The sequence below is a fragment of the Mercenaria mercenaria genome, chromosome 9, assembly GCF_021730395.1.
Source record: "Mercenaria mercenaria strain notata chromosome 9, MADL_Memer_1, whole genome shotgun sequence".
Classification (NCBI taxonomy): domain Eukaryota; kingdom Metazoa; phylum Mollusca; class Bivalvia; order Venerida; family Veneridae; genus Mercenaria; species Mercenaria mercenaria.
This window is the reverse complement of record NC_069369.1, coordinates 11453796-11597974: the sequence shown is the minus strand read 5'-3', so window position 1 is coordinate 11597974 and position 144179 is coordinate 11453796. Positions and strand designations below refer to the sequence as shown.

The following is a 144179-nucleotide window of genomic DNA, read 5'->3' as shown; positions in this document are numbered from 1 at the left end:
TCGCATCTAGATGGTGATTTTCGCGCACATAATAGTTCAAATAACAAATCAAAGCGATTTTTGTCAAAAATATCTGTTCAGTTGGACGTTTGATAAATGAAACAGGCTGCCGGAATTTGTTTCGTTGGCGTAGTGTCATGTGACTTTCTCATCGTCACGTAGTATCTTGATATCGCTGTGAGGAGCTTTTAAAATGATATGATATGATCACTAATTATATTGTTAAAATGCCCATACATTGATGAAATGAACAAAACTCTCTGCAACAGTTTGATATAATGTGTTGATCATTATTGCGTGTACATATAATTTCATTTGTATGTATGAACAGTAAATGTTCAAGTGAGACTCCAAATAAAATGCCTGTTCTGTTCTGTTCTGTTCTGTTCCGATAAACCGCTGAGTAAAATACAATAACAGCAGCAGAATTCAGTTTCTTCGTGTCAAGAATATGTATAGAGTTACGATTTAAAATACAAATGCGCATCCTCCGTTCTTTACTCATTAAAATGTTATTCAAACATGTAAAATTCAGATTTGACTCAAATATATTGCTTTCTTACTGTAATTACCAGTTGACGGTGCCCTACCTAAATATGCACAGGACTTAGGCACAGTTTTGCAAACAAATATAAATTGAGCCGTGCCATCCGCGCAGTCTGGTCAGGATCCATGCTGCTCGCTGTCAAAGCCTATAGCAATTAGAGGAACCATTAGCGAACAGCATGGATCCCTGACCAGACTGCGTGGATGCGCAGGCTGGTCTGGATCCATGCTGGTCGCAAAGCCCACTATGTTGGTTTTCTCATGGCGCAGCTCAAATATAAATTAATGTTATAAATCATACATTGAGTTTTCATATTAAATTTCAATTTCTAATTGATGCATCCATTTTTAGCAAATGTTCATAAAGGAAAATCCATAAACACCTGTTCCGCAAACTGGTTGATGTAGGGATTACTCATAATTATTAGGGATAGAATATTTAAAAGATGCTTCAAATATGCAGTTAACTAGAAAAAAACTTCTTCAAAATAATTTATAGTCCGTGAGAACTTATTTCATTGCCTTTGACCGTTGTTTAAAAAAACAATTCTCCTTGAAAATACGAAAATATGCGGAAAATGTTCATGGAAAAATGTTATACATCTTTGCCAGCTGATATATTTCATTGTATTAATAAAAAAAGACATAAAAGGACATTTATGTAAGCAAACACTTGCTTCGATTCCCTCCAGCCGTTCATATATGCGCACTGATATGTAAAATTTACGTTTTTATAAAACCACCATCTGAGACTAACTACTGGTTTTACAGCTTATGTTGTTATTGTAGTGCAATCTTTATTTATTAAACTTAACATATTCTTTTTTATTTAACTATGTAATGATAGTCAAGAATGGCACTAATTTGACTGGTTTTTGTTTATTCATAGTAAATGCACTATTTAAAATCATATTTGTCGTATGTTGTCATAAGGTTGGGTACTGCTGCTATTGTTTTTTTTTCTATAGACTTCCATTATAAGGAATGACCAAGTTTCCCCCCACCCCACCTCCCTCACATACATACACACACACTCCAGCCCATCACCCCCGTAATTGAGACATGACCATTAAAATGTGATTCTTTCAGTAAGACGGCATTTCAGACACATTAAAATAGCATTTTATATAGGCTTATCAAATCCTTTTTCTTCATTTTTTTTCCATACAAACCTACCCCCTTTGTTGGATGGCATTTAGAGGCAAACTTCCCACTGACACCTACTATTCCAAATAGAGAGAATTCTAAAGGCATGCGTTCAGCCAGACACTCGTAAAATATTCCAAATTTCACAGAAAACATCGTATTGCTTGATTTTGACACAAATTTTATGATTGCAAACATTACCTTTTTGTCCAATCAGCTTACTTCTCACTGACTCTTACAGGCCTCCCTACACTTTTTTCAACCAATCCAAATCCGTATTTCAATTCCAACGCTTGACCATAAGGACCTTGTTAAAAATATACAAGAACTGCTCTGATTAAGGCTGCAGAGCTTAGCTTGGTTTTATAAGGAAGACTTTCCGCTCAAGAAAACCATTAATTCTTGAAAATAAATTTCTTTGGAAACGAAACCTTTCTTGTATAAATTTTATCTTGTTTTCAATCCATAGTTTCATTTTGTCTAACCGTATTATTGCTTATTTAGTGATGACCACGTAAGTTCTATTCATCATTTGTTACATATGTTCAATTACCCAGTGGCGATGTAACAATATCCCCTTCTAAATACTTCATTCACACCTTATGCACTGGCGCCAGATCAGAAAGAAAATGCCTCTGTACATGTTATATATCCTACCCCTAGGTATTCTATAAGAACCATGGTCGTGAACGGGAAAATATACTAACCCGTTTCAATCGCGCATTTCATACCTAAAACACGCAGTGGGGTAAATGTGTACTATGGATATCAAACAAGTGGTATTTTATGTTCCATTGTGTACCGGTCACATTTTTCAATACATCTTATCTTAGAAAAACAACGCGTAGTTTATAGTAATTTCAACATTACACAAAAAACTTGCTTGAACTTCCCTGGTGAAGTTCCGTTCTAGATTACAAAACCATTCTGATTGGCTGTTGTAAAAATGTATGTCAATCGTCATTTTACTACACGTGTTCGCTAAAATGTGAAAATGCAGCAAAATGTGCAAAATGAATAAAATATACAGAACAGATGCAGGCCAATGTACGATTTCAAATTAAATATCATATAAAAGATGAATTTCATTCATCATTTCGAGTTTTAGTGTAAAATTGTGATTTTTTTAAAAATCTGTTTTTGTTTGTTTACGTTTCGCCAAACATGTGCGCACTGCCGTGACCTCTAGACCGGATGTTCATTAGGGAAGTTCAAGCAAGTTTTTTCTGTAACGTTGACGAAAGCATAAAATATGTTGATAATCTCAGTAATATGGAATATTGAGACAATGTGACTGGTACACGATGGAAGATAAATTATCGCTTGTTCAATATACTAGGTACCCATTCACCGAACTGCGCGTTTAAGTTGAGAAATGTACGATTGAAACGGGTTAGTGCACTTTTCCGTTCATGACCATGGTTCTTATAGAATACCTAGGGGTAGGGTATAACATGTACAGAGGCATTTTCTTTCTGATCTGGCGCTAGTGACCTTATGTTGATGTTTAATTTCTTCTGTATACTATGTTATATTTATATTTGGAAGTAAGCGTTCATATATCAGAAGAGATTGTTTATGCACTGGTGTAACCATGTAAGGTTTTGACACTAACGGTTACCGGTTTGTGTTTATTGATTATATTCTACAATATATTACAACCCTTACCTTGCTAAATTTCTATAATGAACTTATCCATCTTTCAATTTGGACAGTACCATTAACTGTTAAAAGGGATGCATACCAAAAAGATACTGACTGAATAGCGAACAGTGTAGATCATGATCAGACTGCACGGATGTCGCAAAGGCAAAATGAATCATGTCCAGCATGATAAGGGTAAATTTAAAGCAAAAACAAAAACCTGTAATGGCGCGCTCTTATTAAATATAGGTAATCAATGGAACACAGTCGTGTCAACGAGCGTGTTTTATTTATAGTGACAATACAAGTGAACTAAAAATAACTTTGTTATCAACCCTGACCATTTCTAGCGTGGCATTTTAAACAGAATATTATGCAAAAAAACACTTACACGTACAAATTAAGTTAAAGAACTCTTAACAAAATGAACAGTGAATGGTTTTATTATGATGTCCCTTATACGTATATTGATATCCACAAGCGCTCGTCAAGATTATGCTATGGTGGAATTAATCTAGTCGTTTCTAAATGCAGATTTTTCTCTAACACAGAAAGATGTGTAACACAACTAGAGTACCTTAGAGGATATGACAGTATTCGACGTTCAAAGGCACAAGAAAAGTGTTATTTTTGTTAATATTTGTATTTTAAAAACCTCTCTCATATAATTATAAGTACGTCCGATACGTTCAAATAAGTATGTAAGTAAACAAGCAAGCAAGCAAACAAACAAAAAACAAGCAAGTAAGTAAGCAAGTAAGCAAGCAAGTAAGCAAGTAAGTAAACAAGCAAGCAAGCAAGTAAACAAGTAAGCAAGTAAGCAAGCAAGTAAGCAAGTAAGGAAGGAAGGAAGCAAGCAAGCAAGCAAACAAACAAACAAGCAAGTATGTAAGCAAGTAAGCAAGCAAGTAAGGAAGCAAGCAAGCAAGCAAGCAAGCAAACAAGCAAACATGCAAGCAAGCAAAAAAGTGATTCTTTGATTATAGTGACATGTGCATAATGATTAACATGTAACATGACAATACAAAACATACAATAAATACACCCGGCCCAATGGGCCTGGAAGTCGCTTTCAAACATAAAACGTGTTATAATTTCATATGATAAAAGTGCTAACTAAAGATATCATTATATCTCTGACAAACTTTAGTACATATACAAAATTGACCCGAAAATAATCAACAAATGTATGCATTAGAAATACATTGGCGATTCGATGCTAAATAATACAGCAAACTTGGAAATAGTAAAAAAACTTCACTCCGTTAGATGCAAAATGAGTACATGCAAACTGATTTTTTCCTTTTTAAATATGCTTTTACAAGATACTTTGCAACTTTCCTTGGACTATTTTTCATTAAATGCCTTCTGAAGACCTCGCGTTATATTGAACAGAGTAGCTATCGTTTAATTTTACAATAGAAATCTCGGATCATATTTTTATCACAAAGTTTAGAGTCTCTGTTCCGGGGCTTAGCGTCCAGTGTCTACTCGCAGTTATTGGTACATATACTATAAGCCATATTGAATACTTTTTAACAAACGGTTATCGTCTAAGGGTGGACGGATAGCTCAGTGGTTTGCACACTGGCCTTCCAATCCTGAGGTCGGGGTTCGATCCCTGGCAGCTCCTCGGGAATTTTCAGAAACGCTTTTCAGTGTTTCCCACCCAACTAGAGGTGTACTGATCAGGAACCCAGGCAATCCTTGCGTGTATCAGTGCTATACACTGGGCACGTTAAAGAACCAGGCTGTCTATTCGAAACGAATATAACAACATTGATCACACCGAGCCCAAGGTCATTCACCTCTTTCACTAGGTCATTCACCAATATGGAGAATAGCGTGGGTGACAAGTTGTCTCCCTGTTTCACTCCGGTTTTGCAGCAAACCAGTATCAGTGTATTTGTTATTTACACATGTTTTTGAACGTTGGTATATGTTCTACAAAGAATTGTACATCATCCGAACTACATAGTTAAGCAAAAGCACATGTCTATCGTGTTTTTATTGACAACAAGAAAATTCAAAATATAAATCGTTGTATGGTCAGACAACACTGTATTTCATTCATTATATCACAAGCTATTTCATATTATTTAAAATGCAAACGTATAATTATATTTATATAGTTACGGAAACAAACAAGCATGTATAGTTTCGTGTTTAAAGAAATAGATGGGAATTTGTATTTTTTGCCCTTTTTGAAGATATTACGCATTGCTGTACCACTCTTGAAATATTTTATTCTCATACCATTCTTAGTAAACAAAAAGAACATATTTATTAAAAACTTGAATATCCTCTATTGCCTATACAACATCAGAAAAAATGTACAAATAACTCAACTAACCCGGGCAAATCGCTCCGTACTACTAATCTTGAAAGTAACGCTGCACATAAAGTTATTTTGTGTCGTCTGCTTCAAAACACACTTTGAGAAAACTCCAGGAGTTTGGTAGATATCAGAACTATGCTGCTAGTCTTTACTTTGTTTGGTGGTTATGTTGATAGATGCCATTTATCACTGTAACTTTAAGGGAGTTACACCATAGCAAAACATTGAAGTATAGCACAACGAGTTTATGAGGTAAGTATTTAATACGTAGATATAAGTGCCTTTATATTATAATAATTCCAACATATCGATTCAAACAATTTGTTTGACAAATCTCTTTTTTATCACGCATATTTCAATGTTGCTGTCATAGGGTAACATCATAATATAAATAAATAAAATGAATAAAGTGGTTGTTGTTTTTCATTGTACATTCCTTTATATCGTGAAATGGTAGCTTTAAGATATATAATTCATCATACAGTATTTGCATTACTTCCCCTTTAGCCTATATATCACCCTTACAAAATAGTTCTCTTATTTTTATTACATTCCTTTCTATTAATCCATGCTAACCGTGCACTTATGCCCTCAAACTCCAACACAGTGTTACTTCCCCTTATCGGTACAGTAGACACTGCCACCACGTATAAATTGGGCTGCATTTCAGCCGTGTTATACTTTTCATTATTTTATTTTTGCTGTACAAAGTTTTTTCTTAGCAGTTAAATACTATGTATTTTGCTTGCAAAACGAGCAAAACACTAAAAAATAATGCAGAAATACTAAAACTACTTCCGAAGTTTTTCTGGTGTTGTGACGCGCACCTGCTAAAAATGTAAACAATGAAATTACTTGACGGTATTTTATGTACAGCTGTAAGAGAATTTGACGAATGGCATATTGCAAAATATAGATACATTAAATAATTTCATTATGTTCTTAAAGGCTGTGACATAAATGTTAATTTGCCTGTAGACTATGGCAAGCATTTGATTTACCAGGCGTTGCCAAGCGTGTCGGATCACATGGTTGTACCATCGTCACGTGATTTGCTTGAAGGTTTGACAAGGTTGCTATGCCCTTATGAATCGATAATATACACAAACTTGTGCAATGCATCAATGCACTTGCAATATGATTATCCGTCTATAAGGATATGTACTTATTTACAAAATAAATTATCTTGATGTTGTTTCATTTGGTTCGACCCTACAAATATTTGACGGAGACCCCTCAGCCGTGAGCCATAAAAATGTAGATATCAGTACATTTAAACTACTTTAAGTCAGTACAAAGTCACAACTTCGTCATTGCGTAAATGCCGAAACCGGTAGTAGTTATAATTAAAACGGGGTTAACTTTGTTGTTATAATCTGCGTTATTATGTAACAATGCATTTCGTTATTACCAAAAATAAAGAAAATGTTTATTGATATACGGAAAAGAGTTTCATGGCAATACAATAAGAAAATGAAATTAATAATTTATTAACACTGAATCACATTTAGAAACAACGCAGACAAACAGTATCATTACTTAGTCTGAACACTGATATCTTTGTAAAATTAAAATATTGCATAGCAGAGCATCCTGACTTTAGATAGTATTTCTAAAGGAACCATTAGTATATGGTAGGAAAAGAAGCTGGAAGATAAATTGTTGTGTAAAATATAATGTTGCAGTAACTAAAATCTATCAGAATACAATGCAATCAAGCAAACAAATACCTACTAGTCTTGGTTTGACGGAATCTTTTATAAGGACATCTAATTAAATTTCGCATGAGCACATTTTCTTGAAAATATCTTTTGGGAAAATGATAAATAAGACTGAAAAAAAGGTTAACTTTGTTTCAAAACTGGACCTGCCTGCTCTTTCTTATTTCATCTCATTTATAAAAGTATTTGCATTTATCTAATACATTACTTTTATTATACTTTTTTTCTGTATTGACAATATAGCGACGATTTGTTTCCATTGCGCATGAATATTGAAAAGCTTACCAGTGATGGCTTAAGACATTTTCTATTCATTTTCTGGCGTTTTAAAATGGTAATCACTAATTTAAAAGAAATCATATTTAGTTTTTCTGTCTGTTTTGCTGTCATGACATAAAGGAACAACAAGTTTTTCATTAAACAGGACAACTGTAAGAAAACTGTGCAATGGAAAAACGTGTTTGATTCGTATCGTAATGCATTGTACATGTATGGTGCATTTCAAACGGAATCGGAAGCAAAAGATTATACATTAAAATTAATTGTACCACTCGAAATATTATAAAATATTCTTTATCAAAGAAACAGGGGTAATTACAAAATAATATCAATGATGGAACTGACTAAGAATTAACAAAAATAAAATCCTTCAATAGTTCAATGTAAAATAGTGACCGGAAAGATATCGGCAAGTCGCTATCACTATTGAAATCACAAAACGCGATAGAATCAATTCACTGTAGATCTTAGGAAATGCCTATGTTTTTTTCTTTATATATGTAGAGTAAGTTTATCTAAAAATAACCTGTTCTTGAAGGAATGTAGTTTGGTACGAACAATCCAAACATTTTGGGTTTGTCGGGCTTAAAACACAGTCAAGCATCAATGAAGCCGTATAAACCCGAATAAGTCACAAATGTACTTCACCTAACCTCTTCTGTTTGTAAGTATTTTATATATGTATATATAATTATATGAAAGTTTCATATCATTGGCCTGTCCCACAACGGAGGCCGATTTCCATAACGATGGCCGATTCCGCAACGATGACCTATTTTTAAACAAATTTCCACAACAGTGGCCGATTTTTAACAGAAATCTGTATCTTTCCTATATACCAGGTCAATCTCACCTAGGCCTCCCAAATTTAAAACTACGTCGACGTCGAAACTTCGTGACACAAAAACTACTTTTCATCCCTGGATCCGCCCATGTATTAACGGGAGAAAAATCGTGTGCAAACAAGCCAATTCACTGCTGTTAATACATGATTTTTATTTTTAAATGCTTTGCCAAAGATGTAATTCTACGCAGACTGACATCTGGCATCTGCGTCTTGTTTCTTCCGTAATAACCTCTTTTTGTAGCATAAAAGATGCAATCTGTCAATTTTTGTCGATAACCGTGAATGTATTGAATTGTGTGTAACTTGTGCGATTGTTTGTTTTTAGGAATCATATTAATGGTTTTGGGAAGTATCAGTCGGTATGTTTTTATCTAATTTCTAGCATAATTCATATAAATCTTGAAAGCTATTCACTACGTTCGTATTCATCCGTACTCGAAATGTGTTCTCACTCAGAATAACTCGAAAGTAAAGTTATTATTCTTGAAACCGTGTTTCTGTTTACCAAAATAATATTAAAAACAAGTTAAAGCATAGCAAAAGTTCCTTCTAGGGCACATCTATATAAATATAATTATAATGATCATCTTGTAAAATTTTGGTTGCAATGTCTGTTTTAAATGTTGGTCCAGGATTGGACGCAAAGACAAGACCAGTTTACTTTACTGACATATATTTGCTTTATTTTTTTTTCTGTTTTACATCATAATCATTTGATGCTGCTAACAATCTACGTCCTTGCACACAACAAACTTAGTGGTGATTGATCAAGTAATGCATGGCTATAATTTAGTAGTATCTGTCCTAAATCTAGTGTGATTCGACGCGTGAATTTGCTGCGCACAATGAGAGGGTCGCACACACATTGCATTTGAAGGTAACGACGTGTGTTAACCTTTGTGAAAAATAAGATGTTTCAACAAAGGCACTCTTCCATCCTCGGATTTAGTAATATGTAATCCGCGGAGCGCGTTCAGCCAGGGAGTCGCCTCCATTAGGAAAGAATAATTTTAACGTCAGCGGTTATTTCTAAGGTCACGGAGTTTGATTGGTCAGCTTGTAATGACAACAGTTTTCGAGGTCAGATGATCAGTCAAGTGTGACTTACCGATTCTAAGTAAGAGAAGGAACAATTATGGGTAATGTCATGTTAATTATAAAGAGAAATAAAAAAAAAAGGAAGAAAAAAAGTGAAGCAATCTTCAGTACATGCTTTTGGTAGTGTTGCTGATTTGTGGGCCCCGGTTATAGATATTTAAAACATGTTTACCGTTTCCAAGAAGAACATAATGGTACCGGTATCATAAAGCCATCACATATGAAAACAATACATCAATACGTTGTGCAAGAATAGCGACTGTGTATTAACTTCTACAGAAGCCCTTGGGATATGTTTGTGACCTCGACCTTCTGTTCCGGTCTATTCCCGTGGGGTTCTTCAGACATTTTAAAATACACAAAGAAACATGTATTATCCTACAATGGTTTTATTTCACTTCCATGTCCTGATGTGATAAAATTGCTTGAATAAAAACACTTTTCCCCCTCGAGATCTGGAGAAAAATCGTGTATTTACAAGGCAATTCACGTGAAATATCAGGGTCTATTATTTATTCGTGCTTTGGTCGCTGATCACTCACTAACGAGTGTGGCGTTAGGAGAAAGTTCGTCAATAACGTGAATGTGTCGAATCGCATGTCACCAACAATCTCGCGGGCTTCTGCAGACGTTAATACACATGAAAACGTGTATTATTCTTATATTCTTGATTAAAAACTACTTTTTCCGCCGGATCCGCCCATGTATTAACGGGAGAAAAATCGTGTATTAGCAAGGTGATTCATGTGCTGTTAACACATGACTTTTATTTTGAAATGCTTTGCCAGGGACATCTGGTATCTACGTCTTGTCGCTTCCATAATAAACTTTTTTTTGTAGCACAAAAGGTGCAATCTAACCCATAACTTATGTTTTGCTGCATCAGTTACCAACCCCAAACGCACTGAATGTATTGAATCACGTGTAACTTGTGCGATTGTTTGTTTTTAGGAATCATAGCAATGATTTTTGGAAGTATCTGTCGGTATGTTTTTATTAAATTTCTCACATATTTCATATAAATGTTGAAAGCTTGTAGTACTCATCCGTACACTAAATAAAAATGTTCGTACTCAAGATAACTCAAAAATTATTATTCTTGAAATTATATTCCTGTTTATCGACATTTTAAGTAAAAAGCGAAAGCATGGGTAATGTCCTGTTGTAATAACGAGAAAATAAAAGAAATCATTTAAAAACCTTCAACACATGCTTTTGGTAGTGTTGTCGATTTGTGGGGCCCGGTTATGGATATCTAATACATGTTTACCATTTCCAAGAACACCAGAATGGTAAATAAAAATCATAACGGAATCGTAAAGTCATGAAAACTTGGTTTTCATGTCATGTTTTACTATATGCAAGAATAGCGACAATACACGTTTGTTTTGCGTGTTAACGTCTGCAGAAGCCATTGAGATATGTTTACCGAGACCGAACATTCCCGGGGGCTGACTTAAATACACGAAAAACGTGTATTCGTGATAAAACAAAAAAAAAAAATACCCGTTTTATCCATATATTCGAATGTGTCCTCACTGTCCTATGTGTGCGTCTTAAAGTAATGACTAGAAGATGTAATATCCATTATTATCACCTCTAATTAAATTGAAATATATTTTATTCATTAGCATACAACATATATCAAGATGACCCTAATATATCTCAGAAATCTAGGCAAACATACTTACATAGAAACGGCAACCTCTGTTTGAATCAGACAAATAAGAATTTAAGATCAATAATCTGGATATGGTGGTCAATTACTGGTACTTAGAAAGTCATAGCTGAGAAATATCTAAAATAGAAGAACACGTGTATTTACACCTGACTCATGTTTCATTCTGCGCGGTCAAACCTTCCATTCTACACTGCCAAACACCTGAAAATATTATCTTTAGCAATAATCTTTTCTAAACTCAGCACTTCCATTGTGAAAGCTACATGTATTCACTGACAATGTCATGTCCAAATGTTTAATTTAGCTGTTGCGCTATTCCGTTTCGGTCAGAATTCAACATAGCCTACCTCTGTCAGTGTCCCTGACACCAACATATTTGAAAGGACGAAAAAATCCAGAATTAAAACAACTTGTTGACAGAATTCAAACGATAATATATACATTCGCCCGCAATCGTCGTTCAGCAGGTTGTCGGAAAATTGGTCCAAAGGAAACATTTTTTTCATGCAGTTCCTTCCTGTCAACACGACTTTTGTTTGGTCTTTTGTTCACCTGCAATAATCATATTTATCCACAAAATTAGTACGAAACACTCTTGAAATGACACCGACAAGAAGACATTGGTCATCCCAGAGGTGTTTTACCTCCACGCACTTCATTAATAGATGGTAACACAATATATTTCTTTAAAACTTGAAACTACAAAATGTATTGAATTACTAAAATACCATGCAATCACGTTCAATGATATTTTTGAATTGTTCTTTACGCATGTCATTTATGACGAAAAATCATTTATTCATACTTTTTAATTTAAATGTTGTTCCAATAGAACACACTCCATTGTGTTGATAATGCTATTCTAAATGATTTATACACAGTTATGCCCCTACCGGTGAAATTTATTATGGGACTATCGTAAACGGTATAGAAACACTAAATCATTTCTGTTGATTTCTTGATTTTCCATGGATTTCTGCTTCCGCCACTTTTCGATGTATTCATTAGACGCCAGCTGTTAAACAAGAACTAAAAAACAAAGTCCTTAACATGAATTACTAAAATCAATAATAAACAGTTTTAAACACTATTTTACAGTTATAATTTACCAGCAGTTAGTATGTAAGAGTTGACCACCGACTATCGTATAATAGTACGGAATCTTGTTTCCGCCACCGACCTTTCAACGAGATAGAAAAGCGAAAGGCTTAAATCAAGCATTCACTAAGTGAGTTGTCTAAAACCTAAAGTTTTTACCCGACAATTGTCGCACAAATTTCAACTTTTCAACACGAAATTTAGCACGAAAAGTTTGCATTTGCAGCATCGTGGATATGTTGATAATTGTTTATACATTTTAAGTTATATTTCACGTGCGGATGCTTACTGGTATTTTAATACTGCTTCCCTAAGTACTCCATTTGAACACATGTTTGGGTTGAAAAGCCTGGACTGCTAGATCTGTTCTTCGTAGAGTGCAATTCATCGAAAAGGATATATTAATTAAAATGCATAAGCACTTGTAATTATCAATAGAAGAGTCAAACTTATATACCACTAAGATTCGTTTGATCCAAGGACATGGCAATGGATCTCATCTTACGAATAATTATGTGAAAATAAATGTGTTCGTTCGTTCGTTCCTTACTTGTAGTGAATTGTTCTGGCAGTGCCGTTACCTGAAATAAGGGCGCGTGTAAATTCTAACTCAACTCTTAAAGGTCCATTACTAAGGGAAAGTGAGTTAGCAATTTTTTTCATAGCTAGTGCTTAGACTTCTGCAAGACACTAAATAATGAAGATTGGCAGGTCAAAATTTACAGAAGGTCTTTGGAACTCAAAGAAATGTATGTGTATTATGTTGAAATTTCAATGAATCGACAGAAAGACCCCCCAGGTCTTTTTAACTTTCTTCATACTTCATAGAAAAATAATTGTACATATACTGCGATTTATTTCGAATTTCTACATACCAACTTTCATTTTCCAATAAAATGAAATAGTTTCTGTGCTTTTTAAAAGAAATTAAAATGTTCACTTTCCTTAGTATTGGACCTTTACGGTCTACCCACTATGAATATTAACAATTAAATTGCTATACTTTACCGCCATCGTATTGAAAAATAAACTCCATTACAAACAGGTGATGCAATGGCTGATAAACATTAAGCCTTAATTCGAATTTAACGATTGAGGAATGTGCAGATGACTTAACGAGTGGGATTTGCCAAAGCTAAATGACACTCAAAACATTATAAATTATGTAAATCTTCATTATATTATGCATGATGACAAATAAGCGAAGCCTAATTGTCGACCTTCCGTCTTACACATTTTTTCGTCTTTAGTTATCTTAAAACAAGAGGACTCTGTAGGAGGTATTGTGGTTAACAGGGGTCTGACATGAGTGTCTTTTTATATTGAATTTACAAGATTAAAAGAGTACGATAAGATTTGTGTATCATATGTTGGCTGTTTCTGATGAAATATCAACATTTCTTCTTTCTTTACCTATTACAGGCAATAAAGCAAATTCGATTAACATGTCCCTATATATATTTAAGATGCTGTATATGACGCCAGCATCAAAATACACAAGTTAAATAAAAAAAAGACATGTCATAAACCAAATCGTAATATTAACATTCGCCTCATTCTTTTCCATTGAACTTTATGACGTTCATTTCATATGAACAGTAAAAGGAAAGGCGCGAAAGTGAAGTTCGCAGTTGTTCTGTCTAATGAACAGAATAATTTAATCTTTACAAATGGAAAGTAAATATAATATAAACTAAACAAGAATCGCCAGCGCGATTCATGGATTTGCCGATCCTATTATGTCGTTCATCACGCATGAACACCGAAAAAAAATATTTCATTTCTTAAATAACGTAATATAACTATGACACCAAACATGCGTCAAATAAATTACCTACCTAAACATTTTTTTTTGCTCAAAACACAGGATTTATCAACATGCTTTAAAGTCTTTATTATTATTATTATTATTATTATTATTATTATTATTATTTACCATCATCGACTATGTGTTTTCTGAACCTATATCACCCTAGTCGGTCAGTTGTGGTTAGTACGCCGGGAACCTATATCACCCTTGTCGGTCAGTTTGACTATTGTGGTGGTTAGTACGCCGGGAACCTATATCACCCTAGTCGGTCAGTTTGACTATTGTGGTGGTTAGTACGCCGGGAACCTATATCACCCTAGTCGGTCAGTTTGACTATGGCTGTGGTTAGTATGCCGGGAACCTATATCACCCTAGTCGGTCAGTTTGACTATGGCTGTGGTTAGTATGCCGGGAACCTATATCACCCTTGTCGGTCAGTTTGACTATTGCTGTGGTTAGTACGCCGGGAACCTATATCACCCTAGTCGGTCAGTTTGACTATGACTGTGGTTAGTATGCCGGGAACCTATATCACCATAGTCGGTCAGTTTGACTATGGCTGTGGTTAGTATGCCGGGAACCTATATCACCCTGTCGGTCAGTTTGACTATGGCTGTGGTTAGTACGCCGGGAACCTATATCACCCTAGTCGGTCAGTTTGACTATGTGGTGGTTAGTACGCCGGGAACCTATATCACCCTAGTCGGTCAGTTTGACTATGGCTGTGGTTAGTATGCCGGGAACCTATATCACCCTAGTCGGTCAGTTTGACTATGGCTGTGGTTAGTATGCCGGGAACCTATATCACCCTAGTCGGTCAGTTTGACTATGGCTGTGGTTAGTATGCCGGGAACCTATATCACCCTTGTCGGTCAGTTTGACTATTGCTGTGGTTAGTACGCCGGGAACCTATATCACCCTAGTCGGTCAGTTTGACTATGACTGTGGTTAGTATGCCGGGAACCTATATCACCCTAGTCGGTCAGTTTGACTATGGCTGTGGTTAGTATGCCGGGAACCTATATCACCCTTGTCGGTCAGTTTGACTATGGCTGTGGTTAGTACGCCGGGAACCTATATCACCCTAGTCGGTCAGTTTGACTATGGCCGTGGTTAGCACGCCGGGAACCTATATCACCCTAGTCGGTCAGTTTGACTATGGCTGTGGTTAGTACGCCGGGAACCTATATCACCCTAGTCGGTCAGTTTGACTATGGCCGTGGTTAGCACGCCGGGAACCTATATCACCCTAGTCGGTCAGTTTGACTATGGCGGTGGTTAGTACGCCGGGAACCTATATCACCCTAGTCGGTCAGTTTGACTATGACTGTGGTTAGTATGCCGGGAACCTATATCACCATAGTCGGTCAGTTTGACTATTGTGGTGGTTAGTACGCCGGGAACCTATATCACCCTAGTCGGTCAGTTTGACTATGGCTGTGGTTAGTACGCCGGGAACCTATATCACCCTAGTCGGTCAGTTTGACTATGGCCGTGGTTAGTACGCCGGGAACCTATATCACCCTAGTCGCTAAGTTTGACTATGGCTGTGGTTAGTATGCCGGGAACCTATATCACCCTAGTCGGTCAGTTTGACTATGGCTGTGGTTAGTATGCCGGGAACCTATATCACCATAGTCGGTCAGTTTGACTATGGCTGTGGTTAGTACGCCGGGAACCTATATCACCCTAGTCGCTAAGTTTGACTATGGCTGTGGTTAGTATGCCGGGAACCTATATCACCCTAGTCGGTCAGTTTGACTATGGCTGTGGTTAGTACGCCGGGAACCTATATCACCCTAGTCGGTCAGTTTGACTATTGTGGTGGTTAGTACGCCGGGAACCTATATCACCCTAGTTGGTCAGTTTGACTATGGCTGTGGTTAGTATGCCGGGAACCTATATCACCCTAGTCGGTCAGTTTGACTATGGCTGTGGTTAGTATGCCGGGAACCTATATCACCCTAGTCGGTCAGTTTGACTATGGCGGTGGTTAGTACGCCGGGAACCTATATCACCCTAGTCGGTCAGTTTGACTATGACTGTGGTTAGTATGCCGGGAACTATATCACCCATAGTCGGTCAGTTTGACTATGTGGTGGTTCAGTATGCCGGGAACCTATATCACCCTAGTCGTCAGTTGTGGTTAGTACGCCGGGAACCTATATCACCCTTGTCGGTCAGTTTGACTATTTATACCATCACCTGTGGTCGGTTGTGTAGTACGCCGGGAACCTATATCACCCTTGTCGGTCATCGTTTAGTCGGACTATATGCGCAGCTTGTGGTTAGTACGCCGGGAACCTATATCACCCTTGTCGGTCAGTTTGACTATGGCTGTGGTTAGTACGCCGGGAACCTATATCACCCTAGTCGGTCAGCTGTGGTTAGTACGCCGGGAACCTATATCACCCTAGTCGGTCAGCTGTGGTTAGTACGCCGGGAACCTATATCACCCTAGTCGGTCAGTTTGACTATTGTGGTGGTTAGTACGCCGGGAACCTATATCACCCTAGTCGGTCAGTTTGACTATTGTGGTGGTTAGTACGCCGGGAACCTATATCACCCTAGTCGGTCAGTTTGACTATTGTGGTGGTTAGTACGCCGGGAACCTATATCACCCTAGTCGGTCAGTTTGACTATGACTGTGGTTAGTACGCTGAGAACCTATATCACCCTAGTCGGTCAGTTTGACTATGGCGGTGGTTAGTATGCCGGGAACCTATATCACCCTTGTCGGTCAGTTTGACTATGGCTGTGGTTAGTACGCCGGGAACCTATATCACCCTAGTCGGTCAGTTTGACTATTGTGGTGGTTAGTACGCCGGGAACCTATATCACCCTAGTCGGTCAGTTTGACTATTGTGGTGGTTAGTATGCCGGGAACCTATATCACCCTAGTCGGTCAGTTTGACTATTGTGGTGGTTAGTACGCCGGGAACCTATATCACCCTAGTCGGTCAGTTTGACTATGGCTGTGGTTAGTACGCCGGGAACCTATATCACCCTAGTCGGTCAGTTTGACTATGGCTGTGGTTAGTACGCCGGGAACCTATATCACCCTAGTAGGTCAGTTTGACTATTGTGGTGGTTAGTACGCCGGGAACCTATATCACCCTAGTCGGTCAGTTTGACTATGGCCGTGGTTAGTACGCCGGGAACCTATATCACCCTAGTCGGTCAGTTTGACTATGGCTGTGGTTAGTACGCCGGGAACCTATATCACCCTAGTCGGTCAGTTTGACTATTGTGGTGGTTAGTACGCCGGGAACCTATATCACCCTAGTCGGTCAGTTTGACTATGGCGGTGGTTAGTATGCCGGGAACCTATATCACCCTTGTCGGTCAGTTTGACTATGGCTGTGGTTAGTACGCCGGGAACCTATATCACCCTAGTCGGTCAGTTTGACTATGGCTGTGGTTAGTACGCCGGGAACCTATATCACCCTAGTCGGTCAGTTTGACTATGGCCGTGGTTAGTACGCCGGGAACCTATATCACCATAGTCGGTCAGTTTGACTATGGCTGTGGTTAGTACGCCGGGAACCTATATCACCCTAGTCGGTCAGTTTGACTATTGTGGTGGTTAGTACGCCGGGAACCTATATCACCCTTGTCGGTCAGTTTGACTATGGCTGTGGTTAGTACGCCGGGAACCTATATCACCCTAGTCGGTCAGTTTGACTATGACTGTGGTTAGTATGCCGGGAACCTATATCACCCTTGTCGGTCAGTTTGACTATGACTGTGGTTAGTATGCCGGGAACCTATATCACCCTAGTCGGTCAGTTTGACTATGGCTGTGGTTAGTACGCCGGGAACCTATATCACCCTAGTCGGTCAGTTGACTATGGCTGTGGTAAGTACGCCGGGAACCAGACTATGAATGTCTCGGGAAAAGAAAGTATGACAAAACTGATCGACTATGGTCAAATATACATCAAACTATAATAACAAAGGGAACAGAATTGAAACACATTTTAGGGTCACAGGGACGATCAGACTTTTAAAGAATACTCATATAACTGATTACCGTGTTGCAAATTAAAATAGACTGTAATTGCCAAATCATTTGAGCATGAGATATTTTGATTTTACTCTAGAATAGTAATTACTTTTACAGATTTACCGAGAGCTAAGTAATACTGTATTCGGCAATATAATAGATTCCTTTCTCAATAAATTTCCAAGTATCATAATTCATTGGAAAAGACTTTTACCTCTTTTGATTATCAAAAGCATCTATAAAAGTTCTAGATCTATTATTCTATTTCACTTCTTTGTTGTGACTAAAATAACAAATATCCGAGCTTTTACTTCCCCTAAATTCTTAATTTTTGTACAGCTAATTTATTTGTGAATTCAACTGATGTAAAATCTTCAATGAAAAATCCGTCATCCAGCGATAAGAACACTGTCTAGTATATAAAGCGTGCTTAGTTTATTGGTTAGCGGGCGTATCGTCTGCTAGAGTTTACTACACTAATCCTCTGCTAAAACGCACAGTGAAGCGTGGTAATTTCAGTTGTTTTATGTGCTGCCATTTGAGAACTATTTTCTTTCGGCGGAGTGTGAAATCTATGGTGGTTATCAAAAAATCGATTAAGCCGAAATTCGTATATGTATTATTGTGGTCCCACTGGACGGAATTGTCTTCGACAATCCGTCCAAAACCGGACAGTACAATCCACGACCGGCTGCTCTCTGGTAATAATCATATCAATAATTAAGTCATGACAAGAACGTTCACTGGAACACCACTTATGTTTGTAATCGGCGTTTTATTACCAAAACAATTCTTTTCGCTACACTCAAGAAAGAGATGCACGGGAAGATTAAATGAAATTGACACAAAATGCTTTCAGCGTGTTGGCAGTTCTGATATACATTTGGATCGTCTCTACTGAATGGCAGATTTATCAATACACAAAGATGGACATGTATATAAGATGCAGATTTAACTGAAACAAAAGACACAGCTTTTACATGTTTTATTAATACCAGCAGTATATTTACAGTCTTAGTGAAACGATGTAAACAGAAAAACATGTTATTACTAACTACAATCAGTAACTACATAAGAACACATAAGTATTTTCATACTTGATTTGGCTCAAGCTTATTTACAATTAAAATATTTTAACTGAACATCATACCAATTTAAAAGAAAATTCAAGAATTCTCTGCAAAGCTATTTCATAATGAATTAATGTAACAGTATAACATGGAACTTTTGTGCTGAAGACACAAATTTAGTTTTACATGGAACTTTCGTGCCAAAGATACAACTTTAGTTTTACATGGAACTTTTGTACTGAAAATACACATTTAGTTTCACATAGAAACTTTCGTTCTTAAAATACACATTTAGTCTTACATGGAACAACCGTGCTGAAGATACAAATTAAGCTTCACATGGAACTTTCGTGCTGAAAATAAAACTTCAGTTTTACATGAAACTTTCGTGCTGAAAATGCACATTTAGTTTTACATGGAACTTTCGTTCTGAAGATAAACATTTTATCAATGAGACTAGAAGTTCATGAACACATTAAGGAACACATAAAAACCTTTTATAAAATACTTTTTGTAAAATATATAAGCTGATAAGCATGCACAGTTTATTAAGCATACCTTACAATTTTATCTAGCACTACGGGCTTTATAAAATGAATTATGAATAATATTTCAACTTTTTCTGCTGTTTACAACTGCAATTTTGTGTTTGTCTCTTTGTTAAAGTGAGATGACTTGTTGTACTAACGGGACCATAATAGTTTCATTTATTCTTCGTAATATATTGTTATTGATTGGAACGCACATTGAAATTGCTACCCCTAATTGTAGACTCACTTTTCACTTACATGAAACTAAAAATAAAGCAAATGACGAGAGTCTGACAAATCGAGTGGTTCACTGTTGTTTTTAAAAACCCAAAATTCTCTGCATTCATCGGAAATTAAATCTAGCGTGGAACGATTATATTTGCCTTCTTACGTGTTCTGTATTACACTGCATATTTGGATATGCCGATAAACATATCTATTTTGTCGATTTACTTGAATCATTTATAGCAAGTCATGTGAATGTTAACATTTTAACTGCAGTTTTGCAGCTCCATGTTTGGAAGGAAGCTTCACGCCTGATACCGCGCAGTGAATAACTGTCGCTCTTTATCGACTCGAGGAAATTATAAACAATAAGTAGACAAAATGTGCTCTGACATGATCATTCCGCAAGCTGTGTCAGCAGCATCTTGGACATAGAGCTGTACGCCTTTCGAATAGTTGCGGTATCCCTTGTCTGGCTGGACCGGGTATAGCTTGTTTCACTTGGAAGGTAGTCGACACTGACAGGACAGCAAGTCTCTGAGGTAGAGATGGTTTTACATGAAGTTTGAAGACTATGTACCAAAGTTATGTTCGATGTTCTCATCAGCGTTTGTTTCGGTCAGCATAAACTTATTTCTGCAAAAATAAATGATAAAAATGATTAACTGAAAGAACATTGTCTGACTTTTCACTTGTTTCTGTCTACTTTAAATATATTCCAAAACTGCCCTCGCACTAATCTAATACAAACGTTTGCGTACACATGCACGCAGTCAAAATTTCTAAATAAATTTTTTAACACCTTGCTGTCAAAATTTGCTTTATTTAAACCGCAACACCTGCTTAAAGAAAATGACAAAATCAGCATCACGTGCACATTTTTATGTAGCAATTTATTACAATATGGTTGAAGGTAATCGTCTTTAGTTTGAGTGTCACTAAACATTTATTATTTAATCAAACAATGTTTTGAATGTGTTATCTACAGAGGCATTAAGTTTACCACCTACGCTACCTGTACAGCAAATATAGACATAAGTAAGTTAATAGGCGGGGTGGATTTACGAATGGAATTTTGAATAGCAGACTTGTCAAGTCGATAGTTATCTGTACTTTATATTGCTATTAAATTACTAGTTTTCAGCCAATCAGCACGCACGCTCTCACACTCTTAAATTTAAAAGTAGAATTAAGAGAATCATGCTTAATTTCAGATTTTTACCGGAAAATGAAAAGATAATAGCATAAATATTAAATGAAAATATGATATCAGTTAATAACAATACGATTTTGTTTATATCTATGAAATCAAGGAGGCAATGGACTGCGCTTTCTGAAAACAATACTTGTGATTATATAAAAAAACATAAAAGCAGCGGAAAACCACAGGTCGCCCAACACGGAATAAATGAAAATGTTGCAGGCTCAGTTTGATTAAGCCTGTTCGTGGACGGTAGTGGACGCAAGCTATTCAATGATACACAAGTGCAATTCCATAAAAAGCGGCGTATGGTCCCCAGTTAAAATAATGGTTTTAACCTAAACGAGAAAAAAATCGCAATACTAAACAGAAGGGATCTGAGGTTATAGAGCCTGCATATCACAGGAACTGGCAAAAGACAAAATTAAAAAGCAGGCAGTCTAATATGATGAAGTGAAAATGATGAAAAAAAATAAAGTAATTATTGTAACACTAAATAAAACTTTTTTTTTCTTTTTTTTAAGTTTACGTAATTCCCAAATTCTTGAGAAGTGTACTTGTAGAAACATTCAATATAAACAGTCAGCTTAGGTTGATTACATATTTTGATACTTGTAATCAAGTAAGTGGAGTGGACGAGAGACCGCTGTTGACAGTAGATGATCCCACCCATTTGGATGGAGTCTAATCTGATTACCTTGATAGTTAATATTCACAAGTGTTAAAACATGGGCTCCGAAAAATGTAGATCATATTTACATAAACAGTTTTGTAGATAGTCAGTGCAAAAATGTTAACATTTGAATGGGCACACCTCCACAGTTATATCTAATTCTTCGTAATTTTTTTGTTAGTTAAATGAAAAGAAACGAGACAAATAAAGTAGGTCAGTAAAGTCCCGGCAGTTAAGGTGGATCTGCACGTTTGAATCAGGTTATTTTTGTACAGTTTAAAAGTCTATTAAGGTAGTTCTGCGCGTCGAAGTTTTTTCTACAATGTAGAATTTTATCAAACCTTCAGAATATACTTAGAACATTCAGGAAATAAAAAGATAGGGTCGTTTGCTTGATGTTTTGCTAGACTGATTTGAATAATTTGGACCCCACGCAATTTTTCATAATGGCAGTCGATGGGAAAATCATAACTTTCATAACATCTTCGCGAATAGGAATATTTCTACAATGTATATTTTAATGAAACTTTTCACAGTTGTAAATAAACATTCGGCCTATAATATGGTGTAATTAAATGTAAAGGTCCGTATGCTTATTTTTGAGATACTAGACCATGATTAAAGTGAACCGCACATTCAAGCTAAATTTAAGACATTATTTTGAATCAATTAACGTGCCAGATGTTTTAATTTCATATTTTAACTTTAGAAAGATAGTAACAGTACCACTGTAATAAATTCACTCACAGGTTGCCATTAAGTCATAAAATAATTTTCATTTCCGTACGCCGAATCAGGGTGTTTCAAGCTGATTTTAAGAAATATTTCATTATTATTTAACGTGTCAAATTTTATAATTTAACATTGCCGTTTTCATTTATTCTCGGTTTATTATTAATTCATAGAATGATTTTCATTATTCGTATGCCGAGTCTGGGCTTCATTCTACTCTATCCGGAAGAAGGACCTACCATTACTTCCAATTTATCAAACATGCAAAACCACCTTAAAAACTTGTTTCTGTGACGTATGTCATGTAGTTAAAATGTGATGAAAAGTAGAAGCAATTCAAATGTATTTTTCAACTTTTTTCTTCAAATATTCATTTCTTATGACTTTGGCATTCTGATAATTTCACTTTGTGACATTGTGATGCACATTTGATAGCATGTCCCCTTTTTAGTATAGCGTGGAGCATTATTAATAGAACATTACGTATTGGCATGTAATGTGTTGCATATGATTCAGTTATGACCATAACTATTGGAATCTTTTCCCTATCCATCTCATCAAGTTTAAAAGTGGGGTCGTCGGGTGATTGTAAAATGATATTGATAAAACCTTTGATAACATTTACTAGTTTATCTAATTGTCAAATCATATCATTATGCAGAGCAAATAAGGAGGAAAAACAAAGAAATATATCATATTTATGTTTTTATCATCTTGCCTTGCTACAGAACATTTGTATCTAATAACTTGATATTTTGAATTCATCAGAATGTATGTCGTATAAAATTTATGGAGACTAATGTTTTTTGGACATACTTGCAGATCAAATCATAACAGAATTCTATACATGATAAGAAATAAAATACGATTGGTCCTAATTTGTGCTACCGGCATCTAGTACCTTTTACGAATTCACAATCACGTTTCTATGACATGGTTTTATGACTTTTATGTTGTCCTTAACTTTTGAAATCGTCATACATTGCAATAATGATGAAATGAATAAGGTTTTTCTATGTTCCACATTTTGAAGCGATTTAGTGCAATAAGACACCAGCACGCAATGACTTTAAGAAGGAATATTTTTCCTTTCATTTTATTTCAACTTGAAAATAAGTGTATTTTGCATACATCATTTTAAAAGTTCAGTCAAACAGTAGTAGCTTAATTCTGCATGATTTGATCATTACTAAAATAAGAAGAAAATTATGAAAATATCATTAAACTTTCATCATTTATAAAAGACAAATGATTGCAATCTGAAATCGTGTGCATGCATATCGTTTTCATAATATATTGATTGGGGGAGATGAATGAAATAAAATATTAGTTTTTAGAATGGGATTGTCTGGAGCAATGTTTTGATCATTCTCTATAAAAGAACGTATATTTTGTCATTCAGTCATCGGCAAACATCAAAGATTTTTATTGATAAGATGTGAACACATTTTAGAACTTTTCTTAACTTAGATACAGAAAGACATTTATATATTAAACATATCATGTACATAAATATTTTAATAGAATTTGGCACAGTTTATCAAAACGATTAATTACAAATCAGTACAATTTATATTATTACCTTAAGCTGTAAAGGTAAAGTAGGAACCCTACAGATGAGGAAATAATTAGAATTTAAAACATTGCCTACATTGATAATTAGGATAATTTGGTAATTCATTTTACAGTAAGTACTTCATCAAAACGATTAATTATAATTTAGGGGTAAAATGACCACAAGGGGAGGGGTGTGGTCATGACTGTTTGTTAAAATAAGGCTGTTATTATTGTTATTATTATTATTATTATTGTCGTTATTATTATTATTATTATTATGTACAACACCATTGAATATGTCATTGTATAAAAAAATAGGCGTTTAATCAAATTGTTCAGTTTCAGTTTCAGTTTCAAAGGGTTGACCAATCATTTAGTTATCACTAGGCATTTTGTACACATGTCTTTATGTTTTAAATAACGCTGTCATGCGGGTATATGTAATTTCTTACATTGCATGCACTATACTTATAACAAGTTTCGGGCTATGTTCTGTTCCGTCCATAGAATAGTAACATAAACATAAATGTCTGCGTAAAAAGAATGAAACAAATAGATAATTGACAATTAGATAGCTATTCTAAGTAGAAGATCTTTGGCATTTTCTAAATTTAGTGAAATATTTGACAAAAAACTTCATTAGTTTGATTCATGATTTTTTATATAGAAATATTCATAACTTTCTATTCCATTTTTTATATTTTCTCTTGATTTTCGCTTTTATATCAAAACGATTGAAATGATTGTTTTACAACTCGTATGGCAATATATATGTTAAATTCCTACAGAACAAAATCTTCTTGAATATACTATATTAATACTAATATAGCACACCGTCGTTTATATGACTGAAAAATTGTTAAAAAAGACGTTAAACCCGAACACACACACACTAATATAGCACAAACTCATTAAATTTGACTTTGTTCAAGTTTAAACGTTGAAAATACATTCAATAATGGTAGGAAACAGTATCGCTTTGTTGGAATTTAATAATAAAACAAACGTCCGATATTGGCAGAAAATAATATTTTTCAGGTTTAATTAGTTAAAAAAGCAAAACATCTGTTTGATAACTGCAAAGCAATGAGCAAAATATAACTTTAATTTTGACAAAAACATTGACTATATGTTTGGGCTTAAATGTAAAAAATTAGGACAGAAAAAACCCGTTAAATAATGGTAGGAAACAATGATTATTTTTCGGGCTAAAATATTTTTTAAAAAATTCAAGCAAAACACTCGTTTAGTAATGACGAGAAACAATTGACTTAAAAGATAAAGTTTTTTATTTTGCAGTGCTTCAAGTTATGTCTGTTAATAAATTATACTGCATATATCTTTAACAGCGGTTTATTTATGTATTCAACAAATTTCATATATCTTGAGCCAAAAAGCCGCGTCTTATTCTACTACGTTTGCACTATAATAAATCTTAGTTAAAGAAGAAAATCATAAAATAAAGTGCGACTACGGAAGTTAATGACTTTGTATCGTACTGAATATTGTCCCATTTTATATGTTTTTACGTTATTATCCTACCCTATGTTGCAATACTTGTTTACACAAACAGGTTTAACCTATGCATGCCATCTGCATTACATTTGATTTTGCAACTGCGATACGTTCACTGATCTGATAAATGAGCCGCACTATGAGGAAACCAACATAGTGCATTTGCGACCAGCATGGATCCAGACCAGCCTGCGCATCAGTGCAGTCTGGTCAGGATCCATGCTGTTCGCTTTCAAAGCTTATTTCAATCAGAGAAACTGTTAGCGAACAGCATGAATCCTGACCAGACTGCGCAGAAGCGGAGGCTGGTCGGGATCCGTGCTGGTCGCAAATGCACTATGTTTGTTTTCTCATGGTGCGGCTCAAATTATGTATTAGAAAACCGGCAAAAGGAACTGTTTTGGAATGTGTACTATATCATTTCATTGCTATGAATATCAGCATTTATTTAGTATTGTACTATTGATTGTACTTATATAAATCACTTAATTTACTTTGTATAAAGAATATAGTTTTAAATTACTACTTAAGAGAAAAAAATAAGTCTTTGTTTTCTTTTTTTAATTTATCATAAAGAAGGTTGCATGAAATTCTCTGTCTCGGTACTAATTGCTATACAATAAATATATTTAAATCCATTCATATTTTCATATTATTTTGAATTAAATACTGGTATTAAATTGAATATTTTATATCTGATTATTACTTATCCTTAAACTATCACAACGTTCGACCGGAGATAGACCTTGCAAAAATGTATGTTAAATATTTACCTCAATTTCTTCCACAGAACATTGTCAGGTACACTTCTTTTAGTTCTGAAACTTGAAGCGCCATGGTGATGCCTGTGTCTATGACTGCGGCGGGTTTCCGACGTGTCAAACAGACCGCCTTCTTCAGCCGCAACAAACGCACGGAGACTGCCGCCGCCAGAGAAGCACGTGGCATAGCAGAAAATGTCGACAAAACAACAAGACACATATGAACTCCCGTCTCTAAACGCCATGATGTTTCTGTTTGAATGATTATGATGAAGCCTTCTCGATTGAACAGGCAATAGAAGCAAATGAAGTGTGCAGATCACTGTGAAAATTTTGTCCATATTATGTTCTCGAAACCTTTGAGACGATTTTGAGTTAATAATAAATTACTTCAGAGTTTTAAGTTTATGTACTGATGTCCAAAATAGTTCAGGACCAGTTTTATACGTTTAAAACAAACCACAATGATTGAAAGTGCCCACGTGTGGTTTGATAGTCCTACCCTTTCCCTTTTCAAATATCGCTCCCCATAGAACTGAAACAATAAGAAATGTCTTCCCGATAAGTGCTGCTCCTTGTCTTGAATGAATTCTATTTATTAACTTTCATTTGTCAGTTCATGGTTTTATTTAAATTTAGATATTATGTAAAGTCATATGAGTAATAAAATTAAATTTAGAACATTGCACGTATTTCTTCTATATCAGCAGATGGTCAGTGATCATCATCTGAACATTACGGCGGAAGAGTAATATTTGGAAAAAGGACCCAGTTTATAAATACTAGCCGAATCTTTAGACAGAGTTTGTTTGGTTTTCGGTTGTTATAGCGTGGGAGGGCATTATTTATTGACCCTCACATTCTTTAAGAATTTATTACAACTCTCTATCAGCAACGATGTTTACTCTGAAATAATTAACCTTTAATGTTACGCAGGATAGATCTCGGGTTTATGATTTTATTTAAATGTTAATGCCAAAATAATTGAAACAAATATTTTAAGATGGGCATTAACCCACTAAAGACAAATAGCAATTACTTTAGACGATATTTGCTGTTTTTGCTTGTACAAACACTCATTCTATTGCTTAAACAATATCTTTTTCTTGCTGAAAAAAAATACTGTCTCAGTTTGTTTGAAGACACTCTATGCTCTGGTATCATTAATGAAGATGACTATTTGTTTATAAATTGAGATGCCAATTAACAGGCTGTCTGCAGTACCATTCGCTGGTGGGAGTGCTTACTTTTCAGTGGTTCAAGCGAATGCAACACCTACTGCGGGTTTTAGGTTATTATTTTATACGTTTGTTAAGTATCTTAAAGTAAGTTGCACGGTATACTGATATCATTTGTAGTGCTAGATTGATTTGAAGTAAGTGTCGAGGCGTGTTGGTATGAGATTATAGTAGGTCATTCAATTTTTAACTGAAGTCAGTACAACGTGATATATTAACATGCGTGCTCAATAGAGGACGTCGGAAGATATTTTTGCTCCAAGGGCACTCCTGTATTTCATTCCGCTGAAGGACTTGTGCGACACACAGGCCAATTTTATGCATTATCTTTATGACTATTGAAAATAGTACTCAAAACAATCTGTTCTGTCATAAATGATACACTTGAAGAATCTTCTGATACCCTCGATATCTTTCATATTACTAATACTACATTTGTTAAATTTCTAAAACATATAGCGGAATATGTTGAAAAACACAAGTGAAAATTTCAGCAAAATCGAATGATGCTATGGTGTCATTTAAAATGTTTTACTCATTCTTCGACCTCGATCCATTTTTTAAAGTCACAAATATATGGGTACAATTTACAAACGAGCAAATTACGTTATAAGGAAAGACAAAAACTGAACAATAATCTGTTTATTTTTCCATATCTTTGGAATCAATAAAAAAATATTGTATTTGACATTTAGTAAAAAATATTTTAACACCTCTGTATCATTATAAACGATTTTAGTTCGTTTTGTAAAAGCATTATTTTCACGTGTATTTGTGTGTGTGTGTTTTTTTTTTAAATGGTAGAGATTGTAAAATGAATAAAATAATGTCTTTATACTGTCTGACTTTGTTGAATTTTCGACATTTCTTAAATATATATTTGCCTAAATATTTGAGCAATTTAGTAAAAGTACATTTAGAATTATGAAAGATATTGCAAAAATATCGAGGGGAGCGTTAAAAGTTTAGATTAGTATACATAGTTATGCGCAAAATGTGTGCATGCTTACGTGCATGTTTTAAGCCGTAGCTATCAAAGAACCACTTTGAAAGAATTAAATTGAAATAAACAAAAAATAACTAAATAAAAATGCTGAATAATTGGTTATTAAGTGCACAAATAAAAACAAATCCCTCCTGCAGAGTGCCGTTATCCTGGTATGACGTCATATGTGTATAAAATGTTTAGGTTTATTGCTATCAATGAAATAGCCTTGACCATGTTTCGTTAAATAGCAGGGATATCAGGGAAGAAATCCTTTAAGATTTATTTAAGATTTATTGTAATCTTCACTACCAAATAAGGAAATATTATGTTGGATTTTGGTAACGGAATAAACATAAATTACAAGATGTATTAACCGTATTTATGTTTAAGTCGTACAATTAAATTCCCACTTTCTTTGATATCTATTTCTCATTTTAAGCAATTTTACATAAAACTTACAAAACGATTACAAATTGTGCATGCGCATAACATAACGTAACGGTAAACGTTAAATTTTATTTTACTGGCTGATAACACATAAAAATTTCAGTTGCAGATTATTCATAATAAGCATTGCAAAGTAACATCATCACCATTCTGGCGCTTATAAATTCGTCTAAATACAATTGCTAATAATACAAGACATGTAAATATTTACTCAAATTACCTTAACAAAACATATAAAACATTTCAACAATTTTAAATCACGGAAAAAGCGATATCTTAGCACCGCTATATTTGCACTTCTGTCGGTATGTTAATAACACATATAATGTAAACATAAAAAGGAGAATGTAAAAAATCGTTTGAGGTAAACATTGAGTTATTTGTAGGATTGCCGCTGATGGTGGTGCATTAGTAGTGACATATGGGGCGTCATTGGGCGTTTATTCCCCGGATGGATCACGTAGCTCGAGTAAAACGCTCTAACACCGGGAACCGGAAGTGGAGTTTTACAGCCTTGTTTACGGGCGCTTGTTTACATTATCGACGGGGGTAAAAAAACCAACATTTCTACAAAAGTAGTGTAATTTCTTCATTCAAATATTATTTTATTTGGTCATAAATTTATCATATGTTTATTTCGCTACGATGTTTCTTTGACATTGAAGTTGTACCTTCTCATTCCGCTATAATGTTCTCCCATTGTTCGCGGTCCTCCCGATTAGGAGGTGGTGTGAAATTTTGACCCGAGAACAATGTTCTTGGGCCTTGTTCATGTCATTAGGGCGATTCTATCTCTGGTCGGACACAGAAGAACAAGAAGAACGAAGGGCCCAAGGACGCCCCTGGTGTACCATTTGGGTCGGAAGTCTGTTTTGAGTGCGCGCACATTTCAAAAAAAAAAATACGTGCACGTATAAAATATGCGTAAACGCGTAAATATATACGTTTACCTGTATATTTTTATACGTGCACGCATACATATGTAGATGCACGCTTATATGTACGTGCGCGTGTATATGTGGACGTACTCGCGTAAATTTATAGGTGCACGCGTAATTATAGGTACACCTATATATACGCGTGCACGCATATATGGACGTACACGCGTAAGTTTATAGGTTCACGCGTAATTATAGGTACACCTATATATACCCGTGCACGCATATATGGACGTACACGCGTAAATTTCTAGGTTCACGCGTAATTACAAGTGCACGTTGAACACACGCGCACGTACATATTAGCGTGCACCTACATATTTATGCGTGCACGTATAAAAATATACAGGTAGACGTATATATTTACGCGTGCACGCATATTTTATACGTGTACGTATATTTGAATGTGCGCGCCCGCAAAGCAGACTTTCGACCCAAATGGTACACCATATCTTTTCGCTTTCCGAATTCGCTGCGACAGAACGAAATAACGAAATGGCATAAATCAGCCACCATAATTGTCACTTTGCAAATGTCAGAAGTATGCAGTATAGTTTTCACATTAAAATATCGAAAGCTTCGTTTTTACGAAAGTTGACTAGTAACAGTTTTCTTAATTGATTGATTGCCGATATATCTTAATTACTTCAAATTTCAGGGCGCTGAATGGTAAGATCAACGACTGATAGCATATTCGGGTGCAGTCATTGGGGACGTTTTGATTGGATGAAAATCTTTAGCCTATCACCAGATATAGACAATCCCTGTCATTTAAAATTGCAAAATAACATAATGTAAATGCATTTGATATTTCAACTACTAACTACGTGAGAAATAGGGAACACGCAACTGTATTAACCTTGAGGGTATGTTGCATACCCTGCCAACGGCGCGTGTATTCAAACTCTTTGACAATATTAATGCGCACCCCGAATATAAAAAAAATCGCTTGTTTGCTATCATTTAAAATGGTATTACATCACTATGAAACATACATAAAACATAGTAATTTCTATTAAATCTGTTGCTATCGGGTTATCATCTGTCAGGATACTCTACTTTATTCTGCAGTTGTCCGATAATAACATTGATTTCATATCAAATTCGCTTGTAACGTATCAATAAATCCTCCCACACTTTTCTATATTAACACTGATAAGCTTTGATATGCCATTGATTCCATGAAAAGACGATTATATAAATTCACTCTTCTAAAATTTGGGCGTTTTCAAAGTTCTATTTATATGATATTTTATTCCTTATTTGATATTAATAAGCAAGCACTTGTCCTGATTTGTGGACATAATCTCCTTTACAATAAAGTTCTTCGTTATCATGAGCTCCGTCACGTATATTGACATTAAACATGGCATACTTTCTATATCACTTTTGGTTCACTGAAGTGCAAAAAGGACAGCCGCGATTTATAGGCTTTCAATGCATATAGTGTTCATGAGCGAAGATACTTTGATCTTATATGTAAAACAAACAGACTTTCATTTATTTCATGTTTTAACTACACTAACAAAAATTACCCAAGTTCACATGCAAGCGATAGGAGGAAGGGAGTTGGGCAAGGTTCAGCTGGTCGTTTTCTTTCTATCAGGCGATTGCACTTATTTTCGCTTGCGTTGCATGAATAGATGAATTTGTACTCGGTCCATTCCTTTGGTTACGGAAGTAAAATTTCGCGCATGCTAACTCTACGTGGGACAAAAAGATATGATCGCAGAATGTAAACTATGTCTTTATTACATATTTGATAAGTTTTCAGTGCAGGGCAAAGAAAAATGTATGTAATCCTTTGCATATCCGCAACTGCTTTGCTCAAAATTAGAAAATTTTAGTTATACTTATTAATATTTATAATAAGGGATTCATAATGAACAGGCAGTTAACTAGTCTTCAGCCATATTTACTTATATTTGGACACATTTTGATTTTAAAGAAACATGATATTTTCCATCAATTGAAAGGAAATTTATATCCTTTCCGCAGCCTTAACGTACTAAAACGTATTAGCGTCTGATGGCCCTTTCAAGCTTCCGTAAAAACAACATTTATTACACGAAACTTATTTTGAAAATATTTCTGAAATGTCTAGGTCTGCAGCTCTCAAATACGGTTATACTGACACTCAGGCAACATCAAAAATGACATTTTGAGCGATTTGATGAAGTTCCAAAATTATCAATGTACGCTTGGTCCGTTACGGACCCCTTTGGGATTTCTGTTTATCCAGAGCTCAAATATGTTTTCATAGATTACAAGCTGACAGCTACTAAAGCCCGTATTCAATTCGTAAAAAGTCTGAAATGCTCCCAATAGCAAAAAAAAAAAAAAAAAGTCCACGCTCATACTTAGACGGTGACCCCTGCTGACCGACTATTACGATCAAATGCGATTGCGTTTTCATTACGTTTTACTTCATTTTATTTACTTCCGGAAATAGCTGAAGGTCGAGTGACGTCATTTTCTGTGTTGTCAAAAACATACATATGCCTGGCGAGATTGCATAAATATGTGCTGGCCGTCCTAAGGTTATGGAATTTAATAACATGATCTGACAGAACATAAACTTTCCGCGTGTATTTTACATGATAATATCATTAAGATTTGAATTTAAGAATGAAAAAAATAATCAAGTTAGCTGAAGTAGACATTTCATTGTCGTTCCGACGTTCATGGATTTTAAAAATTCCAAATCTAAACATTTTCGACAGGGTTATAAATTAATCCAATCTGGTGTACCCACCTACACAACCCGCCACATATGCACACCTACAAAGTCTCCCATGCTAAATATGACAACGGCGGACAAATCCTCCTTCTTTTTACCCAGTTATATCCAAATAGCGGACTCGTACTCAAATAGTTACCATCCTAAAATTGTTATTATCCCCCGACGAAGTCGGAGGGATATAATTTTGGCGTTGTCCGTCCGTCCTTCCGTCCGTCCGTCCGGAGCCAAATCTACAAAGTGCTTGGGAATATTTAGATAAAACTTCATGTACATGTTCGCCACTATAGAGAAATGCGGCCCGTCAAGTTTCAGTCAGATTGCCCAAGTAACACCTGAGTTATGACCCTTCGAAGTTTCTAGGGTTAACTATATAGGGTACTATAAATATGGCAATTTCTGCTTCATAGCTTGTGACATATTTTACCTAGAACTATGAAACTTAAATTGAACTTTGATCACCGTAATGTGGTAGTGCACACAACATTTCGTCAGGATCTCTTTAGATACTCCAGAGTTATTGCCCTTTAATTGTTTAAAAATCCACATATTTGTACATAACAAACTAACAAATTGGTAGAATTTCATTAAACTTCTTTCATGAACATTTATTATCATGTGAAGTTGTGTACCCATACCCGGTCACCCCACCGCCCTGGTCACACCCCTCCAGAATATAGACATGAGATGGAGATATACAAAGTATTTTCCTTAAAAATTAAATATCAATAGTTATTTAAACCCTTGATACGATGCAGACCTTACGAATTTAGATTTTTACCAGGATGAACACCAATATAGAAAGACATTTTCATCAACCTTCCAAAGAATCTTCTTGTAAATTTTATTTACAAATTTAGATATCGTGTGATATGCTGTTTTTGGATTTAAAAACAGCCCCACCACGTGATATATTTGTCAGAGTGCCACTGACGACTAAAAGGCAAAAGTCATAATAGTAGTAAATATTGTCATATAGGTCAGAGACCACCAATTCAAAAAAGTACAGGGAACTTACTGGGAATGAGGTAAGTGTAAACCTGGTAACGTCTGTGCGTTCTGATTGGTCAGTCATGTAAACAAACCCAGGAAGTGATTATTTTTTCAAAATTGATATTTTTTCACTGCATTTACAGTATTTTATTATACATTTTGACAAAAATTGCTACATTTTATGTGTATTGAAAAAAAGTTTTATCAAACGAATTTCTCCCGCCATGTCAATGATGTAAACAGGGGGTCATCTCATTCACACGAAAATTACTTAAATAAAGTATCACTATTCATATGTTTTTCGTCCGATATTTTGGTAGAACTAAGATAGTTCTTGAAAAACTTGTAATTAGATATACATGTTTCGATGTATGGAAGGCCGTACACCCCATAATGTTACAATGTAAGTCTATGGGAAAACAATTGGTGGTCTCTAACCTAAAATATAATAAAGATCATGTAAACGCAGTTGAAAATGTTGAATTCTGAAAACTTCTTGGGTTTGTTTACCTAACTGACCACCAGAACAGACTAAGTCTTACTGTATTCCCATGTAACCTTACTTTTTGAACTGGTAGTCTGTAACCATTGCTTGAACCACATATATTTGACGGACACGCGAGTGAACGTTCACAGAAAATGAATATTAAAGGATTGCACGATGACAAATTAGCTGCATCTTTTCAATTAATCAATCTGCAAGAAATTGATAAGCGGAATTTCTAGTACTAAAAGAAAATTGATCCTTAAACCTGAGTGCAAATATGAACTGTTTAGTTCGAGAGTACTTTAACGAAAGTTACTAAAGATAAACAATTTTTGCACACTACAGTATTGCTTGATATATCACGTATTTAATGTATGAAACACGAAGTCTAAATAAGGACATTACCTTGTATTAAATTGAGCAAGAAAAACGAGACGTCAGCCGAAAGGGTAAAAAAACTTTTAAATCAATGCACTTTTATTGATCGCGGCCCTAAGGGAGGCCGCGATTATATTGAATGGGTGAAGTATATGCGCGCTGGGGGAAAATATTTCATGATGGACCTATGAATTCTTTACTTATGGGTGAAACAGGTCTCATAAGCGTAAATACGACTAGCTTCTACTGATTATAAAACATACCGTACGATTTGTTGTGAATTAACTGTTGTTGTACTTTTTGTAGTTCAACCGCCACCCTTGTTTAATGGCAACATTTAAAAAACACGTTTTTTTTCATCCTCAAGTAATAAGTAAGTAGACTCGCCCAGTGTAATCAATAACCCACAATTGACCGACCCTCTGGTACAGTATCAAGACGCATAATCTAACTCTATACATAGAGCGCCTACTTCACCCGATTTACATTCGGAACATTTTCACGCGTTTCGGGCTTTATCGTATGTTTAACATGGGATTTTTGAACCGTCCAAAGATGTTGGAAATGTTTGTCTCATTGTTTATTTTTTTTAATAAAAATGTTACTGCTTTCATTGTCATTTCATTGTCTACCACTTTTTTTCCACCCTTGCCTGAAAAAACAGTAATGAGTTTGTACACTGTTCAGACAATTGTGCACTGTTGGAATATCTTAAACGTATGTCACTATACCTAGGCATTTACCTAGAGCGTTTTATTTTCAAGGGAAATAATTGTGGTCTGACTGTATTATTTTGAAAATCACAGTTGAGATTTTTTATGTGTGCACCGGTACAGTTTTGCGGGGAAGCGAAAGTTGCCATGGAATTTTGTCTTCTTCTAAAAACAAGATAAGTTGACAGTTTTTGTTGAAATATATATCTGATAGCTGACATATAGGAGAATGTTTTGGTTTATATCCATCTTACAGATTTTTTTGAAAATGAAGAGAAACAGGGGGAATTCTGTAAATTTCTTCTTATATGCAAATGAGCTGAAAATGTATTGAAATGAAGTTTATGCCTTTCCAGTAAGTTTTTCCCTACCTTTGACGATAGTTATTAAAACGTATAGATATCAACCTCTTTGCTGATATTAGTACCTAAAATTTTCAGCCTGTGAATAGCTGTGGAAATTTGGGACTTCCTTTTTTTGAAGATATAAATAGATCTAAACTATATTTAGACTAAAGTTTTTTTCAGTATAACAGCATGTAGAGAACCCTTACATACAGTCAAATATTCTTGATATTGCAAGGAAATATTTTTCAAGTGCTTGCTGTTTCTTATGTTGTGCATACTTGATATAGGTCATTGTCAATGTCAACTAGCATTATACTGACATTTGAAGTTGTTGTTTTTTTCTAAATTACCTCCCTTATATATGCATTTTTCTTCACTCATTTTATTGATAATTACTTCCCTTTATGTTTAGCAAAAATTCTCAGATTGCATTTAATTAACTCCCTTTATTTAACATGAAAAATTCTCTTGTGTAATGATTATTTGTATATTTTACTTACAGTGTCTGATACATGTAATTGCAGTCTGTCTTTGGAAGCTGTAGAAATAACAAGAAAGAAGCTGACATAGTGGTATAGATTGTTATATATGAAGTTTATTGATGGCATTCATGTCATGATGATATCATTAAAGTACAACATACATTTTCTGACAGTCATGTGTTACTACATTTGAACTGAGACTGTTTTATAATCAGGTTCATGATACTTTTTTTAATATACATTGTATACAATAGTTGCATTTTTTTCAATATTAATTGCTGCTTTATAAATTAGAACACTTCAGGTTCATGTTTGATATAGTTTATTAATGATTATAATTTCAATCATACAATGAGTTATGAGATATTTTATTAATTTTAATATATTTAGATTAATAAATGTAAAAAGTCTGTATTAAATGCATAGGTCATCTTTTGTACAAAAATAAAGGAAAAAATGTTGTATAATTTTCATTTTCAGTTTTGGTAGGGAAAAGTTTGGGTATGTACATGTCTTACCCTGTGGCAGTCCAAGAAGATGTTACCATTATAAAAAAATGCAGGAGGTATTATGCTTTTGTATGTTAAACAAAGGTCTCAAAGCATTTATATGCTGTATGGCAACATTCTTGCTCCTGAAATAACTGTACAAGACAGCTATAAGACTGACATTCCTGACAAGATGTGAACCTTCTGGACTTTATGTCAGCCTGGCATAAGCATTTCTTTCCTGTAGCTTTGTGTATCCCTCAATTTACTAAGTACATATCTCCATTAAAAATAATGATAATAGATATGGTTTAGTAATAAATGTGTGATAGCTTTGTAATGTCAACATTTCAAAAATAGAATAAACATGTACTTTGATAATAAATATTGAAATACAAATTTCAGTATATTGTATATCAGTCAGCAAAAACATGAAGTACATTTGTATCTTTGTATTAAGATAATTAAAACAATTATATTCAAATGCTTTGACACTGATTTTATGTTGATTTCCTAGAATGTGTGTGAATTAATGTTTTACAATATTTCAGAACTTGAAGACAATGGTTAGTGCAGAAGGGACATAAAAGTTATGACAAAAGTAACAGATATAAATAAGGTAAACTATTGTGATAAAAAGACATGGCCAGTGCTGCACATCACAAAGGCAATATTTGAATTTAATTTTTTGTCACTTATGAGTTCTGTAAAGCTGATTTTGCAATATATATAAAATGATTAGGATTAATTTTTTTTTACTGTGATCTTTTTTTCACATGATTTTGTCAAGACTGACAATTTGTTCATTGGAATAAGATAGTTAAAGGCGGCATTGTGCCACATAAAAATATGTCTGCATATATATATCTGTATAAAGAAAAGACAAAGCCGATAAAAAAGAGATTTCCTGTTTACAAGTAAGACAACGGAAAGTATAAATTGTTTGTACAACATGTATTTTCTTGGTCGTTCATTCGTTTCTTCTGGATTTCCGACCGCTTGAACGGATCGCAACGCATTATGTAATGGAAATGCAATCTTCTATAGTGCCTTAGTCAATGCATCACCTATTAGCCGTGTGTGACAATGATGTTGATGTTGCAGAACGAATACCACTTCTTAGATATGTAATTATGTTGCAAGATACTGGTAGTATAAGCATTTGTATGTTACAAAGTTCAGTGAGTTTCTTCCTCTTGTTGAAAACAAATGATAACAAATCATACAGCTTGACGCATGCAGTTACTGAGCCAAATTTTATTTTTCAAGCTTCAATTATTTGGCATTGAATAAAAATTCGTTGGATATAAATATAGAAATAATTGTTATTTAATCTATATTTAAAGAACATTTTCATTACTCTGGTCACCAGCACATGATATTGTACTGACTCGTGGGCTGAATTAAAATCAAGAACTGAGCTGTACAAGTTGTTGGAGTTTATGACATATTTATTTTGTCGGTCGGTATGAGGAGCGAGTTGAATCAACTCTTGTTACATAATCGAAATGAAAATACGGGGACTAAAGAATATAAGAATCTTAAATTATCCACATGTACCTGTTAACTCTTGAGGTATAGCTGTATCATAACCGCACTTTCTAGGGGCACACCCTATAGCGAGGGGCGTAGATACAGAGAACCTATATTATTAGCTAAATGAACCTAAAATAACAAATAAATGAAATTACACAGAAGAACTTGCATCGAAAAATGTCATTTTAGGCATGTAAACAGCAATATAGTGACACTTTATAATAAAATCGCTATCCACCCTTTTATTGTACAACATCAACAAGAAATATATCTGATTTAAATTTTACATTAGTAAGACCGATAATCGTTGAAAGGTTTTTTCTAAGAACAACAGAACGTTCCAATATATATCCAACGGTACCCCTGTTAGCTTGCTTCCTATCCCCTTTCGGCTGCTACGCCCGGATAAGCATGCTGTAGGTGTTGCGGTGGCGCAAAACCGAAGTGACAGAAAAATGAGAATTGTGGGCGAACGATAAAGTCCAGCGATCTGGGAGGGATGATGTAGGGAAAACAGTCAGCAAGGGTCTTTTATTGGTTACCAGAAGTCTTATCTAAAATGATCAACAATTTAGAGTCTATTAAGATATGCTAAACAGGCTTACATGTGGTTTACGATATATTTCTATTTGCTGGCTGCACAACAAGCTCTATCTGTCTTACATCTATTGACACAATGTGAATGTGCAGGAGCGTTTTGTAACAAATCTGTATTTAGTTTCAATCTATGAAATCGAACAGTACATGCTTACATGCATAGCATAATCCTACTACGTAAAATGTAAGTCGGAACAAAGAAGTCATGAGACATAACATTTATTACATGACAAAAATAATTAGGTTTGCTTCCGTTCTGTCACACGCATTATTACAGCTGGTCCAGCATGCACATTACTAAACAGTTTTCTGTTCTTAGTTCTTGTCGCCTTCTTGCCTATAAAACACTGGCTTCCAGCTTGCATGTTGTTTAATGTCTCTGTGTTTGTCCGACCCAATTTCACTCCTACAAAAACGATCTTCCAGCATACACATCATTTAGTAAGTCTCTCTTCTTTGCCATTGCTGGTTTCTCTCTTCAGGCAAAGCATGTTTCCAAATGGTACCATTTTATTTCTGACAGTCAAATCAGACTCTCTCAACCTTTACTAAATGATATGCATCCTCTTGAACAGCGGGGACAAGTCTGGTCCTTCCATTTTAACCCCGGTGAGTGTAAAGATTTTCGATAACAAATTGCAACATTACCAAGAGACCTAAATTGTCTGAAGTCGCCCGTCCGAGTAGGACTTTGATCTTTTGACCAAGCTTGGTAAAATTTATTAAGTATATCGTTAAAAGCTATTTAAAGCTGCGACGGCCTCAAAATTGTTCCGCTTTAGCAGCCCTGCCGTTAGGCAGCAGAAACATTAGATAAAACTGAGAAAGGTCCATCCAAGGATACTTCAAACCAAATCTATCGAAGATCTTTCAAGTAGAACATGAGAAGATGGTTGTTTCAAAGTTTTTTCTATGTTTAGCTCTGGTGGCCTTCAATAAGCCGAACTAAAACAGAGAGGGTTCCATACATTACAAGGATGCTATGAAACAACTTTGTTGAAGATAAATATAATTTTAAGAAGAAGTCGTTTAAAAGTTTTTTTATTAAAGCTCTGGTAGCCTCTAAAAGGGGATAAGCAGAGCCTTTTTAATAAATGTGAGTGAGGTCCACGCAAAGATGCAACCGGTCAAGTCGGATGAAGATAATCAAGCAGTTCATTAAAAGAGGTAGTTTAAAGTTGATTCTATTTTTATATGTGGCTGCTCCTAAAAGAAGCCAAACGACACCATTATATATTTGAGGGAACCCCATCAAAACTGATGAAGATCCATCAGATGGTTCAAAAACGTTGTTTTTTTTTTTGATTCCTGTGCTAGTGGCTCTTTAAAGGGACCAAGCGGAATCATTTGAACCAATTCGAGGGAGACCTTTACAAGAATGCTTAATACCAAGTTTGGTGATGATCCATTAAGTTTGGTCATAAAAGTTGTTAAACGGTGTGACTTTCTTTAGCTCTGGTGGCCAAAAGGAACTATAAAACAAATTTGAAAGGGGACCTTAGATGGTACATACCGAGTTAAGTGATCATCCATTACGTGGTTCATGGGAAGAAACGTTAGATGTTTTTTCCTGTTTTGCTATTATTAGCTTTGGTGGCCCCTAAAGGGACCAAGCGGAACTATCTGAACAATAAAGAAGGAGGACCTTGGGTGGTTCATACCAAGTAAAGTGATCGTCCATTACGTGGTTCACAAGAAGAAAACGTTAGAATTGTTTGCTATTTTTAGCTCTGGCGACCCTTAAAAGGTTCCAAGAGGAACCAGAGTTGACGATATCACTGATTATTATTATATCCGTATTCATAGTCTTTTCCATTGATCTAATCACAGTTTACATGATTAATGATAAAAATCGAATTGACTCGTATGAAGAGCCAAGAAAAGGTATTGAACCTCAGCAGTGAAGTGGTATACACAAAACTTAAAACTTGAAAATAATCCATGACCAACTGCTGCAAATGTTTTGAATTTTCCTGGAATTTGTTAGTTTGTTTTGTTTCGTTTAACATCGCACCGACACAGTTATAGATCATATGGCCACTTTCCAGCTTTCGTGGTGGAGGAAGACGGGCGGGCACCTGGGTAGAATCTACCGACCTTCCTAATACCAGCAAGATGGCTTCCTCACATGAAATTCAACGCCTCGAGTGAGGCTCGAATCATCATCGGTGAGGGGCAAGTGATTTGAAGTCAGCGACCTTAACCACTCGGCCACGGAGACCCCTTATTTCCTGGAAAAACCTATTAGGTCGGTGGCCAGTTACGTCTACTATGCACCCCTTCCTGAACAGTTTTTCATAGGTACCAAATTGTTCGGCAGGACCAAGTGTGTGAAAATAAAAAAAATGTTCCAATAAAAAATCTCTTTTGAACTTTATATTTTTTTCCAAGGCAACTGTTCAGTCAAGTTTGTAAATGATAACCAAATAGACAATAACCCTTTATACCTTTGCAAGTTGTGGTGAAAAATCGATAAAAATAGTACCAAAATGGACGTTCATAATCTAGCAATATTTTGAAGTTTGTAATCTTATTTGCATATTCATGAATATTAATGAGAATGTTACAAAATGAAAAAAAAGTTTTGTTACCAACTGACATTTTCCAAGGTTTAAATCAATTTTTATGTTCCTAACAGTTTTCAGCTGGAGTTAAAGTCCTTTAGTATTTTCTACAATAACATTTTGTAACTCTGGCGGTAAATAATTCACTCCACATTAGGTATGTTTAGCTAATGTGCATAAAGTGAAAAGTTGTTAAAACCAGTATCTCAGTCTCAAGAAACAAGATATAACTCAAACTGAATAAAATAATGAAATTCTGGTCAATGACATGGTGACTGTGTGAGCTGCATAATATGAAATTCAAGTGTAAACACTTGTTTTGAAAAATGAATCTGTATGTAACATACTAGTACTTTACCCATTTTACGTTACCATTTCAATAATATCGTTCTATTGTATAATGTTTCAGAAAATAGTGTAGAAATGTTCTACTATCAAGTTATATAATACCCATATAAAAAAGTATAGTTCAATAATTGTGAGATGTTTTTTCGTATAATTTGAAAAAAAAAATCTAGAGTAAGGGTCATCTCATGTCGCAGAAGACCTGTGAGACGTTTGAAAGCATTTGGCTACCTGGTTTTTGAGAAACCCTTTTACGTGTTCAAATTTAACCTGAAATAATCTATGTTAAAAAGGTACATAATTTGATAAAATTAAAGCTAGACTCAAGTACCTTGTTCTGAGGTCACCTCACGGTGTCAGGGACATGTGTGAAGTTTGAAAGCGTTAGGTCTAGTAGTTTTAGAGAAACTTTCTAACATGTAAAACTTTTGTGATGTAAATGCCAGCAAAAAGGTGTTAACAAAAGCTCTACTATTTGAAATAATACTTGAGCTAAAAACTGTCAGTTTTTGCAATATTAGGTAACACAGCTGGTTATTGAACTTGGCACTGAAACATTCTGACCAAATTTGGTCATCACTGGATACGAACTGCCCAAGTTATTGAGCAGTTACTATTTTCACAATTGAGTAATTCAATGGCCAAAACTCAACACACTGGAATTGTGTTGCTGGTTATCAACTTTTGCCAAGATATTATACCCCAAAAAAAACATTCTGGCCAAGTTTGGCGGAAACTGGATACTTGGCATAGATATCATATGCATAAACATTCACATTTTCTGGGAAGTTAGTGCTTGGGTGCGACTTACAATAGCTAGCTCTCATGAACATACACAATCAAACCAAGTCTGCTATTACTTTACTTGATGCATTCTTTGCTTCTAAAGGTATTTGTCAGAATTTGTTTATCTAGTGAACTAGTTACTGATCCAAAATGAACCCAAATGTAACCGAAAGGTATCCTGTTTTAAATTAGTCAATATTAACGCTACTGTTTAATATTCTTAACGGTTAGCCCAATCTTTTGAGAAAAAAAATCAAGTAACTCCAAATCATATCAAGGAGCTGTTTTATATGAAATTTGGGCAGCATCTAAAACATGTATATCACTCTACAAAATGGATATACGCATCAAAATTGAATTCCTCAAAAGGACTGCATAAAGGGGCCACACTTCCGGAGAGACCAACCCCTTTAAAACGCACCATTTTCAAAGAACTGCTACATATCTTCATTTTGAAACATTTGATATAATGTCCCAGCACTAAAATTTCACATAACTAAGTTTAAAGTAGTTTTCAGCAATTGTTTATTTTCATTTCTTTACAAATGGCAGTCATCTTTAAAGATGGACAACTTTTTGAGAATATCGTAAGTTTCCAGTTGTACAAGACAGTACTGGACAATTAGATTGCTGGCAAAGGTGTTGTTCGTTTACCAATTACTTCTGTGGTTTTGGGATATACTCCAAAATATTAAAGGAGCATACCCTATAACGAGAGGAGTAGATACATTATTAGCTAAATGAACCTAAAATAACAAATAAATGAAATTTCACAGAACTTGCACATTTTATAATAAATCGTTATCCACCCTTCTATTGTACAACAACAAGAAGAAATATATCTGATTTAAATTTTACATTAGTAAGACCGAAAATCGTTGAAAGTTTTTTTTTGTAAGAACAATAAAGCGTTCCAATATCTATACAAGTACCACTGTTAACTTGCTACCTATCCCCTTTCCACTGCTACGCCCGGATAAGCGCGCTGTAGATGTTGCGGTGGCGCAAAACGAAAGTGACAGAAAAATGAGAATTGTGGGCGAACGACTGGGATCGGCGTCATTCGATGTAAAATTACAAATTCTCTGCAAGTAAATCAATTTTGTACGGTTTTCGGGTGCACCAATATATAGGATATGCCTCTATTCATTCACTCAGATAACTTAACAGATCAAAAGAGAATCCTACCTCAAGCTAAAAGAATCACACAGTCATGTAGAAATTTTCACAACTTAAACAAGATCCAAACTCCTGAGAAATACTGTAGTCTGATCGAAAACAGTACATTCATAGTTCATAATGCTGTATTTCAATCAACATTCTGGTACTTTTTTATTTTTACAGGAAAAATGCGATCAAATTTTGACTCTTCGTGGGTAGATTTCCACATTTTCAATATTTTGGGTACAATTAGGTTCGAGCGTTTCGACTAGAATTCGTACAAGTCAGTTTCAAACTTGACCAAGACATTCTGAACAGGTATCCTGGCTTCTGAAGTGTTAAAAAGCTCTTGTTAGTTTCTTGTGCCTTAGTATTCCATCAGCGCCACTGCACAAATTATTTTGTTTCTGTGATTGACCTACTTACCTTGTTTTTGAGCCATAATTCAGTTTAAATATTGACCTAGACTTTACTAACACAAATATTCAAACCAGGTTTAAAAGTGCTGCCATTTGAGCACTGAACCACTTCCCTCCTAATGACTTGACCTACTGACCTGGTTTAACCAAGAAGGCCGAGTTTCAATCACAGTATGAAAACACTGATGACAAAATCAACTTCCATCAAATGGTTTCAGAGAATATGTATGAAGGAAATGTTGACAGATGGCAAGAGCTCCACCTGAGCACATTGTAAGGAAGACAACAAATGGTCCAGGTCTAGAGTGCTGCAGACTTATTTTTGTGAAATCTTCAAAATTTCCAAAATGTAGAACAAGAGCTCCGCAAAGTGGGGAAACGTACGCCCAAGTAACACAAGTACATCTTAATGGAAAGTATGTGCGTGTGTGGGGGGTGGGCAAGGGGTGTTTGTGTGTGTGTGAGGGAGGAGGAGGGGTTGTGCAGTGGCGCTGATGGAATACTAAGACACAAGAAACTAAAAATGAAATGTTTTTGGGGTGGGGGGTGGAGAGATTAAAGTAAATACTTTGAACTGTTTTGTAGATATGCTCCTGTTACTAAATACAAGGGGCATTTTTGAACTCAGTTTGTGACCTTGACCTTTGACTTACCGACCAAGTTCATGCACTATGCATATTTCTTCATATGCAAAGTTTGAAGTCAATACCTTCAATGGATATTAAGTTATGCACTAGACACAAAATACGACGGACAGATTTGACCTTGCCGTAACCACGACCTACAGACCAGGTCGTGCGCTCTACGCATTGTCTTATCACGACCTGCTTATATTCCAAGATTGAAGTCAATACTTTGATTGGTTATAAAGTTATGCTGCGGACACAAAACATGGACAAGTTTGACCTTTGAGCGCCAGTCATGACCTTGAACTTTGACATACCGACCTGCTTCATAAGCTCTGCACATCAACTCATCTGGACCTACCTATATGCCAATTTTAAGTCAATGCCTTGAATAGTTATCGAGTCATGCTCTGGACACAAATATGATTGACTGGTGGGCAAATGCATGCGCCATCACATATGTGAGTTTTTACAAAACAGATGTATAACAAGAAATATCGGTAAAACTGATTGATGCCCACAGAAATTTGCACTCATTCCAAAGGATAATGAAAAAATATGCGCACGTCCTCTTGAGAGTGAAGCGTCCTGTGAATTTTTGCTGAATTCCAGGCAGTGGTTGCTGAGAAATACTCCTGAATATGATGGCGCTATAGTTTATTAATGCTGAACAATCAAAGGGCAATAAATCAGTAAACAAGAGCTGTCCGTAAGACAGCCAAGCTCGACTATTCGAAATATTGTCACAGAAGCAGGAAATTATTACCCAAAATGTTAAATATCAAAAGAGTTTTAAGTTCGAAAGGGGACATAATTTGACCAAAATGCATATCAGAGTTATGGGACTTGATGCTATCAACTAGTTTTATAACCCCGAAGAAACATGTTAAGTTTCAATTCAATATCTGCATTAGTTTTGGGATAGTAACTTGCATGTAAAACTTTAACCAGAATTTTCTAAGTCCAAAAGGGGGCATAATTTGCTCAAAATACATGTTAAGAGTTATGGAACTTGAAACAGAGAGGTTGGTAATTGACCTAGAAAAAGAATAAATAAGTTTCAAAGCTATATGCCTTTTGGTAACAGCTGTATGTACTTGCACGCAAAACTTTAACCAGGATTTCTAAGTCCAAAAGGGGGCATAATTTGCCCAAAATACATGTCAGAGTTATGGGACTTGATTCTATCAACTAGTTTTATAACCCCGAAGACACATGTGAAGTTTCAATTTAATATCTGTAGTAGTTTTGGAGATAGTAACTTGCATGTAAAAATTTAACCAGAATTTTTTAAGTCCATAAGGGGGCATAATTTGCCCAAAATACATGTCAGAGTTATGGGACTTGACCCAGTGAGGTTGGTAATTGATCTAGAAAAAGAAAAAATAAGTTTCAAGTCTATATGCCTTTTAGTAACAGCTGTATGTACTTGCACGCAAAACTTTAACCAGAATTTTCTAAGTCCAAAAGGGGGCATAATTTGGCCAAAATACATGTCAGAGTTATGGGACTTGACCCAGTGAGGTAGGTAATTGATCTAGAAAAAGAAAAAATAAGTTTCAAATCTATATGCCTTTTAGTAATAGCTGTATGTACTTGCACGCAAAACTTTAACCAGAATTTTCTAAGTCCAAAAGGGGGCATAATTTGGCCAAAATAAAGGTCAGAGTTATGGGACTTGGTGCTATCAACTAGTTTTATAACCCCGAAGACACATGTGAAGTTTCAATTCAATATCTGCATTAGTTTTGGAGATAGTAACTTGCATGTAAAACTTTAACCAGAATTTTCTAAGTCCAAAAGGGGGCATAATTTGCTCAAAATACATGTTAGAGTTATGGAACTTGACCCAGTGAGGTTGGTAATTGACCTAGAAAAAGAATAAATAAGTTTCAAAGCTTTCTGCCTTTACATGATAGCTGTATGTACTTGCATGCAAAAACTTAACCAAGGTGTGACGCCGACGCCGACGCCAGGGTGAGTAGAATAGCTAGACTATTCTTCGAATAGTCGAGCTAAAAATCATCCAACTGAAACAAGAAGATAATATGCTTATTTCCTTTTGATAGTAAAGCTGCCTATAAAGTATGGCTAAATTCCAACCAGTGGTTGCTGAGAAATACTCCAGACAAGAATTGTACTACAATATATTACTGTTGAATAATCAAAGGGAGGTAATTCAGTATAATTCATCCGGCCGGAACACAAAAAGATATTATGCCCATCTACTCTTGATGATGTACCTTCCTATGAAGTATGGCTAAATTCCAACCAGTGGTTGCTGAGGAATACTCCGGACAAGAATTGTACTATAGTATACTATTGTTGAATAATCAAAGGACAATAGCTTGGTGAAAAGTAATCGAACCAGAACATGAAGAAAATATGTGCATCACCTCTTGATAGCAAAGCTTCCTTTGAAGTATGGCTAAATTCCAACAAGTGGTTGCAGGGAAATACACTGGGTAAGAACTGTACTATTGTTGAATAATCGAAGGGCAATAACTCTACGACAAATCATCCGACTGGAACATGAAGATTATATGCGCATCTCCTCTTGATTGTGCGCATCTCCTCTTGATTGTGAAGGTTCCTATGAAGTTTCACTAATTTCCAACCAGTGGTTGCTGAGAAACACTCCAGACAAAAATTGTACTACTGTATACTATTGTTGAATAGTCAAAGGGCAATAACTCAATGAAAAATCATCCGGTCATGCGCATCTCCTCTTGACAGTAACGTTTCCTATGAAGTATGGCTAAATTCCAACCAATGGTTGCTGAGAAATTCTCCGCACAAGAATTGCACTATGGTTTACTATTGTTGAATAATCAAAGGGCAATAACTAGGTGATAAATCATCCAACCGCAACATAAGGACAATATGTGTATCTCCTCTTGATAGTAAAGCTTCCTATGAAGTATGGCTAAATTGCAACCAATGGTTGCTGAGAAATACTCTGTACAAGAATTGTACTCTAGTACACTATTGTTGAATAATCGAAGGGCAATAACTCTGTGAAAAAGCATCCGACCGGAACATGAAGACAATATATGCATCTCCTGTTGATAGTGAAGCTTCCTATATGTCAGTAGTTGCGGAGAAATATCCTGAATAAGAAATGCGGGACAGACGAACAGATGAAGCGGCAACTATATGCTTACCCTTTGGGGAGCATAAAAATGTTAATGTGGAAACCAGATGCCAATGAACCTGTGTCTCTCATTTCTAGTAAGCTCAAACAGACTTACGAGCATTTACTGCAAGATTTTGATAATCAAATTTTGTTGGATACAGAGTCACAACAGCACAATTTAGGTAATCTTTTCCAGCTTTTTATGGTGCAGAAAAACCTAAGGTGACCCTCCAGGCTTTATTACAGGCACACAAAGAATTCTAACCACATAAAGTTTGAACCCACATTATGTGTTTCAAAGCCAGCGACTTGAACCACTTGTACACGGAGGTTCCCACAAGATACTGATTCATATTAAGTGTGGCAAATAAACATTTAAAACCCGACAGCATACAAATATATATAATACATCTTTTTATTTCATTTTTTTCCTCATCAACAAAAATTCTATGTACAAAAATTCGATCAATATAGGTATAATGTATACTGTGAACTGAGTAACATTCAGTAAAGTTTAATATTCACTGTTACATGCATATTCAAAACCTGTGTATTTCAAGCAGCATTATTTCTTAAACCTTAATCATTCACAAAACTCTAATTCTTAACGATGCTGATATGTCTGCCCTCTGTGGAATCAAGTGTCAAAGATGACATGATAATTACCGTATCTATAGTATTTAACTAGTCTTCTAGGCCATCCTACACCCTCTAGAAATCAAAACATTGGAAATAATGGTTCTATAGCTGATATTTCAATTTGTAAATTATTTCATTACATGTATTAACCCTTATTTTAACATGACCTGATTCATTTTCCTATTGAAACAGAGAAGGCTGAAAACTGTGTGTTATTATACAACAATTCATTTTTCTGACATCACAATTATTATCTGAACTTTGAACAATAATTTTATTCAGTGGCAAATCACTAACTGAGAAATATTATTTCTTAATCATGCTGGACACGATTGATTCTGCCTTTGCGACCAGTGTAGATCATGATCAGCCTGCACATCCATCTGATCTGCACTGTCCCCCATTCAGTTAGTATCTTTTTGGTAAACACCCCTTTTAACAGTTAATGGTACTGTCCAAATTGAAAGCTGGACAAGTTAATTATAGAAATTTAGCAGGGTAAGGGTTAAGAAAGGTCGACATACTTGTAATAAGAAACAAGAAATCAAACTATAAACAAGAGCTGTCACTAATGGTGACAAATGCCCCCGCAGTGCCTTGACCTTTGTCCTGGTGACTTTGACCTTTGACCTGGTGACCCCAAAGTCAGTAGGGGTCGTGTACTCAATAAGTACTATCAGCATGTGAAGTTTGAAGGTCCTGGGTGCAGTGGTTCGTGAGTAAAGTGCCTTCATGCAAAACGTTAACGTTGCCTTCATGCAAAAAGTTAATGTTGTGACGAACGGCCGGACAGTTGAAAACTAATAGGCCTCCCTTCGGGGGCATAAAAAAATCAGCATTGTGTAAAAAATTAATGTCAATTGTTTCAACACTGAGAAAGACCTATAAGAAATTGTAAATATGAATTAAAACAGGCTGATACAGAATTAAATTCTCAAACTGTTAGCCATGCAGTAACATTTTATTATTATATACCTATATAAATTCTATCAAAAGTAAAGCTTGTATAAATTTCACCAGTAAATATGAACAGACAGAAAAAAATTCCCGATTGTAACTTTTGTATTGTATGTTGCCGGACTATTTTCATTTAATATGCATAACCTGACACAGTTCTATAAATAGCGCACACAAAAACTTTGATGGTTTCTATTCTAACATCGACAAACATTTAAGATTTCGTTCAATAACAGAACAAGCAAAAAGGTCGAGGTATTATATAATAAAAGGGTCATTACAATAGAAGCTAGATCTGGGATTTAGTATACAGCTCTCGTTGATTATTCAAGGACAGATCACACTCGGGGCTAGCGCGCCTATGAGATCCGATCTGCAAACATCCACTTGAGCTGAATACAGCATCCCAGATCAAGCTACTATCATAATAACCCTACTATATTAAAACAGCAGAAATGCTATGGGTGCACAATGTTTGCCACAAAAACATGTAAGAGCTGTAAACTGAACATTGTAGTGGTGGTTTCAACTTTTTCTTTCATTTGTTTAAAATATAATTGGTTAAGTAATCCTGGAATGTTACCAGCCCTTTCATAATCATAACTGCTATTACTATTGCTGGCATAAAACATTGCACAGAAAACTGGCTAATGTGATTAGACCGGAAATGTGTCTATAGGACACTGACGCCCCTGCTATGTGATGTAAGGATTGTTTTGCATGAGTTCAGCGAGTAACTCCACTTCCAACAATTGAACATTTATTCATAACCGACAGGAAAAGAAAAACCTATTTATTTATAACCTAAAATATTTTACTATTAAATGTGACCTTTACACTAGTGGTATGGGTGAGATCATCTTGTTTAATTTTTAATGAGGAACGGTAAAAAATGACTTGTACATGTAACAAGTTTCACACACAGAAAAATGTATTATTTATTGTGAAATTTCACTTTAATTCATTTGCCATATCGACGTAAGCACCATTTTATCTAGTAAATTCACACACTGCAGAGAAAACTTCCTCTGTGTTTAATTATTGTAAGGACTCTTTTAACTGTATCCCTCCTTTCTTTGTACTGACATCCAATGGAGTACCATAAAAGTTCTGTTACACCAACTGTTGCTGTCAGACTCACTGGTACAATGTATTAAATCTGCTGTCAAGCTCTAATCACCTTACATTTTCATGAAAATTTATGACACATTCTTTACGACTTCAGTAAGATGTTTTAAGGACTAAGATGAAAAGTAGTCCATGTGCTTTAGGCACTTAATATTTCACATACAATTCTTTCATTGGTCATAGTGTCTCTGTACAGTGTCATTATGTATTCATACACAGCCCTGCTATGGACAGGAAAATCAAGATTCCTGTGAATACTATTTGCACTTTTTACTTGTCCACATTATAATCCAGAGAAGTTTATACAGGCATTGGGAGATCTTTGACAGCTGAAAACACTTCATTATAGAGCTCTTCATAATCCTCATGCTTCTTTATAAGAACAATAATACAACAGAACTTTCCTAAGGCTGCTCCAATATCCTGAAATAGTTGAAATAGTACTTTAGTAATTGTGTATTAAATGTGAGCATGCAAAAAACTGAACATGAAGCAATCAGTACTTGCAGGTGCCAGTGTGTTGTAAAGATAAATGTGACATAAAACAGACTGCATCAGCTTCATCTTGTTTATTTAGAGTATTCAGTAGTCAGACACCCCGAAATTACAGGACTAGCTGAATTTGTTGCAGGATGAGTAGCAGTTTAAGACACTAGTCCTGCAAAACCAGTTGTCTCAGAAAAAATGTGTCACCTGAAGTTGAACAACAATCCTGTCAAATTTGAGGACTCTAAGTCAAATACTTTTTGAGATATGTACAACACAATTCTGGAAGGACAGATGGATGATCAAGGGCAAATTTAAATGCTGCACAAAAACTGAACTTAATATTCCCCACTTAAAAATCCATCCTATCAATTACAGGACCAAATTAACTGTATTACATTGATGCTCATTAGTCCTAGCCTCTACAAGATTCTGGCGTATACCATCTGTACTTAACATTAAAATAAGATACATTATGAGTAGTACATTATATAATTTTTCTGTGAATTGCAGGATAAGTACAGACTACAGCAGGACAAGTTAGAACGCTAGGAAACTTCTCCTTCAGAATGACTGTGTGTCAGGGAATTTGCTGAATCCTATAGATTTTACTGCAATTTTATTAGAGAAGTCAAGCAAAATCCTGATACCAATATACACATGAGCCGCACCATGAGAAAACCAACAGTGTGTTTGCGACCAGCATGGATCCAGACCAGCCTGCGCATCCACGCAGTCTGGTCAGGATCCATCCTGTTTGCTAACAGTTTCTCTAATTGCAATAGGCTTTGGAAGGGAACAGCATGGATCCAGACCAGACTGCGGATGCGCAGGTTGGTCTGGATCCATGCTGGTCGCAAATGCACTATGTTTGTTTTCTTATGGCGCGGCTCAATATTGTTTTGGGCAAGTTGCTGATATTCAGGTTATTTTGAGGGATGAATGTGAAAGAAGTCTAAGTGCATTTAAATAAAGAAGCAATTAGACTTCCTTTGCATTCACCCTTCCATTTGTTTGTTTCAGTGTTAAGATCAACATAATCTTTCAAGGAGAGAATAGCAGATAAAATTTTAAAACCTGGTCTTCATTAGTGAAAAATTTCAGTCTTACATGTGTAACAAACAGATTTTCATTTTATAAACGCTTTTTTCAGTTGTCGTTACCAAATTATACCAGTTTTTCAAAAGCAAATCAGGACATCACAAAATGATATACATGTAGTTTAAAGGTTAAACAAGAGCAGTATGTAAAACACAAACACCTCCATGATGGCCTGTCTGATCCAAGTGGATATGTAATTGTGTATGCTGTAATCTTGACCAAATAACTTAAATAACAACAGAGATTGGCTACTCACTGAATGCAACTGTCCCATTAAGACTGACAGCCACAGTGGGAAACTATTTTCAGTATACATCATTCTGACCTTGACTTTTGCCCTAATAACTCCCAAAACAGTAAGGCTGACCTACTGACCACAGGAAATCATGAAGTTTGATAACTTTAGGCTAAAGTGTTTTTAGTTGATGACTGGAATCTGTTCTCTGTCTCAAGGTCACTTTTAACCTAACAACACAAAACACCAAAGGGGTCATGTCCTGTAAAATGAACATTGTGAGATTAACATCTAATTGATTGGGAACAAAATGGCCCATCAAATGATTGACTGATAGAATGTGAAATCGACCAACAATGAGCAAATAATACACCCTCTTTAGCACGTAAGGGGGGTGTTGAGATAGTTACATTCCTTATATATTTTAGTGTGGCTGGGAGCATATCTTAATGTTGTCGGTATTTCTATACTTCAATATCTTACTGATAATTGTGGAAAGAAATAAAATATGAAAAATAGCTTGATACAAAATATATTATACAGTACAATATTGCACTCTTTACCTCTTTAGCAGGAACATAACAGTATGGTATTCCAGCTTCCTCCAGTGTGACGGGAATATGACTGTATACATCTATAGGACTTACATCACCTGACAGAACTACTAACCTGAAAAGTCAAGTTAATACTTTATCATCTTATAAATGCAACATGTTTAAATATATATATATATATTAGTTGTACTACATACTTTTTTCGGAGATTGTTGTGGGGGTGGGGGGATGGTTAACTCCACATCAACATAATTATAGACCAAATAGCAACTTTGCAACTTTTTAAGGAGGAAGATCCCAGATACCTCCAGAGCATTATGTCAGGCACGGACAGGCATATGGATAAAACTATAGAGCTGAAAGCTTTTTTAGCTAGATGGCTTCCTCATATTGAAAGATATCTACATCCAATGCAAGGTTTCGAATCCACAACACTGAGGGGCAAGTGATAGGAAGTCAGTGACCTTAACCACTCGGCCACTGAGTATGATTAAGGCCACCTATCAGCTGTTTAGTTCAGGGTTTAAAGCCGTTTTTTGATTTTAAGTATTTCAGTTATTCGTCTGAAATAACAAGTAGCGAAGATTTCATATACCAGGACTAATCTGTTCTCTGCAAAGTAATTGAACATTCCCCCACATGAATCATAAGTAGAAGACGACTGAGGTCAAACAGGACTAACCTGAAAACCTAATCTAGATCCTGCAACTCAATACGAATGGCTGACCAATAATCTAATACAGAAATATGGGGAATTCCAGATTAAACAGGAGCTGTCCGTAAGACAGCACACTCTACTCTTCTCAGCGCTTGACTCTGAATTAGAGCTTTGCCAGTAAAAACTTTATGAAAACAATAACCAAAAAATTCTAAGGCACTTAGGGGCATAACTGTCAAAATACAAATCTGAGTTGTAGGGATTGTTTCTCCTGGACCAGTGGTGTAGACTTTGATATTAAATAACTATCTAAGTTTCAAATCAAAAGCTTTGATAGTAACAGAGATATCTGACTTTATCAAAAACTTTAACCAAAAAATTCTAAGTTAAAAATGGGCATAACTCTCAGTGGTATGGGATGTAGACTTGACTTTATCGAAACTTCAACCAACGGCGACAGCAATGCCAGGGTAAATTAGGTTTCATGAAGATCCATCAATGACTTTTGTTTTATAGGAATTTATGAATTTTAGAATGATTCAAGGGAAGTAACACTGCATTTATCAAAATGATCCAGATACACATGCATCACTGCCATAAAATGATCTAAATTTGTGTTAAATGTCATAAAGATTCATCAATATACAATGTACTTTGTTTAAGAAATAATTATAGCAAAAGAGTGTTTTAACACTATTTATGCATGATGGGCAGTTATACATCGGGCGCAGCCAGAGTGAAATTAATTTATGACGTATTATCGCCCGAGTGTATAAATAGTGTTAAAACACAGTTTTGCTATAAATTATTTCTATTCTAATACGCCCTTAATCTAGAACAGTAGATAAAATTTAGAAGCGCTCTTTCTTGGTTGCAACAAAAACATTGACGTCACCGCACGTTAATGTGATGTCATTGCATCATAAGAGTGTTTTAATAGAGAAGAGCGTGTTAGAATATGTTGGAATTTATGGATTGTAAAACAATTAAAGGGCAAACTTGTTGATCAGAGTTGCCTATAGTGATCTACATTGTAGTTTCATGAAGATCCAACACACGGTTACTTAGATACAGTCAAAAGTCTGTTTTCTACCAAATCAAGGGGGTAAATAGTAAATACAATATGTGAGCAAAGGTCATGTGCTAATCAATAATATTAATGGGAGGTATGGTGATTCTAGCTGAAACACTTTTTGAATTATAAACATGTTCAATTATTTTCATACAGGATATTACATGAGTGTCTTTTCATATTGAATTTATTAAACGAGTTGAATAAAATGATAAAATGCGAGGCTCTGCCGAGCATTTTATCAATTTTATTCAACGAGTTTCATAAATTCAATGTGGAAAGTCACAAATGTAATATTCTTTTTATCACATGTAAGCCTTTCTTGTCAAAACATCAAAAAATCGACTTTCTTTTACTATATAAACAAGACAATTTGACCGACGTCGCCTATACTATAAATGACGTCGACGTCAAAGCTTTATTACACTAGTGTATTATCATTTTTATTTAATGGTTTTATTACACTCCCTCGATGTCAAACATGTGATAAAAGCAAATAAATGGAAAAACTCTGCTTTAACTGGGTCAAGGGGGATAATATTACATGTGACCAAAAGTCATGCGCTAATTAATAAACATGTGAGGTTTGGTGATTCTAGCTTAAATACTTTCTAAATTATAAAGCATCTTCACTTTCGGATGGATGAAAACCCCATGGATAGACAATGCCAAAACAATATCCCTCTGCATTCGGTGGTGGATAACAAATGTACCTTTTGCTGACATGATAGTCTCACTTATCAAAATTCTCATACTTACCCTTTCTCTCCTTTACGTATTCTCTTCTGTACATCTCTTATACCCTCCACAACATGCTTCACACCTTTTGCTGGAAGAGAAAGAAAACGACATTGTCACACAGTGCTACATTATTAGACAGCATTAAGTTTCAGTGTACAAAATGATACTTTTTAGTGCAGATTCTTCATAAACTTCAAATTTTGAACGTCTCTGAGACGGTATATACTAGGAAACAATCAAATGACACTCAGTCTGCTTCCTGATGCATGTTAATAAAGAGACTGGTTCACTGTAAATTTATATATCTACAGATTGGTTTAGACTGAAAACTGGGATATGTGAGTCAGTGTGTCTTGTATAGTTATGTCCCCTTAAGATTAAGGATCAAGTTGACAAATGATCTGAAACGCATGCAATTATTACAATGTGATTCATGCACAGCTGGAATTTTAGGTTGATCACACAAATTCCTAAGCAAAAACCTTTCAAACCACACAGTATATATTAAGATGTTTTGAAAAAAATACGCAAAACTTATTGACAGAAAGTTCAAACACTATCAAAATCGACTATCATGCAAGTTGGGTGTAAGTTCTTTCTGGTTTGGACAGTCCAGTTGCAGTTGTTAAAACAATCCTGAAAAAGCTTATTAAGCATAAACAAAAGATTACACGACAAATGAGCCGTGCCATGAGAAAACCAACATAGTGGGTTTGCGACCAGCATGGATCTAGACCAGCCTGCGCATCTGCGCAGTCTGGTCAGGAGCCATGCTGTTCGCTTCTAAAGCATACTGCAACTACAGAAACCGTTAGCGAACAGCATTAATCCTGACCAGTCTGCGCGGAAGCGCAGGCTGGTCTGGATCCATGCTGGTTGCAAACCCACCATGTTGATTTTCTCATGGCGTGGCTCAAATGAAGGGTTGACCATTTCACTGCCTGACAGAACTGAATTAATTTATAACAAAACCTTTTCAGTCTTTCATAACCAGGTCCATTCTCATCCATCAGATGTTCGTCAAAATCCCGAGACGAACCTCTGATTTATTTCTGTCGTTTATTTGGTGAGCATGCGCACTCGTAATTACTACCGGGAGAAGTTTCAGCCAATCAATGTTCGTCACTATTTGGCACGCCGAACTGAAATTTCAAACAATATGTAAGCAAGGTAGTTGCTAACGACGGATCAAGACGATATTCCGTTTTTGCGATTAATAAAGATTTATTTCTGTTATTTGATGTTAAGAAATTTACCTGAAGAAATATTAATATTCCTCGTAAGTCGGCATCGATATGAAAGGACGCGGTCACGCTTTTCACGGACGATTTTGATTGGTTCGCTACATTTTGTCGCGAAACGACGCTGATTGGCTGAAACGTTTTACCTGTAATGTAACCAAACCACAAATATCGGCGAAATGTGCCAGAGGTTCATCCGGGGAACCACGGTAGACCTCTGGTATGCGAGAATGAACCAGGTCTAGGATTTCCTAGTTTTTACAGATATTCTGTAAATAATTACTAAATATATGGACAATACCTAAATTTAAAGATTTTTCAGTCTATAAATTTACAGACTGGGGCAGCAAACAAAAGATTTTTTAAATGTGTCCTTATATGTGGTTTTCTGTCCCTATTGATGACCTGGAATTTTTGGAAGAGGGTGAAAAAATTTAAGTGATCCTACATGTCTGAAATTCTCCTGTTAGTTTTATCTATGCATGTAATGAGTGAAACATTTCATTTTAACCTGCAATTTTGATTTAAATTGTAATTTTAACAAATTTCAAATACCCACTCTGTAAATCTATATACTGAAAAATCTTTAAATTCATGGACTGCCCATATATTTACAGAATATCTGTAAAAACGAAAATTAAAATCCTAGACCTGATAACAAAACAATGTTCACTATCCTGTCTATTTTAAATTTTCAACAGTAAGGCAGACCGATCTCACAGACTTGACATTTACCATATGACAGCTCTACGTCTCGAGTAATTAGGATCAAAACTGTGGTGGAAATCGACGCGGTTTAAAGTTCATGATTTATAGTTTTACATAAACATTTTTTCACTAGTGTGGTTATTTTTTCACTAGGAAAACATAAAAGATGATTTAACAAGAGCTCCACCAAGCGAGGCAATATACGCCCAAAGGGTTACATCAGAGGATGGGAGCAAAATCTAAAGAACTTGACTGTTGAAGCCCAAAGGACAGGAACAACAAAGGGAAGAAATTCCCAAAAAATTTATAAGTCCACAAAAAAATCCTTACCAGGTACAGGTATGTCAAAATAAACCTAAAAGTTGGAGGTACCATCCATGTTGTACCATAGAAAAGTGGTCTCGGGTTTTCCCTACGACCAATAATAAAAAAAAGTTTCAAAATAAGCTATTTATAATAACATAAAAGGGAAGTAATTCAAATTTTTTTTATTGTAAGTGAACAAAAAAGGGATCTGCCAAATAAAAACAAGAGCACTGCAATGCAGAGCAATATACACAAAGCAAAGTCATATATGACCTTTGACCCCTAAGTATGACCTTGACGAGGAATGGTCACAGGTTACATCTGCATTAGTATCAAGTCATTCTAGTTAAGGGTATTGATGCTAGACGAAACGGTCCCATTTGGTTAACCTCGTACTGACGAACGAATGGACGAACGAACGGAATGACAGACAGGACAATCACTATTTGCCTCCCACATCAGTAGATGCCGGGGGCATAAAAATAAACCAAGCTTTACATGACTGAGGTAGAAATTTAACGGTGCAGGGGTGTAAAATTCTTTTTCACACCACTCGCCCTGCAGGACTAGTAGCTAGTAAAATCTACTCGCCCTTAGTGGACAGTCACTCGCCCCAATAATTGACATTTTTAATACTGTCACGTTTTATGGAAGGAGTATTATGTACAAGACAACAAGCAAATTCCAGACATAACACATAGCTCGTACACTACGTTTCCTTTTTGATTATTCATTTTTGTTTCTTTTTAATTTTTTATTTTTAACCCCTACGTAGTTTCCCAAAGTGTCAGGAAAGTATTAAACATCAGTTATTTTCATTTTCTCAAAACTTACTTCCCGAAAAATAATTATTTTGAAAAGTGCCCTAAAAATATGGAAACAATAATCATCATCCACCTACCCGTCTTGAAAGCGAAAAAAAAATGTTGACGATCATCGGTAACTATTCTGTTGATAAACTACGTAATTGGCCTGTTTTCATCATCAATTAACATCCTCTCAAAGAGCTAAAAGAAGTGTGTCGGTATCATGACCTCTGAAGCGGAGATCAAAGCGGTATTGTTGCACGAGATTGTCATGGCATTACGTCATATTACAGTTTTCGCGTCATGTGACCTATTTGCCCTCAAAGAATTTACATTATCGTTTAAGAAGAATATTTAAAAAAAACACATGTACAAAGATTCATTTGAAACTTATTAAAAACTGCAACAACATCATTTTGCTTTATTTTAAAACCACATTTCTATTTACGTCCACGAGGTCACGTAACGTATTCCGCCGCACTAACAGAAACCTTTTTACCAAAAGAAATCGTTTGACTCAATGTATTTAAATTACTGCCGCTTTTTCATTATTTAAGATTTTTTAATTCTGTTTTTTGTTCTTTCTGATCAAAAGTCCTAACTTTATGCCCATAGTATGTATCACTTATTTTCTCTTAGAAAGAAATCAGTAATTAAGATCGCGCTGTTTGAAATTTAACAAATGATTATATGAAAATTCGACCGTTTTCATACAAATTTGCTTACATTTCCGTCGATATTTTATTAAAATCTTAGTAGAATTCAAATTATATTACTTCTCAAGCGATGTTGAAAAACTGAAGCGATAATGTTAAAAAACGAATGCACTACGCGCGTTTTTTTTTTGTGTGTGTGTACGTGTCGATAAACAAAAGTAACGGAGATGTAAATTTGATATTACGATAGGTCGCACGTGCTCTCGGAATGGAAAATTACCGGCATGACGTTTTGATATCTTTACGATTCGCGGGTAAATTCCAGTCAATCAAAGTAGCAACTGAACTATCTCAAAGTTTGTTGACGTTTTTCAAGATGTAATTTCTGAATTTCATTAAAGCTACGACGTAAAAACCACTCGCCCGATCGGTCGAGTATACAGCGAGATCCACTCGTCCTACCAAGACTTAAACTCGCCAATGCGAGCGGGCGAGTGGAATTTTACACCCCTGCGGTGTAAACGGAAAACACACTGACATACATACAGTTTAAAAGTGTTTTGCATACAAAACAGCGGTTTTCTCATTAGTTAGGACATATGATTGAATTTGGAATGAGCTTTCCAGACATTTAATTTTAGTGTGAAAAATTGAGTTTAAATATGTATTTGAAGCCTCCAAAGCTAGCAGGGTTTTTTTAGGAGATGGGGAAGACCCTGGGAGCTGGTCAAAGGGGACAAAATCATATGAAAGAAGCCAATTTGGGGAAAATTCACTGGAATTCTGGAATCCCAGGATAAAGACTGGTTTCTGTCATAGTATATGGCGAATATACGCCAACGTGTAATGCGGGGATCTAGTGCAATTGGTTTTAGTCGTCGTATATAGCGAGTGTTGAATACTGGGACACATTGTCCGTGACGTGATAAAACAGCTATATTTAGTGTAATCACCGTCTTGACTAGATGCCTACATTGTTGCTGTATATCAAACTATTAAGGATGCAATTATTTTTAAAATAAGTGGATCTATTACTAAAACATAAAAATTTGAGATTTTTTTTCGCCACTAGACTAGGGAAAATTAATTTTATGGGGAAACATTTTCTGAAGGGAAGACGCAGACTATCAGCATCAAGTTCTTAGTAAAAAACCCCTGGTAAGCGACGTGATTTGTGTCACTAGTTATATACGATAGAAGAAGGAAAATGTTCCTCATTATCTTGACCAGTAAGTGGGTTGTACTTTAAAATCACTACTTAAACATTTATATACCAATTAATACACTTTTAAATGTATGTCTTTGTGTGTGTCTCTACTCAAGCAGTAAAACGAATCCTACAATTTATCAGCACAATTATGTTAAAAATACTAAATTCTTCAGTCTCGAGAAAAACACAAAACCGATAAAAGATTTCTGATTACGGCGTTCAAAGTGATAATTAATATCAATAACTCGTCAAATTTGCGATTGTGTTTTTCTCAGGATTAAATAATTCTGTTTTCTGTCATTTACAATGTATCTAAAACGACGAAAAATGCTGTTACAATTTCACATTCAATCAATCTGACTTAAATACTTGATCTTCTAAACGAAGATCTGAGAACGACCCATTCACATACGTCTTCTGTATATTTTGGATTTCCAGTAGTGCTATTTTTATTTCAACCAATCAGACGACTTGTTCGAATGTCAAACAGTAAGAAAAATGTGTAGTCATTCCAGGGCTCGAACCCGGGACCCCACGCTTACAAAGCAAGTGGCTTACCGACTGAGCTAACCAGCTATCTGACACATTACGACATAAGAATTGTAAATATCAAAAGTCAAGGCTACAGGTAGATTTGCAAAATTTTGTAAGTTAAGCTCCGATTGGCTAGCGAAAGGGTCGTCAGAACGAGGCTATGAATAGGTTGTTCTCAGATCCTATGCGTAGCGTAATAGGAGATGTACTTTAGTCAGATTGATATTCAACAAGTCTCCAACCTGAGTAAGAGCTATTTATAAATAACATATTTACAAAAAAGCACAATAAGGAATACAATATTTCGGATCATTGTTGAAAGTTCGGATGCAGTTTTCTCTCGTTTGCAAGCACGCATGGAAGAAAATTTGGTACAGTCGTGCACAGAATTTAATAGACTACAAATGGCATATATAGTTTTAGAAAATATTTATTTAGAAAAAAATACAGCAAGCGAAAAAGCGAAGGGACATAGAACTTTGCTTTAGGTGAAATGCTTTCCCTTGTGTTTTTTTATGGAAGTGTCTAGCCGTCCGGTAACCGGACGCCTAGCCTGCGTTCTAGTCGTCCGGTTACCGGACGGCTAGCAAATCATCAGGGGATTTTCTAGTCGTCCGGTAATTGATTTCTTAATGAATAAGTAATGATTTTATATAGTTTTAAATGTTATTTACTTAAAATATCAATACTTATCTGATTTTTCAGTCGATTAAACGCAAGAGATTGTGTTTGTTTACAAATCCGTTGATATTCTATTTTTAGAAATGATAAAACATTGATCACTGAACGTCCATATGCTATTTTGTAAAAAGTGATGTTTTTTTCTAACGGCCTAAACTTTAATTATTAAAACACAAACTTTTTGAAGAATGGAAAGCTTAAAAAAAGCAATTCATTCATTAATTTTGAATATAATTATTTCAAAATAAAATGGATTAATTATGAACGCTTAACTATTGACCATATCGACATTAAGGATAAATTCCGTTTTCCGGTTTTTCTTAAAGTTTTGAACATCACGCTGCCGCTTTTGAAATTAGATGTCATTTAAAACAGTTATTCATTAAAAAATACTTGAATACTAAAATATGAAAATTGAAAGTACTTCAAAACTGTTTTAATTTTGAAAAATCCAGTGAAAAAGTTGTTAAAATTTAAAAATTCCGATCCCATAAAAGCCTCCAGATGAACAGATTTTAGTAAGAGACGCCACGTCTATCTCGCCATTATTAAGTTCGGCAAACTTCCATTTTATCGGCTGAATAATGCAGTGATTTATTGTAAATGTTTATAGTATAATGTATTTACACAAAATTTTGTTTGCAGATAAGTATAGATATCTTAAGTAAATAACATTAAAACTATATAAAATCATGTCTTATTCATTAGGAAATCAGTTACCGGACGACTAGAAAATCCCCTGAGGATTTGCTAGCCGTCCGGTAACCGGACGACTAGAACGCAGGCTAAGCGTCCGGTTACCGGACGGCTAGACACTTCCTTTTTTTATAGGGTAGGGCCTGGACCTAGGTATGAGCCGAACCCGTGACTTGGACTATACCATGTAATACAAAACTGCCGTACGATTAGCCACCTGTCGGCTATTTCACTATTCATACGGGAGAGCTGTACGAATAGCCTGAGAGACTTCGGACGGGACTGTACAAATCAGGTCTAGGAAAGTGGAGTATTTACAGATTATCTATAAATTTACAGATTTTTCAATCTGTAAATTTACAGATCAAGTGTTTGAAAACTGCTAAAATTATATTTAGACACAAAATCGCAGCTTGAAATTAATTGATTTACTTATGGTATGTATAAATAAAGGTCATTTGTGGGTTTCAGTCATTTCTGTTGACTTTGATTTTTTTGAAAATGCCAAAAAATCAAAGTCAACAAAAATGGCTGAAACCCACAAATGACCTTAATTTATGCATGCTGTAAATAAACCAATTAATTCCAAGCTGCGGTTTTGAGGATAAATGTTATTTCATCAGTTTTCAAACACTTGATCTGTAAATTTACAGATTGAAAAATCTGTAAATTTATAGATTATCTGTAAATTTACAGATAATCTGTAAATACTCCACTTTCCTAGACCTGCAAATAGCCACTTCCTACCAGAAAACGTCCTATTACTTAGGACTAAGCAGCGGACAGATCTTTTTAAAGGTCACTTATTAACGTGGTTGAAGTGTTCTTACAAACTATCAGTCAATATAATATAAGTAACTGACCCTTTTTAATTGTTCTACACAGCTTCTTCGCCAATTTTCTAGGGGCCAATGGCTTAGAAATAGCATTCAAATTTCGGATTTTCTCTTCCCAATGTTCTTTTCCTTCGACTGTACTCTCGTCTAAATTCTCTGACTTTCTTTTCTCTTTCTTTTCTTTTCCCATGGCTGCAAGAATAGATTTATTTTAGCTAAAATCTTGTGCTGTTTGTTTTTATTTTCCGCACGTGTTTTGGCGGTGTTTCATATACTATTTCAAATCGTGAGAATCACTTAAATCGGTATAACTTAAGTGCGGAAAGGGCTCTTTTCGCTTATATGCGAATGGACTTTTATATACGAAAAGGAGTTTTTGTTTTTTTAATTCACATCTACGGGGATACTCCCAACAATCAATTTCTGATCATAACTGGGAGGTCGAGGGCAGAAAATTTGTTAAAAACATGTTGCAATATTACATTTTGACGCATGTTAGTTAAAATCGCTAATTATTTCCTAATTAGAATCTATTGGACTAAAATCAAATGATTTTGCTTTATAAGTGTCTAATGATCGTATCTATATAATGATATAAACTAAAATTCATTTAGATAATAAATAAATAAAATATAGCTTATTTTCGCACATGAAAAGTTATTTTCGCAAGCGATTTTGACGCATGTTAATTAAAATCGCTAATAATTTCCTAAGTGTTGGACTAAAATCGTTTAGTTTTGTTTTATAAGTGTCAAATGATCGTCTCTATATAATGATATAAAATAAATTTTAATTAGATATATAATAAAAAATATATGGCTTATTTTCGTAAAAAAAATCTTATTTTCGCATTTTAGGCCTACCCCATAATTTACATGATATGCATGTGTTAAGAGAGTAAGAGTAGTACTATATACAGCCTAGTTAAAAGTAAAAGCAGGACGATGATATTAGTACATAAACGAGTCTAGGCCAGATGTGAAGCACTGAAGGTTCACACTGTCCTTGATGTTATAAGGCAATGCGTTCCAGTATCTGATCGTGCGGGGGAAAAAGGAAATCATATGATAGTGTGTACTTGAAGATGGTATGATAAAGTTTAGATTTCTAGAGACTGTCAGGTGGTTATGATCTACAACGACGAGGTTGGGTGATATTTTGTACAACATTATTAGGGATGTTCTAATGTCTGCCATTTAAGTGTTTCAAGCATTGATGTTACGCTGCTTTGGTATGAGTAATCATTCATGAAATATCTGGCTGCAGCTCTTTGTACCTTTTCTATTTCATTTGCTAAGTTTTTCTGCCATGGATGCCATATGGTGTTACAGTATTCTAATTGTGGGCGGACGTATGTTTTGTAGGCAGTTTCTTTGATATTACGGTTGTTACATTGTAATTCATGCACATACAATGCATTTTTCAACACTATGAATACTATCATAAAATCACAAACGTAAAAGGAGAAAAGTAAATTTCGACGAAAAAGGAAAAAATCCGTGCCACTGTTCAAACTGTGATCTAAAAAATCTCCTTTTCGCATGTAGAAATGTTTGTTTTTCAAATTAACCGAATGTCTGTTGTTTTTTTTTATCCAAAGAAGTATATAATATTTATTTTTATAGCTCTTTGTTTCATCACAGTAGGAAATTCATATAAAAATTGCATTCATGAATCAAATGAAAAATATTAAATTCTTATATATTAGGAAATATTCTGACCATATTTAATATAGATATATGGACAAAAACTCATATGGAAATACTGGAAATGAGTTATAGATCTATTTATTTAATTACTGGACACAATGCATTTTTTCAACACAGTTTGTATACTTTAACAAAACCATATCGATAACAGAAAAAATATTGTAAACTGTATGCTGCTTTTCATGGAATTGCACTCTAGTATATCATTAAAGGTCCACATATACAACGTCGAATGAAGACATCTGATAATGCATCTTAAATTAAGTAACTGAATCTGGTACTTGTGACATGTGTAAATGTTGAGTTCTGCTCAACCCGGGGCTAGAAAAGTGGACAGTAGTATTCATTTCCACTGCAATCCACGAAAAGGCTCAATCAAACTGAACCTTCAACATTTCCATTTTTGTCGTGGAGTTTTGATTTTTTCTACCTGATATACGTTGCAAGAACTCATCCCGATCATATCTACACAACAGCCTAGTAGTTTGTTTGTTTCAAGTTTGCTTTAACGCCATTTTTCAACAGTATTTTAGTTATATAACGGCGGGCAGTTAACCTAACCAGTGTTCCTGGATTCTGTACCAGTACAAACCTGCTCTCCGCAAGTAACTGCCAACTTCCCCACATGAATCAGACACAATGTCTTTTATCATATCGTCACGGAGAACATATGCCCCGCCCGAGGATCGAACTCACGACCCCGCGATCCGTAGATCAGCGCTCTTCCTACTGAGCTAAGCTGGCGGGCTAATACCCTATTAAACTCTAAACATGAGATACAAGCATTTATTATATACCTTCAACTTTTTTTCTGAAATACAGCCTTTTTCTGAAATACAGCCGGTATTTCGCAAGGGATTACAAAGCACTGCACTCACATCCCATTGGATAGGAAAATAATCAACGGATGGAGTGCTTGCTTTAGTCGTGACGTCAAATATGATGTCTAAATGAAAAAATATTACTGATTCAAACGAGTTTTATGTTTTATTTGTTTAAAATTATACTCCAGAGTGGTTGATATAACACTGGAAATATGTAGTGGTATACGAAAAGAGAATCATTAATACCTTGATCTGCTATGACGCAATCGGCACTAGTGTATTTTGCCAGGCCGGACCACACTTGGCGCAGGCGCCTTGTGGTATCCATACTTGGCAAAATCCACCAAATATAGCATTGCCGATCAAGATACTGTTATAATAACCATATCGTATCCATAATTCCTTTTGTAAACTTCTTTCCGTCTTCATTTGTACTTTCAGAGCATGTATAGGTTTGACAATATATTTGGCACTTTACTTAAACAACATGTCTGTACCTGTTTAGATATAACCATGCACTATTTGAAACAAGTTTAGGGCTCCGTTATTGGTACGTGGCTATTCCCATTCATCCTTGTCCATGGTTTTGTTTTTTTACATGAAATTCTGAAGAAAAATGACATAATGTTTTACTGGAAATAAATACTGTTTATTGCAAAATCATCTTCACATTCTTACAAAAATGTATATGCTACATGTAGCAGGCGACAAGTATTTTTTTTAGATTTTACGCTGGTCGTAATAGTTTCTAACTGGTCACTTTTAGGTTTCAAAAATTCATATCAGTTGATGTGAATGTTCAGTATATGTATACAATTGTAATGTTTGTGATTTTTGAAAGAGACTGCATTCTTAGCATAGTATTTTGGTCCACATAAGAGTTACCGTTAATTGCGTTAAAACTCGAAAACAATCCATAAATGCATACTACCGTGTGTATCCGATCCACAGTTAGGTAATATTTCGATGCCTGGTGACCCCATGTTTTTTTTTGGTATCATTTGAAAGAGTTGTGTCTGCTGAATAAGAATTAGTAAATAAGATGACCATAAATAATACGCAAGGGTCATTTCAGTCATGTTTTTTGACTGCAAAACGACAAATCTTACACTGTAATAACTGGATTTATGTTGAATTATCATTGAAGACTATAAAGTAAAATAATAAAAATTCTGTAACATATTTTTGTCATTTAATTTACATTTTCTTTTTCAGTAAACAATACACGTTCAAATGATACCAAAATTATATGAGCTTACCAGGCATCAATATTTGATATATTTCAATAGCGCTGTTATATAAACCTGCTTACTTGTGGATCGGATACCTTAAATACTAATCAATGAACTTTGCAGAAATTTAATTATCATCTGTACATTAAAAATGCATGGCGTTTCCTTTGATTATTATATATTTGCAAACGCGAAGTGACTTAATAGAAATATTACACGACCCGTGTAAACAACACATTTCTACTTATTCCAACGTCTTACCACTTATCACTGAATGTCACAAATGAGGCACAAACAGGTGTTCCTTGATGTACCCTCTTTGAATATAATGAAGATATCCCTTCCATTACAAATTTGACTAATTTAATCAGTCAGTTTTTATTATAGTATACAAGTCACTTTCAAATCATTCAAATTAAATGGTGATAAAATAAATGCCCAAAAATACTAAACATTGAAATCCATAAAGAAGTTGCTATAAGAACAGTATACGTTGAAATAAAGAAAATTTCTGTTGTCATGTTTGCGCTGCGATAATATCACTATTTACACCATCTTTTTAAGTACTAATACTCGACCCAGTGCAGTGACTCCACCCTTTAAACTATCATATATACTGAACTAACATTTATGTATATGAACAAAAAAGCAAAATCAATAAATAAATATTCGTTCGATATTCTTACATTTAGGACAAAATATCTACTGGAAAAGGTTTGTGAACTCAAGAAAATGAAAATTTAGTACATGGACGTGACGGGCACGATACCGGTAATGTCGAGAGAAATACAATTGTTTGAAAAAAAAAAACTAAAATAAGCAGTCATAAAACATTTCGGCAAATCGCCTTTGTGTTGTTATTAATATGATATAAATAGATTGTCCTTTACTCGCAATTATGTCAGCCGAATTTAGACAATTAGATTTTAACATAATACAATAATCATAACCTGCAGTTAATGCTGTTCTGAGTCATGATAAAATTCTACAAGTGTTCCGACATGTTACACTATTTGAAATATCTTCTAATAAATTAATTTTGGGTATAACTCCGATATGATCTTAATAAAGAGAGAACAACTCTCTCATTTAGAATTATTATGAGTATTTTATCTCTTGCCCAGTCTTAGAATGGGACTTCTGATACTGCGTATAATTAGTGAAATCGCAACTTTTAAAATGTTATATATATATGGAATTTGTCAGTTTTACTTGTCTGCAGGATTTGATATACATGTAGTCATCATCTGAAAAAGAAAAAAACATAAATACTTCGAAAACTGAATCAGTAAATTATCGTCCGTCAAAAACATACAACTAAAAGGTCAGTTTTGAAAGATTTAGTTACAACCCTTATATTGAAGCAGAATCAAAAATTCAACAGTGAAGCATTGGATTATGAAAATAAAGATCGTAAAGTCGAGTTTCATCTTCTTCATCCTTTAAACATCAAAAACCCAGAAATGTGGACAATTTTTGAGAAAATCTGTTGAAGATTTCTTTTTCATTAATCAGTTATTTTTGCGTTTAATTTCGTCAGATTAATCCTTGTTGCTACCCATTTCAACATTTAAAAAAATTGCAAATACTGGCAAAATAGTTTTTTGGAAACAACATTATACATACCAATTTCGTTATGTGAACTACGTTACATAGTGAGTGGATACATTCATTATATCTGTATGACAACTAGAATAACATTAAAAACACGATTCTTTTTTCTAACATTTTACTGAAACAATAAAAAAAAACTGTTTAACAGAACATATTTACCACAGACATACACTTTTGTCAGATTTTTGCATTTTAAAAATGTCTGTTAAAAAATCTCTGTTTTCCACCATTTTCTAAATATCTTATTTTGAAGTTTAACTGTGGATGGCAAAACAATGTTTCAATACAGGACAATACATTTACTTACAGGTATTATGACTTTACTTTATGAATAATTCAAGATTGGAAGTTAGAAGAAGCAAAATGTGCAATACACATTGGGACAAAAACAAATGGTCTTTGGTAACGTATTTCACCATTCTATAGTTTGCAGACTATAAATGTGACGTTGCCGTTAATTTACGTTACATAAATTTTCATAACTAGGGCCAAATACTTTCTTGACAATTTTATATTGCAATACAGTAATTTTATACATCTTATATTTTCACAAAATTCTTATTTTACAGTATTTTAAGAAAAGTGGATTATGCAATTTATGAATTCACTTAATTGGACTAGCTGTGATGTAAAGAATCCTGCCATATTTATTCAGAATAGACATATAGTCACCACATTTAACGAATATTGACTTAGGGATCACAATAAAAACAGGAATGTATGGGAGCATAGCTAAGGCTGGCTATATAACTAGTAAGAAGTGTAACCAACGTTTATATATAAGGATTTCAGTTGAGAGTGTTTTGATCAACTGTGCGCAAAGTGCTGCTTTACGCTTTATATTACAAACAAAAGTAGTCACAGTTAACATTAAGAAATTTGAACTAGATGTAACTCAATTAAAAGAACAAGGAACGAAAAGGACTTCGCTTATGCCGACTAGTACATGTATTTGGTAACGTAGTTCACAAAAATGCTTATTTGTAAGAACTATGATAGAAATACAAGTTAAACATATGACATAATGTTTAAGTCTATGAAACAACAATGCAACGCCATTTTCTGAAATGATAAAAACAATTCTGATCACAAATGAATTTATGTGAACTACGTTACCATTTTGTGAACTACGTTACTATCACCAGCATGCTCTCCATGTATGATATCTACGTTTGTATTAAATGTAGCAGTAACACACCACAAAGTCATCATATTACCACCAGAAAATGTAGAAAATTGATATATACCATTTGGTTAACTTACTCGATCTGTTACTAAACGACGACTGGTTAAAATCTGTTTGTTTGTGTTACTTTAATTTGATGAAATCACACATGGGATTCACCATCCTTGTTTACATAGAACATCGTGAAATGTAGTCAGTGCCCATGTGTATTGCTCCCCAAGAAATTAATCCTAGGATTAAATATTAGACATTTTGCTAATTTGATAGTAACGTAGTTCACGGTAACTTGGTTTACAAAAATAGGTTAAGTCTGTCTTACTCAATAAACATGATGCACGGAATTTTTTTTTGCTTTGATAAAATACTGTTTACTAATATGCATGTAGTGAGAAATAGGCATACCTTTGTTTTTATTGCATATAGCAGTAATGTATGGTAACGTAGTTCACAAAATAATGTAAAATTAACGGGGTATCGATTTTAAGGGGATTTTTTGAAAATTTATCAAGACATATGAACGAAATAATTTCATACTGTACCTTTTCTATGTTTTGACTGTCTTCGAGACTGATCATAGTACATATCTATATATGCCTTGATTTTTAAATGTTCAGCTCAAATGGTAACGTTGTTCACAGAGATTTCTGTGACAAGACAATATCGCTAAAAATGTTTTTATGTTTCTTAACTGCTCAAATATTTTTGGTAAGTTGTTTTTGTACATGTCACCTATACAATGACATGCAAAAACTGCATACAAAAACATCTTTATGGCAGAGTTTGTAGACCAAAGTAAGCTACCCAGAGTTGTGACAGGGTATTTTTGCCAATTTCGGACCCTAATACGTACCATAATATTATAAAAGTACCATTGTCAGCGGCCAAACATTTTTTTAAAACTAGATAATGACCCTAGCCTTAAATCAAAGCAAACGTATATTATACCTTCTACTCTTAAATATGGAAGAATATGCTTGAAACGGCAGTTTTGCGTAATTGTCCACTTTTCCATTTTTTTAATGCTTAATTTACAAACCAACTGTCGGATTAAATTTCAATATATGATGTTTTACACATTATAACTGAAAGAGCCAAGAAAACCCCAACAATTAATGCGTCGTTTTGCACTATACTGAGAAGGTAGCGACCAAAGTTCACTAGGATGCGAACGCACTCATACGCAGACGTACACAAAATATACACACGTATTCAAGCGCTTTGGAGCGCATAAAACACTTGAAAAAGGATGTGAAAAACAGAGGGGTAAATGATTCTCCGCCCAAAGTTGCATGTAGATAAGTGTTTTATAGTCACTATTTGCTAGTGGTTGCGTGATATGTCTCGATAATTCAAAATGACTCAACTCTGCACACTTCATTTTGCATGTGACGTTGTTAAAGACATAAAGTATTCATAGTATAAAGATCTCTTATCTGACAACCTATTAGGTAAGCATATAGCATATGTTGTGTGTGCCGGATAATCAGCCACGGTGAAATGTGATGGGCTGATAAAGACACATGCAAGTTTGTTTGCTGTTGAACGCTTTTGAAAGTTTACAAATGAAATAAAAATTAAAATTCAAAGACAAGCCCCAGAAACGTACATGTTGTTCGGATATTTTCCCTAGTTATCTGCAAATTAAGAGTGATCACCTTCATTACGGCATGAATGTAACATTTTGACCCTGGAAAAAGTCGGATTTCTTGAGTGAGCGGCGAAATGGTTAGCATGTTGGACTGTAACACAAGTGCCCAGGATTTGATTCCAGATCGTGGCTGTGATATCACAATTACGTAGCGGCGCGCTTGAAAAGAAACCAACATAAAACAGTCAAATATTTAATGGATGTCGTCAAGGATGCACTTTAAAATCCTTGGTAACGTGTTAGATTCGAAATAATATACTAGTATCTCATTTAGTGATTTGCTCTTGAATAAAATCATTGTTTTGTCGCACATATGCGTATTATTATATCACTCGGACTGCGCGCCGCTACGTAATCGTGATATCAATTCAATATACGCTATATTCTAAAATGACCCGATTCATTTTCTAATTAAACAGAAAAGACTGAAAATTTTATGTTATTATACAACAATTCATTTTTCTGACGTCACAATTTTTACGTCAAAGCGTCAAACGCTGGAAAAGAAACCAACGGAAAACAGGCAAATATTTAATAGATATCGTCAAATCCTTGGTAATGTGTTAGATCGAAATAATATATTTCATTTAGTGATTTGGTCTTGAATAAAATAATTGTTTGTCGGGCAGATGCGTAATATTATGTCACTCGGGCTGCACATTAAATTTAGATGTAGAAATGCCACATCACAATTAAATCACATGTGTTATCACATGAAATACTGCTAGGTGTTTTAATGGTAGTACAGATAGTTATAGATCTACATTTATTAAGTTTGCAATATTCTAAACCTAAAACACAATGCAGCTTAAACACATAGTCTAGTCATGTTAACTTCTTGCCTACACTGATGTTTATAGATCTAACTAAGTGTTTTAAAATTGGATAAACGGGTTATAACTTTATTATTTTCATTTCTGAATTGTAAACATTCAAGACATATTTACTGTAGATATTTCTTTTGCATTTTTACTGGATAAAGTCGTCTTTATTAATATGTATCTCTAAAGGATTGATGATGTTGATAAAGCAAAAGAAGTTGATGACCTGGACACAACTTTATATGATACTGGCGCATCATTTGCTTAGCAATTGCAAAAATATCCGCGACTTTTTTTTATGTCAATGCAGTAGGTACACGGCGTGCAAATTGTGCAAGCGCATGAAAGATTGTTGTCACAATATGTTGTAGGATAAAAGTATTTGACCTTCGAATAATGATGAATTTACCAGCACACAGTTTCAGAGGGACATATAAACTGAGTCAAATATCCAATTTTATATTATTACTTTTACGCGTGAAAGCCGATTACTTCGTCCCCGGCCAGTACAAGTATGTTATAAATCAACTGATATCATATCAAATAGATTTTCCAATGGTCAAATTTGATAGATCGTGTTTATGATATAAATGGGTTTGTCTGGCTCAGTTTTTAAAATACGTAGTCTTTGTTATTTATCTTTGTTAATGAAACCAACTATTCTACATAAATGGTTTAAGCCGGTGCTAGAGGGCGTAAGAGGTGTTGCAAATTTTATTACCTCTAATGAACAGACTCAATCAAACCGAGTCTGCTATTATCCTGCTTGGTTGCATTCTATGCTTCCAAATGATCTTTTTACAGATTGAATTAACTTTCACAACTGCAATATTTAAGTGCCGTGTAACGGCCGTGAAAAAGTCTCCCCGTACTTGGATTCAGTGTTGTAATATTTTCTGGTCCTTTGCCATTCAATAGATGTGTAGTAGAGTTCCGCTTAAGCCGGTGCTAGAGGGCATGGGAGGTGTTGCATATTTCATTACCTCTCATGAACAGACTCAATCAAATCGAGTCTGTTATTATTCTGCTTGGTTGCACTCTATGCTTCCAAAGGATCTTATTAGAGATTTTATTAAGTCAGAGAAACCACTCGAAACTGCGGATTCGAGAACAATAATACACCCAACTCTCTGGCCTCGTGCGTTATTTTTCACGAATCCACTGTTACATGTGGTTCTTCCTACACTTAACCAATAATTAGTTGTCTTCACGTGTCTTTTCAAATTATATCATTCTCAGTTCTATTTCATCTCTAACCAAAAGTTTTCTTCTAAAAACATATATCTTTAAAATGATTTCTGCAGGAGTGCCAACACTTATGAATACTTTATAGCCCTTCTTTTGATTCACATGCGTAATGCAAAGATAAAGATCTTACCCTTGAAACGCTAACCTTTTTTCTCATTTGAAATCAACAAAACTAGAATTGATTTACACACGCAACATTAACCTATGACGTATTGCATTCCGTACTAAGACGAATTATACTCAACCTATGTCATTAGACTATTAAATGTAATGTTTTTATTTTGGACTTGGTACTTTACGCAGCAGTTGCAATACTTGATATACAACAAACAGCATACGTGAATATGTTCAGCATAGCTTTAAATGAACAAAAATCTTTGTTTGTTCGGTATTTATTCAAAATAGCGAAGAAGAGAGTTTCTGTGTCTAGATAGCGACTTTCTTCGGTGCTTTCATATATAATATGCATTGCATCTCAACATTTATGGGGGTGGGGGCATATAGCGTTGCTGCTGTCCTATACGTCTGATTTGCTTCAAACTTTCTATAGATGAACGAGCTAGATGTGCAGATGACCATAAAGGAAGGATTTTTTCTGTGGCTATTTTTACCGCAGGTATGGCCCTTTGATAGTTTTGCTATATAGAATATAGTGAAAAACATTGTGTGTCTCAAACACTATTGAAATGATATGCTTGAAAGTTTCACAGATGTAGGACCTTCATGTAAATATGACCATAAATTATGGACTTTTTCTGTGGCTATTTTTTCTAGAAATACATGTATATCCCTTTCTTAATTTCTTCAAATAGGGCATAGTGAAGAAATTGGGTGTGTTCAACTCCTCATACACATTTTGAAGGAATGGATTTAAAGTTTCTTAGATGCACAACCTTATTTGAGTACAATTTACTTCAAACTTTTAGTCAAGCACCCTTCATGTGAAGATATAGTCTTTACTAAAAACTTTGCTATTTAGAGGATGGCACAGTATGCCGGAGCATCCGTGATCAATACACAATTATAATTTAATTCTGTTTTAGATATTCAGAAGTTGTATCGTTGTGATATATTGCCCGCTTCGAGTGCTGAATGTCCTGTGTAAATAGTACTGGAAGCTTCCTAGCTTGGCGCTAAGCATTAAGAGGATAGTTGTAGGACTGGTCATCCCGGTGTCAGTATTATGTTAATGTGATTGGGTGGGGTATCGTGTCATTAGTCTATATTTGTTGGATTTAACGTCGCACTGGCACAATTATTGGTCATATGGCGACTTTCCAGCTTTGATGGCGGAGGAAGACCCACGGTCCATCCGTTCATTATTTCATCACTGGCGGGCACCTGGGTAGAACCACCGACCTTCCGTAAGACAGCTGGATGGCTTCCTCACATGAAGAATTCAACGCCCAGAGTGAGGCTCGAACCCACATTGGGGAAGGGCAAGTGATTTGAAGCCAGCGACCTTAACCACTCGGCCAAGGAGGGCCCCATAATGAGTCTAAGGGAGGCAGCACTATACAGTTGGGCATTGTGCTCACTGCTACATGTAGATACCGATGTTATACAATTGAAAAATTGTTAAAAAAGACGCTAAACCCCAAGTTCATAGACACACCCACCCACACACGCACACACGCACATAAAATATAGACACATACGGGTAGGGTTACATAACAATAAGTACACTTCACATTAATTTACTTGCGATATCTTCTGATATTTATGTTGCTTCAGTGTCCGCTGGCTACATTTTGATTTATTTTCACAACCGCCCGTTCTGATCCACAAAATATGAAGCCTTTCGTTCAGATGTATGTAGCTCAAAGTAGAAAAGGCGTTGTCAAGATTCTACTTACATTTTATCACTTTAGAATTTGAAATATTCTTCGAGAGAAGTTTCTACTTGCAGAATAATAAAAAAATGCATTTTATAAACACCAAGCAACAGCCAAAATTCATACTTAAACAACTTCAACATTATCGTATATCAGTTTCATGTATGACCTTGATATGACCAGATCCAGAATTCATAATCCACTATGATCAAAGAGGTGAACTAATTCATAATTTAATAGGTTGCTGGTTTTTATTATGCATATACCATGATTTTAAATACCAAGTTATAGCATTGTTTTACAGTTGCTATGTAGGAACAGAACAGATAGGAGGTAAGTGATTTGTTTGTTTGTTTTGAGTTTAACGCCGTTTTTCAACAATATTTCAGTTATGTAACGGCGGGCAGTTAACCTAACCAATTGTTACTCAGAACATGTTCAAATATTTCATGCACTACAGACATTATTTGCTGAACTATAAACATTTAAAAATATGATATTATACCTTTTAAAGCGAAACGTTGTTTTTTTTAAGAATAGTTTGTAACTATAGCTACGATACTTAGGGGAAAATGGCTGTTTTGTCGTTGTCATAATTTATGATTGTATGCGTTTAAAGTAGACTCTACTTAACTAACGGTGGTTGTTGGAAAGGCGAACGTTCAAAGATGCGTCGCGGCGCACGCCATCAGTATGTAACGCTGAAGTAAAACTACTGAATATATTTTCATGAAAGAGAAACACATCAGAACTATATGTATTGCTTTATTAAAATTGAATATTGATTAATATTGACATTTTAAGCTATGGTAACATGTTACAAAGAAAAAAAAATCAGATTAGTTGCAAAACTTATGAATTCTACAGACAAGAATTTTATCATATGAAAAATGTTTAAGTTTTTAAGTGTCGCAGTGACTTGCTACCATACTCAAATACGTCATAAGTAAGGCCTTTCTGTCAAGATGTGAGTAGTTTTGCATGTTAACATTCAACATACTTGTACAAACGTACCTGTTTTTCAAAGATCAACACACTATTGTAGAGAAAACGTAAAAATCAATTATAACACATAGTTCGATGAAATTTATTTAAGCTTCATTGAAACATTCGCTTTTGGGAATACTTAGTGAATATAAAGGACTAGACAGTGTGTTTGTGTGTAGCTACGCAGAATTGATAAATATGGACTTCCAGTGAAATTTACTATTGAACCATCTAGGGAAATACTTTTTAACACATTTTCGCGCATAGAAAACAAGCATATCAAATAGCTTTAATGAAGTTCTACCTACCTTGTACCACATGATTTATAATTTAAATGTTACAAAAGTGCTCTATTACGATCATATAGATGAATTATTTTTTCTACCTCCATTGTATCACCTGATGTGTTATTTCATGTGTTATTTCATGGTTACAAAAATGCTGTAGTACCGACATATAGATGAAACTTAGCTTTCTACCTGCCTTTTATCACGCGATTTGTTATTTCATGATTACAAAAATGGCCCGATTTGGTTTTTCCAGACTTGTATCACTATACAAGTTTTGTAGTGATTGGTCTAACACAGCATTTATTTCTTACGAGGCGCTAGCTCAATGTCAGTAACAGAACTAACACTGAGTATATTTTTTTCAGGCAAGTAAGCCTTCGTTATTTTAGACATTTATATGTGATCATGTATGTAATATAATTGGCATGAGGAATGTTTTTATTTATTTTGACCGATAATAGATTCTTCTTTTAAGGTCGGCAAGAAACCTCTAGCCTCCTTGTCATAATGACACACCAGACGTAGTCAGAGATTACTAGCTTATGTGTAGTTTAACCATTATTAAACATTAATTAGCTACTATTCATAACAAATGTTCATCAGTTTGCTACTTTTCATCGTAAGGTATAGAATAAACATTTTGTTCATTGTCCTTTAAGCATGGTTTACATTTAAACTTTTGCTGTTTCAAAAAGTACTGACTTGAAGACCATACTGAAAACTGTAAGCATGTAAAGTCGTTATTTGCATATAATTTCGAAAATTCCTTCACGATTATAGATCTATCGATCGTAACCAGCAAAATAAGGATCCCTTTAACATAAGGGTAAACTAGCGTATTAAAGAAAATAAACTGGCATATTTCTAGTACAATAGACCTGCGCATAGACTTGTTTACATGTTGTTTATGTTTCTTACACATACAGCGATCGCTAACAGAATGTAAAACATGCAACCACATTTGTCTTGATACTTGAGAGGAAATAACTTTAAAATCCAAACTACTACATCATCTTGTCAGCGGGTTTAATGTTAAGTAATCGCTTTTAAGTAGTTTTGAATAGATAGGTACCGACAACAATATATATTTACATTATTTTTCACCAACGTTTCGCCTCACAGTTTCACCAAAGTAAACATTATTATAACTGGATTCAAAACATCGCTTCGGGTGTAGGATTCTAGCATTTCACCGGATATAAGTTGGTCACGTGGTGAAGTTCTGCAAAGGGTTAGTAGATTGCCATGTCGTTCTAGGCTAAAAATAAGCGGTCGATAAAACAAATCAATTATACGGTTTGTTAGTGGCTCTTCACGGAGATATGTGGGGTCAGTATGACATATATGGGGACTCGGCTTACACCTACCCCCATCCCAATCCCCCTCCCCCCAATTTATCATACTGACCCCACATATTTCTATAGAGGGTCACTAATAAACCCGATAATTAATAATGTGAGGTGGCTTACGGAATACACATGGTTCTACCTACGTACATGCCAAAGAATGAAATAATGCTCAGAGGAGTACCAGTGGTCTTCCTCCACGACAAAAAGATGATAAAGTAGACATATGACCTATATTGTGTCGGTGAGGCTCTAAACAAGAAAATAATATAATAAATGGAGTTGACGTAATGTCGGCATGCAAAAATATTTAGCTGAGCGATGTTGCAAATGGCAAGAGTATAACGTTAGAACAAAACTGTACATTTAAAGGTCCAATACTAAGGAAAGTGCACATTTTAATTTCTTTTAAAAAGCACAGAAACTATTTCATTTTATTGGAAAATAAAAGTTGATATGTAGAAATTCGAAATAAATTGCAGTATATGTACAATTATTTTTCTATGAAGTATGAAGAAAGTTAAAAAGACCTGTGGGGTCATTCTGTCGATTCATTGAAATTTCAACATAATACACATACATTTCTTTGAGTTACAAAGATCTGTAAATTTTGACCTGCCAATCTTCATTATTTAGTGTCTTGCAGAAGTCTATGCACTGGCTATGAAAAAAATTGCCAACTCACTTTCCCTTAGTAATGGACCTTTAAAGTTGAAAACAGAAATATACCGGAACCTGGGAGAGATATAAAGATGCTCGATGGGAATTAACGACATGGATTCTGTAAAAATATTACTCAGTATTTTAAGCTACTTTAGACCGGGAATTGCTTATTAAACGTATAACAACATTAGACATAAAGCTGGACAAGATTCCTATAGCAATGCCTAGCATATTGCTTATTATATTTTCTAAAAGTTATATCAAAGATTACATTTTATGTAATATCATTTGTACAGCATTTAAAATTAAAATAGTTTCTGTGTTAACAGGTTTTAACAAACTGCCAGGTCCTGTTGCTATAGAGCGTTATTCTGAACGGTTATGCTTTGAAATTTCTTGAGACAAAACTTGAGATCCCACAAGGAAAGAATGCCTTTTGTAAAAATCTTAGCAAATTATTAACATTGTTTTTCTTATAAGCCATTGTTAGATATATCTCCAAGTTTGGCTATACGGTAGGTATAGGATGGCAAGATGATTATTCTATATACAGAAGAATATGAGCCGCGCCATGAGAAAATCAACAAGGTGGCTTTGCGACCAGCATGGATCCAGACCAGCCTGAATATCTGGTCAGGATCCATGCTGTTCGCTTTCAAAGCCTATTGCAATTAGAGAAACCGTTAGCGAACAGCATGGATCCTGTCCAGACTGCGCATCGCAAAGCCATTATGTTGGTTTTCTCATGGTGCGTGTTCTCAAAATGTTTGGGAAATGGAACATTACTTTTTATCATAAACTGTACTTCACATAATCTTTTCAACCAAGCCTATAAATAAATGTACAGACCTCATGTACATAACGTAATCAATACTTCAAACATTTTCCATAAGGACAGATCCAGAACTTTCATTTCAAATACCATTGCCTTTCCTTTTTAACTTGTTAATCCTATCTGCGTACTTTAAATTTTTCATTCTCGGTAGCCTAGATTGTTTTAGTTGTTTCCAGTAAAGAATACCATTTATTCTATCAAGATTAGCACGAATAAAATCCTTGTTTTCGCCTTAATTCTGTTAATTACAAACATGACGTCTTTAGATACAATAATTAGAAGTTCGGGCCCAAGTCTTAATTGTTCTGTCGGCTTTTGATTAGCAACACTTGGAGATAGAAAATGTCATTTGGTATCGTGTCTAACAGTGTTTTAATTAGAGACCTTATTATTTATTCATTAGTTTATATTACAGTAGTTGAGGCAATATTTAAAGACAAGAGCAGTGTAATATTCCTTTCTGAACAGTGATAGCAGGTGACAAACATCTTAAAGAAAAGGAGTAAAGAGGTTTGCATCTTTTTGTATACTTTCGTCTTCTCATACTATACTTTCAAACTTTCACAATTTTAATGCAAGGTTTAAGAAATATTTAAAATGACAATTTATTATTATTATTTTTTTTATCTATATATGCTTTACTGTTCAATGAAACATTTACTATTATGCCATTTGAACTTGCTAATGGTATAATTCAGTTATAAAATTAACAATTCAAAACGTTTTATATCGTACAGGGTGTAAAAATGAAACGTATTGATACTGATCAAAATAGAATTGGTTAATTACTTCCAGTTTTTAATTGTAGAATATACCCGTACAACTACTCGTATACTCTCACATATTAAAGTGAGGACAGGTCAAGCTTTGAACATAAAGAAACCACTACTCCAAATACACTTAACGAAAGTTCTAACGTTATATTGATAATATTTTTTGCAATATATTTATATAACGAATAGTATATTTATAAGATTTATCACATTTTTTAGAAGCATTTGTTTTCACTAACGCATTCAAATTATAATGAAATTGAGAATGGCTGTGATAATTTTTCCATTCATTTTCCAACCTCATCCCAGTTTTAAGAAGTCTGCAAAGTAAAGGTTGTCTATATAGGCCTAGAGCTGGAAGGTGAAACCCTCCCCCCCTCTAGGGATTTTTGTAGACCCCATTCGTTTTGAAGCCCCTTGTATGTAGATCATATTTCTGAATTCTGCCATCTTGCCAGCGGGTTCTCTATGAGTTACAGCCTGTTATTTACGTTACCTCAACAATTATTTAATAAATGATAAAACTGGAATGTGTTGATTTATATGGTAGAAACAACCACAATCATTAGCAAGTGGGTTTAGTAATATGCAGAATATGCTGTTGTCAATGTTCCCGCTTAGTTTTGTTCTCTCTATCTATCAGTTCATATTGTAATTTACGTTACCATATGTTTTATAAAAATTCTCATATCAGTTAATTCAATAAGTTTAATTGTCAGAAAATATCAGATATGTCTAAATTATAGTATTTTCAGATACACATTACATTAGTATTTAAGTATTTATCACTCAGCCGTTTTAAGAACAAGTGCGTTACAATTATATACGTTACTAAAATTCACGATATAATATTTTCATTTCTCAGTCAATAGATTGTTTGTGTAATCCTTATAATGATGTTCAAACTTAAATAATGCGAGCTTCTTATCAAGCTCGAACTAGCTTGATATAAAAATGCATATAGCACAACACTGACATTGTAACCTACGTTACGATACGTTACTGAATGTTTATTTTAGTAACTGAAAAATACACGCACACAATCGCTTATCTGTTTAACCAAATAAATTCACACAAATCTAAATTGAGAAACAATTTAGTTGCGGGATTCAGTCATCTAAGTTATCATAATCACTGTCTGTTTCGTATTTGGTGTCAATCATATTGATCATCTCTACTTCTTCATAGTCATCATCAGAGTCATTGGAGTCACATGTTACTAATGTGTCACAAATAATTTCAGCTAGTTCTTGAAGCACTATATTATCGGAACACCAGTCATATTCAAACAGATTTTCTGATCCAAATTTCTATCAACTTTCATCTACTTATGGTGTAATTGGGAAAATTGATATTTCACACATGTTATGTGCATTTTGAGTGACAATTGGCACAGTGGAAATAGACTCATGTCAATGCCATTATATTTGCTCGGCACATTGCCAGCACCTACTTGATACTTAGCAAGAAACCTGTCAAATTATAAGTTTGTTGATGTTATTGTATTCTTCACTCCATAGATTGCAGAGACAATATTTTCGATGCCTTTAAGAGGTCACCAGATCAGTGATGTGAACTACTTTTGCTAATGTTACAACATACACCTGGTTTTTCTCTACTAATTGAGCGGTGTTACTATCCCTGTGCGAACAAAAGCACTGGTTGAGTCAACCAGTCAGACAGTGTATTGCAGGAAAAATTGAGCAGATTCTTTCTCCTTTGCTTATAAAGATGCTGTGAGCATTTAAATGGTGTCTCTTATTGCCTGTTCCAGTGTAAAAAAGAGTATTTCGTATTTTTGAAGATATCCTCAATAACACAAACGCGTCTGTATCAGGGGATCTAACTTCGATTTTCGCCTTTCGTATAGTGCTAGTAGTACTGATATGCATGCAATGAATATTATTCTTGTGTCTGCTTCTTCCTTTGTATAGAAACAGTGGTACGGTATATAGGGTCGAGCTTGAACTTTGTTCCCATCTTCACTTGTGACTTTTCACCATTGACAAAATACAGATGTCTTCTTCTTCATTTTTGGTGCATAGGAATCACATTTTCATTATTCGAGAATTAGATTTATCAACTGTGTTTTGTAACTGACTCTTACAGTCCTCTGTCGATCAAATCATATCAGCGTGGAAGACGTAGATCTTCTCCAAAATTCTTACTTGTCAGGAGTGAAAATCAAAGTACCATGTGACTGAAAAGCATTCATGTCAAATAGTGAAAAAAACAAACACAAGCTGTCTTAGGTAGTTGACTTCGGTTACATCTTGGAATGTTGCAGGGATGGTTACTTACTAAGCTTTGCAGCAGGACGTTACTGTCAATCAACAAAACAATGTCATCTTTTTTGGATAGTTAAGTAGTTTTGACTTGTCTGTTTTCATTGGCATTGCAGTTGCAGTGGTTATAACGGGCATGGGATAGGTCCTAGAGGAAAAGAAAGTGTCAATGCTAGATTTATGTTGTGCTGAACAGCCAAAAGTACCAACTGTTCATACACGTTACGTTCTGCTCTTATCTGTAGTATTTTGTTTTGAGTATTTTAACTTCAGCTGTGGCAAATGTTTTGAGTTTTCCTCTCTTAATCTTCTCTTAATGGGGTCTTGAAAAGGAACTGAGTCAATCTTCTTTTGGTAATCCGTCCATTGTTTTTACACCTATTTCAGTTGCCTTAAGGTCATGAGCGACTTCTGATTTCACAGGAATACCAGACGACACACAGTAATTTTCATCTTTGCTGGGGTTTTTTAAGCCTGGAATGGGTTTGTGAAGGATTTTATGCCGTCATAACCCCATTAACTTCTTCTTCACTCCTGCGTATTTGAGTAGGTTATACTTCTTTGTGTTGGGGCATATCTTCTCTGTGTATTTCTGCATTCTGAAGTGTTGCTTCAACATACCTGGCTCTATAATGACGTGTCATGCACCAGTGGACATATGCAGCATAGTTTCTACTGAAAACAAGTATGCCAACATCAGGCTTTGCATGTCTTTACTTGTCTGCTCTGTAGTGATATCTACAGCATTTCTCAATGCTGGTACAGAAGAACTAGATACACTGAAATCATTACTTCGGAGTAGCTCTTCTGTACCTGGATCAATATTCATCAATGTCAACAGGTAAACGAGGAGGTAGCGGGCATCAATATTGCGATCAAATGCGAAGAACAAAGAGCACAGTTTTACAGAGATGCTGTATGTAAAACAGAAGCATAAATCTGTGTTGCTTTGATGAGCAACAACATCAAGTGAATTATGTTTACATACATTAACCAAAATTAAGCAGTTTTGCCACTTTCACCCTTTCTGATTTCTGATTTGAACTGCCCATGTCTATTGAAATATTCTTCAAAGTCAGGAGAGTTATTATTTCAAACACCTTTGCATGGACTTTCAGTTCGTTTCTGTAATATAAGTTTCTTCTGAAATGCTTTCTTTGCGGGGTTTTGTCTCTTCAAACTTGCATAGAAGCAAACGCTCAGGAGCTTCCTTTACAGTCCTGTGTACATTTAGGGTATGGTTGTAGCGTTTACCTTGTAATACTTTATCAAGTGAACCACTAGAACAAATTCCTGATTCTATTACAAGTTCTGTAAGACCATTGCCCTTCATTAATTTTCTGAGAGGCCCAGATAATGAGCAGATTGTGTGAAACACACCCATTCTAACAATTATGTTACCAAGTCCATCTCTAGACTACAGAACCAAAGAATATGCCTTCTTAGCAACAGCCGAGTCACACGTCACTATAATCTATTTCTGGCAAACTTTATTACTTGCATCTACTGACGTTTTTATCATATGCTGGGCTGTAGTATTATCACTGATTGGATAATTCGAAGGTGCCATATATATGAAGCAAGTCTGAGCACTCACTCTCTGCAAGTCATTTCACACATTTGTAATTTATTTATTTATTTATTTCATTTCATTTCATTTCATTTTCCACAGAAGTAAATCAGTTTCATTTCACACGAAAATGATTTTTTTGTTAATCTTGATTGTAAATTCAGTTTTAAGAAAACTATATATTATTTATGTAATTAGTAATTTTCGTTACATAGATTTATATTTTGTAATATATTTTTATGTTTTAAAATATATAGTACACATTTATGTAATTTGTACATGTTACGTATCTGCTTAAACAAAATATTTTACAATATCCCAAATATTTTTCGACTTTTTTTAAAAAAGAGTAATTATTATAAATTTGAAACTCATATGTCAACATTATATTATTCCATCTTCTTTACTATACATTACCGCCTATTTTTTCGTAATAATTAGAAGATCTTACAACTGATATAATTACGTCAAGCTCACATCTGTCATAACCAGAACCTCTTTTCATAACACTTTTGACATAGACACTTCAAATAAAATCACATAGTTATATTTTCTATTTTCGTTACAATTTTTGGTAACGTAAATTTGATAACGTAAAGCACATGCCTATAAGTGTCAATTTTACCTGCAAAATGTACATTTGTATATTCTGTCTTTATATAATGACATATTGTGTAGCTAGTAAACCATCTATGGCTAATTGTAGTGCCAGTGAGTATTTTCTAGAAATTATTAATGGTAACGTATAAAGTAGGCTGTAACGTAAAAAGAACCCGACTGCCAGATGGCAGAATTTCTGGAATGATAGCTCATATTATACGCTTTAAGAAAATCATAGCGTAGAAATATCCCTAGAGGGGGGATGGGGGGTTATTGTCAGCTCAAGGTCTAATAATTAATAAACGAACGAATTTTGTTTTTAGGTAGATAAATCATGACAAATGCAAAAGATTTCTTTAAAAGATAATGAAAGTGGCCAGATATTTGATCACATATTCTTACCAATATTACAAGAAAAATATTAAGTTTTTTTTCGAGACATTTTAAAAATGGTAAGTGACCGTAAAATGAATAAAATTATATCATTCTATAATTTTATTGAAATTCCAACGTGTAAAATGTAATAAATGTACTACATGTAGTATGGAAAATATTGAAAAACTTAACTAGGGAGGTTTTAAAGTTTCGGTTAGTATATATTGAAACACACTTAATATTGCAATATCTGTGAGTAGTAGGGTGACATTAATTAAATGAATATTACCATTTTCTATAACGTTGCATGAAAAGAAAACAACAACAGACATACATACATTGTAATAAATTCACCAGATTTTTCAGTGATAAGACCTACTAGTATATCACGAGGTAGTCTTTCAGTGAATAGTCAGTGTTTTCCCTATTTCTCTGACATCTCTATTAGAAAAAAACATATATAATTGTTTGTTTAACAGGAAAGACCTTTTCCTTATAAAGCAACGAATGTGATATATGAGTTATTGAAAATGCCATATTTCTTGTTATTGTAGTGAATTATAACTGAGAGAATGAATTTCTGCTAGGTCGCCAAACACGACATGCTCATAGTAAGCTACTGAGACAATTCATCGTCACACGTTTATTCAAACGACATCTTCTTTTTAACCACTCAGCTTATTCCTATCAAACTCAATCAGTAGACATATTTAAGGTTGTTCAAAGAAATTCATTTGATGCAGAATTATGCCAGCAACGGTAACGGAAAGGAAAAAATTAAATTTTCTTGTCAGAAACAGTCCACCAGATTTCAGATTAATTTTACTGACAATGGTTGTGGCTTACCTTCTAGCGATAGATTTCATAGTATTCAAATTCGTCCAAAAATGTGACCTCTAGGGGGCATGGTCGTTTGTTTTATTATACGAAGGCATCGAACGGAACATTTTGAATAAAACCCCCAATAAAACAAGGCACAGTTCATTGTGGATATATATACATCATTAAAGACTTAATTTATACCTGAAGTTAAATATGATATTTTAAGCATGTTGTATCAGATGTTATAACACATTTCCTTATTTTACATGCATAGATCAGTATGAAAACAACTCGACAATTTTAAAATTCGAGTATTTTTATTATCTGACAAACTCGCCCAATATGGTATGCGCGATATTTGTTATTTTTATTCTAGACGCCATTTTTGAAAATATATACTAGAAGACGGGAACTGAAACAAAATGCTATTATTTTGCTGCAGTTTCAGTAGCCCAAAATGAATGAAGGTGAAAATAATTTTTTAGAAAAAATATCTGATTTATTTACTTTAAGGCCTTTTTGGACTTTTAAATACTTTTGTCTGCAAGTAAGTTACTTCATTGTGCACGGGACAACTGTTTGGCAAACCAACTGTTCGAGCCACATTAAGGGGACCATTATAAAACTATTTGTTAGCGACAAATGCGAAGTTTTGCGCCAGTGAGAATTTTCAGTATAAAATGGGAGTTGTAATGGGGTACAAATATTTGCACCATTTAAATGCTGCAATAGAATGAACAGATCCATCTGAAAATATAACAACCCTGAGTCCAAGTCCGGGTAGCCTTTTTACAGCCACCATACAGCATTTAACGACTGTTATTTTGACAGTTAATAAAATATCCGAAAAAATTCTTTGGTAGCATATACCCGGTTTGATTGTGTCTGTACATAAGAAATACTGAAATCTGCAACATCCCTCACGCCCCCTAGCATCGGCTTAAACGGAATCCTATTATAGTACATGCAATCATTCCAAAGGAGCAAAAATATAACAACACGAGTCCAAGTACGGGGATATATTTTATAGCCGCTACACGGCACTTAAAGACTGCTGTCGTGATAGTTAATAAAGTCTGTGTAGAGGTTAAACCTTATCTTCTTAAACAAGAAAGAGCTAACAAGTGAATTATTTATAAAAGCTCTATTGTAGTCTGTAACTGATATACTAATCTTTGTATCTGATCTGTTAGTCACCTAATGTAAAGGTGATGTAGAATGGCAGAAATGAGCTGTATTTTACAGTTCATTGACTTGTCTTAAGTAATTTGCTTCGATTTAAAACACTTTGTACTCACTCTGATATTCATCGCACACCCTTCAAAAGACAAGAAAGCAAAAGCAATGCAGGAAAAAGGCTACCTGTCTTTTTTCTCTCAAAAAACAATGACAATACTGATCAATAACATCCCAAAAATCTAGTTAGTTTATATATGATTATATACTGATTAATATTTATAGAAACACGATTATGCGTTAACGAGTATGGATAGGTTATAACACACTAAATAGTTGTTGTTCTTTATTCTTTATAAAATTGACCTAATTCCAATGACCGCAGCACACATCAGGACCAATTTTAAATGTCTGTAACCTACATTTTCTTGAAGAATATTGTCAGTACTAACTAAAAATCAAAAGAAAAGTGGGGGTCATGTTTGATGCAAGAAAAATAATTTCAGTCAAACACACAAACTGCAAAATCAGCTAAAAAATGAGACCCCAAATTATACTGGTGGTGTATGATCTAAGTTTCCATGAAAAAATTTGTAATGTAAATGGTACCTACATGTCAAGCATAGATCTGTCATGTGATTTTAGCAAAAAAATTGCAAAGAAAATTAGGAAAATAGCTCTACAGAGCAAAAAGCAAAAAAAACTGAGGACTATTTGTATCCGCCATTATGCGACTACCATTTGTTTTCGCGCCATTTTTCTTTTTAGTGTCTGTATGCCAATAGTAAGCCTTCATAATAGCTGAAAAGTTTAAAAGTGAAAATTTAAATGAACAAACGATCAGTTTCAAATTATAATATTAAAACGTTTTAGTTTAGAAAGCATGCTTCTTTTCCAGTTGTTTAATGTATTCTAAAAATATAGTGTTGTTGCGTTTTTATACATCTTATGAAAAAGTGAATTGTTTGTTTTCCAACTGATGTTTTTCTTTTATTGTAAAAATGAAAGCTTTAGGGGTAGAGAGACGTACAATTTCTATCGTGACAACATCTTAGACCGATCTCAATGTAATAATCTTTGGATAAACCTCCGGCAGTGAAAGGTTTCTGGAAGGAATCAGATAGATAAGCTCGATATGTTACTTGCCGTGTCAAAATGTACCCTTTGACTAGAAATTTGAACTAAAATCACTACACATCTGTATTAATGGTGTACAAGACTAATATACGTGCTGTTAATCCTACCTTGAAGAATATAGAATCAAAGAACTATTTGGAATTTACGATTCTTATAAACAGTTCTTTAATATCAAACTCATTTCACTCAGTGAAAATCTAGAGGTATACTAATTTCAACTGGTAAGGTGGTATGAAAACAGATTCCATCGAGGCAAAATATTATCAAACACCTGCACGTAATACAGTGGTTTGCATAAATAATTCATTATCAAACCTTACCTTTATTGTTGTCTCATTTTGAGCTTTGCAGCATGCATATGATAAATCCGTTTTGCAGATAAATTGAAAATAGATTCAGAAGTTCGATGAAAATGTCTTTGGCCGGAAATAGATCACATTTGCATCTGAAATGATACTATGATATAAACCACCTGTGTAAAATGAGTTTATGTAATATTTAAGTTTTGAAAAAGAATCTAAGGATGTAAAATGGATTCAAACACGAAAGCATTAAAACTTTTTTGAAAAAAGAATATTTTGAAACAATTGACATTTAGTCAAATATAGATAACAATTATTTCGTGACACAGTAAAAGTCATAAATCTGGAAATGTTTATATCATTGTTGCTTCAAAAGAAAATGAAGCTGTGCTTACGCAATTAGATCTCATGAAAAATTTAATATTTATCTAAATTCAGAATCACAACTAGGCAGTGGGCGAAAATAACTCTTCCCAAGTTGACATTCAATCGAGTTTAAGTATGATTTTATGTTGCCGCATAATTTAATATGCACGGAAAGATTTTATCTGATGTCATTGTAAAGGACACAAGGTGTAGGGTACGCTTATAGTAATCAAGCATGCTAGTATTAAGTGTCACTACCCACGAAGTTTACAATTTTCATAGATCTAGGTTAACTTTGTAAATGATATTTTAACTCTTAACTTAAAATTATTCTACCTTATGCTGCGTTTACACTTAGCCACGATGCCCACGATTTGAGAGAAGGGTGGTGAGCGTGGGGGCTCATGGGATCGAATCGTGGTGGTCTTGAGGGAACTTGGTGGAATCGTGATGATCGTAAGGATCGTGACAAAATTTTTGACAGTCAAACATTTTGCCACGAGTATCCCGATTTATCTTAAATCTTGAGAGAGCGTGAAAATCGTTGTAGAGCGTAATGCAGCTTAACAGACCTTAACGTAGCGCATCATACATTGATGCTCCATCGTATGTGGATCTTGGTGAACTTGGAAACACGATTCTAAGTTGCACTAGATCTGGAGGCATCCTTACATAGTTGACGTTGGAACCAAAATTTTCGCCTGAGTTCTATGTTGAAAAGTTCAGGGTATTGTCCCAGTTGGTGCCTTTGGTTTCCACTTTACCATTGTCTCACCCAGCAGGTCTTAGGCCTTCTATTTCTTCTTCTCCTTCCTCTCTTTTCTATCCTGCCTTGTTCCGTCCCTTGTTGCTGCTGCCGACGAGTAACTATTATAGGCATACACGAAAATTGCAAATTCAGCGGCATCTTGTTCAGCTCTTTGATGCATAGCTCGTTCCTCTTTGGAGTCTCTGGAGAGAATGAGAGGATGACCCATGCCTCCTATTTATACTCCAATCGTGCTCAAAAACGTGACAATCTTGATCAAGTCGTGGCCATAAAACGTAGGAGAGCTTAACAAAATTTGATAACGTGAGGGATCTAAACCGAACGTGACAAAACGTGATAGCTTATCGTGGTAATCGTAAGAGAACTTGAGAGAACGTGATGAAAAACGTGACAGATCTAGACCAGAATCGTGTTGGTTTCGTAATAAAACGCTGCAGGTAGTAACAAAACGTACTGAGAGCGTACGAACGCGTAGGAAAACGTAGTAATACAAAATTCGTGCAATAAATCGTGGAGCTCAGAGTTTTTCTTTAAATCGTGGACATCGTGGCTGAGTGTAAATGCAGCATTAATCTACGACTTTGTTGTTTAGAATGTTATATAGATTGGTGATTAAGCCTTTTTAATATGTAGAAAACAGGTGAAAGTGTTTTGATTTTGAGCATACTGGAAAATGTATGTTATATAACTAGCTTTATAAGGCATTATGTTTTTTGGTCGATTTACCAAAACGACAGCGTACCGAGTTGAAATCAACACCACACTGAGCTGTATCACCTAACATAGATAATCTTTGCGTTTTGTTGCATGTTTACTTAAGAAATAATTTATATCAAAACCGTGTTTTAACACTATACTCGATGGGCGGTTATACGTCGGGCGTAATAATTAAATTATTTCGTACGACGTGTAACCGCCCTAGTGTATAAATAGTGTTCAAACACGACCTTGCTATAAATTATTTCAATTCTAAAATATATTTTAATGTAAACTTTAGATAAAATATGAACTGTTTATTATTAGCGAAATGGTAGGTCGTCACGCTACTTTGTTTATACATGCAAGGACGGGAAATGGTAATACGTCTTGCGGAATAGTTCCATAAGGGCGCAAATGATTGCGCATTATTCTGCACAGCTAATAACCAACTCAGTGTGTGTGTGTAAATTAATTAAGCCAGTTATGATATGTGACATTTCGTTTTAAACGTGTTTTTAAATAAAATAGTTTGATCAAATTTGAAAGCGTTATATTTCTCGATGCATACATGGCGCTAAATATAACGTCGACGTGACGTCAATTAAGAAATGAATTTTTTTTTCGGTGTTCATGCGAAATGACCGACAGAATAGGATCGTCAAATCCATGAATCGCGCTAGCGATTCATGTTTAATTTACCGATCCTATTCTGTCGTTCATGAACACCGAAAAACTACATTTCATTTCTTATATTTACATTATATTTCATAATACAGTATTTCATTAGTTAGTATAAAATAAAAGATTATATTATAATTGAACACATTTTGGTCAATTGTTTCATTCAATTTTGATGACTTGGTTGTATACAAATATCTACTCGTATAATGTAGATTTTTTTTACAGAAACTAGAATATAGTGTTTCATAGAAAGCTCACTATTATATAATTTCCTTTCAGGAATGATCAAAAATGCTATTGACCCTTATTTGCCCAGCACTTTAGTGTAGATGTTATATTAGCTGTAGTTTATTATGTATGTGAGTATAAGGTGCTATATTAGTCTCGGGTGTATCAGCTGCCTTGTAAGTTCACAGTAAGAGCTGAAGGCCAACGTCTCTCCAGCCACCACACGTAATTAAATTAGCAGGAAAAATGAATAATATATCCGGTCGTACACTGGAAGTATAATCTAGTACATCTGTCGTAGCTTATGGTGTTTGTTGAGAAAGAAAAATTAGTTGAGTAAAAATCACTATTAATTCTTATATCACTGTACGGTCCCGTATTATTTATAAAGCAAAAAAACGTCAAATTACTTTGCGTACCAGTGCTATGATATGGGTAAATAAGAGAGCTTTTGAAAGTAATGATATGTAAATATTAAACTTCACAACACCATCTTAATGTTCGTGCTATATCAAATTTCAGGTGGAATCACTCGGCCGTTATCATTCTACAAGGCTTGCACAGATAAAACAATGGCTATTATTTATAATATTTTTAAAGCCTTTTTATAATTCCAATACAATTCTTCGTTGTGATATTATATCTCATTTCATTTTCCTTTCTATGCAGTTTGCAGGAAAAAGATAACTGATAGAAAAACAGACAAACTCACAAATATAAACAGGTTTGAGTCCGTTCTCTAAATCTGATTAATCCATATACGTGCAAGTACAATGTGATCAAATATAGGTATTCTATAATAATTATATTAATTTATTGAAAAGAGAGAGAGAGTTGTGCACCATGTGTGTCAATAAATTATTATTTAGAAAAAAGCAAACGGATATATAAATCTGTTATGCAGCCATGATTGACAATTTCTCGGATGGTAATAAATTTTCATTATTTACAAAAATCAAACAAAGATACAAAAGTTTACCCCTTAAAAATAAACATGTTTGCGTTATAGTAAGATGGTGCTTGAAATTGCATGTGAAGTTATTCATCATTGTTTTTTAAAATAAAAAACAGAAAAAACAACAACAACAAAAAAAACAACAACAACAAAGATCAGCTTGCTTTTTAAGGTAGTTGGCTGTTAAAGGTTATCAAATTTCAGATTTCTCTTAATTCATATTCTTCGAATGTAGTCCCGTACCTTTGGAATTATATTCTGGCTATCGATGTTTCCACTGTTTCAGAAAGATACATTCAGGTGATATCACATTTCCTCTTTACAACACCATAAACCCCCGGAAATAGTTGCAAAGTAAAGTGTACTTTTCGAACAAATGAAAAAGACAGAAATGGTTCAAGTATTTAAAGTAATGCTTCAAATCTTTGACAGTGCGCCTTATTCGCGAAGCTGATGAGTTCACAATGAAAAATATATACAAATTATTTGCTCAGTTTTCCTTAGGAGATTAAGTAGTATGATTCTAAAGAAACAATAATCGATATATAACATGATGCGTATAAAAATATACTTCAAAGAACAAAATAAAAGCAAAATAATAGCAGACTCGGTTTGATTATTTTGACAGGAAATGAAATGTTATGAAACCCATCCCTCCCTTTCAGCACTGGCTTAAGCGGAATTCTGTTACACTCCATGATCCCTAGCGCTCCAGATATATAACAACACTGAGTTCAATCCATATATATGTCGTTTTCTTGTTTTCTATATTATAGATGAATATATCAGGGTTTCTGTTGTTGGTCTCCGTGTTGTTGATTGGCTACCTTGGGCACGTGACGGCTCAGGTAAGCTTCTCTACTCACTGGGGTGGTGGAAAACGGTCGTCAATATTCAAAACCCAGCCAGAAGACCGAAAACATCAATCCATCTTCGACAGGGAGAGGGGATCACCAATTTTCGACACTCCAGATATTATCCCGCAGCTATTTAAGGAAAACAACGACTTACTACAGTGTTTAACGAGAATGGAAATGAATGTCATGAAGTACATGTCCCTTATTTTGGAGGTAAATATTAAATTCAGACAGATAAAATTAAAATTAAAATTTAAATAAAACGAAAAACACTTTAAAGATAAATAAGATAAACTCCCTTAAGGATACCAAATCAGACTATTTGATCTGAAATAAATAGAGAACCTCGTTTATATCAGCGAAAGATCGAAACGTCGCTCAGCGAGTGAACTCAGATGTTGAAAGTAATTTCGACCTTGCACTGTAACAAACAAATGTTCTTTTTATCTCATGTCTTTTAAATGCGTTTTTAACAATTACACCATTATTTTCTCGAGCAATGTCGTGCGCATCGGACAACGTCATATGCATCATCATTCCACAATATCAGTATTGGTAAAATGTTAAATATTTTAATATATCTTTTTCATTTCAAAACGGCGATCAGCACATCTTTATATCGCTTTATATGTGTGGTACACTATGTACAACAAATAAATTTCAATTTGAATATAACTATTTCATAAGTACGTTAGACAAAATAAGGGCCAACTTATGTTTTTAAAACTCTACTGGATTATCTTTCAACATTGATACTATGAGCACTACAGTGGGTATTATGAGCACATCAAATACAGCTTACAAATTAAATATTTATAAGTAGACATTTTGTACAAAGGCTATATATGGTTTTCTATCATCGAGATACTCTTAAGTACTAAACTAATGCCTGTAAATGTAATAGCTTATATGAAATAAAGACGGGAACAGTTAAATACCATGCAACCTATTCCCGGTCTCTATGGTTTCAACCATCATATCTGTAAAATGATTTATTCTTGGTTATTCTGGACATATTTTACATTGATCCTAAAGATATCCAGGTGGTAGTAGACATTTCTTGAAGTTTCTTCAATTATTTTGGAGTCCTATAGGTCGACGTATAATAAGAATGGTTATGTCAAATCAAGGAAAAATCGGAAAGACGGACCAAACAGTAGTTCAAGCCTTCTTATCAAATATTTGTAATACATTGGTCTTTAGATACAGGACTTCGTTTATACATTTGTTATGTAAGAACGGTAGATTCGCTGTAAAAAGAATTAAATTTCGCTGTTCAATTTGTAAAGTGGTCCCATGTTTTGTTTTACATCACTGTTTACAGACTATATCATAATACACAAAGTCCTAGAACTTATTAATTATTGTAAACTGTCGGTGACTAATTAAATACTAACCAGTCTTTTGTTCGAGAGTCCATTTGATTATCTTCTTTCTATTATTTTGCCCCTGCTTAATAACCTAGTATGTTTTATCTTAAGCAGGTCCTAGTAGAGTCCCTTCATAAATCCAGAGTTATGATTATATATGATAGACAAAGGAATATGCTTCGTTAAATTCTTTATATCTAAAAAATGTTTCATAATGACAGAACAACTTAAGGACAGTACAAACGCTATGCTCTGCCATTCTTAGGTAGAACAAATAAATCATATGTACGGAAGAAAATAGATAATTTTATTATCGCATGTTTCAGTACCAGATGAATTTATATTTCAACAGAAATGTAAAATGTCCTGTTTATTTCTGAAAAGTGTACCAGATATATAAGATATTTTCAATTGTTCAATTTAGAATGTAATTGAGACAGGACTTGATTTTAAGGATTAGTTGGTGGGCACAAAAACTTTGCATTTCTAGACAAAGGTTTCAAAGGAAAAGAAGCATGCCAGCTTTGCTATCAGCCTCTGTCTAAGAGTTGTCTTTCTTCTGCTTACGTTAGTACGCGGTGGAATGTCTAGACAAATTCAAAACGTCATTGAAGTGCAGAGCATAAGGTTAAATGCTTACGCGAACACACTTTTCTGATGTAACCACGGAGAACAATTGCATATTATGCATATGTTATAACGGGAGCTCCTTTTGAATTTAGATATGAATCAGTGATCACTTTTGAAAATGAAAAAAGCTCAGACGTGGAAATTGCGGAATCATTTAACATTTCATTCATGGAAATATCAATAGCCAAAGACATAGGAGAAGAGAAGCCAGATTTCCATTGTAATGCTGAAGCTGTAGCAGTATGCAATTTTACTAATGTAACAGCAAATATAAAAATCCTTTACATTGCCATTTATATGTTTTAGCTTGATAAAAGGACTTTTTGTTTAGTGCATAAATTATATTGAACCCTTTCTGTATTTACAGAATGAGTTAAAACAGGCACAAAAATGTATTCTTGCGGAGAAAGATGTCGAATATGACTGACGAGACGTGCTACATGCAGCTGGTAATTACATTTATTCAAAAATTATTCTGAACGTCCTCGATACTTTTTCCCCTTAGTTCCTTATAGACTGCCGTTGTTGTTAGATGTAATGAAACGTCAACGCAATAGTATATCATCTGGCCATATTCCAGCTTCTGATAGAAGAAGAACCCCGGATATTACTTCAGGCACAGGCTGGCACACGTGTAGAACCACGGACCTTCCGTAAACCAGCGAGATTGCTTCCTCACAGAAAAGTATTATTATCCTTAAGTGAGATTTCGAAACTACAACGGCGAGAGGCAAGTGATTCGACCTTAACCACCCTACAACGAAGGCCATTGACATGTCTGCTTAAGCCATAATATACAATACATACTAACTGGTTTACATTGCCAGTATGTTTACCTTCTGATGCAATTGATCTGAGAAGCTTAAGGTTACATTTATATTCTGCACGTTAGATCAGTCGGAACTAATGCCTCAGTTTCAACTACCCGGACACGCTAGATAAAGATTCTGAAGTGTAGAAACTTGATCGTCATATATGCTGAACAACCTTTAATTGAACAGGACGTTTAAGGATTTTATTTACACAAAATTAGCTGAAACAAGTTGTAAGAAAGAACATAATTGATTGAAAGTTGATACAATACCCTATTAAATGTTATGACGATTTTATTATGGTTGGCGTGCGTGACTTAAATATAATTCAACATCGTGGATTAACACGAGTAAATGGAACGACTTTACGTTCAATAAACAAAAGACCGGTCGTTTGACTACTTCACCAAATTGAAAAATATTCTTAGCCTTACTAAACCCTCGTTGGGATTATCTTTTATACATAATTTAAAATGAAATCAAATTTTACCAGGGCATTGAAATTTTAATGACCACATTATGACGTAATGTCATGTTTCCTTTTCATAACATATTAACTTTGATTTTTCCCTATCCATATATTGTAATTGTATAACAAGTTCTTAAAATTAGACGTACACATTTGGTGTAGCATATATCTATAATATAAAACTTGAAATGTGTCTGATTCTCTAAAGAAATATATAACGTAATGCTGTTATTGAACATCTTGTCGTTTGTCAAGGGTGACATCCCATTAGAGACGATGATGTCTAAGGAAGATGAATGATATAGAAGCAATTGAGATCAATGTATTTTTTGTGTTTTTCTTTGCCAAACTAATCATTTGGCTTGCGAAAAGTATGCATTAATCTTTCTTTTCTATAGAAATTGTGCTAAGAGATATAAAGACTTCCAGACTTTCATAAATAAATGGCTGTTTTTCAAAAGTGTTCAAGCTAGGTTAATAAAAGTTGGTATTTGAATGGGTAATATGTACATTATGCTTAGTTCAAAGGTCGCGGTCACTATTGAAGGTCAAGTAAAATTGTTTCTGGTTCATAACTTTTATATGTATTGATGGATTATCTTAGTGCTACAAACAGACGTTCCCCGTGATGAGACAATGTGTCAACTTATGATCTATGCTTGGCGATTAAAGGTCAAGGTCACTGTTCAAGGTCAAGTAAAAATTTGTTTCTGCGCCATTGCTTTTATTTGCATTGAAGGATTTTTTATTACTATTAAGAAATGTTCCCCATGTTAGACAATGTGTCGCGCATTGTTGTCGGTCAAAGGTCAATGTCTCTATCGAAGGTCAAGTAATTCTTTTCTTTAACCGGTAGGGGACGTTTGTTTTGTCACAGCAATACTCGGACATTTGTTAATCGGGTTTTGTATATTTTCTATTTGAACACATGCTATTTGTGTTATGACATAAATTATTAACACGGTGAAACTTTAATAATGCGACATGGAAGTTTATTTTCTAATGATTCAATGTTTTATTACAATCGTAAATATAACATAATATTATATCAAGATATAGAAATTTTAACTAATTTATTGTTAACATTGAAATATTTTCTTTACTCTTCTTATATGCAATAGATAGATTTGAGTCTTTTTAAGTTCGTATTTGTAAAACAAAAGCTGTATTTTGTTGTATAATATTTGCACGTATATGATACAATGTATTTAAAAAAAAACCCATAATATTTCTGTTTTCAGGAGTGGAATGGAAGAATAAAGAAAATAGATTTTGAAGAGCTGTATATTGTTGTTTCCAGCAAGTCGTGTATGGAAGCAAGGACACAATGGACATTTAAAATATTATTTCGTTTAAAGATACCACAACTGTGTAAATATTACTCCTTTTTCAGTGACAAATAAAAACAGTGAAAACAAACAGGCTATGTATTTTAAGTTGACTCCTTTTATACCATATTTAAGCTCTGAAATTCCATCACGATTTACATTGTATTCATTATGACCAATGGAAAATCAGTTCTACTTCATAATTAGAGGACGCTTTGACCAGGAACCTTTAACTTTACAGGCTCATCGATTGTGATAGGTTTGTTATTTTTATAATTAGAGAACTGTTTAACACACCAGCTTTAAACGTCATAGGCTCTCGTACATGGATAGATCCAATGTGTTGTCTAGAAGTCAAAGGTGAAGTTATCGGCCAGCCTTGATTTTGATTTGATTTATACTATTGTGAAACAATTATTTCAACTTAGATAAATCACCCTTGACATCTCATTCGTATCATATCCATCGCCGTAAGTGAAAGAGAGGGAAGCCTGTTTCCTATTTAATGCTGTGCGTCAAGCAAGAGAATTTCTGGTACTTTTCTTACGTCTTTGGTATGACGCAGATAGGGATTGAACCAACGAACTTGCGCACTCGAAACGGGCGTTCTACCACTGAGCTGTTCATTGACCCGTTTCCGATTTCATATCACTTTGCTCTCCACTCCTGCCCTCTTATAACAATAGCTAAGCGGGCGATTTTCTACCTTTTCAAAAGCTATCCTTGTATTGATTCCGCGTTTCCATGTACTATTGGAGTAGGCATTACTATTAATATTTCGTAATGTTTTTACATTGTTAGAAGTTGACGGAACCGTGTATCCCCAAAGGAGTGTGCAATGAATTTGCCAGCAATAAAGTTGCTGGATACTTGCTGTATATTATCAATAACTTTTGTTTACGATCATAAACCAAATTAAGTATTGTTCACTGCGAATGTTTAGGCTCATAACGTTTCAAGGACTTCTGTACATATGTAAATATGAGACTCAGTAGAACTGTTGACGAGAAAATAATATTTACAAAAAAGGTATAAAGATGCAGACTAAAACTTTTATATAGAAACAGAAACAGCCATTCTATTAACTAGCAGATTGGTAGTAGAGAAATCGTAATTTTCGTTTCTTTGCACTCTACAATTTAAAATGGTTTTCGCTAATTTTCAAAGTTACATAGTAACAAAGTAAGTGCATACAGAGAGGCAGCAAAACGAGTATTATATATTTTTCTTGCATGCTTAAAACTGACTATATAAAATTGTGCAACTTTCTCTGATAAGAAAAGTGCACGCAATCAGTTTCAGACGTTTGACAGCAGACATAGTTATAAATACATATCTTAGAAATAAAGTGATTATTTTTCTCATAAAATAACTGACTGTGAAACATAAGATTAACGAGTTATGTTCAGATTACGCATATGTTTCGTGCAATTTGACGTAAGGAAACAGAAATATGTTTTCATCCATGAAACTTTCTCTTGATAGATATCCCTATAACACTTATTGTTTAGATAAGAAACACATACTTTCTAGAATATGAGTGCAGTCTAAGCAGAAAAGCGTTATTACTGCATTTGTCAATGTATCACATTGTCTGGGTGCATTTAAGTTATCAGTTTAATTCGGATATCAGTGTATCTTCCTGTACGAAATTTTACAGCTGTAAAAGACCTGTACTTTTGTTCAAAATTACAATCATAATTATTTCAACTTTACACCTGTAGATTTTATATAGCAACATTGATTTTACAGCTGTAGATTTCAATTTACAGCTGTAAAACGACTGTAAAACAGGTCGAATTATGCAAATGAGATACAGCTGTAAAAAAGCTTACAGCTGTAAATATGCCTAAAAGTTACAGCTGTAGAAATATAACAGGTGTTGAAAAAGGGAACATTATTTTAAGGGACGAAAGCGGTACAAACAGTTTTAGGATGAATTGTAATTCTCTAGAAAGGGTAGCAATAACTACACAAATGGCAAAATAAATTATCTAGTAAGTAAAGAACAATATCAAATATGTTTCTAGTATAACAATTGCAAAATTAAAAGAGTACGATACAAAGTAGAAACTATGCACCATACTTTCTATGTCATGAAAACATATGACAATCTTGTAATTGTTTCCTTTAAACTTATCAGTTTCAAATAAAGAGTAAATTGTTAATGCATGTGCTTACACATGTCCTTTTACAACTGTATTAGATAATTGAACATTTGCACTTACTCCATAATGGCTAAAATTCCAATATTTTAGATGATGTGGCGTCTCTGTGAATTTCAGTTATATCCCGCCAAAATGCATTAAAGATGGCTGACAGTACTCATATTTCCCTCCAAAAAAAATTAAAGCTGTAATTTTGAGACATGACCATTTTACAGCTGTAACTTTCAACTAAAATTTTTACAGCTGTATTTTTGAGACCTGCAATTGTTTTACATCTGTAAATTTCAACTGTATTTTCGGTAATTCTCCATTTACAGGTATTTTACAGCTGTAATTTCAAAATACAGGTCTTTTACAGACGTTTTACAGCTATAAAACGGGTCCTATTTTCGTACAGGTTTTCTGGATTTACATAACATTAGATGTAAATATAGATAAGTAGTATTTATGAAGTTAGCATATAAACTGTTTGCATATCGACCGATAAAGGCGGAAACTAAGCCATTTATTGTTTTGATTACATGATACCCTTTAAAAAGGCTTCTTTATATCCAAAAGCGTTGGGGTTCATAATTAAACTTTTGGCACTGCTTCTCACAATTTCTTGTTGGATAAATATTTCTTAGTTTAAGATTTGCTAGGGCGTGTAGTCATGTTTCGGACCACAATGATTGTAATAGATAAATTACTAAATAAACCATTAGGCAGAGCTACCGTTTTTATTATGTTCGTGCATATCTATTGAATTTCTCTGTCGTAATAAAAACACACATAGATTTTTATCCTTTTCTTGCGAACTTCGCCGAGCCCTTGATGGTTTCTCATCTATGTATAGCTTGTTTGTTTTTCATTTTCTAGAACATTTTGTTATTGCATACATAAAGGATTCATCTAGCAGTGATTACTTTTATTAACACTCTCCTCTAACATTGGAATATAGTGGGGATATAATCTCCTGTGTATTACGTTGTCTATGTACTTTGTATATATATCCAAACATACACTTCTACAGGGTTATAAGTTTACGTAGTCAGTATATTTATTATCTATTTTAATTTGTTCGTTTTATTGTTTTTACATGCAAAGTGAGTATGGTCCGACTGTTTTGAGACACACTGCATTGTTCTTTCTGAACCCATTTAAAATTTGGTACTGCTCTTTTCCTTTTACTTGTGCTTGACGGGACATGTGGTGATCAACACGATTGAGCTGCTTTAATATTTACGCGCTGTCCTATTTCGTCTTAAAACTTGGATCAACACTTATCTGTTATTTCTAACATGGCGGTGTTGAAAAGTGAAATGTTATGAGTAAGCTAGACTAACTCTTAGACTATGATATATCTTTTTACATTTTTATGATTGAATGTAGTGAACTGAGCCAGTCTATATCCTATGTCCAATATCATAGTGATAATTTCAACATCATTCCTCTGTGAAAATCTCTAAAATAGACTGGCTTTTGTCTCTATGAAATTAAATTCGTCAAAAAAGGAAAAATGTAGAAATATATTATTATCAGTCTAGTGGCTAGTCTATGAGTAAGCTCACAAGTGACCTTTTTGTAACTGATGTTTTGTTTACCTTGTATGTACATGTCCGTGTCTGACTTTTTTACATACATACATACATGTACTTGGACTGCTATGAGGTTTGCTGCCTACTTGAAGCGCGGATATTTCTATTGGAACTTTGTCCGTAAAATCTTACCTGAGCACAAATTTGTGGCTAATGTGACTACTGATTACCCATGGGCCGTAAAACGATGTCTTCTCTAATAACTGTTCAATAGAGGTTGATGAAAGTTTGTATAAATGATGTTCTAGAAAAGTTTATCAAAGAAATCCATTTCATGCATAGCTGTAATTGCTAGAAAGGAAAGGAAATAATTCTGGCCAGAATCCGTTGGTCACATTTCAAAATGATTTCACAGCAATCTTGGTTGGAAAGTACGTTCATACAAATGTTACTTGGGTGAACCTCTTCTTTGTATTTAAAACTTTAAAACTCTTATTTTGGGTGAACCTCTTCTGTGTATTTAAATGGTTTAACTCGTGTTGTAAGAAAATGATTGCCCGTTTAATAAGTTCACAAATCAGTTTCTTAGGTCACCTTTTATTAAGATTCTTCTACATGTGCTGATTCGCCTCAACAGATATATCTTCAAACGTCATGATGGGACTCTTCCTAAACTCCTGGCCAGATCTTGAAATTATATCATCGCATGATTTCATAATTATTCATAATAAAATATGTGGAAAGATTCTTCAGAAGAATAGAACGCAACTAAACAACATAATAGCAGACTCAGTTAGATTTAGCCTGTTCATGAGAGGTAATGAAACATGCAACACCCCTCACGGTTTAAGCGGAAAAAATGAATGTTACTATACTCTATGATCCCAAATGAATCTTGATTTGTCAGAAAATGGCTAATGTTTGACTAGTTTCCAAGTATGATACAATATAAACAGTTTTTCCCCTGAATGTGCAGTCTAGGTTTCAATAGCTTGGCTTACTCCTCAATCCTATTACGTTATTACGTTAATATATGATTGTATCATACATATTTGGAAAACAAATATTGTTTAAACCAATAGCTATGGCAGACATGTTTCTTGGATGACTGTTCCAATCTTATCTTCTTATGTATTTCAGCTTTAGGTCTCGTGTAAGAAATTAATCTAGGTTAAATATTGAATTACATTGATATACTAAAAAAAAATAAAAAAAAGACAGAAGAAACGTACCTATCAAAATGAAATAAACAGAATTTAGGAACACTTTGTTTCAGAAATATGCTCCAGGTTATTTTTACAATCTCTTTTCTTATTATGGTGCTATTCTTCTTATTAATAATTAAGTTGCACAATTTAGTAGAAGAAAAAAATCATTATTACATAGGCTGGATAAAATGGAACTTTAGTTTAAAAAGAAGGGAATGAATTTTACTGTAGAAATGTATTTAGATATTAAAGCACTATATAACACTTAGTTAAATTTCTTCTAAATTCTGCTAGGTCTAACTGTTTGGAAGATTTAGATTTAGATTTCGGACGTAAATTTCTGAAATTCTTATTAAAATTGAACCTAAACAATATTAATGTGTCTCCATATACAAAGAAGATTTGCCAAGCATCGGTTTTTGACTAAGTAGAGCAGTACAGCATATGGCTCACAAATCATGTTTAATATACTACTTTAGAAGCAAATATAAGATAAATTTTCTAGTTTGACAATTTGTAAGATATGATGCCTTATTAAGGTATTTGTACTTAGGCAGTCTGTGTTTTCAATCTTTTCTTGTTTTACGTATTAGATTTACGTCTTTCGATGATTACATCATTGTCAGTTTCAACTACAATATAATGATACCACAGACTTTCTGAGAATGATCTGTACAATGCTCATCTTTGATTACTGTTCACCTATATGAACAATATAAACAGTCAAAGTATTGTTATATTTCAACAATGTGATAAGGTTTCAATTCTTTTAACTTAAGCCAGCTTTTGTAAACAGTTTGAACAACAACACCTATTACAGCCAGAGTAACAGCTGCATTACGTCTCATTAATATCTAGTGTGCCGGTTGTTTGCACTAGGAACCGCCAAACAACTGTGCCAGAAAGATAGCAACTGTCTGCCACTTCTGTTTTGACTTGATGCAAACTGCGATCTGTTTCGGCTTAAAATAACGGCACCATGTCGGACTACTACTGGCAAAAGAAAGTCCACGTGCAACGAAAAGAAGCGATTTGGACTTAAATCCTTTACTTGTAAATGAATCATTATGCGTAAGAATTCCGGACGGATTGAAATTCTAATAAAATGTATTTATTATTTTGATATTCAAACGAACCTTAGCACTATGAAACGCCCTTGTTTTATGGGAATACGCGATATTAATGTAACATAATGCTATTATGACTATGGACGCTGTCATGGATGAAACTGTTAAATATTTTACACTGTTTGGCAAAATATTACATAAAATGATTGTACATTTTCATGATGTATATGCATTTGACATTTCTGAATATCCGAAAAGCCAGTGTGGCATTTTATAAAAGCTGCGTAGTGCATTCTCGTACATACTTTAACATTCAGCCTTAGTAGCAGGTGGCGATTGAAAATTAAACAATTGTTATTGGTTATTGCACGATCACATAAAACTTTGCACAAATGTAAATGTATTCAGTGTGACAGATACCTGATCTAGTGTAAAGATTAAACGTTTAGTAATGTTACAACTTTTTGTAATGCACAAATCTCTTCCCCATCCCCATAAAGAAATACATGGTTATCCCAAGATCAATTAATCATTGTTTAACATGTAACATCTGTCTTTCAATTGCTCAAAACGTAAATAATTAAAACATTATCATAAGATTTTTAAAGAAAGAGGAAGAAAATCATCTTCTGTTATTCAATTTATCAGATCTAGAAATAGGAGATAAGGATTTATGTATGATTTGTTTGCTTCCTTTGCCTATTTATCTATTTTCATCTTTCAGCAAATGTAAACGTTTCTAAATTTATTTGACATGTGGCATATTCAGAAAATTAATTTCATAGTTTTGAGTATGAAACAAATGTAGCAAAAATTAAAAGGACAATGATAGTCCTATATAACTCACCCAGCCACTGAAATGTAATTCTTTAAGAGTTTGGTAGCGGATCATTTCAATGAACATCTAGGCAAAATTTCATCAACTTCCATCAAACTGTTTACGAGAAGATGTTACAGTATAACTGTTGAGCGAAAACACCGAACTATGGACGCCAGACAGCTGAAACACCAAGAGCTTACTTTAGATCAATTTATTTATGTAAATCAGTCCAGAAAATCTAATCAATGATAGCCAATGACGTTATAGTCTAAATGAGATACTGTTTCAATGGAAACAAGGGTACCTTTTGTTGTTGACCAAAGAAAGCAGCGTATAGTGCTGTACTAGACATATTCACACGCAGGTTTTAGCACTGACTACGGTACGAATACCAACCAGAGTCACACCGGCCATAAGGAGCTACTCGGGGTCAATAAATGAGATGCTGAAAATTAGTCAGGTGTGTCTGCTTCCAAAATTTCTTACAAATGTCTAAATGGAAATATATCCTTGTTAAATAATTTATGTTATATAGATGAACATTGTACCCATTAATCATTCAACTGGATGAAGCATTCCAATGTACACTGACACTGATCACTGAAACAAACTGAGAATTTAAAGATGGTAGAACAGTTGCTTCCTGAGGAGATTTTACAAACCGAAGAACAGTGTTACCTTACAAGATTTCACATAGTTCAGGAGGAGATTTCGCAGATGACTGAAAGTTGGTTACAACAGGAGAATTTTCAGATGACAGAGCAGTTGTTACCTGAGGAGATTTTACAGCATAAAGATGGCATAAGCAAGATCTCCATTGGTTATCAGGATAGTTAGTAAGATTTTGCTAGAGTCATACCAAAAAGAATGTTTATGATACGTTATAGAGTGAGAAAAATGTACAGTCAGTGATGCTCGAACCATGGATCTCTCGCTTACAGAGCAAGTACCCAACCAACTGAATCAGCTGCTTTGCTTTGCCCTTCCTAATTCTTCCATATGATATTTTTATATTTTACTTCGTTTTATTTGATGTTTCTTTTGAATGTAACTGTATGAAAGTTAGTATGTAAATAACACCTAACAGTATTATGTCATAAAATCAAATAGTTGTTGCGATGGAGAAGTGGTAGTTTTATTGTAAAAGTACTTCCCATATTTACAATGACAGAGTTTTCCTGCCGCATCATATTACCATCCAATCAAACAGGAAAATTGTCCTGAATGTACTGATATTGTACTCGTAATCCCCTGCGCTCGTATCATACTTTGGTGTGCATTAAAAAGAAGAAAAATGTACAGAACTGTGTTGATGATTTGGAACTCGACCGCGGATCATGATTTCAAACGCAAAACTAGCTGTCTTATTTATCTTTCAAAAAAACGCATAATTTATCTTTCATCATTCAATTAATAAATACCGTTAATATGATGGATTTTTACATTCATTTTCTTTGAAATTTAGGCGCTAAAACTCTGCTTTATTATAAATAGATTTACATGTAAAGCATTGCACACAGACAACATTAGTAAATACAAGTACTCTTCGCCCGTTTATATTTTTGTAGCTTCATTTATAATGTTTTGAATCTTTTCTTAACATTTGTGAAAAGCGTGATTAATTTCAAAATCTATGTACCGCATTAATGCGTCATAAAACGAACATTTCATGTAAAGACAACTACTGCTGCTCAACAAATACTAGATCTTCAAGTAATTGTTTATTAGTGCTGTATTTGCAGTAAACAAAATATATCAAAACTTTTGTATGGAACAAATTTAATATCAAACGGTCGTTTATAAAATGGAATGATTGTACACGCCATCTATTTGGTTATTGATTCCATAAAACTGATTGTTTTTTTCGTGTTATAACATCTGCAGAATCCCGAGGGATTGTTGCGGTATTGTTGCTCAACGTCATTAAATTTCCATGAAATGCGCGGAAATGTCGGCGTTGTTTTATGACGTTCACGTCATTTTCTTTTGAATTATCCGTTTTGGGCAGGTAATACGTTTACGCTTTGCCACGAAACGCGCATATATAAAAGACATTTTTAATAGCATGTGAGCGCGAGATTATTTCCGTTAACACACGTTTACTCTCCTGTTATAACACCCCCAAAAAGTGACAAGAACAGCAGTTTTATGCTAGAATATATTTATCACTCGTCGATAAAATTTGTCTCAAGGAACATTTATATTCAAACATGTCTCTTGTCAAATCGAAAATTGGCAGCCTGTACATTTATCATAAAATTGCCAACAGTAGTGCAAAGGCTGTATTTCCCAAAGATAAACAGTTAAAGGAAAGAAAGATCAGACTGAGAGTATATAAAATAGAAGTATCTTCAACTGTTAAACAAATAAAATGCACTTCTTAAGTGAAATTAAACAAAATTGAGTCCTTGAAACAAATAATAAAATAGAAATAGTAAAAATTACAGGTTGCCTACTAAACTGAAAAAATGCTGCAAACTTCGATTGACTGAGCCTGTTCATGGATGGCAGTTGAAGTGCATGTTACCATCCATGCCTTTAGCCATAGCTTGAGCAGAACTCCATATCTGCACATACTACAAAAAAGAAATATCCTTCAGATGTGTTTATATGGTAATGCATAAAGAAGCTTCGATGATGCACAGGGGTCACTCGTACGATCCTGAGTTAAAACTATGACGCACGAGCCTGATTAAAAAAAATTAAACTAGCCTTAAACGAGAAAACAATGGGCAGAAGTAAACAAACTGAATTTAAAGAGGGAATCTGAGGTCATGAAGACCTGGTAAAAAAGAAAAAAAAAGAAAACAATCATTTTCAGTTTAACATTAGTGTATACAACAGTAGGCATTATTACTGCAAAATAGTCGTTTTCAAAAAAAAAAAAAAAAAAAAAAAGAAAAAAAAAATGAAAAAGGTTACTAACTGTTATAACTGTTACAAGGAAACAATGTCGCACATCAATTTTCATGTAGATTAATAATAAATTATTGCATCAACAATTTTTGCAGGTTTTTGTTAATTGAGAAAAGCGATAAGAATAAGCGCATTGTGTTTCATATTTAAATGCGTCCAGGTGATATTATTTTTTTCACAATCAGTCCAGCATTAATTAAGTTAGAATTTTCGTATGTCCGATTTACTTTGTATTCATCTCTAAAAATCCCTGGAATGGGACAGATTTTGTCAAGCTAAGTTTAAATATTTTTTTCTGAAAATAGTAATACTGAATAATGTTGCTATATTACAAATTTCGTTACAGTAAACTTTTGTTCCTGTTGTAAAGAAAAAGCTTGACTTTTAAGATACGAATTAATATGCTTTATTCTAATAATTATGCCTTTTTCTGTTAAAACACTCTTACGCTAGAATGACGTCACGTTAACGTGCAGTGACGTCAATGTTTTTTTTGCCTTCAAGAAAGAGCGCTACTATGTTTTATCTACTGTTTTAGATTAAGGGCATACTAGAATCGAAATATTTTATACCAAAACCGTATTTTAACACTATTTATACACTCTGGCGGTAATACGCCGTACAAATAAATTCACTCGGGCTGCGCCCTCGTGAAATTATTACGTCCGACGTATAACCGCCCATCGTGCATAAATAAGTGTTAAAACACACTTTTGCTATAAATTATTTCTTAAATAAACGAGAGTGTTATTCACTACGTTAGAACGTTATTTCAACAAAAGGAATTCAAAATCAGTTTCTGTGTAACATTTGTTAAATTCTTTGCAAAGTCGTTCTGCATTTATGTAAGGCCGTTGTGGTCATAAAATGTTAACGTGAAATTTCTGTTCACGACTTCTTTCTAGTAGTTTATTCTTTCGATGTTACTTAACTAAATATTTATTTGCTTGAGAAATTTTAATTTGTATATATGTATTCGCATAAGTGTTCTCTCATTTCATTATAACTAAGTAGAAGTAGAAGAATTGTTAATATTTAAATTAATCTAAGAACTTTCAGTGAAGTAATATTAACGTTAAATCAGTAAATAGCGTACTGAAGTAACAAAGTGTACGCACCATATAAAATTTGCAATGTTTTTACATAAACACCAGAAAAAATCACTCTTATAATAAAGCACACCACTCCAATGTGTGACGGTGATAAATACGATTCCGAAAGTTGACATGTCGTGATTAATTACAAAGAGTATTTAACAACGCGTTTTGGACTTGTTTCGCATTCAAGTCACATAATAAAAGCAGCTTGTTAATGAGCAGGAAATTCCCACTGATGAAATTCAGAGCGGATTCTAAACAATCGGTTTTACTAAGTCAGTGTCGTAGCGAGCGACAAACATGAGAATGTGAATTGTTTTTTGTGGTTATTAGGGCATTTGAATAGCGGAAAAATTCAACTCGGTGCATAGTGCCGATGGGGATAAGTGTGACACTCTCTTCAGGAGGAGGTTTGCGGTCCACCCCGAGAAAAAAATATAATGACATAACATAACGCGTTCTGGTGCATTGTTTGTGTTTGAGCTGTTGAAATTCTTTAAAAAAAAAAGAAACATCACCTTGCACGTCGTGTTACGCTAATTTATTATTCGCTTTGTAATTTGTCCCTCTTGGATGCAAAAGAAGACATACCTTTTAGTAAGTTTATGTATAATAATCTTGTTGATGGAGCTCCTGGTTTAAAACATGGGGATAACATTATCTTGTAGAGGAAACAACAGACGACATACTATTATTGAAATTTCTATTAACAACAATTGTATATAAATGATACGACGACACTGTAGAAGAAACGAAAACTTTTGAGACCTTTTTAGAAAAAAAAACGCACATGTTAATTTTTTCATCGTGCCATTTAACTTCCTCTAGAAAACACAGGAAGGAAAAACAATATGATCTTCAGCTTATACACACGGTACATGATGATGATTTAGCATCATATACAGTGGATATAAGTTAAAGATTAATTTCCAAATCCAAATTTATTAATCTCACATAGGTGATATTCATCTGAGTCTGTATATCTAAAATAGGTCCAAACACTGGATATGATTTATCAACAGATTTCTGTATTTTTACCATATATCAATATCCTTTGTGATAGTAATGGAATTTAAGAAACAATTAACCAATCACTCTCATTGTTTACTGCGATCCAAATACACGTACCTAGAATGGACAGCTACTGGTAATTATTAGATTACTTTTCTTTCAGTGTTCACGCAATTGGCAAACATGCCCGCTTTTAACTACAATAAAACAGGATATTTAAAATACAGTACAGAAGTGGGTACATATAGAGTTAAGTCAATATTGGGTCAATTTAAATAATCTGAAGCAATCACAATTAAAGTTCGAATACAAAATGATATATTTAAAAATATTTCAAATTGTGTGGATGACCAAAATCTTGGAACTTGGCAGCATAACATCAAATATGTTACCAAAATTAAATATGAATCCATAATAATAAGATGCGGTGAGAAGAAAAGTTTTCAAAATATTTTCAAAAATAAGACCATTTCTCTGTGTAATTATATACTTTCAAATGATTTTGATTTGGGACTTGCCTCGGAACCGCACTGGATAAACCGTGTATTGGCAAACTTGTACCAAATGGTTATTCAATTAAACATGATGCACCGTGTGGCAGCAGCCGTTCAGAAGTCGTGCATTATTCCATCTAGTAGTGACAAAACTTTTAAATGATTTCAATACATGGATTGTAATTTGAGTATCAATGAATTCTCTGCATTAATAAATGATATTAGACTACCACTCAAAAATCAAAACGGTTAAAACTAATGTTTGCTAGAAGAAGAATGGCTGTTTTCCTTGGCAATATGCTACAGTTATTGTAGCAGGACATACTTTATTCGATATCCATCAATGGGTGTGCACAGTTTACGAGAGTTTAACTTCACTCATGTGGTATGCATCAACATATGAGCGGACCTACCCATGCCTGATGTCATACATTACATGTTGTTATAACTAAAAACGATATCCGAATAATGTAAGATGCCGCGATCATCGATCCAGGTCTTTGTGACAATACTGGTAACACCGGTATGTCACAACACCACTGTGCAAACCACTTCAGCACCTGTGCCACAAAACCAGTTCCGGAGATTATGGAAATTACGCACTACTGACGTAAGTTCTTTCAAACAAAACATGTCGGCGTCCTCTGCACAAAATAACATTCTAAAAGGACACAGACGTGGATCAGTATGAGTGATTTTCAAGCGTATCATGCTGTACTGATATCATGAATTCCTTAGTACAAAAACTATGTCTTTGACCCAGCTGTCGGTCGTCTTATTCAGACAAACGTTACTTCGATAAGTAATGTTTGTATTTGGCACTGACCGCTAAGGCTTGGCTAAGATAACAAAAAGCTAAGTGACTTTTTCATGGATAAAATTAAACATTAGGAATGACGTTATCTCGCATAGTAACACTCATAGTAATTCAGCAAACTTGAATCGTACAGATTATCAGGAAGTTGCAAGCTGTCTTCTTGATTCGGCTCATGCATCGGCAGAAGAGGTAAAAGAAATCACAAAAATATCTGAAAACCAGTCCTGTGACCTTGACCCTACACCAACCATGACTTTTGAAGAAATGTCTTGATGAACTCTTGTCGTTGATAACAAACATGATAAATATCTCAATTGAATAAGGTTATGTACCAAAGGAGTTTCAGAGTGCATGGCTTAAGAAACCAGGTCTTGAACCTAATATTCCCAAAAAACTGCTGGCCTGTTCATTTGAAAAAAATATTGGAATAGATAGGAAATGCTATCTTGAGCAGCATTCGAGTGAAAATAAGATTCACGAGGGACTGCAGTCTGCGTACACAAAGTTTCATTCAACTGAGTCGGCTTTGATAAAGTTACAATATGACATCCCATACTTCTCGGCCTTAATTCTGTTACAATCCTCGTGCTACGCGATATGTCTGCTGCTTCCGACACGATTGACCAACAAACACTGTTATATCGCCTTGGAGTCAAAGACAAACACATGCATGGATGTCGTCATATCTAAGCGACCACTAGTTTGCGTGCGTTGATGTGAATTGTCGACGCGTATGCTGATGAAATATTGTATCCCAGGGATCTCAGATATGTGACGTATCTCGTGAAGTTTTGTGTGTGTGTGTATTTTAAGTAATTACATAGACATCTTGTTTAGGATAATTATAATACCTATGAAATAAGTCACTCATTTAACTGCCTTTACATATATATCTAAGCCGACAAGAAAAGATTCTGTCGATCGGAGAGTGACCGAATGTGTTATATATTTGTAAAAATCTGAATACTCTAGTAATCGCCAACATTAAGATCTTGAAACTAAATGTATCTCGGACTCAGGTTTCTGATCAATCGCCGGGCACCCGCGTGGTCGGGGACCTACAATCCGGGTAGCTCGAAGTATTTTGCCCGGTGGCTAATGCGTGGATTACATAGCTATTAACGTAGTACTGCTGTTGTCGTAGTATTGCTGTAAACAAGAAATGAAATCAGTCTGACGTTTGCAGAATAATGTTGTTGCATAAGTATTGTCCTAGTAGTGAGACAGTATCTACCTAGCTTTGCTTAATGAAATTATAGCCTTTGTGTCCGTTATAGTTTGCCTGTGTGGCACTTAAGTGTTGCTTAGCAGTATAGTGAACCGCTCAAATGCCCGAATTTATTATGCATCAGTCAGACAAGTAAATTATGCCACCTCGTTTATTTCCTACCTTGATAGCGTATATGTTTGAACTTCGAAGCAACCGTCCGGCCAACGGAATTTCTAACAATCTGGCGGGACACCCCGTCAGATTTATTGAGGGACCACAACATGCCATTTTTAACCTTTGTATCAATGATTAATGTTATTAGATTTGGATATGTATAATCCCTAAAAGTCAAGGTATTTGAATGACTAAAAAGCAAGTGTTACACGTTTGTTTTGAGTTATTAAATAATAACAATAATTTATCTTCCTGCTAATACAACTGTTAGCAGAAATAATTCTAGCATTAAACTGCTGTTTTAGTCACTATTTGGGGGTGTTTTAACAGGAGAGAAAATATGTGTTAACAGAGAGATTCTCCCGCTCGCGTGCTGTTAAGTCACCTTTTTATATATGCGCATTCCGTGGCAAATCTGAAATGTATAACGGCCATAAAAACGGATAATTCAAAAGGAAATAACGTCAACGTGGAAAACAACGCTGACATTCTCGTGCATTTCATGGACATTTAATGACGTTGAAGGACAATACATTGATTTATTAGTTAGTTTTTACGAGTTTTATCATTATGCTAGAAAAGCGTCAGCGAATGTTCATTTCGTGCTATAACTTCTTCTACTTTACCAATTATTTTCATATATGTGGCTGGATAACACTTACGTAGGCATTTCTTGAAGATGGAACCTTTATGTGTTTTATATTTAGTACATGATATATGTGGTTCGGTGATGCCGGTAGTCACGTTCCTAAGGTCAAATTAAGGTCAAGAAATAAGGTCAAAGGTCATTGGGTGCATTTTTACATACATCAGTTATATGACCTTAAATATTCGTCATTCTTTTAAAGAAATGATCCCAAATGGTATATAATCAAAGCTATAGTATTTGACTATGAACTGAAATCACTTTATGCAAATTAGCTGATTTGAATATTCATTAATATTAATGAAAACGTCCAAAATCGTACAAAACATGATAAAAATGGACATGCAGGAACAATCATTACTTTGTATGTTCATCATGTTCATGACTTGAAACACAAAAATGGAAGACATCATATGTAGGATACTAATGAATAAACACACTTGTTTATTTCAAGATTGTATGTGTTTTCTTTTGAGGTACAGCTTAAAGTGGGTGGGGTAATTTGGCACCTGACCGAGAGTAATCAAAACCATAACTTCATTAGTTTATTTCGTCTCCCTTTTAAATCAGCATGCTTTGATATTAACTTTAGATACATTGTATATTGTATACATTTATAAAATAAGAACATACTTTTAATCCCACTATTACATATGATATGTGTGCGTATGTGTTAACTACAATAACGTGGTCTGGAGCTCTTCTCAAAAGAAAGTACATACATGCTTTGCTCATGCTCTTTTTAGTAATTATTGTGTATACAGTAAAACAAGTATTATGATATAACAGATGAAGACCATCTCGATGCTTAATTTGCAGCAGTATAACAGGTAAGGCGAAGAGAGTTAACCCCCTTATCAGTATTACGCCATTTGTAAAACAAATAACACAGCGAAACATAATCAAGTACATAGTCATTTTACTGTCCTTTGTTGTAAGTTTTGTGTTTTAAATAGTTTAGATACATAATTATATCGTGCAAATATAGTAAAAGGTAACTTCTTAAAATAAATATGAGTATACTAGGGGACTCTATCGCCAATTTCTCAAAGGCTTGAATAAAACCCGTTCAGAACCCGTACTTTAACCGAAATAGTATACCTAACTGTGTAACCATACTAAATATTTATGAATAGTATGTTTAATGATATAAACAGCATAAATTATGTAGATTCTGTTCCAACGTCAAAGGAATGTGATGCGCACTTTAGCTATCTAGCAGTATTTACGGTACAGTTATACATGTTCTTCACTGGACACAACTATCAGCACAAATAAAATAGTTTGTTTGTGTTTTTCAGCAAATGTCTAGCCATGGATGTGAAGCCAAAGCCACTTGCTGTCTTGAAAAGAAAGACAAGTTCCCTTAAGACAAATTACGAACATTGTATCTTCTGCCAAAAAGTGAGCGCTGATAAAACGAGTACCGGTTCAACAGATGGCAAGAAAAGGGTGAAGGATTGTTTAGAAATTCGAATGAAGAATAGGGATGACAATGTTGAGCTGAACGATAGGTTAGACAATATTCCTTGTGAGCACTGGAGCTCAGACTCTGTGACACTAAGATGGCACAAAGCATGTTACAGTACATATACATCTTCGCATAATATCAAGCTTATAGAACGAAGATATATTGAAATATCCAAAGAACAATATGACGTAGATGCCGGTCCATCGACCGAACCCATGAGAGGACGTAGTTCTAGTGCTGTGATTGATTGGTCTAAGTGCATATACTGCCAAATAATCGACAAAAGCAAATTATTACATCAGGTAGGAACTTTTCCGAAGTCAACAAAGATACTGGACATGGCACAAAGTGAACCAGTGATGAGATTACGCTTAGCTGGGGTAAATGACTTAATGGCTGCTGAAGGGAAATATCACCAAGCATGTCTTCAGAAACGCGAACGCAATTACGGTAAACTTTGTTCACAGTTGGAAGATCGTCTTGGACAAGGACATGTGTTTGATATGATAACAGTGTGGAAGTCATATGTTGAATTAGCTAGTGAACATGATGTTGAAATTCCGGAAAGATATAACTCACGAAGAAAGACGTTTTACGCTGATGTTGAAGAAAGGCTAGGAGCAAAAGCTAGTTTTGTCAGACCATTGGATATTACAACTCCGCTAATAATGTACCCAGGGGATCAGGCAGAGTACGTACTTTCACATTCATTAAGTAGAGGTCACAAGGCTGATCTGTTCTGCAACAGTTCTGAATCCGAATCCTCTGAAGACTCGTCAGGAGAAGAGCCCATACCAAAGTCAACACCCGAAGTTAGTTTGCTGCAAGAAATGGTCCATGTTGCTATTTGCATTAGAGCTGATTTGGACCAAACACCAGGTCTTGATATTAATTGGCGAACTTTGATCAACCACACATCGAAAAGATTGTACCGAAATGGCGAATAGTTTGTATCTACTTCTGGCGTTAGTTTTTGGTGGAATGTCAGTTATTGATAAAATTACAGATTCAGAAGAGTTTACAGAAGATGAAAAAACCATGCGCCGGATTTTAAGTATTGCACAACATATCATCTACGGAGTGTCTAAGGGTCATAAATTAACACCAAAGCATATAGGCTTAGGTTTAACATTGAACCAATCTACCCGTTCTGAAAAGTTGGTAAACCTATTTCATTCTGCAAACCATTGCATAGCAATAAACACAGTTCGTGAATTTGATAATACCATTGCCAATGAAATTTTGGAAAGATACAAACGCAACGGATACATTTACATACCCTCTAACATATCTCCGAACCAATTTGTACATATTTCATGTGACAGCATTGATGTCCTTGAATGCACTATAGATGGAAAGAATACTTTTCATAGCACCCAAATGGTGGCATGGCAACGTAAAGGATGGAATATTGTGGAATCACATGGTGATGACGGAAACAGCTACGTCCTCAAATCAGGTATCGACAAAAATGCTATGACTGTTTATCAAGAAATACACAAGGCAAAGATAGTTACAGGGAAACGTGCACAGCCTTTAGCGCATTCAGCAGCTAGTATAGACATGACGTCGTGGCTGAAGGCAGACGAAAACATGCAAGACTCGTATATTAATAATATTTCATGGACACTTGCCAGGCAAGAATCGGAAAATGAGCAACAAGTTCCATTATGGGGCGATAAAACGAGGCGTGTTGTACTGTGAAGCATGAGGTGACAAACCCGTGTATGTTGCCTATATTGCAGGCACCAGCAGATGAGTATGACACAATCAACACGATTATTAGAAAATTTGTGGCGATAAGTGAAAATATTGGTCAGATGCATACAGTCATCACAGCAGATCAACCACTTTATAGCAAGGGAAAAGAACTCGTATGGGCAAATCAGACGGATTTCAAGAATGTGATCTTCTTCATGGGTGGTCTGCGTGTGTGTTTTAACTACATGCGTGCAATCGGGCAACACATGGAATGTTCTGGTTTAGGAGATATTTGGGTTGAGACTGGCATCTTTGGTGCCAACACTGTCACAACGGTATTGGGTGAAAAGTCATATTACAGAGCAGTCCGTGGACACCTACTTACTTACGAAGCCTTATGGAGACTGAAATGGCGGTACTTTTTGAACTGGTTATCTTCATCAGAGAAGGAAATCCTCAAACTTGACGAGGAACTGGAGAACTTGAAGTCTGCAATTTCATCTGCACATCCTGACCGACAAGTAACACATGATGCTTCTGAACAACTAAAGAAATGTCTCAAGGAGAAAGGCGTCACTGAGTTGCTGCAGGAATTTGAAACAAAAATGGGGAGAATCAAGAACTTCGCATATTGGCAGACGTATCTGCGTATGGTTGAAATCCTTTTTGCGTTCATCACTGCACAGAGGACAGGAAATTGGTACCTCCATGTAGAAGCATTTGCATTAATGCAGCCTTGGTTGTCTGTGTATGACCATACAAATTACACCACGTGGGGGCCCGTATATCTGTCAGATATGAAAGCATTGGAACGGGATGCACCTGATGTCTACAGAGAATGTATAGCAGGCAACTTTGTTGTCAAGAGAAGCAACCACTATTTCAATGAGGTTCCAGCCGACCAGGCAACTGAGTGGATGAATAGAGTTTGCAAGACGGCCGGTGGCATTATAGGTATTAAAAGACATGATCAAATCTGGAAAGTAGATCCCTCGGAAGCACCGAAAACAAGGCAAACAGTGAAAATTGCAGACTCGGTTTGATTGAGTCTGTTCATGGGCAGTAATGGAAAATGCAACACTGCCCACGCCCCCTAGCACCGGCTTAAGCGGTATTCAATCTTCAAATCTAAATGAGTTGAAAACAATGATCTCGAAGGACCAGAAAATATAACAACACTGAGATGAAGTCGGGGCGACTTTTTACGGCCGCCACACAGCACTTAACAAGCCAGGGACCGGTTCTGTATTACATGGGCTCACCGGTCGTACATATCAAACAGAACAATGGAAATATTTGGTCTTCAAGATGACGAAGAGGAAACCTCTAGCAATAGAACGGACGCACAGCCATCTCGAATGAGGTCTGAAGAAGATAAAGTAAAAGAATTGATGCAGCAGATGGAGTCCCTGGATGTATTTGGATTGTGTGCGCATGAAACACGCGACACAACACACGAGGCAACCCTTGTTTCAATAGCTACGAAGGACGTTGCCACTGATGACATATGCGATGACTTATTGTCAGCAGAAAGCAGAGGAAGAGAATCGGTAGAGAAATTTACCAAATCTAGATTAGTGGACCGTAATGCTTACCTGTACAAGACACCTGTTTCCGAAAAGCTGAAGGTTACCAAGTTGATCAGGGCCGACCGGAAGCTTCTTCAGAGACTGTTTAATGCTGCGAATTCTGGGAGGATTGTTCAAACTGCAGAAGTGTTACAGCACGAATTGTCACCTGTACCTCTATCACTTGCAGATGCAAGTGGGAAAATGAACAGCACATCAAAATCACAGATCTTAGATGTTTTAACTACTGACAATCAGATTGCGACACCACATAAAGTACCCGATTCCAATGCTCCAACATGTGTTATCATTGATGGACATGCTCTCATTCAAGCAATGCAAAAGCCTAAAGACTGTGTAACGTTTGGAGACTATGCGGAGGTCTTTGTGAAATCCGTTTACAAACACTTTACTCAAGTTTCAACACGCGTCGATGTAACATTTGACCGTTACCTGGGTGGCAAATCAATCAAAGCTGCCACACGGATCAAAAGAATTGCAAAGCACCGTCCAATACGTAAAGAAATAACCAATCGAGACGTACCTTTGCCTCAGGTTTGGGAGTCATATATCACACATGATGGAAACAAAGCCGACCTGGTGGAGTTTCTGTCTGGAGAACTGATTAGCCACTCCGACACTTTGCCAGAAGACTCAACGATCGTTGTTGGCGGCGGAGCAAGGGGAGACGTTAATGCAATCGCAAGTACGTTTGATGCTAAACATCTTTCAGTTAACCATGAAGAGGCGGACACTAGAATGATAGTACATGGGAAAGATGCATCGGAACGAGGGTATAAGCGACTAATCGTCAACTGTCGTGACACAGACGTGCTTCTGCTTCTGATATATCACATGGGAACTTCCATCGAGACATGGATGGTATCAGGGACTTCCAAGCAACGGAAATGCTTTCCGGTGCACACAATCGCTCAATGTCTGGATCGTGCTATAAGGAACAACATATTAAGTTTCCATGCCTTAACAGGATGTGACACCACGTCATCGTTCTCTGGAATAAGCAAGAAAACCTCATGAAATATGTTCCGGCAATTTCCTGATCTTGTGACAGCTGTTGGCCATGATGGAGATACTACTGAAATAGAACACTATCTATGCAAATTATATGGCTGTGCGCATGATTCTGATGACCCCGACATAAATGTATGTCGGTACCGGCAATTCATGAAGGCAAGGAAGTCTTTGGAGTTATTCCTCCAACAAGGGATGCAATAGAACTGCATGTCAGGAGAGCCAATTATCAGGCTAAGATTTGGATTAATGCCGACAATGTGGATTTCCGCCCTGAGCAGCCTGAAAGCACCGGTGCATGGAAATACGAGGGAGATGATCTAAAACCGATATAGATAACGAGGCCTTCTGTCCTTAGCTCGTGCATGCAACTTGTCACATGCGGATGCAAGACGAAGTGTGGTACTGCAAGGTGCACATGTTACCGGTCCGGACAGGTGTGCATGTTCGAATGTGCATGCGAAGCAACCGAATGTAGAAATCCGAATGGCAATGGGGACAATTAAGCTATGAATAGCAATTAATATATGTAACTGTACTATTATGTATAGAAACAACAAGAGCTAGATTGAACTGCGGGAACTAACTAAAGTTGTTTTTTACATGAATTCCATGTATGATGTATTCAGCAAACAGTAATATGTCATAATTGAAGAAGAAAATAAGTTACATATATTCATTTATACTTCTAATATTTTGGTGCATGAAACAGTTACCAGCTTAACTTTGAATTTATAAAACTGTGAAAAGTCACTTCAATGGTTAACTCGAGACATATATGTTATTAATAAATGTGTTTGAAATACATATCTTATAATTGTTCTCATGCTAATTAATATTCATGAGTATGGAAATGAGCTGATAAACTCTTGAATAAACTCTTGAATAACATAATTCAAGAACAATAATAAAAACAAAACATCTAAATATCTAAAAAATATGATTCATATGTGAGAAATTTTAATATTGTCAGTTTTCGATTTTTGGTATTTAATATACCCCAACCACTTTTGACAGCATTTATTATTGAAAATTAATGAATAATACTAAAAATATACATATTTTAATATACAGTAATGTTTCAAAATGTAATTATGTATGTTTTAGGCATTTATAAATAGAAATATTGAAGATTTGATCCTTGCATCATATGAAAATGATATTTTTTTACGAATTATTTCCCCCTTTTTATGTATTTCATGAATATTCATAAAGTGTGTCTGTGCGAAAATTTGCTTAAAGTTTTTGAAAATAAATGTACAAAGCTACAGCTTCAATTTGATACCATTGTTGTTGTTCTGCACCGATAAATGACCATGATATAAGGTATTTTATGCGACATACATAAAAAATGCACCGAATGACCTTTGACCTTGTTTATTTCACTAAAATGGGCCTCTCAAGGGTGACTACCGGGCAAGTCTTTCTTGTGACACCTAGTAGATAACGTTTAACATGGTAGTCGTCCATCTTCAGAGAATGCATATGCAAGTCACAATTTTGCAAAGTCTAGGCATACTATTCAGAATCCCTCGGGAATCATTGGTACTTTCGCTCTACCAGGCTTAGGCACCAACCAATCCCTCGGGATTCTGCAGATGTTATAACACGAACAAACATGCGTTATCCCTACAATGTAATATAGAATGTATCTGTTTTCGCAACTAAAAAGCAATTGATAAAATAATAAAATCGTTATACATAGTTTAATTTTTCAAAGTCTAAAATACTTCTATTTTACAATTGAATTGCACGTATGATATATATAATGTGGTAGGTCAAATATGCAAAATGCGTTATAAATCCGTAATGTATATATACAGCGCCCTTTTCATGACAAACACGTTCAAATGCGTTTACATGAGAGTATAGAATGCAGCCAAGCAAAATTAAAGCTGTCTCATTTTGACTTTGTTCATGAGAGGTAATGGAAAATATAACACCACTTACGTCTCATAGTACCAGCTTAAGCAGAAATCTATTACAAAGATACTGAATGGAACTCATGATCCCACATGATCAGGAAATATAATAATATATTCCATTTTAGAGCAATCAAACTGTCCATATCAATATTTGATAGTGGCAATTTCCGCCACTCATATGCGAAACGTTTTACGGTTGTACATGTTAATGTAGACATAATCTCATATTGGAAGACGTATCTCCCTTGATAGTTGCACTTCCTAATTAATTAGTATACCAGATCATAGCAACATCTAGTATTTGCATCTCAACATCTCCTTTGATACGGTATGCAAATACTAGAATACTAGTGTCTGTTGCGATTAAACAGCTGGTGCGTTTATATAAATACATGGGACAACCGACACTGGTCAATCGCCGTAGATGTGTAATTATATAACATAAACCTGGTCCAAATCTAAGTCATATTTTATCAGGACATTGGACCATAATCATAACCAGTATACATACATCACCCTCAGTTCGGATGGTGTCCCTACACAGAGGTAGTTTTCCCAAGTTTACATCATTAAAACGGAAAAAATGGAAACCGGTTTGATTGAGCCTGTTCATGGACGGAAGTAGAAATGCATGCTTCAATCCACGCCCGCTAGTTCTAGGTTGAGAACTCATGCATCACATTGACCGGAATATAATGTTGATATTTAGCACAATATGTCTCGTATATTTGAAAAGTTTCATGCCAGGCTGAATTTGTATTTCTTTTTTCACTGTTTACATAACTCCTATACTAGGCCTGCTATACAAATCTGATAGTATGTGATAGTTCACTTCATAGTGATACTTTTTCGTATTAACTAAGTTTTATTCAAATTCCCTGAGAACAGTAAGACAAACCATACACAAATATATCACAATACACGTTAATTTGTAAATTCCAAACATCAGGGAGTGGTACAGTTATGCCGTGGCATTATGTGCATATTCAGTTCATAATGGTACATTTCTAAAGTTCTGAGTAGGATCCAATAAAAATGTGAGAGTACAGTTTCCTGGATAAGGCTTACATAAGCACTTAACATTGTGTAAAAGTTGAAAATGCAACAAGTCTTAACCAGACATGGTGTAAGCCTAGCCGAAAATTTGGCGCAACAACTTTTAATAGCAATTGAGCCAGACACATGGAACATAGTAAGATAATTCATTTGGACAAGGCCAGTGAGTATGTACTGCGCAAAACATAACCATTCTATATAATTTTACAGTATTATAATCTCTATATTAATGCGCTGACAAAACGTACAGGCTTACTTCATAGACATACTTTCGGGTTTAAGGCAAAACCCCGAATACAAGGATTTCAGGACGTACGGACGGACAGACGGACGGATAACGTAAATATGTAAATACTGTATCAATAAGGATAGGAACATGGACCAGTGACAAACATTACTCTATACTTATAACAATATACAGGACTAAATATATTACATATATTACTCAGTCTACTTATTTTGATTTTATTTTTCTGACAGTGTTCCATGTAACCAGAATATTTGTAACGTAATTCATGTGTGCAAGAGTGATTTTCTCCCATTACAGTGTTATATTACCTGGTAACAAGACTAGTCATTCGCGTTATTGTGTACACATCAATAAAATCAAATCAGATTAACAATTCCTTGTTGTTCATGGGACGTATCAATAATATTCGCCTTAATGACCAATTTACCAGTATGCATTTACTAGATGCAGTTTACATTACATTATTCGCTTTATGATACCCACTAGCTTTATAGAGACTTGAGTTGGTGGCTATTCTTACTTCTTGTTCTTCAGTGGTTTACGAACGTTGTATTATTTCCTTGTTAACTGACATCATTTCCAAAAAACAGAAACTCGTATTTTATTTTCATAGCATTCGAGGAAAATAAAAAACATGTTCCTTAAATGTTTAATAGCCTAGAGTCACAACGTATTGCGTTTTTCGTATGTTAGCCAGACACATTTCGGTTTTCAGTATAATATACAATATATAAAAGTGTCAGCCAATATATAAGTGACGAGATAACAAATATTGTTAACAATATGGGACTAGTGATAGAGAACATCAATCAAAAATATAGCAATAATTCATTTTTCCATCTGATATAACGCCACGGAAAACAAAAATATTTCTAATCAGATGATCATACGCAAACTTTATTCGCCGTTCGTTTCTGCAATGTTTGTGGTTTAATGATATAATTCGTATTATGTCCAGTACACGAATACTCATTAGAACTGAACCTGTGAAAGTTAGTTTCAGCTGTGTGAGACTTGGTGTTTTGTACGAAAAAGAGTTTTGAACATACACTACATCGCTTCAAATACTGGAGAGGATATTTCATTTGGAATGTGTGTAATTCCTGTACAAAATAGAGTCTGACAAATAATATGTCTGAAATGAAATGCTGGATAGGTCATCAGTCAAATTAAGGATAACATGGTGTAATAGGCCTCAATTTCACCAAAAACGTATATACAACTTGATAATGTAAGCTTTAAAAATGTCAAACGATAGAAATAAGGTGCATATTGACAAGTTATATAGTGGCAGAAGTTCTCAAAAATTTCCTTTAGATTACCTCCCCTGATAATTTTGGTTTTTCATGAGTTATCTCCCCTGAAAACTATAAACAAAATGATTTTCTCCTTTTTCCCTACGGGGAATTTTAGATTTCTTTTTCGGCGAAGACCGTCTAAATTCGTTTTCGTTACCTATGCCACGTGACTTCAGTTTGCATATCAAACTACTTGATAACGCATTATAGATAATTTATCAAAATGGAAGATTTATGCAACACTCTGCCTGATTGGACGAGAGTGTCAATTTCTTTCACTCTGTTGATTGTGCTACGCTGAGTGAAATGTAGACAAAGCGTTTATCCTAAACGACACTGTTCACAGTTTTAAAGCTATCTTTGGCTCAGTATATTTAGCAAGAATATTGATATATCTCAAAATGATAAGTAAGTTTAATAAATATGATAAAAACCTGTTCAAATACCAACATATATCAAATTAAAGAAAGAGCTGAATACGGTCTGCGTATCACATGAATAAGGGTGTGATAAGAGTCTTTTATGTAGAGAAGTGCTTTTTAAAAGATTTTCCTTGTTACAATTGTCGTCTGTATATGAAAAGGTTTCTTGCTTTTGTGACTTATTCAGATTGCATATTAAAATGAGTACTTGTTTGCTTTGATATATTTGTTATAAATTATTTAACTGATTTATTATATATGAATATTTTTCTTTAGTATGATATGCAAATATTGCACTCAGTTGAATTCTGTTTTATTATATATATGCTATATAATGACTGAATCTCATTACACTGAAATGAAGGTTCGCTGCATACAGTTTATCTATGTGATATGACTACAGTCAAATTTTGCTTATGAAACAGAAATATTGAAATAATTACAATTGAATGTTTTGTTTGACCTTCACTTTTTTGTAGGTGTGACGTCGTTGTCCAAAGATTCATGAATAGCGAAATGCATTTGTTAAAGCGGGATCAGTTGGCCTATTTTAGAAATAAATAAAAATAATAAATAAAAAAAATCCTTTAATTGATTTTTTCTCATGTATTCTAATCAAACTTGATTTATAGCATCTTTATAAGGCCCGCAGCCAACTTTGTTCAGCTGGGACATTTGACCCCATTTAGGGGCTGCTAGAGCTAAAACTAGAAATGCCTTTATACAGCGTCTCATGAACTGCTTGGTGGATCTTTGTCAAACTTGGTCTGGAACATCATTATAAGGTCCTCTTCCAAATTTATCTATATAGGAACTTGGGCCCTATTAGGGGCCATTATAGCTAAAAGTAGATATGCCTTTCTTCGCATTAACCACTAAAATGTAATGGATTTTTATCAAACACGATGTGTAACAATATCATAAGCTGTCCTGCTTTTTTTTTTCAAATGGGGATAGGGACCAATTTAGCTAAAAATATAAACACGTTTAATGACCTCTTCTCATGAACCGCTTCATGAATCTTCATCAAACTACTGCTGTAATTATTCGTCTAAGGATAAACGAAACAAAATTGCAACCCTACGAAACTTTTGCGAAAAATTAAAAGAGAACCATTTAAATTGTTAAAGTGCGGTGTTTAGTTTTGCAATTTGAAAAATGTTAGATGAAAGATGAATGTTAGATGAAAACTTCATAAACTTCTTTCCTTATTACAATTCGCCGACCATCATTTTTAAAGATATTTCTTGTTTATGTTTGTATCAGAATCATATAATGCATCTTTCTACCACAAAATTGTCTCGAAACTCAAGTTTAGATTCTCATAATCAAGGAAATTATATATTTCCCATAGGCATCAATGTTAACTTCAATACCGATTATCTCCCCCCAAAAATGATAAAATTTGAAAACTCTTTCGGTGAAAAGTTTTTAATTTTGAATGACTTTAAAGTGACCAAGTTTCATTTAAATATTACCATCCAGTTACAAGATATGAAATATGGCTATTACACCATGTTATCCTTAAACTGAAAAAACAAAAAATAATACCGTCTTCGGTGACAAACGAACAATACTCATATTTTATATAGGTCCATGTCATATTGTCTTTTGGTGGTAAATGGTAGAATTTTCCGTGACTAGGATGTTTCAGAGGTAGTTGCTAAATTCCTGGCTGAATAAATACGTGTAACAAATTTGAAAATGATACTGCTTAATGAAGCTAATTTTCTATACTTGCCTACAAGAAAGATCTTCTTTTTTCTCGTGTGCTAAAAGAAAGGTCTTCTTTTTTCTCGTGTACTAACACGAACGATACCTGTCATCTGCTATATTGAGAATGAAGTTCCTTGGAAGTGACAACCAAGTGCGTTCAAAGTTAAAAACCAAATGTCAGGAAGTTTTAGAATATCTTGGAAAAAGAGAGAACAAAAATCCCTTGCCATGAATTCTAGATTGCTCAAGTATAATGATATTCATTTTGTCAACAGTGTTGTTATTTTTTCTCACTTTTTTGTTTGTTTATCTGTGTTTGTTAGTTGAGTGTGTGTGTGTGTGTGTGTGTGTGTGTGTGTGTGTGTGTGTCTGTACGTGCGTGCATGCGTGCGTGTGCCTGTGTGTTTTGTACGTGCGTGTCTGCGACGTTGTAGGAATACTGCGATTAAGGAACGTGGCTTTCTCTACTGAATATTCATCCTTTTTCCACCTTTCCTCTACATCCGACCCTTTTATCTACCCCTTACCACCCCACTCCCATGTTTCTGTATTTTGCATAAACTTATAATGTACTAATTGTTGCATGTTTGATGCAACCCGTCTACAATATTTTTCCGTTACAGCTTCTTTTTGTTGTGGGCATTTTGCGATGCATGGCTCTTTGGCTGTGTTTGGGGTGTTCTGTGCTTCCGGGAAATCTGCTCTTACATTTTATCTTTGGTAAATGTAAGATAATAAGAAAATAAGATGACCCGAGTTGAAGATAAACAGCGAACGTACTTTACAGAAATATTGCGACAACACGTCTTGACTGTAAATTTTTGTCTCAATCTTTGTTCAAAAGATTTTTGTTTTGATACAATGACTTCCTGCGACGGACATCCGTTTCCGCGAAATAGTCTGGATCAGCTGAAAGATTGTCTTCGCTGTACAGAAACGGTGTTTTCACAACTGCCATTTGAGCTTTATTGATTATCACTGTGGTCCAGTGCTTCCGACATTTCGCACTGATCTGTTTGATTTAGAAGCTTTCCGCAAGCTTCAGCCGTTTATTATGATTTGAACTCATGGGATTTGGATCTGTCAGCTTAATTTATTTATTTTCTGAAAACGTATGGATTATGACAATCTTGTAACAACAGAAACACGGGAAGACAGCTTTCTGATTAATATATTGGAATACGAACATGTCTGCAAGATTTAATTTTCCAAGCATTGTTCCTTTTGCAATATAGAATAATCAAACCAATGAAATCCTCGGAATAAAATATGATGACCACACTTGTTTGAAAACTGTTTACTCCTCGATTAGATGGAGATCATCCTCCTGTTAAATGAATAGAAAAAGAAATTTATAATGTGTATATTTGAAAAAGTTTTCTTAAATAGCTCTTTCGGTGTTCTTCTGTACTTTCCTAAATAATGGTATACTCTCATCAATACAAAGTCAAAGACTGTATCTAAGTGACGAAGATTGTATTGTCTTGCTGATCAAGCGAGAGAAAACAAGCTAGTAATATATTAAGTAATGTTTTTGCCATCGTTAGTTTACAAAGTTGCAACAATAAAAGTAAAACTGTGTCTTTTGTTAACGTGTAGCAGAATACTAGTTTAGTATAAATGAAATAATTTCAATAACAAGTTTTAACTCGATAGAAATATAAATGTTAATCAATGTAGGCAATAATACTATTGCCCAGATTTGCTCGTTCTGTTATAATTTGTGGATTACATCTATACGAAGACCCATCGGACTGAGCAAACTTAGTTTGATCAATTCTGTTCATGAAAGGTAATGAAATATGCAACATCACAAACGCCCCCATAGCGGAATTCTAAGCAATACCAAAGGGACAGACACTATAACAACACTGAGTACAAGAGTCGTTCACAATGAACGTTCACGTACGTCATCACATGAGTTTTAAATTCTATCAAAAAGACTGCAGGAGTCTGTCTTTAAAAATACCCCCTTTACATGAAATAATCACCCGGAACGAAACCTTCAACTCACTGGGTCACCTAAAATACAATGGAACACAGAATGATCGCAATGTTGCGAGCGTGCTCAAGAAAGAACACCAAAATACACTTACCAGATTCGACGGTCTCCGACTGCAATATACTTTACGAGAGTAAACAGACATGTTCTGCAGTTTTCTGAGATTTTCAAGAAAGAACACCAAAATTCACCTACCAGATTCGACGGTCTCCGACTGCGATTACTTTACGAGAGTAACAGACATGTTCTGCAGTTTTCTAAAGATTTTCCCAAGAAAGAACACAAAATTCACCTACCAGATTCGACGGTCTCCGACTGCGATATACTTTACGAGAGTAAACAGACATGTTCTGCAGTTTTCTGAGATTTTCAAGAAAGAACACCAAAATTCACCTACCAGATTCGACGGTCTCCGACTGCGATATACTTTACGAGAGTAAACAGACATGTTCTGCAGTTTTCTGAGATTTTCAAGAAAGAACACCAAAATTCACCTACCGCACCCAATGGTCTTCAAAGTGCGACTGTTTGTATTTGCAGGTGATCCTAGGCGTCTGACATTTCGTTCCTGGTCTTTATTTTATATATAGGGGATAATTGTCCTTAAAGATAGATTTCTCAAGCTTATAGGTAAAATTTCGACCTCCTGTGATGTCATAACGTCTGTAAAGGACTTCCCGAGTTTTGCACTTTTTATTGTTTTGCTCTAATTTCAAGATGTTCTCGGGGAGTCATTTTTATGTCAAACTAAGTTTGACTACCCTAGATGAAAAGAAGTTAATTTTTGACTCGCAAGACCAACTGACGGAAAATTCAAAGGGGGCGTCATCATACTGTGATTATGACGGAGTTTAGGCTTTTTAAGTTTTATTTTATTTGCAGTTGTTACTAATTTACATATAAGACGTCAGAATATCGTCAGAATATCAATCCAGTCGCAAGAGCGTTATTATGGTTACTAAATGACCTTTAATTTAGTACAGTATAAGTTTATTAGAGTTATAAGGAAATGTGAAACACCACTAAAGCCATATAGCCGGTTTTAATGGAATTAAATTATATATGAAATGAAATCTTTGATTATAAAATATATACACTTGTTCCAAGAACAGATTTTTTCCGCCTCTACTCACATATCGAACTGTTTTATCAGTACTTTTGTACTCTTTTAGAACATACGTGGTCTAGAAATTAAGGTAATCGGCTACGAGCCACTTGCCCATTACCACTGCTTGTCTCGCTTTGCATTAATAGTTCTTTCATATATAGAAACCATCCATCTGGTTTACGGAAGGTCGATGTTTCTTACAAGGTACCCGTTTGTTCTGATATAATGTCAAGAGTGGCACCCGGAGTCTTTCTCTGCAATCAAAAGTATTTTGAAAGGAAAGACGTCTCTGAAAAGTGTGTCTTGTTTATAATTATGTAGAACAAATGAAATGTCACACCATGAACATTTCGCAGTAGCGGAAAAAGTCAACCGCTTACCTATAAAACCAATTTGTAATAACGTTTTATCACGCCAGCGTTGGCGACGATCACTTAATTTTGAGTGCAATAAAGCAATTGAATATAAATATTTTTCAAGGTTTTAACATTACTTGACAACTTTTAGATATTTTTTTTTCGGACAGATATATCCCTAACCATTCCTTTGTGTCTGTCATTTTATATACACCCAGAATAAAACTTAGGTACACATAGTCTGCACCCAACAAAACAAACAAAAATCGTGCAAAAGAATGAAACTCAAATAGTGTTCACTGTTATGCTGTTCATGGACTTGTTTTATTGTTTATCACTGTTACAAAATTGATTAACTAGTATTTAATACACTTCTACTTACGAACTGGTGTTCTTCTTCATTTCTCAACAAAATTTACCGCAATGGTTACAATCCTTGCAATTTTGGTTTCAATAGAAAATCAGTTTCAACAAAACGTTTATATCAATAACACTTGATTGTTTGAGAAAATGAAAACATCGTGTTAACGAAACAGAAACTGGAAATTGTAGCGGATACGGAGGGAAGTAAATAAACTCAGACAGATCAATATGTTTCGCTTTAGTAATTTTCCAGTGTTTGTTTGTCCATAATATTAACGTCAAGATTAATTCCTAAATAAGAGCAATTGGCAGAAATGATTTATTTATAGCGGTAACAACGTCAGGTCCAAATGAGTTCACATATCATTCAAATTGTTCATTCACAGTGCCTACAGTAGCGACACACCCGTTTTAATTTACAGTTACTGTAAATCTTGTTCAGTTCTTATTTAATTTGATACAGTGTAACAGTGATGATATTTGAGTGCTGGACCTTCCGGTCTGCAGGCAGAGGCTCTGTCACTTACTTGATACTGCGGTAAACATAGTGTTTTATTTTCGTATTCATATTAATGCACAAAATATGCATATGCTAGATAAAAATGTCATATTACTATAAATGATTGTTACCGTATCTATACGAATCTAGGAATTACAGGGCTTGGCTCTATCCAGGTGTATACGGGATGTGTATTGTGTATATCCTATATGAACATATCCGCAGTCTAAAATACCAAGTGGTTTTCTTCTAAAGAGGAGGCAGATACTTTTAAATCAGACGTTTAAAAATCATATAAGGATAATCATACTTAAAGTCCACTGGAAACAATTAAAATATAAAGAGAAGAAATCTTTGGCATTGAAGTACACATTTTGCATATAAAATTTTCTTGAAAGTGCAAAAGTCGGTTTTAACGTTTAGTGCTTTCCGAGCGTACAACCGAAGTCACCAGGTTCAAGGTCAATGTTTCACTTTGAGGCCAAATGTTATATAGCTTATTTTCGTGTACGTTCCATGGTCCAAATTTCTTAAAGAGTTTTCGTAACTCGAGCATACATTTTTAGCCTTACGAAGACGGCGGGCACAACGAACAACCCCAGTCACTTCGTCTGCGGTCAAGGTCACATTTTGAGACCATATATCAAAGGGCGAAATATAAATCGAAGACGAAGATGGGAATATTCGATTCAAGGGTAACTGTTTTTGGCGGTAACAAGGCTCTGCCGAATTACCGCTAACACAGTTACCTGAGAGCCGGATATTCCCGTCAGCATCTATAACCATTGGTAGTTTTTTTCTTGCATACCGTATTTTACAAATTAATATAAAAGCGGAACGAAATATTTTTTGTAGCACTCTTTCTTATTGTAACGTATTTAACAAAACGCGGAAAATTAACGTCCTCTGTAAGCAGAAGTGACGTCATGACGTTTGAATGACGCAAAACAACAAACTTCCGGTTTAGGGTAGTCATTTGTAGGGTAAAGTTATGCTTTTTCCGTAAACTAATTTATTTTGAAAAGAGAAATATACTGCAAACTATCGAAATATAAACTCAGTACATGAATCGTTAGTTTTTAATAACAGCTCGAGAGGCATCTCGCATGGGGGTGCCAGATGGGTTTTGCCGGCGTGGGTAAAATCACCAGAAATACCAGTCCGGTGTGCAAGAAATTTCAGCTCCTTTAATCTAAACTGCTAAGATTTTCAAAAAACTAGCATTAATTATTAAACAAAGCAAGAAAATGTGCAGGGCGCATAGCCCAGGTAATTAAATCCAAGGTCAAGGTCACACTTGAAGGTCAAGTGTCAAATAGCTTAACTTCCTATCTAGTCAATATATTCTAAATTGCTCGGAAGATTTTCGTGAAACAACATATACAAATCTACAATGAGATGTTATCCACAAAAAGACGAAGTGGAAAGCATTTGATCCGGAATACAAGGTCCAAGGTCAAGGTCTCCTTGATGTCAAATTGTTAACCTCATCGAGACGACATGCAGAATGAACAACCTACAGTTTTAAATTCTTTACAGAACAGATAAACTGAAAAATTAACTCAGATTTTTTCATCGTAACGTAATTTTTTTTTCAACGTTCGCTTACCATGATATTAGACAGAAGGCAATTATAATACTAGCTACTACATATACGATAAATTTAATCAGTATGGAAATGGAATTCCGCCAATGCATGCATATGTACTGATTTATGGAAATTGTATCATGGCTTATTATATCTGTATCACAAGGCTCACATTCACGTGCATTTGTGTAGCTTTTGGTGTATGCCTATTAAGTAAGTATATGTCTTGTGTGTAATGACAACTACGGAATATCTCAGTATATAATTTCCCTTTCCTTCCAAACTACCCAATACACAATTAGTCACCAAGGCATTACTATTTTGTCTACACCTATACTATATGCGTTCTGACCACTGTTTAAGATAAAGATCTGGTACCTTGAGTTGCCATAGTGTCATAGAGGTCATGGCAGATTGAAAGCAATTAGACAGTGCTCGAACTTAAATTATTCCATCATTTTAACCATATTTGGACTGTTTCTGACCTGGATCGAGACCCTATTAATGATTTATATGTACATATTAGTTTAGGTCCTTCCTACAGTTTGTAGCTGGTGAAGCTCAAGAGGCCAGGTCAAGTTAAGCGAATTCAGGGTACAATGGCACCATAATTACGTTTTGACCAATGTTTAGGCTCTCATTTGACGGGTACCTACACTTACCTTAAATTTACCTGATTTGCAATGTGTAAGTCTTAGAATCAATATGATGCCTTCCAAGTTTGGAAGCTAAATCTGCTATAATTCGTAGGGTGCCAGTCCCAACTAAGCTGGCTCGACCACAGAACAAGCTAGGATGGCACAATTGTGTCGATGGACTTAGTTTGCATTTAATTATATTACCACTTTATATGCCTAAAAACATTTTTGAAATATTTCCGAACTTTGACATTTACCGGCATATTCGTACTAGGCTTACCTTTATTCCAAAAGGAACGGGCCCGTTCCAACACTGTACATTTGTATAATTTATGACAAAATAAAGATACTGAGGTCTCAAATCCAGACACTAACTCTAATTCGTTGATAATAAATACATTTTCACAAGAAGGGTAAAGTGTATTTCGTCTGACGAACCCGTCCGCAGAAACAAAAAAGAGATTTGATACATGTTGTTTAGAAATTGTCTCCGGAATTAAATTTTCAATAAAACAATTTTAATAAAACATTTTTTCTTGTCGAACATTCTACAAATATCTAAAATTAATGGAAAACAAGGACTTCGCATTGAGGAAAGTATGATGACGTGGCCTTTTCTATGTGTAACGCAGACAAACGAACATTCGGAACGCTTCAATACCAGTAAACTCTATCGAAAGGCGTTTTGTATAATTATATAATTCCATCAAACTCAGTCAATACCAGTTGTCCTTCTGTCTTTTAGCACTCTCGCTTAGATCAGTATGCCGATCTATGGATCAGGGGTCGGTGAATTCAATCCGCGTATGAGGTGTATGTTCTTCCTGTCGATATGATGGAATATCTATATTTCGTCCTTATTATTGCGGAACACAAAGTATATTAACTTCTCGCCGTTACCTGACTGAAATACTGTTGATAAACGGCGTTAATCTCGGTCAAACTTAGCTCTACCATTTCACACTTGTAGCATATCATACTATACATGCATGTGTTATGTCTGGAAAAAGAAAAAAAGATCGTTTATAAATATAGTTTAAATTTTTCTTAGCAAACACCCCGAAGAGATAATACCATGATTGTACTTCTCCACAAAGGCTGATGTCTCCAACTAGGCAACTTGAAGGTCCTAAATAAAATAAAAGTGCATACCCTATAAGAAGTAAAACCAGTTTTCACCACAGGTTCTCTGCTCTGCAGAGTACACCATATTCAAAGATAGCTTTTCCGACTACTCTGTATATAGGTAAATAGGTATGGGTTTTTAATTGTTTTTGAAGTGTTTTGAAATTCTACGAAAAACGTTCCCTTCCCACGACATATGCTACGTTAAGATATATGTTCTTCATTTGTATCATTTTCGTATTTGTCCTGAGGCCATCTGAGTATCATTTACTGAAGTGTATATTGTTCTGGGATAAAATGGGTTCTAATCCGCTTTTTTATATAAAATTGCACTAAGGAAAATAAAATAATACACAAAGTTTATCTTGAAAGAAGATATTGTAGGAAAAGTACTCAATACTCTTTGAAAACTATAGGTGGCGTACTGTAATATCACAAGAACAATAGTTTGTCACTATGACCGGAAACTTCGACCTTCATGCCCCCAAAACAATAAGGTCATCTACTGACCACATACATCATCCTACAAAGTGTTAACAACTGTAGGCCAAAGGGTTTTGTAGTTATTGAAAAGGAATCGGTTTCAGTCTCAATATCAATGCGACCTTGACCTAAGACCTACTGACGCCAAAACAATAGGTCATCTACTTATAAAAGGCAATAATCCTTGACAACTGAAAGCCAAAACGTTCTTTAGTTATTGAACAGAAACCATTTCAGTCTCAATGTCAGTATGAACTTGACATTTGCCACAAATTTCATACCGGTTTCGTGACGTCAATTGTGACGTCAGTTTCATGCATTTCGTCACGTAGAAAAGTTCTTTAACGACAATATCTTTAAATTTGCTCAGGCTAATGAACAAATTCATATCATTTGTATAATATCCATACATGTTATGTTATATATGTATGCATGTAACAAAAATAAGTTATTAGGTTTGCATTGAGGAATATGCACTCGTTCTTTTGCGGAATACTATTGCGCTTCCAAAGACGCGCACTGATTTTACTGCAGAACGTGTTCATATATCTCAATACTAATTTAATAACCTATGAATACATTTTCGTAAGTGGTATATGGAAGAACTTAGATAGATATTGACTAGACTCTATGATCCAAAAGGACCAGAAAATAATATAACAGTACTGAATCCAAGTACTAAGAGAATTTTCATGGCCGCCACACGGCACTTAAAGATTGCTACTGTGATAATAAAATCTATATAAAGATCCTTTGCAAGCAGAGAATGCAATAAAACAAAATAATTGCAAAATCTGTTTGATTGAGGCTGTTGAAGAGAGATAATGGAACGTGCAGCATCCCATCCCTCACGTCGCCTAACACCGGATTATGCTGAAACTCTTTTACATAGATATTGAATGCACTCAAGCCAGCATCTTATTCGTTTATGGCGCAGAATTGTTCAGTTAACTAAAATGAAAATTGTTTTGCAACGACAAGTATTTGTATGCACTCACGCTCCAGATTATAAATAATTGTGGTTGTTCTGAAAGCAAACTTACATTGGTTGAACGTACCTTCTACGTCCAAAAAATAATTGTTACAATTCAAGTGCTAGCATTTTTAGGCAGTTACTCTCGAGAAATGGTGGCAGGAATGCCTACACACAATCTTCAAAAGAGATTGTAGAAAAAAATCGAAATATTTGTCTGAAGAATTAATTCATATTGACGGAATTGATATTGTGCTGAGATAATGAATTGCTTCAGTCCTAGATATTAGGGATATGATATGATATTGTTGATGAACTAAACTTGATATACGGCATAATTCCATTAATCTACACAAGTTCATTGGGGAATTGACTAAAAAGAAGCTTTTTTTTTCTAACCAACACAACATGAAGTGCATTAATGTCAAACTGTTCTGAGTCTCTGGTCACCTCTAGACTGTGGATTTTGTATAGATTACCATATGGTACGCTGAAATATAACTGAAGCAGGATATCACGAACCGTTAGCTGTTTACTTTGATTCAAATTATTGTTGAACATTTTACTACATTTTTTGTCAATCTGATGGCAGTTGAAGAATCTAGGAATAGTTTAGAGGTACTTTTTCTTTTTGAAGTATAACAGATAGTCCTAAAAGTCAATCGGAACTGAGCTACTCTAATGTCTGGTCCTACCTTCTGTTTCAACGAACCTTGTAGATGATTGTGTTTCTCTTACTAATTACTGCCTTGAGAACGTAATTACATTCGTTAGATTATCATGATACATGTTTTTGATGATCACGTCTCTGTTTGACTTATCATCTCATTTTACAAAAATTTTAGTTACTGGTCTACCATTAATATTGAGAGGAAAAGTATAGTCCAATATATACTACTGGCATTTAAATATCTATATATTGTAATATTTTCAGCAATTTGGTGTTAATATATATATATATATATATATCTCTCTCTCTCTCTCTCTCTCTCTCTCTCTCTCTCTATATATATATATATATATATATATATATATATAAACGAGCAATCATAAATAAATCTGAAAAAATACTCCTTTCATCACTGACATTAGTACACACTCGCACGTTCTGAGAATTTCCACGTACATGGCATCCGCTGTCTAATCCGTCAACGGGGCTAGATTATAATAGGTTATAATCTCTGTCCTGACTGCTCAGTTGGGAGGACACAATGTTGCCTACGCATTGGCACTGAATTTGATTATGATAACTGATCTCAACCAGAGTCATATATTGCAATCATCAAATTAATATTGTCGAAAGTATCAGAATATCATTGCCTGCATAGCGGAGCAAGTATAAAAGTTTCCGATCAATTGCAAATGAAATATATTCCTGCCTTTCCCTTAATTTTATATAAGATGTGTGCACTTTCAGTGACGTCACTACAGTACGTGTCGTATGATGACGTCCGTAAGACTAAACTTATACAAATGTAGTGTAAATTTCAAACATCAGGGAGTGGTACAGTCATGACAATATGCACAAATTCACTTCATAGTGAATAAAATTACCTTAAAATTGAATGGCTTCCATGATCACAAAGGACCAAAAACTATAACAACACTGAATCCATTTCTAACTTTCTGAGTAACATCCAATGAAACTGTAACAGGAGTTTTCTGAAGTAAATAAGGCTTACATAAGCATTTAACATTGTGTAAAATTTCAAAATACAACAACTCCTAACCAGAACCATGTAAGCATAGCCGGAAATTTAGCGCAATACCGTTTGAGCCAGACCCGATAATTCATTTAGACAAGGTCTATATAATTACTGCGCAAAACACATCATTTTATAAAATGTTACAGTATCATAACCTCCATTAATCTAAATCTCTGAAGTACGGGTCCACAGCCAGACACACGGACGGATAACGTAAATATGTTAATACTGTATCAATAAGGACAAGAACATGGACTAGTGACAAACATTACGCCATACGTATAACAATCTACAGGGTTAAATATATTACATATATTGCTCAGAGCAGTCTACTTATTTTGATTTTTCTGAGAGTGTTCCATGGAACCAGAAATATTTGTAATGTAAATCATGTGTGTAAGAGTGATTTTCTTCCATTACAGCGTTATATTACCCTGTAACAAGGCTAGTCATCTGCGTTATTGTGTACTCATCAGTGCAATGGCAACAGATTAACAATTCCTTGTTGTTCATTGGACGTATCAATATTCGCCACGTGTCCAGTTTGTCAATATGTTATAGACGAAGTTTACATTACATTATTCGCTTTATGATACACTCTAGCTTTATAGACAGAAGTAGCACACTTGACTTGTTTCGGCGCATATTCTAACTGGTTTACGAACGGTAGATTATTTCCTTGTTAAATGACACATTTTCCTTAAAACAGACACTCCAATAGCATTCAATGAAAATGAAAACCATATTCAGAAAATATCAAATATATGAAGAGTCACAACGTATTCCATTTTATGTATGTTAGCCAGACACATTTCGGTTTTCAGTATAATACACAATATATAAAAGTGTCAGCCAGTATATAAGTGATGAGATAACAAATATTGTTAACAATATGGGACTAGTGATAGAGAACATCAATCAAAAATATAGCAATAATTCATTTTTCCATCTGATATAACGCCACGGAAAACAAAAATATTTCTAATCAGATAAAACATTGTTGGATCATACGCAAACTTTATTCGCCGTTCGTTTCTGTAATGTTCGTGGTTTAATGATATAATCCATATTATGCCCTTAACACAAATACGTATTAGTACTGAACCTGTGAAAGGTAGTTTCAGCTGTGTGAGACTTGGGGTTTTGAACAGACATTAAACCGCTTCAAATACAGGAGATGACATTTAATTTGAAATGTGTGTAGTTCTTGTAACACAGTACAAACAGAGTCTGACAAATAATATGTCTGAAATGAAATGCTGGGATTAAAATGAAAAAATAATACCGTCTGCCGTGCCAATTAAACAATACATTTTTATACAGGTCCATGTCATATTCCCGTTTAATTAGAGATTGCTGAAGAATAAAGATATTCATCTTGGTGAATGTAAGATAATAAGAAAATAAGATGACCCCCCACTCCCGCGAGTTGAAGATAAATAGCGAATGTACTATACAGAAATATTGTGAATATACGTCCTGTTATGCATGAACATTTTTGTCTCAACCTTTGTTCAAAAGATTTTCTTTGAAGTTTAATTATTTATTGTGTGAAGTTTATTGATCTTTCCATGCGATGGCTTCCTGCGAAGGACATCAGTTTCCGCGAAATAGTCTGAATCAGCTGAAACATTGTCTTCGCTGTACAGAAACGCTGTTTTAACAACTGTCATTTGAGCTTGATTGATTATCACTGTGGCCCAGCGCTTCCGACATTTCGCAATGATCTGTGTGATTTAGAAGCTTTTCGCAAGCTGTTTATTATGATTTGAACTCATGGGATTTGGATACTTCCGCTTACTTTATTTATTTTCTGAAAATGTATGGATGATGAGAATCATGTAACAATAGAAACACGGGAAGACAGCTTTCTGGTTAATATATTGAAATACGAACATGTGTGCAAGATTTAATTTTCCAAGCATTTTTTTTTCTTTTGCAGTACAAATCAGTCAAACCAATGAAATGCCCGGAATAAAATATGATGACCACGCTTGTTTAAGGTATGGGACCCCTAATACTAACGTTTAAAAAATGGCATTTGCTTGGTATATTCTTAAAGTTGACCGTGTTTTGCACTATGTTGCAATTTTTAAACAACTTTTACCATGCCGTTTTTTATAAAGTTAGTATAATTTATAGTATTTCTTGCTGATCAAGCAATACAAAAAAGCTAGCTTTATATTAAGTAATGTTTTTGTCATCGTTAGTTTACAACAGTTTCAGCAATAAAATTAAAACAGTATCTTTTGTTAACGCACAGCAGAATACTAGTTAAGTATAAAGAAAATAATTACAAGTTTTTAATCAATACAAATGTAAATGTTAATCAATGTAGACAATAATACAATTGTTTATATTTCCTCGTTCTGTTATAATTAATGGATTAAATCTATACGAGACCCTTTGGACTCACAGAACTTAACCGAGCAAAATGATAGCATACTTATTTTGATCGATTCTATTCATGAGAGGTAAGGAAATGTGCAATATTACAAACGCCCCCTTAGGAACAACACAAGCAGAATTCTACTGTACGTTAAATGGACTAAGTTATCCCAAAGCGTAAGAAACTATAATAGCACTGAGTACAAAAGTCGTTCACAATGAACGTTAACTTACCTCATGACACGTAACAACACAAGTTTAACGTTTTAAGTATACTTTATTTAGTACCACAGTGGCAGTCTAAGGCTAACTAACTTACAAACATTTTGACGTTTCTTATATAGAGGGAAAACTAATTAGGGTATATGTCAATGGCTACTCTACTGACAGGTTCGTGATACCAGGCCCATGTAGCTAGTCGCTTTCTGACATTAATCTGTCAAGGTAACATATTACTTGAAGTCATAACTTTGTCCATTCCCTATCACCGACATATCTACAACTTAATTATGATAGACAAAAGGCCCAGGGATATTTCACCTGTCAATAGGGTAACAACAACAAATTATATTTTTCTTTTGTACAATACACAATGTTAATAATTTTAGTTAGAACAGGGAAAATCGTATTTAATCCTAATTTAATCCCAAATTATTTGGTAGAAAAACCCCATTATCCCACACTCGTTTCCCGCCGGAAAAAGATTTTTTCTGTTCTAATGGAATAAATTGCATGTAACAAACGAGAATATAAACAAAAAAATAAATTTACAAGTAGTGAAGGAATATATAAGGATATCATAATTTGCATGTAACAATGAAAATGCATATACAAGTAGTGAAGGAATATATAAGAATATTATACATGTAACAATATATTTCTGTTCTAATAGAATAATTTGCATGTAACAATGCGACAATATGAAGATATATAAACCAAATTTTTTTTTTTTTTTTTTTTTTTTTTTTTTTACATGTTACCGAGAACGGATGCTCTGTCGATTTGAAAGAGATTTAGTGGTTATTAGTGTCAGCTCTAGCCTTAATTGAAATCAAGGGACAGGTGTCCTCGAGTTAGTAGATAATTGCTATGATTACCCAACTCGTTAATCAATTTTCTCACCTATATAATTACTCAATGTCAATTAGGAAGTAAATTTCTCAACTAATTTCTTATCTAAGTATCTAAGTCGGAAATGAAACTTTTTACTCGTAATTAATTTCGGGGGTTGCAAATAAATAGAGGGTAGTTTTTAGTTGGAGCATCAGTCTTCGGTGAGCAATACAACAAAGCAAGCTGAAAAAGGAAAGTTTAATACAGGTACAAAGTTTCAAGCAATATTTTATGGTAAGAACACACATTATTATTATTAGTAGTAATATTTTTTTTTTCTATTTTACGTTATGTACAACAGACTTAAAGGAAAAATCTCAATCTACGTTTAACGAATGTACGAAAATAAGAATTTTGAAAACAAATAAACACATATATAGTATGATAACGATATAATATTGTAGCTATGGGAAAAGGATAGAATGCATAATGTTATTTATTTTCAGTATGCTAACATATAGTTCACAGTATTCACAGTATGTATAATTTCAACCGCACTACGCACTGATTTATTTTCAGTATGCTGACATATAGTTCACAGTATTCACAGTATGACATCTTTAGGTATTGTGTATAGTTCACAGTATTCCCGGTGTGACATCTTTAGGTATTGTGTATAGTTCACAGTATTTACTTGTACGTAGTTCACGTTTACTGTGCACCGTGCGGTAGGCATTCTATCTTTCCTCTTTAGACATCAAGGACTGGAACACCCCAGGCGCATTGACGAGCCCGAAAGGCATTACCCGGAAGTTCCAAGAACCCATGTAATCTGCACTAAAAGTTGTCAGTTTCTTTGACTCTTCGTCAGGTTTGACCTGGAAATATGACGAGCGTAAATCAAGGGTGGTGAAATAAGACTTATTTCCTAAAGAGGATAAAATGCCATCAATATTTGGTAGAGGATAAGACGTAATTCGTGTGGCTCTGTTAAGAAGCCTAAAGTCTATACATAGGCTCTTGGAATTGTCGTTCTTTTTGTCTACAATGACTACTGGAAAACTCCAGGGACTATGTGAGCGTTCAATAATCCCTGCCTTGGCCATATCTTTAATTGCAGTTTCCATATACTGCTTATGGCTCAAGGGTATTTTATATGGCCTTACTCTAATTGGCGGGTGATTGCCTACATCAATATGCATTTTGACAGTGTCAGTCGTTGACAAATCGCAGTCATTTTTAGCAAACAAATCAATATTTGTCTTTACCAAATCTGTAACAAGATCTTTAAAATTTGTAGGTGCGTTTATCTCAGATAAGATCTCTGAGTCAGGCGACTCGTCATCTCCAGATACCTGTTTAACCGATGCGATCTCGGTCGACTCTATTTTTTTAATTTGACCAATAGGACAGTTTTTCCTTAATCGGATTGTTTTATGAGTATTATTCATTATAAGAACAGGTATGACTCTTTCATGTGGTAATTTGACAACTGAGTTTATTAAGTTAAGCCCTGGCTCTGATTGAAAAAATGCATTTTGATATTCTTTTACCTCGTACTCTGTTCCCGCCCGTAGGCCATTGTATTGTTTTAGCCGTCCCCTAACTATATTAATTGTTTGAGGTCTTAAGACCGTGCTAGTTTGAAGCCTAACGATGCTTGCTATATGAGATTCATCTTCTAAGGGGATGTAGGTGTTATTTATTCTAATGCACTTGAGATCGTAATATAGACGGACCCCATTATCCCACACTCATCAAAGGAGTTTGAAATTGTATCAAAAAGACTCAAGAAGTCTATCTTTAAAAAATACAACCCCCCAACTCCCCTTATAAGATAAAGACAGGGAATGAAACATCAAACACTCAGGTTCACCTGAAAATACAACGGAACACAGGGTGATCGCAATCTAGTGAGCGTGCTCAAGAAAGAACAACAAAATACACCTACCAAACTCGACGGTCTCCGACTTTGATATACTTTAAGAGAGTAATCAGACATTCTCTGCAGTTTTCTGAGATTTTCAAATTCGAACATCATTCAGTGTGGTAGGCGAGTTTTGGTGGTCTTTCTTAAGCCCGCTCCAGGAAGAACACCAAAATTCGCCTACCGCACTCAGTTGAGCGATCACCTTGTTTGTGTTTTCAGGTGACCCTGGGTGTCTGACGTTTCGTTCCTGGTCTTTATTTTATATATAGGGGATCTTTTTCTTTAAAGATATATTTCTGAAGCTCATTTCGGCAGAGTTTCGACCTCCTGTGATGTCATAACGTCTGTAAACGATTTCCAGAGTTTTTGCTTTAGTTAATGTTTGCTCTTTTTTCTTGTACTCGTGGAGTCATTTTTTTATGTTAAACTACGTTTGACTACTCTAGACGAAAATAAGTTTATTTATGACTCGCAAGATTGATTGACGGCAAATTCAAAGGGGGCGTCAGGATAAAATGACGGAGTTAAGGTTTTTTGAGTTTTATTGTATTTGCAGTTATTACTAATTTTAAATGTAAGACGTCAGAATATCGTCAGAATATCAATATATCCGCAAGAGCGTTACACTGGTTACTTAATGACCTCTAATTTAGTACAATTAGTATACTATGTTAGTAAGTACATTGCTAGCGGACAAAGAAAGCAGTATACAAAGACAGCACATAATGGGAACAATATTGTAAAGCCAGTCTAACTATTTCTGGAACACCCTCGTACCATTTATGATCGCTGGCATTAAAGACTGCTATTGTACTGGCAAATACTATATTTTATTAAGTGAAATAATAATAGACTCGGTTATACTGAGTCTGTTCATTAGAGTTAAAGAAATGTGAAGACAGCACTCAAGTTATCTAGCACCGGCTTAAATGGAATTATATTATACAGTAAATGAAATGATTTGGAAAACATAAAACTAATTAAAGTGAATAAGTACATGGGAAATCGTATATTAACTCTTTCAAAAACTCTGTTTTAATGCGAAGCGTGGAACACACATAAAATTCAAACGCGACACAGCATTTGATTTGTACATGTAAAAATAGCATCCGTTTTTAACCTTATCAAGGCGACATTCAGAGTGCACAACTCAGGTCACTTAGTTCAAGGCCAAGTTTACACATGAAGGTCAGTGGTCGTGATCATAACATTTTACTTCATCTGAATCAAAGCAGCATTTCGGGGTATTACTCGCATTTAGTGATAACTGTAGGTTTCCATATTTTCATTCAATGCATCAACTAACATGTTTCCGTTTTCTAAATTGACCTACTGAACACAGGCAATCATCGTATGAAGGTTGATGAATGTACACCAAAGCGCGCTCTTCAGTTATTGAGAGGAAATCTTTGCCAGTCTCTAAGGTCGGATACGTAACCCCCCTCCCCCACAAAAAAAAAATAATAATAAAATATTAAAAAATGGATCAAATACTTATCACAGGCAATCATTCATCTCAATGTGAATATTGTGAAACCAAATGTTCTGTAGTTGTTGATCGGAAACCAAATGGTCTATAAAGCCCACCCGAGCAGAACGTTACAATATTCCGGGCATAGAATATAATAGCGGCATTTGTTTGCTGCAAAGACAGCGTTGCAGACACGATACCACAAACCATCAAAATTTGATGTCAAAAGGCATATTTGAAGGTTTATAGAGTTACGGGAATATCGAACAAACCCTGAATACACTTCAATTTAAACACAAAAAAAATTGTCGAATCCTACCCTCTTAAGGTGCACTCAACCACTTGTTTGAATTTATCTGCCTTGTTAAAACCAGACACTACTCATAATCATTTCCGGAAGAAAGTTTCAATTGTTCCAGGTTTGAAACACAAAGTAGATAAAAGAATCAATTATTTTTAACAAAATAAATCATTCCGCATGGAAAATAAATTTATCTCGCCACGAAATGCTATTTTCACTGCTAGGTTGATTTTTTTTCAACTTCAAATTTACTGTTTGTCATTTGTCAAATTAATTTATATCGACTGAAGTTACAGTGTGTAAAAATAATGAATTCCTTCAGTACTAGACATTGGGGATATGGTATGATATTGTTGATGAACTAACCTTGATTTACGGAATAATTCCATTATCCTACACAAGTTAATTGGAAATGACTATAATGAAGGCTGAGTTTTTACACAAAATATGACGCTGTTACAGAATCTATTTGATATAACGGTCACTTTTAGACAGATTACCATATGGTATGCTGAAATATTACTGAATCGAGATGTCATAAACTGATTGCTGTTTACTTTGATTAAAATTATTTGTGCACACTTTTTTTAACAAAAAGAAAAAAGTAACCATTTTCATCGATCTGAAGACAGTCGAAACATCTAGAAATTGTTAAGTGGTACCCTTTTCTCTTTTGGTAGGTCTAAGTTGGTGGACTCTATAACAGATGGTCCTAAAAGTCAACCGGAAGTGAGATACTCGAATGTCTAGTCCTCTTTCACCGAACCAAATAGTTGGTAGTGTTTCTCCCGCTATCTACTGGCCTGAGAACTTGCTTCGGTTCGTTAGGTTATCAAGATGACCATGTTTTGCTTAATGTGTCAGTTTACCAAAACTTTAGTCAGTATTGAAAAGGATAGTCCCATATGTTTTACTGGTATTTAAATATCTGTAATATAAATACATGTAGTATATTGATTTTAATAAAAGTCTTCAGGAAACACATTTCTAGAATTAACATTATAAAACAATCGCAGTAATTAAAGCGATAAACGGTC

General features: G+C 34.7%; 1 protein-coding gene and 2 long non-coding RNA genes across 3 annotated transcripts; 1 reads left to right on the top strand and 2 right to left on the bottom strand.

Annotated features, from left to right (window-relative positions):
• Positions 1-19184: 19184 nt before the first annotated feature.
• Positions 19185-27190, bottom strand: LOC123547734 (uncharacterized). The gene is made up of 2 exons (XR_008372529.1): positions 26491-27190; positions 19185-20675 (listed from the first exon to the last, which is right to left on the bottom strand). It is a non-coding gene; the product is annotated as an uncharacterized LOC123547734 (long non-coding RNA).
• A 21094-nt stretch (positions 27191-48284) lies between these two features.
• On the bottom strand, positions 48285-63413 carry LOC123546460 (H/ACA ribonucleoprotein complex subunit 2-like protein). Its single transcript, XM_045332732.2, has 4 exons — positions 63160-63413; positions 55477-55546; positions 52997-53102; positions 48285-51034 (listed from the first exon to the last, which is right to left on the bottom strand). Exons 1-4 carry the CDS (start codon positions 63320-63322, stop codon positions 50912-50914), a joined length of 462 nt encoding a protein of 153 aa, XP_045188667.1. The 5' UTR covers positions 63323-63413; the 3' UTR covers positions 48285-50911.
• A 16370-nt stretch (positions 63414-79783) lies between these two features.
• LOC123547733 (uncharacterized) lies at positions 79784-97962 on the top strand. The gene is made up of 4 exons (XR_008372528.1): positions 79784-79880; positions 92885-93178; positions 95333-95414; positions 97488-97962. It is a non-coding gene; the product is annotated as an uncharacterized LOC123547733 (long non-coding RNA).
• Positions 97963-144179: the final 46217 nt, after the last annotated feature.

Coding starts and splice junctions, on each gene's coding strand:
- LOC123546460 (XM_045332732.2), bottom strand. CDS start 63,322: ATGGGAAAAGAAAAGAAAGAGAAAAGAAAGTCAGAGAATTTAGACGAG. Junction 53,103..55,476: donor ATACGTAAAGGAGAGAAAGG/GTAAGTATGAGA, acceptor TTGACTTTTCAG/GTTAGTAGTTCTGTCAGGTG. Junction 51,035..52,996: donor GTTATGTTCCTGCTAAAGAG/GTAAAGAGTGCA, acceptor CAACTATTTCAG/GATATTGGAGCAGCCTTAGG.